This window comes from Taudactylus pleione, unplaced genomic scaffold, assembly GCF_031769625.1.
Source record: "Taudactylus pleione unplaced genomic scaffold, aTauple2 ptg000037l, whole genome shotgun sequence".
Lineage (NCBI taxonomy): Eukaryota > Metazoa > Chordata > Amphibia > Anura > Myobatrachidae > Taudactylus > Taudactylus pleione.
In genome coordinates, this window is record NW_028284439.1 from 19869764 (window position 1) to 20004006 (window position 134243).

The 134243-nt window shown below is 45.2% G+C and overlaps 2 protein-coding genes across 8 annotated transcripts; both read left to right on the forward strand.

Annotated features, from left to right (window-relative positions):
* Positions 1–31732: 31732 nt before the first annotated feature.
* ZNF639 (zinc finger protein 639) lies at positions 31733–43677 on the forward strand. 2 transcript variants are annotated; one of them, XM_088452429.1, is made up of 6 exons: positions 31733–31945; positions 32859–32927; positions 38558–38632; positions 40116–40211; positions 40340–40447; positions 42064–43677. In XM_088452429.1, exons 4-6 carry the CDS (start codon positions 40127–40129, stop codon positions 43161–43163), a joined length of 1293 nt encoding a protein of 430 aa, XP_088308555.1. In that variant the 5' UTR covers positions 31733–31945; positions 32859–32927; positions 38558–38632; positions 40116–40126; the 3' UTR covers positions 43164–43677. The 2 variants fall into 2 exon arrangements, with proteins under 2 accessions (XP_088308555.1, XP_088308554.1); XM_088452428.1 differs by lacking the exon at positions 32859–32927.
* A 9147-nt stretch (positions 43678–52824) lies between these two features.
* On the forward strand, positions 52825–112328 carry MFN1 (mitofusin 1). Of its 6 annotated transcripts, none has more exons than XM_088452434.1 (18): positions 52825–53152; positions 58180–58301; positions 60263–60398; positions 62395–62557; positions 68334–68458; positions 69897–70005; positions 80792–80899; positions 81209–81362; positions 84680–84747; positions 87115–87236; positions 91919–92045; positions 95433–95537; positions 97426–97528; positions 101471–101697; positions 101781–101933; positions 102532–102728; positions 104398–104532; positions 110628–112328. In XM_088452434.1, the coding sequence occupies exons 2-18, from the start codon at positions 58187–58189 to the stop codon at positions 110695–110697; spliced, it is 2217 nt and encodes a 738-aa protein (XP_088308560.1). In that variant the 5' UTR covers positions 52825–53152; positions 58180–58186; the 3' UTR covers positions 110698–112328. The 6 variants fall into 6 exon arrangements, with proteins under 6 accessions (XP_088308560.1, XP_088308561.1, XP_088308557.1 ...); XM_088452435.1 differs by lacking the exon at positions 52825–53152 and adding an exon at positions 53951–53989; XM_088452431.1 differs by lacking the exon at positions 52825–53152 and adding an exon at positions 54202–54267.
* The last annotated feature ends 21915 nt before the right edge of the window (positions 112329–134243 follow it).

The window sequence follows — 134243 nt, forward strand, 5'->3', positions numbered from 1 at the left end:
ATGGCTTTGCATAGATCCGCAATTAGGGCTGCATTAAATGGTAAAACTTCGGAGCAACCCATAGCGAGACACTTTGCTGAACAGAGGCATAGTCTATCTAGTTTCAGACATATCATTATAGACCATGTCCCTGAAAGTCCTCGGGGAGGTGATAGACATAAGAAACTTCTGCAAATTGAGGCTAAGTGGATTCTTATGTTAGATACGGTCAAACCCAGAGGACTCAATGATCATTTATCTTTTGGTGTGTTTTTATGATACCTTTATTGGTCGAGATTATTGCATTGTATGTTTATGTGTACAGCTCGTGACATATGCTTAGTGGCATTGTTACTTGGTGGACAACATTTTTTCTGATATTTTTTCTGAGATCTCTCTTGATTGACTCTTTTCGGAAATGTTTGACATGGTAGGTCATTACAAGCTAATACTCCAAGATTCTGATAACATAATAGGATGGTGTTCCCACTAGACAGGTCTGAAGTGATTATATGTTATATGCTATTAGCCTTCCTCAATGTTATCGATTTGTTCTTTGTATGTGCCATTGACAAAGAATCTATTTATCTATTAATTTATTCATTATTTCATTAGTTTACTGTATTTTTTATATATAGTTAATAATGTGATAATTATTCTATAAAATACATGCAGGGTTGAACATACGAGTCTACAGTCAGGTGTTGTAGCCTGTATGGGTATAATCTGTTACTGTAGGTGTTTACACGCGGGGTTTTTGAATATGAGACGCCATGGAGTAGCCAGGACAACATAGACAGTGCCGGGGATAGACATTCTGGATGCACGCAGACGTTCCTGCGGGTGTTTCACGACACCGGGGACATATATCTCTGGTGCACATTGATAACCCTGTGGGTGCTTTACGGCGCCGGGGCCACATATTCCGGATGTCCGCCGGAAATACAACGGGTGCTTGTTGATGGAGTCCAGGTGATCCCGGCGTCTCATTATGTTTTTCTGGGGTATATAAGGTAAGACCAGTTATGTTTTGTTATTCTTGACAAAGGGTTGAAATAAACCCGAAACGTTGAATACACTTGCTGTGTCCTCATTTTCCTTATGGTTTGGAAATCCGACGAGTGCCGCTACTTGATGGATGTCTGTCTGAAAATTTCTATTGCTGGCACCCCGGTTGTCTTAGTTTATGGAGGGAGTGCCAACCTTATGGACTCATATATATATATATATATATATATACATACAGTCAGGTGCCTAAATATTGGGACATTGATAAAAGTTTCATATTTTGGCCTCTATTCACCACCACAATGGCTTTGAAATGAAACAAACAAGATGTGCTTTAATTGCAGACTTTCAGATTTAATTTGAGGGTAATTACATCCAAATCAGGTTAACGCTGTAGGAATTACAACGGTGCATCCTCGGACACCTTCTCTTTATTTGATCACTCAAATGAAGATGTAGAGACAAATGTAATAGGGTGAGAGTTTAGATAATATGAGAGTTTAGCAGTAAATTGTCACATTGGTCAAGTTTTATCTTCAAAATGGAAAAACATTTGAATGAGATTTTATGAGTCTGAAAAACATGTGAGTTTGTTCTGTTGCCTTGTTTATGGATTCTATTACATTGGCAGAGTTTAAAAAGTGTCACATTTTCTAAACTCTCACCTTATTACATTTGGCCCAATATCCACTGTCTTCGTATCTTCCAATTTATTTCCTGTCCACTGGAGCCTATATCATATTCATGCCAATCCCTGCTGTTTGTGTATATCCTAGCATTAACTAAATTATATAATCTCTCTTTCTATCTGCACTGGTTTATTTTAATCATTATTCAAGCATGGGGTGATTAATCCTCTTCTGAAAAAAATCATTCTGATCCAAACTCCCAAATTACCATCTCATCTTGCCCCTCTAACCTATTTAAGAGACTACACTCACCTCACACAAACTATTGGGCCCTGTCGAAGCTGGATAATTGGCTGAGACAAGATCAGCTTAAAATTAGACCGAAACGACGCCATCTTGCGAATGGCCGTAAGGCACCATCTTGAAAATGACATTTGCAAGACGCCATTTTGCGAATGGCCGCTCAGCGCCATTTTAGCTAAACTCACACTTAAGTACATATGGCGATGCTATTATTAGCATCATGCGATCGCATATTTAACCATACCTCATACACACATTAATACACACAGTTGCGCTGTTAACATGACGAACATTAGCGAATGCATAATACCCCGCATGCGAACGCTGGTTATTAGCTTCATGCATACGCATCTGCCACAAAGTTAACTAGCGTCTTGTCCCAAACCCCTAACACTTACACACTGCACATTCACGTAAAAGGTTCCATAGCTTCAAAATATAAGATTCAAGTTTTATCCATTTATTACTAATGCTGTGAAATAAGGCTATTTGGTGTCTAAGGTTTAATACATGATAAGTAAACCATGTTTGGTGTTGTACTGATCTGTACTTTCTCAACAGCTTCCCGGTATCATCGGTGTGAAGATCGCAACATGCATTCTCAACTTATGGACCGTAGAGAGTTAAAACACCAAAATGTACTTTGTAAAATTAACAGCTTAGGTTTGCATGAGGCGGGAAAACGGAGACAAAAGGCTGTCGGAGGCTGGTCTGTGTACATTTGAATCGACCTGTTAAATGTCCTGTAACAGAAGCACCGTGATGGAGAACCAATGGGATCGCAACAAACCTCTCTATTGTATAGTCTATTTATATATATATATATGTGTGTTCTGACCCCAGTCTTCATGCTGATGCTGTTGATGGAGGTTTCTTGTTAATGCCGGAATCTGGTCCCAGAGCGCGTGCGTATGTATAACTGTACCTTGGGTCTGTATAATTTCTTTGCGCTAAATTGTATTTAGATCACAGCATGTTTAGATCTGTACTTTGCTTGAATAATATACCTTGTGCGTTAGAAACACATTTTCTCAAAGTCTGAGGGTATTTACTGTATGACTGCGTACGCAAATAGCGTAAATTTTAGAAGGTATAGGCAGGAGCGTATAGAGGTTTATCTTCAGTATCCTTAGTTGGGGGCTCGTAGAGTGAGGTCACTTACCTATTCACACGATAAACATACGGTTATCAATTTCTCACCAAAGGGTGGAGTGTGGCCACACGGTTTACCTGCAACCACTTGATGCTGAGAAATCGCTACCAGTTATCGTGTGAGTCAAGGTATGCTGACTAGAATCCAGGGACAAGAAAGGAAAAAGTTTGTTTTCCTTTGTTGATAGAATTTCACGCTAAAAAGGGTGCCGCGGTATTGTCGCATTTTTGCGTGCGTAGCAGAGATGCACTTTTGCATACGCAGCTAAAGGTAAGTCATATGGTTGTGTAGTAGTCGCATTATTGTGTATGCGACTAGTCACACAATAGCGTATACGTATTTCCGGTTGTGCTGCCACGTGTTTAAACAAAGCCGTTGAGTATACATTATCAACTGTTGCCAATAACTTGGTTAACGTGTATGTTTCTGCGCAGGAAAAAAGTGTGGAACTGTGAGCATTTGTTTAGGGTGTAACACGGGACCTAAATGTTAAGGGTATCGTAGGACCCTTAAGTGCTAGGCGCAGAAGTTGGCCTAGTAACTCGGTAGCAGCTTACCGTTTACTTTACACAAGGCAGGTGTATGGGTTTTATTTTTGTTAGGGTTCGGCTCCCAGTTTGATTATAGTATTCAGTAATCAGTGTGTGTGATCTGTTAGGCTTATTTGAGCACTATAATTGAACCACATAGTTTTGGGATAAACTATGATTGTGAACTGGTGAGAGAGTGGACTAAATCAACTGCCCCCTTGCAGTTGGAAAGTACTCAAAAAGGGATTGCTGCGTGGAAGCAGAACCGGATTTAAGGTGCGTACACACTGGGCGATAAAGTGGATGACTTAACGATAACGATATCGTTATCGTTCAGTCGTCCACTTTATCGTCCATTTTTAAGCCCAAAAAGATGAACGTCATCATCGTTCATCGGGCTGACATGCAGGCCAACCTGACGATCTCGTCAGGTTGCTGCATGTCAGGGAATGGGGGAGAGAGCCCGGCGCTGAACGATATCATTAATGATATCGTACAGCGGCTGTGCTCAATGTCATAAACGACATTGAGCACAGCCTGCCGGGGACACACTAGACGATACCGTTCAGGGAGCATATCGTCTAGTGTGTATGCACCTTTAGACCTCATGGGGCCCTAGGCAAGATACCAGTTTGGGGCCCCACTTCCCTCAAAGGTATGCGGTCAGGAAGCCGGCGGCCAAAATGCCAACCGCCGGCTTCCCGACTGTGAATTCCTGACATGGGACCAATGACAGGCGTGGAAATCCCAACGCCTATCATATCATTATATTCCGACGCCCGTAATACCGAACAAAGATAAGCCGGGATGTAGGGAGCGGATAGCCGTGGGGGGGGTGGTGGTTAGGTTTAGGGGCCCCAGGGGGGACTTAGGGTTAGGAACCCCCGGGAGGGTTAGGGTTGAACTAGGAGGAGGGGGTTAGGGTTAGGCACCCCTGGGGGCAGGTTAGGGTTAGGCACTACCCCGGGAGGGTTAGGTTTAGGGTGCGGGGAGGAAGGATTGTTAGGTTTAGGCACCCCTGGGGGGAGGTTAGGGTTAGGCACTAGGGGGGAGGTTAGGGTTAGGCACCCCTAAGGGAGGGTTGGGGGGGGAGGGTTAGGAATAGCTTAAATACTTATACTGTCAGGATCTTCATTCTTCTGCCTTCCGGTGTCAGTATTACATCCACCGGGCTTTAGTCCAGCTGGTATGTCATACCGATTCCCCCTCAAACAATCCATCACATATCACGCAGGGCAAGAATTTAAAAAACAGGTAGCCATCAGAACACCATCAAATCATTACCATTCAATGGAGACAAACATTGGAAAGCCAACATTGAATGGTAAAAACATTAACATCACAAAAAATATATTGATGGTCTCTACCCATCGCAATTCGATGTCCATCCCTAATATACCATCACACAACCGTCCATGCACCCACAGCAAATCACTGAATGATCTGAATCTGCCATGTTAAACCCAATGTCAAAGCGGTTGAAGCACATGATGAGCTGGGCGCACAAAGACTCAGGCGTGATGCTTATAGGGAACCAAGCAACAAGAAGGGTGTTCAGGTTCACACTATTGCTGCTACCAGACATTGCCCACAATGTCCCTGTTTATGAGCTAAAAGATCAAACATCACCACCACAAACATTATCATTGACATTACACTACATCACTATAAAACCCAATCAGCACACACCGCACCACTCTATCACTCACTCAGCGCACACCGCACCACTCTATCACTCTCAGCACACACCACATCACTCTATCATTCACTCAGCATACACTGCGTCACTCAGTACACACTGCATCACTCTATCATTCACACAGCACACACTGCATCACTATAACTCACACAGCACACATTGCATCACAATCACTCACACAGCACACACTGCATCACTATCACTCACACAGCATCACTATCACTCACACAGCACACACTGCATCACTATCACTCACACAGCACACACTGCATCACTATCACTCACACAGCTTACACTGCATCACTATCACTCACACAGCACACACTGCATCACTATCACTCACACTGCATCACTATCACTCACACAGCACACACTGCATCACTATCACTCACACAGCACACACTGCATCGCTATCACTCACACAGCATCACTATCACTTACACAGCACACACTGCATCACTATCACTCACACAGTATCACTATCACTCACACAGCACACACTGCATCACTATCACTCACACCCTGGATCACTAACACAGCACACACTGCATCACTATCACTCACACAGCACACACTGCATCACTATCACTCACATAGCATCACTATCGCTCACACAGCATTACTATCACTCACACAGCATCACTATCACTCACACAGCACACACTGCATCACTATCACTCACACAGCACACACTGCATCATTATCACTCACCCAGAATCACTATTACTCACACAGCACACACTGCATCACTATCACTCACACAGCACACACTGCATCACTATCACTCACACAGCACACACTGCATCACTATCGCTCACACAGCACACACTGCATCACTATCACTCACACAGCACACACTGCATCACTATCGCTCACACAGCATCACTATAGCTCACACAGCACACACTGCATCACTATCACTCACACAGCACACACTGCATCACTATCACTCACACAGCAGAGCCTTTCAAATTACACATGGCAGCATGCAAAGTAACAGTAACCCTCCCCATTTTCCCCCTATACAAAACTCAAGTGACTCACCTGTCACAGTTCACTCACTGTGGCAGAGCAGTAAAACGTCATCAGAGGGCAGGGACACACAGTATGCCCCCATGCTGCTGTACTAATAGTAGAGGAGAGCTACCACCCAGGTGTCAGGACTACACTAAAGCTGAAAATCCTCTCAGCACCCCCTGCTGGTGCCTGGAGGCAAGTGCTTCTCAGTGGGAAGTAGGAGAAGATGCCGACGAAGACTTCCTGCCTCTACATCCGGACCTAGCTGTTGTGAGTGATTGTGACTAATCCCCAGGGCCGGATTTCGGGGGGCCCGACCACGGGCCCCTTGGAACCCACCGGGTCCTAGGCAGGCGCCTAAGTTGCACAGTGGTAAATCCGGCCCTGTGTAGAAGAGGCCTTTCTTCCATAGGTGAGTGGAGGCATCTAGAGGTCTTCCATAGGGTTCGTGGATACACCCTTTTTCCAAGGCGTCCGCAGGTAAGTGAAAGTATCTTGACTGTTTTTCACCAGTTTAAATCTTTATTGAAAAATGTAGGAGTTGTCCCAAGATGGAAGCTACGCAAACAATAGAGATGTTAGACAATGATGTGCTGCTAATGGAAGCGCCGCTTGGATCGGCCCGTCGTATTATGCATGCTAAGTACGGTGCTTATGCAATAAGGTATTGTGATGTATGGTTTAAGATAACGATGAAGAGTGTTAGACCGTTTCCCAGAATTGGTAGTTTTGATAAGGATGTATTGAATAATGTGCGGGATCACATCAGTCTGGTGCTTTCTCGAGGAAAAAAGGTAAGATATTACGAATGTTTAAAATTGTGGCAGCATGAAGGGGATGTGTGACTTAAAAATGTGCAAGCGACGCAAACTAGCGTTGCGAACGCATTACCAGAAAGTATACCTGCGGCGCTAAATTGCAATGCGTCGATCTGCAAAACGGTGCGCACGTGCGGCAAGGTAGCGTTGTGGAAGGTATTGCCAGTAGTTATTGAAAAAAAAACATAAAAACATAACAAGCAATTTGTACCCTCTCTTAAGTAACCATAAGGAAAATGTTTATGATGTGGATAATTAACCTATTGTCATGTCTGCCATTTCCCATGCTGTACACATTAGATGCTGCACCACGACAAGCACAAGTGGTGCCACCATCTCCATCAGTAACAGCATGGGAAGTGTTATCATCCTCTGCACCCATAGAGGAAGTTGTTAATACTATACGTTGCAGTAACAGACTAAACCCCCAGCCAGGTAATAAGGTCAAAGGTAGCAGTGTGGCCGGTCTGCATCCCATCCGGACAATAATTGTTCCGAATGGAATGCGGATGCGAACGGAGTAGTGCCCACAAGGGAAGTGGTAATGCATTGTCCTTGGACAAGAGCGGAGCTAAATTCCATCATGAATGATTTCCCCGATCCCAAAAAGGAATTAGCCAAATGTCAAAGATTTTTGAGAAATTTGGGTAGTTCTCATGAGCCAACCAATAAAGATTGGCGAGTGGTGTTAAGGGCCTGTCTTCCACGCAATATCGACGGGACAAAATTTATCACGGATTGTGTATTGGATGGAGACGTTCCCTTAACAGACCGAATTAATTAAGATAACATTTCCCGCATTGTAACTCAATTGGGTATATATTTTCCAGTAGTAAACTGGAACAAAATCTTCACCATAAAACAGAAAGAGAGTGAATCTGCAGAAGATTATTGCGACCAAGCTCTGCAGGCTATCACCCAGTACACTGGGTTAGAAGATATTAAAGCTAGCAGTCACCACAGGGGAATGATTGTCCTTTCATCCACTTCCATGAAAGTGTTTTAATTGCAACCAGCCAGGACATATAAGTAAGAACTGTACGGCAAAAAGGGTAGGACCCCCAAACCAGGGAGTACCTGGATATCCCCAAAAAGGATATACACAGGCACCAGCTCCAATTGTGGCCGTTAATGCTTTATTGGAGAGTGGGAGTCAACGCTAGGGGTCAGGTCATACCTGTAGCCTACAGATAGTCAGGTTAACGGGAAGTACTAGGGAAGAGCCAGTCATGTTGGTTGATGTAGCTGGTACTAAATATCCTTTTCTTGTAGACACAGGGGCGACCAGGTCAGTGATAAAATCTCCCGTTAATTTACAGGTAACCAACGAGACAGTACCAGCAATGGGCGTAACAGGTAAAGTGCAACATTATCCTTTAACAAAATCCACAAAGCTTACTATTGGGCTATTGCATACCAGGCATTCTTTCCTCCTGGCAGCAGCAGCTCCTACTAACCTACTGGGAAGGGATTTGTTATGTAAAATGGGATGTGTCATATATTGTATCCCTGATGGTGTATTTTTAGATATCCCAGAGAGAGTTGCGCACGAGGTGAGGGATATGTTGGACACTCCGCAAAGGATAATGTATCACTCTACCAGTTTAAATGAAAATCCATCCGAGGTAGATCAAATGTTATCCCAAATTCCAGATTCACTTTGGACCAAGGATGGACAGGACACTGGATTAATGGTAAACATAAGCCCCGTAATGGTATATTTAAAAGGCGGTAGGCAAACTCCAAAAATTCCCCAGTACCCACTTAAACAGGAGGTAGAATTAGAGATTTATCCAATAATTGAGCAATTATTACAACAGGGAATTTTAGTTCGTACAGCTAGTGTAGCCACAGTCCCATCTTCCCGGTAAAGAAGAGTGGTGGGAGGGGTTATAAGCTGGTACAAGACCTTAGAGGTGTTAATAAGGTAGTAGAGAGCCAATTTCCCATAGATCCAGCTGTCATTCGCATGCAGATCCCACCCAATGCAACCCATTTCACTGTCATTGACCTCGGTTCTGCTTTCTTCTCTATGCCTCTTCATTCCGACTGTCAGTACCTATTCGCTTTCACATACAGGGGTGTACATTACACATGGTTTCATAGACAGCCCCAGTATCTTCTCCCAGGCCTTGCATGACTGTTTACAATCTTTTCAACCTGCCAATGGGTCTGTTCTAATTCAATATGTTGACGATTTATTGCTATGTTCTGATTCGTTTATGTCATGTTTAAATTATACTAAACTTTTGTTGCTTCACCTCTCGCACATAGGACACAAGGTTGCTAAGGACAAACTACACCCATGCCAATCCAGAGTAAAATATTTGGGACACTGCCTAACTCAGGGGTTAAGACATCTCACAAATGACAGAATCCAAGCCATACAGAACATGACACTGCCGCAGAACCAAGGGCAAATTCGTACCTTCTTGGGAATGTGTGGATACTGTAGAATGTGGATCCCAGGTTTTTCTATTTTGGCCTTGCCATTACAGGACTTAGTCTCTTCCTCAAAGCCCGATCGTGTCATACACACAGAGGAATCAGTGCAGGCTTTCCTTAATCTTAAGGATAGTCTGACAAAAGCACCTGCATTGGGAATACCTGATTATGAAAACCTTTTGATTTGTATTGTACGGAAGCCGATGGTTGTGCTGCAGGTGTCCGCACACAAAAACATGGTGATGCCAGTAGGCCCGTAGCATACTACAGTGCCCAATTGGATACTGTGGCAAGATCACTCCCAACGTGTTTAAGAAGTGTGGCAGCAATGGCTCTATTGGTGAGTAAAAGTGAGGACGTAGTATTGGGCCATGATATGATTGGCTATACGCCCCACGCTGTATCTGCTCTGCTGAACTCTGCCCAAACCAGACATGTTTCTTCAGCTAGGTTTACCAAATGGGAACTAGCTCTAATTGCACCTGCAAACATCACTGTTAAACGATGCAATACACTGAATCCAGCAATGTATTTACCATATGTACAACATGATGTACAAAGGGTGGAAGGAGACGAGTTGCTGGCAGGAAGTGAGTTCAGCGGACATAATGATACACACAATTGTATGGAATATCTGAATCTGACCTTTACTGCTAGACCTGACATAAGTGACACACCTTTAGAGAATGTGGATGTGACATTTTACACGGACAGGAGTTGTCATAGACAAACAGACACAGGTGAATTATGTACAGGTTATGCTGTTGTAAATGACACAGACATCATAGAAGCTGAACCCCTTGGTCCTCCTCACTCAGCTCAGGTGGCAGAGTTAGTATAACTAAAAAGAGTGTGTGAACTGGCAGCAGGCAAATCTGCTAACATTTACACTGACTCTAGGTATGCGTTCGGAGTGGTACACAATTTCGGAGCTCTATGGCATCTGAGAAATTTTATGACAGCAGCAGGCACACCAGTTGCACATTCCAGACATATAAAACAATTACTAACAGCAATCCAACTGCCCAAAGCAGTGGCAGTAATTAAGTGTAAAGCCCATAGATGTGAGGATGATCCGGTGTCACTGGGCAACAACAGAGCAGATGAAGCTGCAAAATTGGCAGCAGGGTTAAAAATGAACATACCAACGGAACAAATTATGGCCCTGATTCAGAGCCGGATGCTCTGACCAGAGCGCTCGCTCTGAATCAGGGCCCACCTCCATAATTATGGAGCGTCCTCCTGGACGCTCGTATAGCTGTGGGTCACCACCCACAGCCTATACGAGCGTGCAGGTTGATGGTCACGATGGTCTTGACCATCGCGACCATCGCCACTGCGAGCCGGAGCCTGCGGTTGAGTTTCTCAACCGCAAGGCCCGGAGTGATTTTGGCTCTATCAGAGCCAAAATCACTCCCACTGACATCACTAGTGATGTCAGTGGGCCGGCTTCTGACGGTAGGCGTTCCCTTGGGAACGCCCCCGTCTGGGAGGCACGCCCCCGGCACGCCCACCAAAGGGGGCGTGCTGTCAATCAACATCGACAGCATGCCCCCTTTGATCAGACACAACGAGCGAAGGAAAGTCCTTCGCTCATCGCGTCTCGCGCATGCGCACGACGGAGCTCCCTCCGTCGTGCGCATGCTCAGTGCACACCATCGACCCACTTGCGAGTGGACAGCCGCTCGCGAGTGGGTCTGAATCAGGCCCTATGTCTTTTCAAACACCTGATATGTTGAAATTAATTGAGATGCAAAATTTGTGTTCAATCCAGGAAAAGTCAGTCTAGAAGTCCAAGGGATGTGGGCAAGAGTCCTCCGGGCTCTGGAGGGATGGACAAGGTAATCCAGTAGCCCCCAAGGCATATTACCACAGCCTGGCTGAGGCAGCACACGGTCTGACTCATCTGGGAAAGCAAGGTATGTGCAAATTGGTGAGAGCATAATGGTGTGCACTGGGTTTTTCTTCACATGCAGAAAAGAGAGCAATGTCCTGTCTGACCTGCTTGAGGAAGAACATAGGGAAAGCGATCCCTACCGAACCATCCCACATTCCACTGACTGACAGACCTTTCCAGGTAATACAAATTGTTTTCATCCAATTACCACCCTGCAGGAATCTCAAGTATGTATTAGTGTGCACTGACGTGTTTTCCAATTGGGTTGAGGCCTACCCAACGGCCACTAATACTGCTGCGTTTACTGCCAAGAAAATAGTACAGGAGTTTGTATGCAGATACGGTATCCCTAAAATTATCGAGAGTGACAGGGGTACTCATTTCACAGGTTATGTTTTTAAAAATATGTGTAAACTGATGGGTATTAATAGTCAACTTCACACCCCTTACCGACCGCAGGCCAGTGCCAAGGTAGAGAGGATGAACGGGACTATTAAAAGTAAAATCATGGCAGAGACGGGACTAGGATGGCCAGAAGCATTACCATTGGTCCTACATAGTATAAGGACCACTCCTAGATCCCCTCTAAATCTGTCCCCCTTTGAAACACTGTTTGGTAGACAACCTCATTTGATTATAAGTCCACAGGAAGACTTGAAGGGTAACAACAAGGTAACTGTAAGGTATCTTATATCAATGAGTAAACAGTCAAAACAGCAACAGGCAGAAACTGAAATTGTTGTCCCATGATATGCCTGAAACTAACTGTCATGATGTTGAACCTGGAGAATATGTTATGATCAGAAATTTCTTGCGGTCAGGTTGTTTGACTGATCGGTGAGAAGGTCAGTATCAGGTGTTGCTGACGAGTACCACATCTGTGAAGGTGGCTGAGAGAGATACCTGGGTCCATTCCACTCACTGCAAAAGGGTCAACCAACTGGTGGAGAAACCAGGCAGAGATAAGGCTGATAACGTGGACCTGTCAATCGCAAGCTTGTTCCGGGAGGATTGAAAGGTTGTAGTGAGATACCTGAACTAAAAGAAATTTGCAGGTCTTTGTTGTGGCAATGGACTGGTCTGCTGTGTTCATTTTCATATTCTCTTCCAGAGTTTTCACCATTCTGGTTGGTTCTGGAATTTCTGGTTTATGTGACGGGGGACCGATAGAGGAGATGGGAGCTGATGGCAGTTTTGATGGAGTGGAGTCAGAAGGAGGAGTGCTATGCCAATCAGGGGAGTGTCTGACCAATCTTAGTACTGTTATTATTAAGAGAGCTGCTATTCCGGATACTCGGGGATGGTGTGGAGGTTTATCGTCTGAAGATTCCTGTATTTGTGAGCTTTGTGGGTCCCTAGTTGATGAGAACTGTATCCAACGGTGCCAGCCTAAATATAACCCGTACTGGGGTGGGTATCCTTTAGAGGATTATCATAGCATGTTAGGCAAAGTATTAAACCACACTGATTGTTGGGTGTGCTCACACATGCCACAGGGTCAGCATAATGTAGGGTTGGTGCCATTGCCGCTGAATATTATGGAAATTTTAGAATTGCAAAAAGGGAAAACATTGGATGGAAAAATCCTCTCATCCAAACCACCTCATTTCAAACTCTATCAATTCCAAGTAGATAGATCACTTTTGTGCTTAAACATAACCAACCTCAATAAACCCGGGAGTTGGGAAGTGACAGGGAATAATCAGACGATGACCTTCTCACAAAGAGCTGATAATGAGTCCATAAACCATGATCTGTTACGCTCAATTAAATCTAGTGGGAAACATTTTAGGTATCGGTATATATTGAGTTCCACCAAAGAAATTATTGGTAAGGTGCCAGACGGTTATTGTGCTAAAATAATACAGCCAGAAACTTGCATGTACCAGATGGAAGACCCAGAAATAGGATTGCTTGCAAGGGAAATGTGCTTAATGTTAATGATGCATACTATTCCTTATGTTCTCCCCGATAATGTATATTTTATATGTGAAAGAAAAGCGCATAAATGGCTCTCCCAAAGTTCTGAAGGTTTGTGTAACCTGGGAAGAGTAGTCCCAGAGGTTATGACCCTCACACATGTTGAAATGCTTGGTATTCATAAAAACACACCATCACCATATCTTAATTAGTGAGACAACTGGCTTTCAAGTTTTAGTAGCACTGGATCCCACCAGGATCGCTCGGGGTACATTAAATTTTAGATATATTCAGGACCTTGCTAAATTGATAGATAATATCACCGAGATGTATGATGACACCTTCAGGTATACAGGTAGGGAATTGCAAGCATACAAGAAAGAACTGGTGCAACACAGACTAGTGTTAAATTATTTAACCGCTGTCACTGGAGGATGCAGAACTTTGGCCACCCAATTTGGAGTGAAGTGTTGTACCTATGTCACCAATGATGCCAGCGACCCCAAGGAGGTGATAGACCGAAAGATGGATGAAACTCTGCAGCTAAAATGGGAATTTCGGAAAAACCATAATGCTTCAGTGGCTGAAGTAGAGGAGAAGGTAGAGGAATGGGTTTCATGGTTGAACACAGCGAAGTGGTTCTCAGGTCTAGGGGAGTGGGTCCAGGAAATGATCGCAAGCATAGGTAAACTCCTGATCCTCATACTGGTTGTCATCATAGTAATTGGCATATGTGTCCGGTGTGTTCCTACTGTGGTGAAGGGTGGAAAATGTAAAGATAAGGTAAAACGAAAGAACGAAATTATGATGGTGGTCAGCAATGACAATATGAATACTGAGGTAAATATAGAACTGCATTACAACCCTGAACTAGGTAATACCATCAAATAATGTATTATTAAACTGTTATTTTAAAAACATCTCAAATAATGAAAGTCCCTATTCCCCCTCCAGACTGCCTTTATAGGATTGATGCATCCCCACATCATTCCCATGATCTTCCAAGCTCCGCGGTGTGCGTGTACTGGTAGTTTTCTGTCCCCTCCCAGAGACACATTATTGATGGATTAAGAACCACCTTGTGCCATCCCATAATAACACTAAATAATATATATAAATGTAAGCCTAAATTAATATTTTTAAAACCAGAGTGTGATAGCATGTTGTTCGCTATCAAAGGGTGGACTGTCGAAGCTGGATAATTGGCTGAAACAAGATCAGCTTAAAATTAGATCGAAACGACGCCATCTTGCGAATGGCCGCAAGACACCATCTTGAAAATGACATCTGCATTTTGCGAATGGCCGCTCAGCACCATTTTAGCTAAACTCACACTTAAATACATATGGCGATGCTATTATTAGCATCATGCAATCGCATATTTAACCATACCTCATACACACATTAATACACACATTTGCGCTGTTAACATGATGCACATTAGCGAATGCATAATACCCCGCATGCGAACGCTGGTTATTAGCTTCATGCATACGCATCTGCCAAAAAGTTAAAGGTAACTAGCGTCTTGTCCCAAACCCCTAACACTTACACACTTCACATTCACGTAAAAGGTTCCATAGCTTCAAAATAAAAGATTCAAGTTTTATCCATTTATTACTAATGCTGCGAAATAAAGGCTATTTGGTATCTAAGGATTAATACATGATAAGTAAACCATGTTTGGTGTTGTACTGATCTGCACTTTCTCAACAGCTTCCCGGTATCATCGGTGTGAAGATCGCAACATGCATTCTCAACTTATGGACCGTAGAGAGTTAAAACACCAAAATGTACTTTGTAAAATTAACAGCTTAGGTTTGCATGAGGCGGGAAAACGGAGACAAAAGGCTGTCGAAGGCTGGTCTGTGTCCATTTGAATCGACCTGTTAAATGTCCTGTAACAGAAGCACCGTGATGGAGAACCAATGGGATCGCAACAAACCTCTCTATTGTATAGTCTATTTATATATATGTGTGTTCTGACCCCAGTCTTCATGCTGATGCTGTTGATGGAGGTTTCTTGTTAATGCCGGAATCTGGTCCCAGAGTGCGTGCGTATGTATAACTGTACCTTGGGTCTGTATAATTTCTTTGCGCTAAATTGTATTTAGATCACAGCTTGTAACTATCTGTACTTTGCTTGAATAATATACCTTGTGCATTGGAAACACATTTTCTCAAAGTCTGAGGGTATTTATTTACTGTATAGAGGTTTATATTCAGTATCCTTAGCCCTTAAACTTTGTCCTTAACACTCCACAGAGACTGCATTGATTTAGATGGTCAATAATTTGATCACTGCTAAAACCTGACCTCTCTGCTGCACTTGACACTGCTGACCACTATATTCCACTACAAATGCAGTGGTCTTCAGGACACAGGGCCTGATTCAGAGCCGCTCGCTAGATGTGATCGCTCACACGATGTGTATGCAAATTGCGTAGGCAGTGCTATCGCACAACAATGCATTAGCACGACCAGTATTTATTAGAGAGCGATCACATAGTGTATGCAGACACCCACCAGCCTGTTTTAAGATGCCCACTTATGCACGTCATGTCCAGGAAGTGTATGCAACCATCAATACAGCGGGTAACATCGGATGCTATCGCAGCGCTTGAGGTTGACCATACCCTGTCGCAAGCACTTCAGTGTAAAAACAAGCCAGGTGATGTGTACTATGATGCTGTCTTTTAATTATGCACACCTGTTGAGATGCTCAGGCACTCCTGCGGTTGCACCTCCACTCACCCGTTTTTAATGGCCAGCCCGTTACCACCTACAAACGGCTTCCCCTGTCACTCACTGTGCTGGGCTGTCTATGCGAAACAAGCGAATGCATTGTGAACTATTGCTAAGGTATGCGCATTCACACTGCGATGCATACACATGCGCACAATGCATACACACTGCATACCATCGGCAGCAGCGAGAGTATGCATCTTAGAGCGGGTCTGAATCAGGCCCACAGTCCTATCCTGGTTCTCATTCTAATTATGAAATTACGCTTCCAGTGTTAGTTTCTCTGAATCCACGTTCTCCATGTGTTCTTGCAGTTGAGAACCAAAAGGCTCAGTCCTAGGTCCTCTGCTCTTTTCTATCTATAATATTTGTTTTGGAATACTTATAAGCTTCTTTGGATTTTAGTATAATGTCTATGTGGATGATACCCAATTGTATCTATACTGTCCCTCTGTCTTGTTTTCCTGAAGGTCTTTAACCATTTCAGCTTGGATGTCATCTTTTAACCTCTAACTCAAATTTTCAAATAACAAGATAATATTCCCATGAGCCAACAAAATCTATCTTGCTGACATCTCTATTTGACAGCACAACAATAAACCCTAACCCTCAATCACACTGCCTAGGTGTTATCCTTGACTAACAATGGTCCTTTATTCCCCAGATCCATTCTGTATCCATATTCTATTACTTACATTTAAGAAATATATCCAAAGTATGCACGTATCTCACACAAGACACTGCAAAGACTTTAATTCATGTGAGAATTAGAATTCATGCACTACCACACTGACTATAGCAATTCCCTCCCTGCTGATGGTATGCGTCAGGAAGCCGGTGGACCTAATCCCGACAGCCGGTTTCCCGACTGTCATATCCCGGCAAGGGTCTAAAGACAGGCGTCGATATGCGACATACGCCGGGAGACAGACGCCCGGCATCCCGATCGAAGGGACGCCGGGCGCCGACAGCCGTGAGGGGGGAGGGTTAGGTTTAGTTCTCCCGGGGGTCTTAGGGTTAGGCAACCCCCCGGGAGGTTAGGCTAGGGGAAGGGGGGGTAGGCACCCCCGGGGGGACTTGGGTTTATGCAGCAGGGAAGGGGAGGTTAGGCTTAGGCACTTAGAGGGGGGATTAGGTACTGGGGGGGAGTTTAGGGTTAGGCACCCCTAAGGGAGGGTTAGGGTTAGGGGGTAGAATTAGGTTAGCTAATACTTACCTTAGGACGATCAGGATTTCCACTGCTGTCGGGATGCTGGTGTCGGGATTCCAACCGCCGGAGATGCGTCCGGTGGTAAATCATACCGATTCCCTGCTGATCTTCCCCTGACCAGACTTTCACCTCTACAAACTATTTTGAATACAGTGGCTAAACTGAATTTTTTCTTAGAACATTTTTTTTTCTTTTACTACAGCTCTGCTTTAGAAGTTCCTATCAGGGACGGATTATGGCTGTAGAACTGCCCTGTTAACTCGCACTGCGTGCGCCGTAGGTGTGCGCATATGGGAAAGGGTTCGTGGCCACACCTCACAGGGGTGTGTCACTAATCACAGGGGTGTGGCCTCATCGAACATGCCAGCGGAGCAGAACATCGGGAGGTGGAGGCTTTCAGCATTTGTTAGAAGTGCCAGATGGCCAGTCTGGCCCTGATCCCTACATTGGTTGTCTGCATTGGCAGTCTAATATACAATACTTCTACTAAGATAGCACTGCGCCAACATACACAGGGGTGTATTAAGAGAGGAGAGGGCCCATGTGCATTCCCCGTCCAGGGCCCCCTCCTCTCTCCCCGGCGGCTGGCAGCAGACTGACCACAGCAGTAGACTTTGGGCACTAGTCTGTGCCCAGAGTCTACTGCGCATGCGTAGGTCACCGGGAAAATAGTGCACCTGGCGATTTCCCCACTGCGCTTATGCAAAATGCCGGGACTACAGTACAAGTGCACAATCAATATGACAACCTGTCAATAATGTGGTACCCCTAGATTTTGTGTACAAATCTAGAGGTATCTGATGTTTTATATTAATGATGGAATAAGGTGCTATACATTTTATGTATGAAGGTACTATGAAAGCACAACTGTAAAAAGCAGATTGCACAGAAATTCATACTGAAATACCATACAGGTGGCAAACTTTAAAACACAGACTATTTATATGTAAGATAAATAAAATGAGAAATAGCTGTCTGACAGTCAGCCAATGTTTCAGTGAGAAGAGATGTGTGCACTGTTATAAATAGCTTCCCGTGTTTCAGGGCACAGATGGTGTGTATGTCACCTTTCACGTCTCTGGGGAATTCAGCAGGAAGCCGGATAGGAAGAAGGCCAGAGCAACATACTGGAAACCTGGAACCCACTGAATATTAAAGGGTCATTAACACATTAAAAAAATAAAGCTATACATGCTTTTAAATGTAGTAAGCAAACACATTCTAAATGTGTACTAACATGAATACTTATCACAGGAGTTGTAGCAAAAATACATTGATGATAACATGCCATAATCAGTTGCTAAAGTATGATATACAAGAACTCTCTTGCTAACTTATTAAACTCATCTCTGTAAATGTACACCAATCCGATCCTTATATATTATAGTGTTTTTTTTTATTAGAAATGAAATGCCTTCTGATTAGATTATATGTTGTATTTCATCAATATTTTTTATTTTCCAGAACTGGTGTTCTAGGTTAAGTAACTACGTGGCAAGGTTACATCACTATGGTGAACTACTCTTTGATGGCACTTATCCATCAATGATAGGGTAAAAAGCATAGGCGTATTTGTAATGTATGTAGGGTGTGTGGTGCACACAGTTACCCGCACCCAAAGTATACATACCTCGCTCTGGCAAGCGGGTTCCTCCTGCTCAGCGGCGCCATCTTCCCAGTGACATCTTCAGGAAGATGGCGCTGTGCAGTGACAGCAAAGACTCTGGCACTGTGCCAGATCCTTTGCACCCTGGTCAGCTACAGGCGGCATAACACATGGTTGATCACAGGTGCCAGATCTGAGCTCTGGGCCTGATTCAGAGCTGGACGCTCTGAACGAGCGCCCGCTCTGAATCAGGGTTTTTTTTTTTTTGGAGCGTCCTCCTGGATGCTCGCATAGCTGTGGGTTACCACCCACAGCTTATGCAAGCGTCCATGATGATGGTCGCAATGGTCAAGACCATCGCGACCATCAGGCTTGCGACGAGACCCTGCGGTAGGGTCTCGGTCACTACAAGCCCTGGAGTGATTTTGGCTCTATCAGAGCCAAAATCACTCCCACTGACATCACTAGTGATGTCAGTGGGGCCGGGCCCAGATGGTAGGCGCTCCCATGGGAACGCCTCCGTCTGGCAGCCACGCCCCCGACACGCCCACCAAAGGGGGCGTGCTGTCACTCACGTCGACAGCACGCCCCCTTTGGTGCGAGACCCGGAGCGACAGCTTGGCTGTCGCTATCTGGGTTTCGCGCATGCGCACGACTGAGCTCCCTCCATTGTGCGCATGCGCACTAGGGCACCATCGACCCGCTTGCGAGCGGGTCTGAATCAGGCCCTCTGTTCTGTCAGAGCAGAGCTAGAAAGGGAAACTGGGAGGGAAGACCAGTGTTCTCCCCAGAATTTTTTTCCAGCCGGGTGGGGGCCTTCGCAATTATGTGCACGCTGGGAAAAGGGGTATCTCCCAGACCAATCCAGCCCGATATGTCTCAGGCTGCAGCCCCACTGGCTCTCAGTCAAAAGTGCCCATTATGCAGTGCCTCCTGTATTTGTGCCCTTTATACAGTGCCCCCTGTAGTTTTCCCCTTTATGTATTGCCCCCTGTAGTTTAGCTTTGCCCTTATGCAGTGCCACCTGGCTGAAGTAGTGCCCCTATGTAGTGCCCGCAGACTGGTGCCTTATGTAGTGCCCCCAGGCTTAAATAGTGCCCCCAGGCTGGCCCCTTATGTAGTGCCCCCAGGTTTAAAGTGTCCCTTATGCAGTGCCCCCAGCCTCGCCCCTTATGCAGTGCCTCCTGGCTGGCCCCCTTATGCAGTGCTCCCAGGCTTAAATAGTGCCCCCAGACTGGCCCCTTTATACAGTGCCCCCAGGCTGGCCCCTTTATGCAGTGCCCCCAGGCTGGCTCCTTTATGCAGTGCCCCCAGGCTGGCCCCTTTATGCAGTGCCCCCAGGCTGGCCCCTTTATGCAGTGCCCCCAGGATGGCCCCTTTATGCAGTGCCCCCAGGCTGGCCCCTTTATGCAGTGCCCCCAGACTTAAATAGTGCCCCCAGACTGGTCCTGGCCCTGGCCCCAGCACTTACCTTTACTTGCTGGCCGCTCGCCTGCTCACCGCTGCCTTGCGGTGACTGGATCTAACTAGATCCAGCAGGTGCGCGGGGCAGGCTCCTCACGTCGCATGTCATGATGTCACCCACGCAGTGCATCACTGGGAACGCTGGTCTCTGAAGTGATCGGAGGCTTCTTTTGCCTCTGGTCACTTCAGAGGCCAGCATTCCACAGCGGGGGACAGCGGGGAAAAGTGCCGGGCGGCAGGTTGTTTCTGCTGCGCAATGCGCCCGCAGAAAACAGCCTGGGGAGAACACTGGTATAGTGTGCAGTATGGGGCTATATTGTGTGGGCATAATGTGCAATAAAGGGGCATACTGTGTAAAGTAGGGGCAATAAAAGGGCCATACTGTGTGGCATACTTGCCTACCTTTGTTGTCTCTTCCCTGGGAGACGTCTGCGGAGGAGAGGCTGGTGGGTTGCGACGGGGGTGGGGCCTGACGGATTGCATATTTAAGCCCCGCCCCCTTCATGGTAAAATCAACGAGATTGGCGCTAATTTAAATAGGGGGCGTGGATCAAGCCCCACCCCCTACACGGGGATCCGCGATCGCAGCGGAAAGTCTCCCCATTCTGCCCACTTCACTGGGAAGTGGGCAGAATGCGGGAGAAGTGCCTACTCTTCTGGGGGTGTGGGGAATTACCAGAAAAATCGGGAGCCTCCTGCAAATTCCGGGAGGGTAAGCATGTATGCTGTGTGGGTATAATGTGAATTGGTACTATTGTGTGGCCACGTCTCCATGTGAAGCTATGCCCCTTTTTGCATGAAGGCCTCACCTGGATGCTAGTTGATGCCACGCAGCTGGCAACATTTTCTGGGGAGAACACTGCCCATCATTTTTTCAGAATGAGATTTATATTCTTTATAAATACTCAAATCTACCTATCTTCCCCAGATTTATCACCATCTGTACTGGTCCGTGTCACTGAATGTCTTTCTGCAACCTCATCTTGGATATCATCTCGCTACCTGAAACTTAATATTTCTAAAACAGAATTAATTATATTTCTTACCAGCCAATAACAGTTACCAACCTGATCTCTCTATCACTGTTGATACCTCGACCATCCACCTTGCCCCACAAGCTCGCTGCCCTGGTGTCATCCTTGACTTTGAACTGTCCTTTGTTCCCCACATTCAGGACCTTATGCAGAGTCTGTCGCGAGCGCTGAGCGCTCGCAACCGACTCGATGTTGGTCCACAGGGTATGCGCACGACGGAGACTGCTCCGTCATGCGCGAGCCCCCGCTAACGACGGATTACCCGACGTTAGCGGGCTCGAAGCAGACGGAGCGAGCTGTAGATGTTGATTGACAGCTCGCTCCTTTTGCTGGGCAGGCAGGGGGCGTGCCCGGCCAAACGGAGGTGTTCCTTTCGGAACGCTTGCCGTTTTGTGGGCGTCCCCACTGACATCATCAGTGATGTCAGTGGGGAGCTTCCTGCTCAAACAGAGCAGGAAGCTCCCTGGGGCTTAAGGTTGACGAGACCCTACCCTAGGGTCTCGTCGTAAGCCCCGATGGTCGCGATGGTCTTGACCATCGTGACCATCTCCCTTAGCGGTCCTTAGAGCTGTGGGTGTTAACCCACAGCCTAACGACCGATAGGGAGGCAGCCGTTCAGGATGCAAGCGGTCGCCCTGTTTCTGAGCGACCGCTTGCATCCTACGACCGTCTCTGAATGAGGCCCTCAATCTGTCTCAAAATCATGTTACATACATCTAAAAAACATATCCAAAATTCAACCATATCTCACACAAGACACTGCAAAAACTCTAATCCATGCACTTATTATTTCCCGTATTGACTATTGCAATAGTATCCTTACTGGTCTTCCCAAAAACAGGCTATCTCCATTACAATCCATTATCTTCCTTGCCAAACGTTCATCGTCTGCTGCCCCACTCTGTCAGTCCCTCCATTGGTTGCCGGTTTTCTACCGTATTCAATACAAAATACTCTTACTTACACATAAGGCTATTAACCAAACCACACCAACATACAGGTGCATAAGTATTGGGACATTGACAGAATTTTCAGATTTTGGCCTCTATTCACCACCACAATGGCTTTGAAATGACACAAACAAGATGTGCTTTAACTGCAGACTTTCAGATTTAATTTGAGGGTAATTACATCCAAATCAGGTGAACGGTGTAGGAATTACAACAGTTTCTATATGTGCCTCCCACTTTTTAAGGGGCCAAAAGTAATGGGACAAACTAAACAATCCTAAATCTAACTTTCACTTTTTAATACTTTGTTGCAAATCCTTTGCAGGCAATTACAGCCTGAAGTCTGGAATGCATAGACATCAACAGACGCTGGGTTTCATCCCTGGTGATGCTCTGCCAGGCCTCTACTGCAAATGTCTTTAGTTCCTGCTTGTTCTTGGGGCATTTTCCCTTCAGTTTTGTCTTCATCAAGTGAAATGCATGCTCAATCGGATTCAGGTCAGGGGATTGACTTGGCCATTGCATAACATTCCACTTTTTAGCCTTAAAAAACTCTTTGTTTGCTTTTGCAGTATGCTTCGGGTCATTGTCCATCTGCACTGTGAAGCGCCGTCCAATGAGTTCTGAAGCATTTGACTGAATATGAGCATATAATATTGCCCGAAACACTTCAGAATTCATTCTGCTGCTTTTGTCAGCAGTCACATCATCAATAAATACAAGGGAACCAGTTCCATTGGCAGCCATACATGCCCACGCCATGACACTGCCACCACCATGCTTCACTGATGAGGTGGTATGTTTTGGTTCATGAGCAGTTCCTTTCCTTCTCCATACTCTTCTCTTCCCATCACTCTGGTACAAGTTGATCTTTGTCTCATCTGTCCATAGGATGTTGTTCCAGAACTGTAATGGCTTTTTTAGATGTTGTTTGGCAAACTCTAATCTGGTCTTCCTGTTTTTGTGGCTTACCGATGGTTTACATCTTGTGGTGAACCCTCTATATTCAAGTCTTCTCTTGATTGTTGACTTTGACACATATACACCTACCTCCTGGAGAGTGTTCTTGATTTGGCCAACTGTTGTGAAGGGGTTTTTCTTCACCAGGGAAATAATTCTTCTGTCATCCACCACAGTTGTTTTCCGTGGTCTTCCGGGTCTTTTGGTGTTGCTGAGCTCTCTGGTGCGTTCTTTCTTTTTAAGAATGTTCCAAACAGTTGATTTGGCCACACCTAATGTTTTTGCTATATCTCTGATGGGTTTGTTTTGATTTTTCATCCTAATGATGGCTTGCTTCACTGATAGTTACAGCTCTTTGGATCTCATATTGAGAGTCGACAGCAACTGATTCCAAATGCAAATGTCACACCTAGAATCAACTCCTGACCTTTTACCTGCTTAATTGATAATGAAATAACGAGGGAATAGCCCACACCTGTCCATGAGATAGCTTTTGAGTTGATAGTCCCATTACTTTTGGCCCCTTAAAAAGTGGGAGGCACATATAGAAACCGTTGTAATTCCTACACCGTTCACCTGATTTGGATGTAATTACCCTCAAATTAAATCTGAAAGTCTGCAGTTAAAGTACATCTTGTTTGTTTCATTTCAAAGCCATTGTGGTGGTGAATAGAGGCCAAAATATGAAAATTCTGTCAATGTCCCAATATTTATGCACCTGACTGTACATCTCTTCACTCATTTCAAAATATCTCCCTACCCGACCTCTCTGCTCAGCACAAGATCTGCGTCTCATCCCCACGCATTACTTGCTCCCATTCACGGTTACAGGACTTTCTTCAGGCTGCACCCACTCTATGGAATGCCTTACCACGCACAATATGACTTTCCTCTAGTCACCAATCCTTCAAGCGATCCCTGAAACTCACCTCTACAGGCAATCTTATCAGATCCCAGAACCACCCACATAACCTTCATAGCCTCCATATGTAATTACATCCCCTTTCACAGTCCACACACAGGACCTCATTCAGAGTCGGTCGTTGCTGCCGCACAGTCGTAAGGGAAAAGGGGCCGGATATGCAAATGATGCACTCGCAGGTTGCGTCCTTAAGATCGGATCGTTAGCTGGCCAACCAAGGGGAGGATGCGGCCGTAAGACAAAAAATACGCCCCCTTCTCGTACGCATTACCCGTCATCTCCGGCCATATAAGGATTAATCGAGACCTTCGGTAACCAACGGAACTGGTCGTAGAGCTTAAGGTTGACCATTCCCTCTCTTAAGCACTACGATCAGGTCAGTGTACAAACCACCCATGTCACGTGTGCCATGACACTACTTTGTTAATTATGCACTCCCATAAAACGCTGTTCGCATAATTAGGCACGCCTGCATTCGGATCTCCACTCCCCCGTTTTCAAGCACCTTCCCCTGTTACCACCCACAAACGCCTCATTCTGTCACTCAAACTACCGACCTGGCTGTGTTCAAGGAGAGAGAAATTTCTGATCGTAGCAGCTAGTTTGCGCACGTGCATTGCGAACTTTACGCATGCGCAGTTTAGCGAACATCGGTGGCGTACGACCGTGCGGTCGCAACGACTGACTCTGAATGAGGTCCACAATCTCACACATTGTCTTTCTCTCACATCCTCATGACATTTGGCCGACATTGCGGTGTGAATGGATCATGCAGCCCACCAAGAAACTGTGCATTCTGGCTGGACCAAAATGCAATATATAACACATATCCTTGTGTATCAATGCCTATTTCCCTATAGATTGTAAGCTTGCGAGCAGGGCCTTCCTACCTATTATTACCCAGTTTTGTTCTATTAATGTTTACAATTGTAAAGCGCAACGGAATATGCTGCGCTATATAAGAAACTGTTAATAAATTAACAAATAAATTCTTTACCGTCTTTATTAAAGAGACAGATTTATTCCATAGAGGTGTCAAGCGGCGAGAGGAAGGTATTAGGTCATATTTACTGGACAAGATAGTCTCAAGAGATAAGAAGGCCAGAGTATAGAGAAAAGCAGGGTCAGCTCCAGGCCGACCTGTGCCAGCACCGGTCGGTGCACTTTAGCCGCTGCGTACAGCTTCACCGCATGCACCCGAAAAGGAGGCATGGCCTAATTTCCATAGACCACGTCCCCTAGATGATGTTATTTAGGAGCGTGCTCATATGGCACGCCACCCGTTTTACGTCAGGCTGGGGGCGAGCTCAGCACTTCGTCAGCAGTTGGGCTGCCCCCAGCCATCTCCCTTTACTAAATGGATGCCAGCACCTCTGCTCTCTACTTAGCAAAGCAGAGCTGCAGCAGTGCGTGTTCCCAACCTCCTGACAGCCTGCGGGACACTTCGGCCCTCGGGTGGAACAGTGGGACAATGCCTGAAAAATGGGACTGTCGCGCTGAAATCGGGATGGTTGAGGGGACTGCACCCACTATGGGGTGGCGCCTCTGGCCCTAGGGAATTTGATGCCCTAGGCAAAATTTTGACTGGTGCCCCCTACCACACTGGGGGCACTGCATCAGGGGACCACTACTGGGGGCTCTGTATAAAGGGCAATACTGGGGGTACTGAATAGGGGGGGACTACAACTGGGGCCACTATTTAAAGGGCACTGCATAAGGGTTACCACTATTGGGGGAACTACATGGGGGGGACTACTACTGGGGGCACTATATAAGGGGCAATGCATAGGAGGTACCACTACTGGGGGCAATATATAAGGGGCTTACTACTGGGGGCACAAGGGGCACCACTACTGGGGGCACTGCATAGGGGGGATCACTACCGGGGGCACTACTGGAGGCCTGCATAAGGGGGACCTCTCCTGGGGCACAAGGGGCACTGCATATGGGCACCACTACAGGGGGCATTGCATAAGGGCATCACTACAGGGGGCTGCCCCTAATCTTTATTTTTAATTCTCTTTACTTTAATTGCATATGGACCCGCCTCCTCCCTGGAACACTTGAGGGGGGGTTGCGTAGCATGCACGTGCTCCGGTCACCCTTGCTACATGCTACTCCTCTGGGCGCACCTGGTGCAAGTGGACCTCCAGCCCCCCAACCCACCCCTCCTAGTTGCAGCCTTGCCAGAATGAGCTTCCGTACAGAAGCTCATACTGACCTGGCCAAACGCTGAGCGCCGGGGGGGCAGTGGCTGGCGGGGGGGGGCCCTGGGCTTTCCAGTCGCCCCTAGGCATTTGCTTATAATGTCTATGCCTAGGGCCGGCTCTGGTCGAACGCCCCAAGAGCCGGCCCTAGAGAAGAGTAGTCTAGGCAGACCTATATGCTGTTTGTGTCATAGTAGACATAATAGAGAAAAAAGACTGGAGGCATGGACTTCTATGTCTACACAGAGCCTTGTGTCATGGGGGAAATGGAGGAGCACATGGTTAAGTGAGTGGCCCTGTAGCATTTTAGAAAGCTAGGAGCGCTCAGACTACCATCTTAAATAGGTTTCTAAAGGGTTTCCATGTATGTATTGAGTGTAGAACACAACATATGTAAAATTATGTGTGGACTGTAGAGAGGGGAGGCAATTTGGTAGAAAACTTTATGGAGGTTATGTGGGTGATTCAGGAAATTCAGAAGCTTTCCTAATGGGGTGAGTTTTCAGGAACCACTTGAAGGTTGGAGGCTAAAAGAAAGACTAATTGGAGGGTATTCTACAGAGCAGTGGTGGATCGCCTCTCTAACCATAACACAGTCAAAGCCACCACGGTCTTGTATTTATGCTGCAGCACTGCAGCTCCACCTCTGGGAAGGGGCGAGAGCTGGAACCTGCCGCAAACGTACAGTCAGCACAGCCAGAGGGAGTGGCACAATATATATATATATAGAGCCAGATTAAGGTCTATGGGGGCCCCTGGGCAACAAACTTGTGGGGGGCCCTATATACCACCGTTTCTCATCACCCTAGGATTTTTTGTTTCTTTCTATTCACCTTAATACTCCTCTGCCCACTGTAGAAGTGCCCCTTATGCAATGTCCCCAGTAATGGTCCCTCCTATGCAGTGCCCCTTATGCAGTGCCCCCAGTATTGGTCTTCCCTATGCAGTGCCCCATATATAATGCCCACAGTAGTGGTCCCCCCTATACAGTGCCCCCAGAAGTTGTCCCCCCTATACATTGCCCACAGTAGTAGTTCCCCCCTATGCATTGCCCGCAGTAGTAGTCCACCCCACACAGTGGCCCCAGTAGTAATCCCCCCTATGCAGTGTCCTTTATATAGTGTCCCCAGTAGTATTCCCACAAAAGCATTGCCCCCAGTAGTAGTCCCCCCCATGCTCTGCCCCTAGTAGTAGTCCCCCCCTATACAGTGCCCCCAGTAGTACTACTTGGGCACTGAATGGGGGATACAGTGCCCCAGTAGTAGTCCCCCATGCTCTGCCCCCAGTAGTAGTACCCACCTATACAGTGCCCCAGTAGCAGCACCCCCCGCTATGCATTGCCCCCAGTAGCAAATACCCCCCCTATACAGTGCCCCCATGAAGTAGCCCCCCTATACAGTGACCCTTGTAGCTGCCCCCCTATACAGGGACGCCTGAAACGCTCCCCGCCCCCTCCCCCCCTATGCAGTGATAGTGCCCCACACACACACACACAGAAAAAAAAAAGCTTACCTGAATCCCCGCTCTTGACGCGAGTCCCGGTCTTCTGTTACACAGTTGGGAGAGACATCAGCGTCATGACGTCTCTCCCATCATCACCAGCTGCGGGGGAGAGCCGGCTCCCTTCCGTTGTGCAGCAGCCAATGAGAGTCTGTCTGACTCTCATCGGCTGCTGTAACATACACACAGCTGCTGCCGTGTGTATGTCACTGTTTAGTGTGGCCGCGCTCAGTGCGCAGCCTACACTACACTAGCGGAGGGGACACTAGCGGCAGGTGCAGACAGCGCACTCCTGCTAGTGGGGGCCCCTCCGTGTGAGGGCCCAGAGACGACCGCCCCTGTCGCCCCCCCTTAATCCAGCCCTGTATATATATATATATATATATATATATATATATAAAAACACACTACTTCTTGAGATGACTATCTACGGACACTGCATGCATCACTCATGCGATCAGTGCTGATAACAGCAGCTTTTATTAAACACGAGAGAAATACATGTTCCCAGCATTTACAGTGAGAGCGCGAAACCACCTATTAAACTTATACCTATAACAACTATATATTAATGTAGCTGCAGCATAAAATTATATAATGTACATGAAACGTTACAATGTCGGTGGCATAAAATGTTGAGAAAATTAACCCAGTTGGAAGAGTTGGAACTGAAAATGGGAGGGGGCAGGACTGAAAGTGGAAGGAGTAATGAGTAGAATGAGGAGGAGTCAGGGTTAATTCCTAAATCGCCCCACCCCCCTAAAAATTTTTATAGATCCGCCCCTGCCACAAAGTGGGTACAGCCTCCCAAAAAATTATTGTAAACCATGAATGGGAACATATAATCAGTGTGGGGCTGAGTTGGGATATAGTTTAAGATAAGTGAAGAGATGTATGTTGGTGTGGTGGGTTGGGTATGAGATCCCAGTGGTCGGGAGGCCGCTGGTCAGAATACCGACAGCGGCATCCCGACAATCAGAATCCCGACACCCATAAAGACAGAAGGTAAGTCTAACCCCTACCCTTTCCTCCCCGATGCCTAAACCTAACCTTGCCCTCTCCACACCCTAACCCTCGCCCTTAGTGCCTAACCTTCCCCCTAATGCCTAACCCTCCCCCTAATGCCCGATACTTACCTTCGGGATTCTGGTGCCAGGATTCCGTCGCCGTGTGTATTTCGGCCCCGGTATTTCACCCGTCGGCATCCCGTACGCCGCAATGCTGACTACATCCCGGTGTGTTTTTATTGATAGTCTATTGAGTATGAAGTATTTTATATTGAATTAAAATACAGGCAAACAATGTAGACACTGACAGAGCAGCAGAAGAAGAAAGTTTTGCCCAGATTAGGCTAGTAGCTGCTACATTCAACACAGATTGTAGAGGTAAAAGCCTGCTTAGGGGAAGACTAGTACATTATGCTTGAAGGGTGTTTCAACACAGGTAAGTATAATCCTAAATTAAGAGAAAAGTCCATGACAGGGAAGTATCTATAATGGGTGCAGGGTGTGCAGTGCACACGGACCCCTGGGTCCAAAGGGGCCCACAACGCACACCCTGCACCCATTTATTCAATACTTACCTCACCAGAGTCCTGCATCGGTGGTAGCAGCACTGAGCAAATCACCGGCAAAATGGTGTGGTGGCCATTCTCCCAGCGTTTTGCGCATGAGCAGTAGAGATATCATCAAGTAAACGGCTACCGCGCCATTTCCCCAATAACTGCTCATGCACAGTAGACTCTGGCATGGCACTAGATTTTATTCCAGTGCCAGGAGTCTGCTGCCCTGCTGGCTGCCAGGTAGAGAGGAGGGAGCCCCCTCCTCTTTTCATATTCCCCTGGTCCAGTAGCAGTGCATTTTATACCTGATGGAGGATCTGGTGTTTATGTACTACTAAACAAGAAAATGCATGTCACACCACAGTACACTGAAGATAACCTAAAATAGAAAGCTTCCATTAAATCACTGCACTGACTGACCCCAGTCCTTCGTTCATCATTACACAATACACTCACTGTAGATACGGACCGTAACTACAGTGTGTATTGTGTATTGTTTGTAATGATGAACTCTGAAATTAAAAATAAACAACCAATAAGTAAAGAACAAGCCCAAAACAAGCCCAAACCAATCATAAAAAGCCCAATAATAACGCCCAATTTATGGGGGTGTCTCTTTGTCCTCACTATCTACCTGCCTAACTTCCTTTATTTTCCCCTTCACTAACCTAAATATTTTAGTGTATGCACAGCCTCGCCTATAATGCTAGTCTCCCTCTACACCAGCCTCAATATGTTTACCTCATTCCCTTGCCAGTCTTCAGCTGGGTACATACTTGCCGATGTGTGTACCCAGTGATGCGACGCCTGACCACGCAATATATATCGGGCGGTTGAAACATACTGCACGATGCAGTGTCCGAACACAAAATATGTCGGGCACAGGCTCCATCCACTATGCCAGCGTCGGCACCTGGGTCGTTCCATCGGCCCTACATACAGGCCGGCGGAACGACCCCAATGGACGACCCGTGAGAGTGCGCAGGGCCACGCATAGTGGGTACACACTGGCCGATGAGGACGATATGTCAGTCCGATCAGCAGGATTGGGTAACATATCATCTAATGTGTACCCACCTTTACCTGACTCCCCATTCCTCTCACCCCACTTCTTTACCTCCTTCATTCCTGTCACCTGTCTGATGCCATTATCCCCTCTCTTTAACAGCCTCAGTAGTTTTAACTCACCCAGATGTACCTGCCTCAGGACCTCATTCAGAGCCTCTCGCCAGCGCTGTGCGCTCGCAAGCGGTCCGATGGTTTGCGTATGCGCATGCTTCGTTCTGCGCGTGTGCGCAAACTACTCTGTGCGATCACAGGCCGCTCGCTCGCCCAGCAAAGACAGCCCAGTGAAATGAGAGACAGGAGAGGCTGTTTGTGGGTGGTAACAGGGGCAGGACACTAATAACGGGGGAGTGGAGGTGCGAACGCAGGCGTGCCTGAGTGTTTCCACGCTGTTTTAGAGGCGTGCATAATTAACAAGCAGCGTCATAGTACACGTCAAATGCTTGTTTTTTTACACTGAAGTCCTCGCAGTGCTTGCGGTAGGGTAAGGCAACCACAAGCGCTGCGATCGCTTCCGATTGTCCTCGATGTACCAATGTTTTAATACACTTCCTGGAGATGACGTGTGCTGGTGGGCGGCTCTGCCTGTGCGACTGGGCGTACGCTGGCCGCTCACTAAGACATGGTGGGCGTGCTTATGCCTTGGCGAGCGATCGCTTCCCGTGGCGTCACTTTGACAAATTTGCATACGCTGGGGGCAAGCGATCGCATCTAGCGAGAGACTCTGAATGAGGTCCTCATTTCCATCATCTATTTTACCTCTCCCTCTTGCCTTCCCCCTCCAACTTCACCCTGTCCAAAGGCTACTGCTCTCTATTCCCCTATTCCCCAGACACAACCCCACTCCCCCTTCCTCAGTCACTACTGGTGTAAAAAAAAAAAAACACACACATATATACGCTTACCTCCAGGGGTGCCTCAGAAATGCAAAAAAGGAAAACAAGCCCCAAAACAAGCTACCTTAAAAAACAAGCCCAAAAACAAGCAACAAGCTACCATAACAAAAACAAGCAATCGGGGAAAAAAAGAAGCCCAATTCCACTTGTTATGAGCGGACTTTGCAACTATGGATACGGTATGGTGGACGGCCACTAGGTGTCGTCGTCGTTTTCCTACTCTCCTTCACTACCGGTGCCGATCTCTCCGCCTTCCTCCGCTCGCTGCTCCCGGGCCTCGGGAAAGAGGTGATCTCCATGTTGCGTGAGTCGTGACTACTTTCCGCCATGTCATAGGGAGGCACCGCCATATTCCCCTGTCGTTCCGGGAGCTGGCAGTGCGTCTGGTGAGCTAGGGGCAGTGACTATCTATCCTCATCTGGAAAGTGTAAGTATTGGGGCACAGCTCAGCGCCTCCCATTCATTTCCCGGGGTAACCAGGTATATGCCTAATGGTGGACATGCCACTGTGCCCCTGCACCAACAGCCTGGCAGCGCTGACAAGTGGCCTAATATACACTGTATGTGGTCAGGTTACTCTGATCGCTGTCAGGCTGTATGGATAAGCCTATGTGTGTAGTCATTATACACTAGATCAGGTTGTACAGTACAGGAATACCATATAATCTTGGAATAATACTAGAGGTATGGTTAGCGTATCTCCCCCATACAAGTACCATGCCTTCCATTCTGCCATCTCGCCCTGGGCGTGTGTCTCCACCTCCACATTTCCTGATCAGAATTCTCTCATATAATGTGCACGTACAATGTGCTGTGTTACATACATCCCAGTAACCCAGGTACAAACAACAAGCTGGAAAGGTAATGTTACCTGACTCTAAGGGAGATTTTGTCCCAGTCGGAGTGGAAACACTACACCTAATAATGATTACATCTTCCCTGTATACTGGGGGGGAAAACGGGAACAGTGCTTTGGGCAGAAAAATATGAGCATGGTCTGGGTACCTACATTTCCTTACAGGACATAGGGAGAGATGTGTGAAGGGCTGATATGTGTAAAATTGGTAACGGCGCATGTTATGTACTGCAGTCACCACTTCCCTGCATGTAGTAATGCAGGGAAGTGATCAGAATGACAGGGGTGCTATGCGCCCATCATTACAGGCACTGCTGTTACTAGATAGGGGGCCAAAGTGGTAAGGCAATGTATGTCAATTTCGACAGCTGCAGCAGTGTCCCTGGCTGCTGGAATATACAGCCAGGGTCCATGCTTACATAAAAAGTTTATTTGTTATTTTTTTTTCAATAACGGTGCGGATCCTGCTGGGGATTTCTGATAGGCACATGCACAGATTCACTGCAAGCACCGATCAGATGCCAAGAGAGGGGGAGACCGATTTGCTGGACAGGTGAATTAGCACACTCTATCTTCGTTAAACCAAGTGTTAATACATACGGGCAGTATCTGGACCTGCTTCACCGCGATAAATAGGCAAAGCAGGTCCAGGCATTTACTGCCCATTAGCCGCCCTCCTTAATTCATCAACCCGATAGTTACTAAACTGTAATTACAATAAAACACAAATGGTGCACAAGTTTCTAGACCTATGTCAATGTACCAAGCATGAATATATATATATATATATATATATATATATATATGATACACACACACAATGTGATAAGTAAGTATGCAGGAGAAGTCTAAAAATGACCTCTGAGAGCTTGAAAAGTGTAATAAATCCATATACTAATTTTTTTTTTGTTTTTTTCTCTTAGGTAAGATCATTCTTTTACATATTTTTACTGCTGCCGTTTATTTTTTGCTTGGGGCTACCTACTTTTTTTTACAGTTAGACAGTTAGACTGTGAAATTTAGTAGGAATTAGGATTTAATTCCACTTCTGATAAACAAGTGTGAATGATTCTCATACCTGAGGGAAAACGAGCATTTGGATTGATGAAATTTTTTAATCTCTCAGTGGTCACTTATAGAATTATACTGCATACTTGCTTGACATATTGTGGATATATTATTATGTTTGATACATTGTCATAGGTCTAAAAAACAAGTGTACTATTTGTTTTAATATTTTATACTACATTTTCTTTGGTTTTCACTAGCTGGTAAGTAATTTATACAGATTACAGCGCCACTTATTTTTTGTTCCCCTTAATCTTTTTCTATGTGCAGAAAGTTCAAACCTCTCTGAGTGAGCTGCTACCAATTATTCTGTTTAAAATTTATATAATGTAACAGATATAGGAGCCTATTTATTAAGCTATTTTTTTCATAAAATTTTGTAGAAACTGCAGTTTTTGCATAATTTTATGAATTATTGCTATGTACGAATAGCACAATGCAGGAGAATTCACAAAAATCTCCAGCAGAGTGATAATTTGTACTGCATATCGCAGTCCCCATTATCAACTGATCTCAACCCTATGTACCAAACTCCAGAAAGAAAAGCTTTTTGTAGTTTGGCCCCAGTAGTTTACGCCATCTACAGATGGTGTAAACTGCTGAAGCCTATGAGCTATTTCACACCCGCCGGTTTTCACCTGCCGGCAAAAAAAAAGTCAGTTTTTTTTTTTGCCGGATGTAAAATTGAATCAAGCATGTAATAGGTGGTTTCTTTCAGACTCCCCGGGCATGGCTTGGTCGCCATGTTACAGCCGGGAATATCCACTGAGCAGCAGGGCCGGCTTAGGGGGTCTGAGCACCCTGTGCTGGCCCGGTATGCTGCGCACTGCTAATCACGCACACCTGAAAATGGGGGTGTGGCCTCATTACCATAGGCCACGCCCCCTACAGGACTTTATTTGGAGGCGTAACCGCATGGCACGCCTCCAAATAACGTCAGGCTGGGGGTAAAGCCCAGCCCTCCGTCACTGGCTGGGCTTCCCCCAGGCCTCTCCCGTCTGTGAATGGATGCCGCGCGCATGCGAGCGGCATCCATTCGCTCTCTGGGGGTCCGGCACCGCTGCAGCTGGGTTCCCAACCTCCCGATTTCACCACCCGCGGAACACTTCGGCCCACGGGTGGAACAGCGGGACAGAAATCGGGATGTTGGGGAGGGGTGCGCCCTCGCCCCTGTTCGACCGCAATGGTCGAACACCCCTAGAGCCGGCCCTGCTGAGCAGGATGGCTGTCGTGTCCTTGCAATGCAGTCAAGCACAGTCTGCAATGTAGCCATTCACACAGATTGTCTTGTACCCGCCCACATCTGCCGCTGCGCATGCCTACTGCATTAAAAAAACAACCACAACATTAAAACGGCATAAAGCTGTTGCATGTGAAAGGCACTGATTGTCTGAAAAGAAACGTCCAGCTTTGGACAGTTTTTTGTTGCCGGCCAGTGAAAACCAGCGTGTATGAAATAGCCCTATGGAGGCTTACGGGCAGGACAGTCGTCTCCTATCTCTCTCCCCCTGCCTCCGGCCGGCGACGCATACTGACACTGTGTGCATGCGCAGTGTCATCTTCCACCGCTGAAGTCTTTCAAAAACGTGAAAGCTTTCTACAAATTATCGGGGATATAGCTCTCAGGGACAGCTGTTACAGCAACCGCTCTCCCTGTGAGTTTCCTATAGTACATAGTGTAGTGTTCCGCAAGGCTGTTTTAGCAGGGGGCTGCGCCCTGCCCTTAAGGCAGCACCTTGCTCAAATAGTCTGCCAGGTGTGCTGGGCGCTGTTCCCACCCACGGCCCACAGTGTCCTTTCGGAGGGAAATGTTGCGTTGCAGCGCTCACCGCCGGTGAAATTATTCTGTGCACGGAATATATGAGAGCTTGGGGGCAACCCAGCATGTCCGTACGTGCTAGATACACCCCCAAAGTGATGAAAATTGGGTGCATCTTAAAGATATGCCTCCTTTTCTCGTGACCATGCCACCTTTTCAGGTTCTCGCATGCACGAGTGCCCTTTTTACGGTCCGGCGCTCTGCATTGGACCTAGAATGAACACTATAGCGGGGATATTTTCATTAAAAATTAAAATACCACTCAGACATATGGAACCCTAATAATCGTGGTAGTTCCACGATTATTAATATGTTGTATATTGTATATATTAGTAATTTTTCAATTATTGAGAGCCCAGTTGTGTGTGCATATTCTCATGTTCTTTCATAGTTACTAAACTTGCTCATTATGCAAATTCTTTGTATTGGATGAAAATAAAGACCTGATAAGAATATAACATTACATGTTTGTGTATATGACTGGTCTTTATTTTTCACTATCTGCAAGAAAGTCTCTCATTCATATAATTGTGTGTGTTATGATGCATGTTGGCTCACATCAGAATCCCAACTATTAGTCTGATAAATAGTAGCTGCAATATACACACACACACACACGTGCACAAATTTGTTGGTATCATTCTATGAAAAAGGAAGAATCAATATATTTCTCTGAAATAGCTTAACTGACAAAAGGAATTGGGATCCATCATTGTTTATTTAATAGAAATCAAATGTTGCATATGATTTTTGATTTAACAGAATATTTGAAATCATACGAAAATGGCGTGGACAAAAATTGTGACCCTTAAACTACATTTTTTTTTTAACAACTTTTAAAGGCAATCAAGCAATTTCTGTAGCTCTTAATGAAACGTCTGCAACTGACAATAGGTAATTTGACCCACTCTTCCTGAGGAAACTCTTCCGGCTGTCTCCAGTTTAATGGGTGCCCTCTCCAGACTTCATGTTTCAGCTCTTTCCATAGATGTTCATTAAGATTCAGATCAGGGCTCATAGTTGGCCACTTCAGAATATTCCAACGCTTTCTTCTTATCCATTCTCGGGCACTTTTAGCTGTGTGTTTTGGGTGATTATTGTGTTGGAGGACCCATGACCTGCACCTGAGACAGAGCTTTCTGACACTGGGCAGTATGTATTGCTCCAGAATACAAAGCCACCTCAAAACATAAACAAGCCTCTTCCATGCTCATAGTAGGCATAGTGGTGTTTTTTTGAAAGCTTAATTGTTTTTCGTCTGTGAACGTAGAGCTGATGTGACTTGCCAAAAAGTTCAAGTTTTGACTCCTCTTTTCTAAGAACATTTTCCCAGAAGCATCGTGGCTTGTCGGTATGCATTTAGCAGATTCAGGGCCATATTCAATTTGGGAGTGAAAGTCTGTGCTGGAGGTTTTGCAGGGGTAAAGTATCGGGCACGCGCCCACTTTATCCCCGCATTCAATTAGGATCCAGCGAAAATGGGACACGGCGGAAAGGTAAGTATCGCAAAAATTTGGGAATTCTTCCTAGGATCCCCCTAAAGATGTCCTGTCATGGGGGATCACTATGGGTATCCCAGTATTTCCCTACTGAAGCTAATTAGGGGTTTTAAATAGCCGTGGCAGGTGCTTTTTTGCGCCTGTGAAGAAGTGATGAAGAATAGCACTTTTTTTCAAAAAAATAACTGCCCATAAAATTTGGGGTACATGAAAATGGGTGCAAGTATATATTTAAGTCCCTAAAGTGCATTTTTAAAATTCTTCAAAAATGCACCTGCGGCTACTACCCGCAATGAAGAAAACACCTGCCGCATACTTGGGAACACCTCTGGAATCTATTTCACTACTTTAGGACTTTGTCCCCCCATATATATATATATATATATATATTTTATTTATTTTTTACCTCAAAATTCAAGTTAATTTTTTGGGGTGTCCCGGGTTTTTTTTTTTTTTTTGACAGATTATTCTTAGGGGACACTCCCAGGGGTGCAGGTTTTTTCTTTCTTTTTTTTTTAAGCCTGCACCTGTAAACCCCAATTGTGCACTTTTTTTCGCCATATAAAACATGGTGAAAAGTTATCCCCGTTTTTTAACAAAGACTTTTCGCACCAGCGAAAAGTCTTTGAAATTGAATACGGGGACAATGCAAATAGGCGAAAATGACGTCATCGGCGATAAATAATTGCAGATGATGAGTTTTCACTTGAAATTGAATACTGCCCTCAGTCTGTTTTTTTTTTCTTTTTTCCAAAGGTGGAGTCCTCCTGGGTTTTCTTCCCTGGAGCCCATGTCGCTCAGAAAGCATCAGATCAGTGTGATCAGACACTGAATGTGACCTTTAAGTGCAGCTTTGTCTTTTTAGAATTTTTCCTTGGTTCCTTTACTACCATTCTCACATTCTTTCTGTTTATTCTGGGGTTGATTTTATGAAGGAATAAGGCATTGTTTCAATGAGCTGTAAGGGTACCAACAAATTTGTCCACATCTCTGGTATATGAATTTACACACACTTTTTTTCTGATTAATCTCTCCTCACCAACCTCCCCTGTTCTTCCCCCCCCAGCCCCCATACCCCTACCTTATAGTTTATATCAACCCTTCCCCGTTGTTATTTCCTAACACCCTACAATGTTATTTCATTCTTTTCTTCCTTGTAATACATCAATTCATTCTCACCCTCTCCTCCCCCAGAACTTTATTCACTTACCTGCCCCACCCCTTTAATTTATTGTCCTCGTGCTCTGTAACTCATTTTCCCCTTCCCTCCCCTGCTCTGTAATCTGTTTGCCCTTCTCTTTCCTGCCCGGTAACCCGTTTGCCCTGTAACTATTTGCCCCCTTCCGTCCCTTGCCCTGTAACTTCTCTCTCTCACTTCCAGCAAGCTGTTATTTCATACCCAAGTCTTCTATGTCTGACTGAAACCAGGAGTTGTAACTTGAGTACTGATGTGTGACACACATATCATGGAACAGCCATTAAAACTTTATTTCATATTGAAAAGCTTTCAATTATATGTTTGCAATTTAATGTATGTAAGCCATTTCTGCTGGGAATGATGGACGTAGGTACAACTGATTTACCATCTGCTAGTTTAGCATTTGCCAGATACTGACCCACTGTGAGAAAAGTGGATAGCAGAGGAACTGAAAGACAACCAGTGTGGCAGCAGCTTTGTAGGTATAGCTGGAGAAAAGTAATTCTATTGGAAGTAACAGTTGTCTGGGAGGCAGTGATATTTCTGTCTCTCTAACACATTCGGACTTTGACTTCATGGTTTTATGTTTATATTTGTAGACTCAGTGAACATTTGTTTGCCTAGAACATTATCACTTCCTGTTCATCATTCTGCTCTGAGAGTGGACAACAGCTGTAAGTATTATACAATTAGTTGTTATTTGTAGTATTATCTGTCTGAGTCTAGGTTTTTAGAAGTGAGTTTTAGAAGAGATGTTGCCCATAGCAACCAATCAGATTCTACTTAACATTTAACTAGCACCTTCTAGAAGATAATAGCTAGAATCTGATTGGTTGCTATGGGCAACATTTCTTCTAAAACTCACTTTAGTAAATTTACCCCTCAAGCTGGGTACACTCCTAAACTATGTGGCGGCACGGCAGTGTAACGATATAGCACAGGGGTGACCAACCAGTCGGAGGCAAAGAGCCCAAAAAATATATGTAGTCAATCGAAAGAGCCGATGGCATGCGCACGCGGGCAAAAAAGGGGGCGTGGCCTATCTGTCACAAGGACACGCCCCATTTTTGTGCGCATGCCTTTGGTATGATATTTGCAGGAGCATGACCTTGTATCACACCCCCGTTTTTAGTCACACTGGGGGCTAAATCTTCTCAATATACATTTTTCACTGTTGAAGTGAAAGAAAAAGCCAGAGCAACATAGAAAACATATTGAAATCCAGAACCACATAAAATACATTAAGAATGCCAGTGCCCCCTGTAGTTGTGCCCCATATGCAATGCCCCCAGTAGTTGTGGCCCTTATGCAAAGACCCCTGTAGTTGTGCCCATTAATCAATGCCCCCCAGTAGCGGTGGCCCTTCTGCAATGCCCCCCAGTAGCGGTGGCCCTTCTGCAATGCCCCCCAGTAGCGGTGGCCCTTCTGCAATGCCCCCCAGTAGCGGTGGCCCTTCTGCAATGCCCCCCAGTAGCGGTGGCCCTTCTGCAATGCCCCCCAGTAGCGGTGGCCCTTCTGCAATGCCCCCCAGTAGCGGTGGCCCTTCTGCAATGCCCCCCAGTAGCGGTGGCCCTTCTGCAATGCCCCCCAGTAGCGGTGGCCCTTCTGCAATGCTCCCTGTAGTCGTGCTCCCAGCACTAGCTCCCGACGGCCCTATGAAGAAACTTACCTTTGTGCTGGCACTGCTCCACGACGTCAGGGCTCCTGAGTCCCGCCGCACAGTCGCTGCTGCAGGTTGGCCACTGCTGATATAGCGCATTGCCGTACACACTGCGTGATCTGGCGTATGACGACGCAATATATAGTTAAATGCTTAATGTAAGAAAACAGCGTCATTATCTCATCTGATGTACATCAGATGGGAAGGTGTGACCACCCAATTCATCAAACGCTGAATTGGGTGGATTTGGGTGTACACACTATACGATGGTCGTTGAGATTTATCTCGGATCGCAAGATCTGCCAATATATTGTATAGTGTGTATATTAGGAATGTTAACATGCATACACAGTTGGATATTTGGCAGTTTTAGTTCATTAATGACAGTCCGTACCTGTTGCATATCTTGTGTTTTACTAACGTCCAATGTAGTACAATACATATTATCTAGAAATTGATGGACTTTAGACCTATGGAATATTTCAATCTGCTTTCAGATTGCAGAAATATGAATGAGCATCCTAAGAAACGGAAAAGGAAGACCTCTTTTCCTTCTCGCTATGCAGTACAGACCGCCACAGTCACTTCTCCAGGTACGCGAGTCTCAGGCAGCATGTGTGCTTTATTAAGACAGGTGCCTGTGTTACGCATACCTTACATGGCAATAAAGCATTGTAAGTGTTCTGTATATTTAAATATAGCTTTTTCTAATTTACCCCAGATGTTGCTGTTCCAGTAAAAACTGTTGAAAACAATGGAATATTTTTTGATCACTGTTACAGCGTCTGCTCTATAATTCAAGCTGATCCTAAAGTTCCTGAAAATGAAGGTTAGTAGAAATAGAAAGAAAAGGCAATTAGTTTTAGGATGAGCTTGGTGTTTCCCCATCCCTGTCTCCCTCCCCATTACATAGTTGTGCTCTCCTCCCTTGGTTGTATATTCTAGCAGCCCTTACCAAGTAATTATTATAGGTGCAAGTTACGTACTTTATATTTACACATTAACGACCTGATTCAGAGGCGGATACTGCTGCATCTGCTCTTGCATCTGTTGCAATAACATGCAAATTGTAGTATCGGCCTTCTCCTGGTGTAGTAGCCTTCGTCTGAATGTGCAAGGACTGAGATGCCCACTATCAGCGTCTCTGCAGGCTGTAATGGCACCGATGATTCTATAGACCACACTATCTGCGCACCATTGCACGCACCGATAACGTTCACCAGCCCTATGGCAGGTGCAGTTTCTCCATCTGCCTCTGGCCTCTGGCTGTATGTTTTGAATTCAGCCGTATTCGCTGACATACACTGACAAGTGAAACAATAATAATTAATATTGCTTATCTGGGGTCTAGCAGTACCTCTTTCTGACAGGAAACCTGCACAGTTGCACAAACTCATCCTTGCTTTTCCTGTCACTTGTCTATTTCATACACACAGCAGTGTTATCAAATCCCCTCATAAGGGAATGGTGCATTCATGGACATAGAATGTTCACAGAAGCGTGTCATTGACAATATGCTGTCTGCAGAATGTCACAGCATGAGCATGGAAAACGATGCAGGGCTCTTAACGAAATCAGGAGACCTGATAGATCGGATGAGACGCCATACCTCACGTTCAGTATTATTGTTTTATCTATTGCACGTCACCCTGTAATAGGCAAGGAAGAGTCTGTTCTGATAAAGTACAGTTTCCTTGTACAGATAATACAATTGGCTAGAAAGAATTGTCATTGTGTTTCGGAAGTGTCCGCACAACAAACTGACAGTTTTTTTTCTATTTGAAAAACATGGTTGCATTAGAAATGTTAACAGACTTGTCCACATTTAGGACAACTCCCCCCACTTTAGTTAGGCCCAACCATGTGGGTTTTCCTCACTGAGGCAACCGGGCCCTGTTTAGCAACTGGAGGAAGAGATTCCACATCGCAGACTGAGCCTGTTCTAGGGTTTCAAATGTGTCACTCCAGAGGCTCAAATCAGATAGCTGGGACCCCAGTGGAGTGCCTAAAGCAGGGTTTCCCAACCATGGTCCTCAATGAACACTAACAGTCCAGGTTTTAAGGATAGCCACACTTGAGCACAAGTGACTTAATTAGTATCGGTTATTTTGATTTAACCATCTGTGCTCAAGCATGGATATCACTAAAACCAGGACTGTTAGTGTGCCTTGAGGACTGACGTTGAGAATCACTGGCCTAAAGTAAGGCTTAGATAAAGAAGGTTGGAATAGCCTCTACTGGGGACAGGGTTTTTTTTTTTTTAAAGCAAAAATCTTATAACCTTGAATTATTAGTAATGATATACCCTACCAGAACTTCCCAGAAGGAGGTGGATGGCCAGGAGTAACTACACCTAATAATAATAATTTCTCCATCTTTCATAAATCTGTGTGATATGTAGAGTATGAATGATATATAAGAAATGTTATTCTGTTTGCTCTCCAGAGGAACAACCCAGTACTAATGGAGAAAGCAGGGAGATTTGTGAGTCTCCCACTTTAATTCCTCAACCAGCTCATGAAGATGCAGTAGTAGAAGTCCATACTGAAGAGCCAGAATGTGTTCCATCACCTGTCATTGAGGAGGAAGTAAAGGATATCCCACTTCAGATACATGAAAATCCAGAGAGCAGCCCTTCTTCCAACCTGACTGCATCTCAAAAGTGGCCATTACTGAGGGCCAACAGCAGTGGCTTGTTCCGTTGTGAGCAGTGCGACTACAACAGCAAGTACTTCTCTGACCTAAAGCAGCATATGATCTTGAAGCACAAGTGCACAGAGTCTCACATCTGCAAGGTGTGCAAACAAAGTTTCTCTAGCGATGACTTGTTGCTGGAACATGGAAAATTGCATGAGGAGGAGCAGCTGAGCTGTACGCACTGTGACTACAAGACCAGTTCCTTTGAGAACCTCAGTCAGCATGTGGCAGATGCTCATTTCAATGATTTTCTCTATTGGTGCGAGCAATGTGATTTGCAGTTTTGCACTAGTAGTGAACTGTACCTTCACTTTCAGGAACACAGTTGTGATGAACAGTACTTATGCCAGTTCTGTGAGCACGAGACCAATGATCCTGAGGACCTGCACAGTCATGTAGTTAATGAACACACATGCCGTCTAATAGAGTTGAGTGATGCCTATAACAATGGAGGACGTGGACAGTTCAGTCTCTTAAACAAAATCAGCTTTGATAAATGTAAAAACTTCTTTGTCTGCCAAGTATGTGGCTTTAGCAGCAGGCTCCACACTAATGTGAATAGGCATGTAGCAATAGAACACACTCGTTTTTACCCTCACGTCTGTGATGACTGTGGGAAAGGATTTTCTGGTATGTTGGAGTATAGTCAGCATTTAAACCTGCATTCGTCTGAGGGGGTGTACCTGTGCCAATATTGTGAATACTCCACAGGTCAGTTGGAGGATCTAAAAACTCACCTAGATTTTCGGCATTCTGTGGATTTGCCTCATAAGTGCAGAAACTGCCTTTTGAGGTTTGGAGCAGAAGAAGAACTTAAAACCCATCTCCAGACTCATGAGAGAACTTGAACTATTATAATAATGTTGCCACGTCAGGGCTATTAGCTTGAGAAGACATTGTCTAACCTTGCTAGAGAAATTTACTGTATGGAATCTGAGAAAATGCTAAACATATAAATGTCTGAAGATTCTTAGCTTGGTCTGGCAGATTCTGTTTCTAGTATTGTATTAATTATGTTTAAAAAAAAAAGAATAAATTAAATGAATCTGTCATTCCTAAAAATATAATCTGCGTAAATCATAAACTGAACACTGCTTTTTCTAATGCAGTAGTCGACTAATTGTAGTGAAAACAATGAACATAAAATGGCACAAAATGGGGAATGCTTGGAGGAGATATTTGAGGTCTATTTCGACAGACATTTTAAAATCTTCTCTCTAGTGCTGTTGTGTTTTTTTTTTTTTTATAAGTGTATGAAGTTTGAGACCCAAGTATGGAATATAGGATGTAATAAAATGATTGGATGTAGGATCTTTATTTCTGTATATATGGAAATATTAAATTGAAGACTTTGTAAATTGCTTACTGACTTTCTTTCTGTAAACAATTGCACAAATTAATGTATCAGCTGTTAATTCCTGTTCCATTATATCAAATTGATGTAGAAATGAGTGTTCGAGACATACGTGTCATTAGTGAACAAGTTAATCTGTAGAGTGATTTTAAAATTGTATTTGCATGAATTAGAAAGTCAGATTTCTTTACAGACAAGGAATGATTGTCAATTTCACTGATAATCTGGTCAGCATTATTATTTTGGAATGTTTTAAAAATAACTTTCTTGAATTGGAATTCTGGTGTGAACATTACCAGCTTAGTATTGGGGGTATGTGTGGTTTTTTTTTTTTTTTTTTTTTTTTTTTTATATGTATCTACTCATTAGTTCCTAAAATATAACTGATCACAGATCATTTTTGGCTATTCTTGCAGAAGAGAACCAAGGAAATTGATGTTTTCCAAAGTTTGTTTAAAAAAAACCCCAAACTATTTGTGCTATATAACCATTATTTGGGTGTGGTTATTGTGTTGTCAGAACTGGCCCCTTTTTCTATTTTTTATTTTGCACTTGAAATTCATTTGCCCAATGGAAGGGGCTGATACTAGTGCCAAAAGTATTATCACAATAATTACACACATTAAAACGAGTGTGGAAGGAGTAGAGCTTTATGGTCTTCTGACTTTGGATGTAAATTATATTGAAGGTAACTTATGATGACTGGGAAAATATAAATTGCATGTGATGGAGCTATGAAAGTTTCAATTATTCCCCCTCCATAGGTAGCAAAATTCCATTCTGTGGCATATCAAATGTTGGGTTTTACTTTGAAGCCAGGATTAACATAGACTATTTATAAGCCAGACCTTGTTTTCTGGAAATTCCACTCTTCCCACTTTACACATGACATAAATAATCAAACCTAACAATTTTCTAGCGTTTGTATAGTGGTTGAAGCTTATACCATGAGATGGTTAATTATTTATAAACCAGACAATGGACCACATGTAATATGTTGTGAATCGGTAAAAGTGATTTGTCTTAATCAGATTGTTTCTACATCAGGGTCCATAGGGTATCCACAGGATACCTTGGGTATAGGTGATGACGTCAGGCATCGGGCACCATAGAGTTAAGTTTTCAGCCTCCCAGGATGCACTAGGGTCCCCCTCCTATACCCCGCCCCCGAGCCAAGACATCCCAGTTTCGTTGGTGCCCGGCTCTGAGCCAGAGCACCTGTTTAGAGGGTCCCTGCTGAACACATGGTCCAGAGTCCCCAGGCAGGGGGCTCCCTGGGGACTGGCTGCAGCGTGGAGCCAGGTAACAACCTGCGTTTCCACTACCCCCCTGGGAAAGTGGACCGCAGCTGAGCGGTAGCGCTGCAGCGTCCCAGGGGTTAATTGCATGCCAAGGGAGCGCGCCTTCCCTGTACACAGCCGGCGCCTCGCCCACTGCACACAGCCCTCTCTGCACCTGCCGATTGGCCCTGTGGCAGCGCTCCTCCCCCAGGCCGGTGTCCTCTCTGCTCCTCGGTGGCCATCTTTACAGAAGCATGGTGAAGGCTGCTGGAAGCTGCTGATCGGTGGCATCGTGGTCTGGGTCCCCCGGCATACCTCTCCTCCGTTGAAACAGGTCTGTGTATGCAGCGCTGTGTCCTACCAGGCTCTGTGTCTGCGTAGTTGAGGATCAGCGCTGATAGTGCAGGGATTAATTTCTTTGCATTGTATGTGACTTCTGCTAGCATCTGCTGCCTGTACTTTCACTTTCTACTGTCAGCCATTTCACTGTCCCTGCTCTTCTTCTGCTAAAGCCCTTGCGGTGCGGTGATTGCAGGGTGGTTCTCCCACTATACTAACGAGTATCAGTGAGAGGGGTGACATACTTACCATCATGTCTGAGAGTGAATTTCCTCTCCAGCTTCTGTGTACTACGTGTAAGGTACCAATAGCGGAGGGGGAGGGTAACGCGGAGGGGCTATGTCGGCAGTGTTTTTTTATTGGCGCGGCCAATTACTGTCTCGGCTCCGGTACAGGAACTGCCCTGGACTTGTTTTGCCAAAGCGCTTACAACCCTAGTGGGCCAGTTAGCTCCGCAATCTGCGTTCTCACAGATGGGATTGTCCCAGCAGTCAGTGGTGTCGGCACCCATGCAGAGTTTCCCGAGACAAATGATGGTACCCAACAGTCTCCCTATTTCCCCTCAGGTCTCTCAGGAGCCTGCGTGGGTTAATTCACTGACAAGTTCTGTACAGCATTTGTCGGACGTGTTACAAGGGGAGTCTGTGTTGCGGCCACATAAGCGGCCGGTGGCGTCTCTGTCCGCTCCTTATGAGGATGACGACGTGACGTCCGATGATGGGGAGGTTATGGATCTATCTGACCAAGAACCTCTCCATACTAAAGAGTCGGATGCTAAGTCCAAGGTTTATATTCCTGGCCTTATTTGGACAGTCCGCACAGCTTTAGTTATTGAGGATGACGATCCTCCGGTGTCAAAGTCCAAATATGCCTTTATTAAGGGTGACACCACAGTGTTTCCTCTTTCGGGTCAGTTAGTAGACCATTTAGAGGAGGCGTGGAAACATCCTGGTAAACGGTATCAGCCTCAAAGACGCTTAGCGGTGGCTTACCCATTTGCGGACAATTATTTTTCTAAGTGGGAATCCCCTCCACAGGTGGATTCTCATGTGACAAGCCTAGTCCTAAGTGCCATATTGCCCATGCCCTCCATGTCCTCCTTGAAGGATGCTACGGACTGTAAGGTGGAGATCTGCCTAAAGTCCATTTATTCTCTTGTGGGGGGGGGGGGCATCCAGACCGGCTATGGCCGTATGTTGGGTAGCCAGAGCTATGGAGCGCTGGGCCGATAGTTTGGAGGCGTCTTTGGATTCCGACTGAACAGGCCGAGGTGGTAGGCAATCTCCGGGATTCGGCCACTTGCATCAATGAAGCGGCCTTGGATATCAGTACCCTAACTTCTCGGATTTCTTCGCCAGCTGTAGCTGCTCGTCTCACCTTTATGGTTGCGATCTTGGAAGGCGGACGCTGATTCCAAAAAGGGCTTGGAAGATTTGCCTTTTAATGGAGAAGTCTTATTTGGTCCGGATCTGGACAAAATTGTAGCCACGCTGGCGGCAGCCAAATCTGCATGTCTCCCGTCTGCTGCGGTCCCTTCCACTTCAGGTACGCCGTATTTCGGCCTTACAGGGCCCAGGGTAGGCCTAAAGCACAGTCTTTTCACCGTCAGGCTGGTCCCAAAAATAGGCCTGGAGTACCAGACGCCCGGCCCCTAAGTCAGATGACAAGCCTGCAGCCTGACGGTCCGGGCCTCCCTTTGGGGGATCCCAAAGTGGGAGGCCGCCTGTTGCAGTTCGCTCAGTGTTGGTCAGTAACCACGACAGACATTTGGGTTCACAAGGTGGTTTCTCACAGGTATGGCCTCCTCCTTTCGGACACAGGCCTTCATCCCGATTCTTCACCACGGACCTTCTGTTAGACCGTTACAAAGCCGTGGAACTGCAGAAGGTTTTGCACACTATGCTCCAGGCTGGAGTTATAGTGCCTGTTCCATTCTCCCAGAGGGGCCAGGGTTTCTATTCCAATCTATTTTTGGTGCAGAAACCCAATGGGTTGAACCGTCCGATTCTCAACCTCAAGGCCCTCAACAAGTCCATGCGGGTGCCGCGTTTTCGGATGGAGACCCTACGGTCCATCATTCTGGCGCTGGAATCTGGGGATTACATGGTGTCATTGGACATACAGGACGCTTACCTGCATGTCCCTATTCTTTTATGCCATCAACAGTTCCTCAGGTTTGCAATCCGCAACGATCACTTCCAGTTTCGGGCGTTACCTTTTGGCCTGGCGACAGCACCACGAGTGTTCACCAAGGTCATGGCGGCTTATCTGCGGCTGCAGGGAGTCCGCTTGTTGCCGTACCTAGACGATCTTCTGTTGGTAGCAGGATCTCCAGAGCTCCTTCTACGCCACTTGTACCCGACGATTGCAGTTCGCAACGTCACGGCTGGTTAATAAACTGGCAAAAATCCATCCTGATCCCATCTCAGAGGATTCTGCACCTCAGAGCCTTATTGGACTCCAGTCAGCAGAGGATCTTTGTGACGGGAGAAAAGATCTCTGCCTTACAGTTGAAGGTGTGCAGTTGTCTACAGAGTTGCCGAGTGTCTCTGCACTCGGCGATGAGATTACTGGGCTCCATGGTGTCAGTATTCGACATGGTGGAATATGCCCAGTTTCACTCCAGACCTCTGCAGCAATTGATCCTGTCCAAATGGAATGGACTGCCTCAGAGTCTAAAGTCCCAGACGATGGTGCTCACTCCAGAGGCTCACCTGTCCCTAGCCTGGTGGTTGCAGACGACCCATCTCAACCAGGGTCGTTCGTTTTGGGTGGCGAACTGGGTCCTGTTAACAACGGACGCCAGTCTTCGGGGCTGGGGAGCGGTCACGGGTCCACACTTGTTCCAAGGCAGGTGGACTCAGGCAGAACAGGAGCTTCCAATAAACATCTTGGAACTCCGCGCGGTTTTCAAGGCTCTCCAGCAGGCACATCGGGTTCTCCAAGGTCACCCCGTGCAGGTCCAGTTGGACAATGCCACCACCGTGGCCTACATAAATCGGCAAGGAGGAACCCGAAGTCGGGTGGCACTCGTAGAGGTGTCCTGCATTCTGGTCTGGGCAGAGCGCAATCTCCCAGCCATATCAGCGGTATTCATCCCGGGAGTCCTCAACTGGGAGACGGACTTTCTCAGTCGCCAGGACGTTCATCCGGGGGAGTGGTCTCTGCACCAGGACGTCTTTCAACTTCTGGTGGACAGGTGGGGTCTTCCAGAGATAGACCTCATGGTGTCACAGCACAACAAGAAGTTGCTGGTGTACGGGTCTCGAACCAAGAGACGAAAAGGCGTCTCTGGTGGATGCTCTGTCCGTCCAGTGGATGTTCCGGTTTGCTTATCTCTTTCCTCTGTTTTCCCTTGTTCCACGGGTAATCCGGAAATTCAAACAGGAAGGAGGGACGCTCCTGTTTGATAGCTCCTGCGTGGCCCAGGCGGCACTGGTTCTCAGACCTTCAGAGTCTGTCCGTGGACATTCCTCTGCGGTTGCTGCTATGACCAGACCTGCTGTCACAGGGTCCTTGTCTTCACCCGGACCTGACTCGGCTGTCTTTGACGGCGTGGCTGTTGAGACGGCCATGTTAAGGTCCAGGGGGTTTTCCAGCTCTGTAGTGCAAACTATGTTAAGAGCTCGGAAACCATCTTCTGCAAGGATATACCATCGTGTGTGGCATACGTTCTTCCAGTGGTGTCGACCGATAGGTTACGCCCCTCGGGAGTTCCGTCTGTCTAGAGTGTTAGCTTTCCTACAGGCGGGACTAGACCATGGGCTTCGCCTTGCTTCTCTGAAGGTGCAGGTGTCTGCCCTGTCAGTCTGGTTCTATCGGAGGATTGCTGCAATCCCTGATGTGCACACCTTTATGCAAGGTGTTCTTCGAATTCAGCCACCTTTTGTTCCACCGGTGGCACCTTGGGATTTAGCTGTGGTCCTGAGGGCTCTCCAGGGACCGCCGTTTGAACCACTGGGCTCAGTGGACCTTAAATGGCTTACAGCTAAAACAATATTCCTTCTGGCCATTGCTTCGGCCAGACGTGTTTCTGACTTAGGGGCTCTGTCCTGTAGACCCCCTTTTCTGATTTTTCATAGGAACAGGGCGGTGCTGCGCGCTCGTCCTGGATTCCTTCCCAAAATTGTTTCAACATTAACGAGGACATCGTTGTGCCGGCTTTTAACTCACTTGATCTTTCAGTGGGTGAGGCCACTTTGGACGGTGTGCGGGCCTTAAGGATTTATGTTGACCGCACTTCTTCGTTTAGGAAGTCGGACGCCTTGTTTGTCCTCTATGGCTTCCGTAAAAAGGGTTGGCCTGCTTTAAAGCAAACTTTGGCAGGTTGGATTCGTATGGCAATTTCAGAAGCTTATCTTCACGAAGGTTCCATCTTCCGGTTCCATCCTCTGTGAGGGCTCATTCCACTAGGTCTGTGGGTCCGTCGTGGGCAGCTCGACGTGGTGCCTCTGCAGTCCAGATCTGCAAGGCTGCCACGTGGTCCTCTGTCCATACCTTTGTGAGGTATTATGCGTTTGACACCTTTGCCTCTCAGGATGCTTCCTTCGGGCGGCAGATTCTCCTTTCAGCACAGGAGCGTCCCCACCCTTGAAGGATACTGCTTTGGGACATCCCCAAGGTATCCTGTGGATACCCTATGGACCCTGATGTAGAAAATGAGATATGGTAAGAACTTACCTTTATCTCTATTTCTACGAAGTCCATAGGGTTCCACAGGACTCCGCCCTGTCGCACCTGTGCTGCAGATGGGCTTTACTCTGGTCACCGGTTTTTCCGTCTCCCTCTGGTGAGAATGTGATTCTTGTGTGTATGTCCAGATCTTTCTTCTCTCTCTTCCTTCTCCTCCGGCCTATGGCTTTGTACGTAACTGAGATGCCTTGGCTCGGGAGTGGGGTATAGGAGGGGGACCCTAGTGCATCCTGGGAGGCTGAAAATGTAACTCTATGGTGCCCGATGCCTGATGCCATCACCTATACCTAAGGTATTCTGTGGAACCCTATGGACTTCGTAGAAATAGAGATAACAAAGGTAAGTTCTTACCATATCTCATAGTTTTACCTTTTAAAAACATTGCTGCCGAAGAATTGCCCCTTTCCTGAATTTGTAACCTATAGACTTTGGCCCACTTTATTTTAACGCACTGACCACTGTATCTGTAACTCATTTTGACCTGAACCCTGTAAGACCAAATTGGCCAGATTTATTCTACTTCTATTGTGCCACCAAGTGTATTTATCACCAAACAATTCAATAAAATCAGAAAGACAGTAGAAGAAATAAATCACACCATGACATTTATAGGTAATTAATGGTAATGTGCAATAGCAAGCAATGACTCCTATGCCTTTGGAAGGGCAGTCCGAAAGGATCATAGTCACTGAGTGGCAGTGCACTGGAAATGATAGTGCATGGTGATAATGAGGGTGAAGGGCCTTGCTTGTGAGAGTGTACAGTCTAGGAGAGTGTGGGAGTATATTGGGAGGTGAACTAGGAAGAGGGAAGATAGATGGTTTTGAGCGAAGACTGAGAAAAGCTGGTAGGCTTTAATGAGCTAGTATGGTTTCTTGGTAGTCAAACAGAATGATAAAGGAAGTGAGCAGCCTGGGACAAATCTTGGATGCAGAAGGTAATCAGCCCTGAGTCAAGGTGAGAGGAAGAGTGGGATTGGTGGCTGGAGATGTAGGAGCAATTGATTGCTTTAAAAGTAAGGCGAAGGAGCTCAAACTGGATTCTGTAGGGGAAGAGGAACCAGTGAAGGAGAGGTAGAGTCAGAGTAATGATATAAGACAGTGGTTCTCAAACTCGGTCCTCAGGACTCCACACAGTTCATGTTTTCCAGGTCACCAAGGAGATGCACAGGTGTATTCATTACTCACTGGCACATTCTAAAAAGATTCACAGGTTGAGCTAATTATTTCACTTGTAATTCTGTGAGGAGACCTGGAAAACATGCACTGTTTGGGGTCCTGAGGACCGAGTATGAGAACCAGTGATATAGGAAAATGAGGTGAGCAGGATGTATGAAAGGGTGGAAAAGCTTTTCCAGCTCCTTTCTGGTTGGCTGATAATCTCACTTGCCAGTGGTGCAATTATCTCATTTATCTGATGAAATCAAAGCTTGCCTAATAGTACATGTCTGGACACTGGTCAAATACAACCAGGTCAGCCTACACAATCTGTATGAATACAGCAAGACCTTTCAAGCAGTTCTAAGTATGTTTCTCTGAAGCACATAGAGAACATGTTCATACTTGAGGGTGACCTTTTTATCAACATTTATAAAACCAATGCTGCGAACCTGTGATACAGGGAGAGCAGCAGTGTCTGTTATACTGGTTTCCTTGTTTCTACAATACAACTGTGCACAGTGCTGGGACTACATAATCTTTATGCTGCAGTGCTGGATATAAAATATATTAAAATACAGTTCCCAACTTTTGCATTAAATTTAAAGCCATGTTTCTTTAGTTCCAGTGCTGAGTATATATTAAATCATTCCAAATTCAGTCCACACTAGGTAGGTGCATATCCACTTGATTGCACCACAGCACAAAAGTGTATGTAGCTGTGGCCATCTTAAAGGGGCCTATCCATTACCCGACTTTGAACAATCCGACCAAAACCAGGTGGTCATGGGTGGGAACCAGTTTATTACAGACTGATCTGGCGTTCCAGAGGGCACAGGATAAAGGGACAGTGGGGGTCATTTAGACCCGCTCGCGAGCGCAGGACGCTCGCAAGCGGGTCGATGGTGCCCTACTGCGCATGCGCCGGAGGGAGCCCCGTCGTGCACATGCGCGAGACCCGGCTAGCGACGGGATAGCCGTCGCTCCGGGTCTCGCACCAAAGGGGGCGTGCTGTCGATGTTGATTGACAGCACGCCCCCTTTGGTGGGCGTGGCTGCCAGACGGAGGCGTTCCCATGGGAACGCCTACCGTCTGAAGCCGGCCCCACTGACATCAGTAGTGATGTCAGTGGGAGTGATTTTGGCTCTGATAGAGCCAAAATCACTCCAGGGCTTGCGGCGAGACCCTACCACAGGGTCTCCGTCGCAAGCCCGATGGTCTTGACCATCGCGACCATCATGGAAGCTCGCTAAAGCTGTGGGTGGTCACCCACAGCTATGCGAGCGTCCAAGAGGCCGCTCCATTTTCATGTAGGAGGGCCCTGATTCAGAGCGAGCGCTCTGGTCAGAGCGTCCGGCTCTGAATCAGGCCCAGTGTTTGTGGGAGAGATGTGAATGAGATTTTCAGGATTACTGTAACGAGTATGTGAGATTGATTTTGGGGACCGAGATGAATAGAGTGGAGAGATTGTGCGGTCAGCAATGCTGGGAAGGGAACCTTTAGGTGGTGAGTAGGGAGGGGGCTTAACAAGATGTGTATGGAGGTGGGATGAGCTGGCTGGAGAGGAGGGTTGGAGGAGGGATTAGCAGTGGGGTAGTAGGACCATGGTGGGCTAGAAGAGAATGCAAGTGTAGTAGTGGGAGAGGAGAGGGAGGAAGGCAGAGGAGGGAAGATAAGGGAAGGAGGCAAGGGGAAAAGGATAACGGTGGAGGAAAGTGGCAGAGCAGAGGATTAGGTAGACACTGAGTGAGGGTGAAAGTGGAAGAAAACATAAAAGTATGAGTGTAAGTGACAGTGCAGGAGATTTGCAGAAAATCACGTGTGAATACAGTGGATAAAAGGTGTCTGCACAATAACAAAAGTTTATTATTATGGGGAGTAATAGGTGGAGAAAATGAATGTGAAAGTAGACTGTTATAAACTAGATTACATGTGGCAGGGCATAGGACTTAGGTAACAAGACATTATTTCTAAGAAGAAAACGGAAGTTGGTGCAGAATACAGTGGGCTTTGAGGTATGTGTAATCACAGAGCTAGGACAAAGTTTAGCAAGTATAGTGTTAAGTTCTTACAATAAGCAAGCAGAATCCAGTGAATAATGTCCTGGCAATGCTGACATCCGGTGTTTATATTGAATAAGTAGTATTTTGACCTCTAATTTCATTATGTTACTTTGCCCAAATGTTGTTCAGATTTCTGGTGCAGTTTGCATGTTATCCTTCTTTTTGACTTTGGTTTAACAGCGATATAACGGCACAATTATGTTTAAATTGCACTTTTAATTTCGCACTTCTATATTGAGCTTCTACAGACATGTAAAGGCTCATCATTACCGATGGCAGAGAAACAATGACCATTAGTAACAACCCATTGATAGCTATCCCTAAACGTAGCACTCCCGTGTCCAGACACTGCAAAGGTGAGGGGGCCCAGTCCCAACACCCTATAGTACACCCAGGTGCCACTAATTATTCTACCAAAAATATTAGCAGGTGACCTGATCCGAGTTTTGGCTTCCCCCTGAAGCCGAAATTAGCTCCAGAGAGTGAGGGGCCAAATGATCCCAGAGCAGTGGTCCCTGGGTTGCTGCTGCTTCGCCCTCCAGTGTGGTGCTTTTCCCGAGAACCCACTGGGCGCCATTACAAATCTTACGGCTGCCGCTACTTTATTGCAGCAGCTAACCACTACTTGATATAAGAACACTACGTCTGGAGGCCGCCATTTCCTCAGAGACGTACACATACACAGTGTACAGACTGTATACTAATTAGAGTACAGCGTATCAGGGTAATGAGCCGCCATGTTTCCGTGTACAGAGCACCAGTAACTTATTACATCGGTCAGTGACAAGTGTGAGTACCACCAAGGCTATTGGACTAACGATTATTCTAAAACATGTCGTTAGACCTTTGGGTGTTATAGCCATTCAGTTGAATTTCCATTGGCACGGCACGGTACGGGTATTCGCCTCCCTCCAGTAAAATGGCACCTGAGTTAGAGACAAGACGTAGAACACACGTTTCCTACAAGCGTTATTATCACTGTTCCGTAGGAAATGACGTGACCCACGCCCCCCTTCTCTGATTGGCTGTGCTTGTGTCAGGTTACTGCATGCCGGCCAGGCAGCCAGGTACGTCTGTGTAACCACACTAGTACTACTACTAGCCACAGTCACCATATGGCCGCTGCTGCAGTGACACGGTAGTGGCAGGCAGGGCAGCGGGGTAAGGTAGAGCGACCTGTGTATATGGGGGGAAGTTATACATAGAGCCAGGAAGGGGCGCCGGCACGGTGGTGGTGGGTGCACATTTTAGGCTTATTATTATTATGTCGTGTTCCTGTCGCTGGTTTGCAAGTTCTGGGCTGAAATGAGCCCCTAGTAATACTGGTGCTAATATCCATAGCCTCTTCCTTGTAGTCTTATTTGTATGTAAGCAGGTTCTTGCATACAGTAGGGTGGGAGCACATACATTCATACTGCACACTGCAGGGACATAGTGGAAGCGATAGGGGCGATAGGTGATTACTGATTAGATGTTATGTCAGTTATTACGGTAGTAGATATTAATTCTATGTTGTACGCTTACATGTGAGTGCACACGGTATCATTGTGTATTTCTCCCACAGCGCCGTTGCTGTATGTTTGTTGGTCATTCCAGTGTTTGTGTAATGCAGTTATAAAAACTATTTCCTTCCAAAGGATGAACAAAAAAAATAAAATGAAAAATGGACAATACCATTCTCCTGTAGTGCAGGGATCTTCTTTATGCAAACTTCGTTTCTTTTTCTTAAAACATGAAAGTGAAAGTTAGTACTGAGATATGACTTATAAATGTATTAGCTATTTTACCTGCTCTATACATTTCTCATTTCAAGTGAATCAATGTATTGTCTTTCACTGACCCCTTGCACAGTGCCTTGCATATGTTTATTATTATTTTTTATATATATATATATATATATATAATTTTTATTTTAAAATTAAGATTTTCAACACAAACGGTGTTATACCGCTCTTACACCAAAACGCCGGACACGGGTCAACACTGACTCTGCTCTCCAGTGCAGGTAAGCAGTGCTTCTTCCTCGTCCTACACGACCCTCTTACCTTACTTCGCAGCGGTCCAGAAGCAGGCAGGGCGGGTGAGGTGCGCTGCTCCGTTCTTGCCGGCCCTGCAGTGCTCTCAGTGGACGCTTGGATATGTAATCTCCAAGTGCCACTGAAGCCGGCCAATCGGGCGGCATGCGGTGCAACACAGGTCAGCGTGACCCATGTTGCACCGTTTAAATTGCAGGATGACACCGGAATGACCCATGCTCAACCCTGCAAGCTAGCCAGGTTGGATCCCCGGGTCACTGGACCCGGTTTGATCCGTTACACTGACTAAAATCCTGGGTTGATGCGCGTTCACGTACATCAACCCGGGATTTTTCAGTCAGTGTAAAAGGGGTATTAGATATCTAGGCTTCCTACTGTTTCAACTCTTGCATGAATTTTACTTTGGGCTATGTGGAACGGTTTACCTGAAACATGAGCCTTGTCTGGTTACACATTATAAACACAGCCAAGGAGTTATGTGCATGCACAGATGTGTGGGAAGTGCACCAGAGACTCACAGTAAACCATTTGTGACCTTCATTCTCAAGGACAGGCGCTCTGTGTGTGCTAGCTAGTAAACATTCTTGAAGTTGCCATTTCAAAATACATTTGAATTCAAAGATCACAACCTGGGGCTGATTATGAGTCGGATGAATCTTTGTGCATGGACGCAAACGGCGAGTTTTTGCATACAGCGCACAAGGAGATGCGAATTTACGGATTTATGAGAGTCTCCGTCCAATTCTGAGTCGTATGGAACTTCGTCGGATCTGGGCGTTTTGGGGCGGCAACAATGCGAGCATACGGAACTGCCCTGACTTGTGGAGGGTTGTGGGCGTGTATCTTAAGTTCTATGTGATTCTGAGCCGTATGTACAGTACTTGTCAAAAGTCTGAGCACACCAGTATATTTTAAGGAATTTTCATTTTAACTGCACAGTAACAAAATAAAACCTGTTTTATTGGCTTTGTTTACAAAATAACAACTGTTTGAACAAAAAGGAAACAAAAAAAAACCTTTTTTTGGCAAGTTTATTTAGGTAGTCTGCTTTAATTGAAGTGACAACACTTAGCTTTGATAAGCGCTTTGCATCCTATTTACACATTTTTCCAGCTTATGGCTATCCATTCGACTCCAGCAGCTTTGAAGAGCCTCCCAGAGGCCCTCAGTGTTGGTAGGCATCTGTTTACAGACTTTCCTGCCTAGTTCTTCCCACAAAAGCTCGATGGGTGAAACATCTGATGATTGAGGTGGCCATTCCATTTTTGTTACGACTTGAGTGTCTTTCTTTTGCAAATAAGTAGTACACAACTTGGACGTATGTTTTGAATCGTAATCTTGTTGGAAAACGAAGTTCTGACCTACAAGTCTCCTTCCGGAGGGAATCGCATGACGCACTAATATATTGTGGTACACCTATCGATCCATTATTCCGTCGATTCTGACTAAGTCAACAGCTTGGTTGCCCGCGAAACATCCCCAAACCATCACATTGCCTCCTCCATGCTTAACTGTTGGCGCTACACAGTCTGGGAGAAAGCGCTTACCTGGACGACGACGCACAAAAGCCTGGCGATGCGAGCCAAAAAGTAAAAATTTTCGATTCGTCGGTCCAAAGCACCCTCTTCCACTGTTCCTCAGTCCAATCCTTATGCTTCTTAGCCCATGCATACCTTTTCGCTACTTTTGTAGCATGTAGAAGTGATTTTCTTACCGCAACCCTACCACTAAGGCCATATTCCTGCAAGCGCCTGGCCACTGTCCTATCGGACACAGGCTGGGAATGACTTTTCCGCAACTCCCTTCCTATCTCCGGAGCGGTCATACGTCTGTTACGCTTGCTAGTAGTCACAATGAAGTTGTCCTCATGAACAGTTGTTGTTTTTGGACGACCAGTTTGTTTTCTTGTAACATTTTGACCGTTTTTTGACTTTCGTTCAATAGCCTGACGTGTACTGCAAGTGTGTAGCATTATTATGTGTATAAGTGGCACTGCCACCATGGGCATTTATTATGTATACTGTATAAGTGGCATGGCTACTGTGGCCATTATTATAGTATACTAATTTTTTGACACATTTCTATCGATTTTCCGGTTTGCATTGGTACGGAAATAATAATATATATTTTGTTATTTTTATCATACTCCATTCATACACAAGTAGCAGAATGTACGATAAACAAGCTTCTTTTTGATTTAAGGGGGTGTGCTCAGACTTTTGACTAACCCATTGGATTTATGCCAGCCGCCGGAACAGTCATCAGCACTTGCACAGCACCATGCTAGATGCAAGGGATCCGTCAGGAACAGGCTTCCCTACCCCGTACATAGTGTTCATTCTAGCACCCTGCAACTCTCATTACCTGTACAGTTTCTCTCTTCAGCTTGGGGTGTTGCTCTCTGCTCTAGTGCTTCTAGCACACTCAGCCTATGTATAAAACTGATATACAGACCAGGGTGTGTTGGAAGTATCAGAGCAGAGAGCCCCAGGTAGGAAAGAACTGTGCATGGTGCTAGAATGAACACTATGTACGGGGTAGGGAAGCCTGTTCCTGACGGATCCCTTGCATCTAGCATGGTGCTGTGCAAGTGCTGATGACTGTTCCGGCGGCTGGCATAAATCCAATGGGTTAGTTAATTTAAAATTTTTGGTTGGTTCCCATTGAAGGAAAAGTAAAGGGATTAAAAGGATGCTGTGGGACAAGGTTTTACCCAGTTGTAATACATCACTCTGGTGAAAAAATTAGGTGTATTTGTTTAAAAAGACACGTGATGTAAATGACCTCCAGTATAGTATGTATACTTGTCTGCAGAGCAAATCAGTCATTCCTCATTAGACTGAAAATAGTGTATGATCAACTTTAGTACAAGATTATTTTTTTAACATAAACCCCCTTTTTTTTCTATTTTGTATTACTAATCAATTTTTGTTTTCTACCTAGAGAAGACATGGATGAAAGAGGCATCTCCCCATTAAAGCACTTTGTGCAGGCAAAGAAAGCCATTACATGCATCTTTGATCAGCTAGTCGAATTTGTCAACGATGGGGTTACATTTGTAGAAGGTGAGAGATTCTTTACAGTCCGGTGTGCATGTAAGCCATTAGGAAGAACTGCAAGTAGAAATCATTTTATAGTGAACTATTATCTTGACATTCTCTGAGTTGCTAGCTGATGGCCGGGTGTTTATTCCCTCTATTCCTCCACCTTTCCATCTTTGTCCACCTCTCCCTGTCTCTCCGTGCCCCTCTATCCTCATCTATATGCCGCATCTCTCCCTCCCACCCTCATTTCCCCTTATTTCCCTTTTCTATTGGTCACGTCTCTCCCCCTTCTTTGCTGTCTTCCTCCTTTTCTCGCTGTTTTTTTCCCCCCTGTTTCTGTCTGGTACGCACTCTTTTTCTGGCTGTCCATCTAACAGCAGCTTTCACACACAGCACAGGGGGTAGTCTGTTTGTGGAGTCCTGTGTGTGCGTTGGGCAATAGTAGGTTTACTGTTTATGTGTTGGGGGACTGAGGGCAGGCTATTGTGGTGGGTGGTTTGTGGGGGATAGAGGTCTCGCTGTTGGAGGGGGGGGCGCTCGTGTGTGTTATAGGGGGGACTGAGAGCATGCTGTTTAGCAACGCAAGGAGGGGAGGGGAGGAGAACCTGTGTTTGGGTTGGTGGTACAGCTACACACCCAGACTGTTGGACAACAGTCTCTTCCATTTCCAAAAGGCTAGAGGTTGCTGACTTTCCCTCTGCTTCTCAGTGCTGTGGGAGTCCTGCTGACATTCACAGCACTATTGGTGAGTTCTTTGTACCCCTTTCCTCAGCACATCTGTTCCCCTGTTACTGTGTGTCAGACAGCCCACCTGCAGAGTGAAGACCCCTGCCACTTACCTCTGCTCCATTTATCCAGCTGCTGACCATTGAAATGGCATCTGTCCCTGGTGACATCTTCTTGACTTCAGCGCCGGGTGATTGTTGGGCATCCTCAGAGCTCCAGATGCCACCTGATGCTGGCAGGCTCCTCTTCAATTCCTGTGCCGCAACGCTTTGTACTTTTGCTCCCGGGGTACTCCTTCCTCACAGGTGGCAGTTGCAGGGAGTTGTCAGAAGGGTTGCATACGAGTGCATGGTGTCCACTGCGCTTGCACTAGAAATTTTAATATTCTAAATCAGACCCTGCCCAATGGTGCTTACACTCTACCTCCCTCACCACATGAACACACACACTCTAGGGTTAATTTTGTCAGAAGCCAAATAACTTGCCAGTATGTCTTTTGGAGTGTGGTAAGGAGCACCTGAAGGAAACACACACGAGCACAGGATGAAAATACAAACTCCACACAGAGAGGGCCCTGGTGGGAATTCAATCTATGACCCTAGAACATGTTTGCCTGCTCTCCAGGAGACTTCTGTATGTAGGAGCGTTTTCTCTACCAGGAGTGGAGGGAACCCTCACCGATCCTGCTCACTTCACTAGCTAAGTGGGCGGGGCAGAGCTTGATGTGATTTGCTGCAATACTGTCGTCATAGCCTTGCGTCGTTACATCACAGGGGTGGGGCCGTAACGATTTAAATTGCACTGTCACGCCTCCTTGCTTTTGCTACTTGGACCTCACAAAGGTGCCCTAAGCCCTGGCACTTTGATGCAACAATGCTTTCCACTTTACGTTAGATATTTTTGTTAAAACTGCGATAACAAATGCTACTGTGGTAACGAAGTAATATGTTTTTTTTTTTTTTTTTTGTAAAGCTAGATTCTCTCCTGCACAAATGTAAACACCTATTATCCTGATTGTGTAAACAACCAGTATCTTATTAACACAAAATGTAAAAGTGGAGTTTAAAGTCTGCATTAGTAAAATTGCTTAGATTGTGTCCACAGCCAGCATTTCTTCTAAATAAATTCATGAAGTTACTTTTTTTTTTTTTTTTTTTAAATTAAAGGTCGTATTCTTTTGACATAAAATGTTATTTTTTTACCTGCATATTTAGCCATGAATGGATCATCGTTTAATTTGTTGTCTGTACCCATAGAAACCTATCACAATCCAGAGTTAAAACAAATAACAACGGAAGATGATCTAAAAGAAATTCAGAGTTTTAAAAGAAAATTGGCTGGAATTGGTGAGGTCCTTTCCCGAAGACAGATGAAGGTGGCATTCTTTGGCAGGTACTGTAATATCACAAGTTCTTAAAGGGTCATTTCATGCCAAATCATCACAAAAAAAAAGTAACTTTTCAACTTTACTTTCTCAGAAGTCTGTGAAATTTGGTTGGATGGTAGACTGCATAAAGTAGCTTTCATATGTAAAATGTTAGCCCTCAGTGATACATGGTGTTCATGCTACAGGATTGCAAACATGACACAAAATGTAAAATTTTGCTTGCAAGGTCAACTAAAACGAATCATAACTTTGCTTCTAATTGTGGTAGAACTTTAATGTTGGTCTTGTTTTGACTCTATCAGGGGTATTCAATATGGGTGCGATAACATAGTTTTTGCGTTAATATCGCAATTATGACGTCATTATCGCAGGTTTTACTTTTACACCCTATTCAATTTCAAAGACTTATCGCAGTTTTGACAAGTCTTTGATAAAAAACGGTGATAACTTTTCACCATTGAATAGGTGTCGAAAAAAGTGCAGAATTGTGGTTTAGGGGTGCAGGCTTAAAAAAAAATAGCCTGCACCCCTGAGAATGACATTTAAAAAAGAACTGTCAAAAAAAAGTAAAAAAAAAAATGGACACCCCAAAAAATTAATTAAAAAATTGGGGTGCAAAATAAAAAAATGGGAAGAAATTGTTAAACAATAGGGAAATAGGTTCAGGGCTATTCTGCAAGTATGCGGCAGGTGTTTTCTAGAATAGAATTATAGCGGCAGGTGCACAAATGCAGAATTTTTAAAAAATTACTTTAGGGACATAAAAATATGCTAGTACCCATTTTCATGTATCCCAAATTTGATGGGACCACTTAAAAAAACAAAAAAAAATAACCTAAGTGCTCTTCTGCATCACTTCTTCAATGTCGGGAAAAAAACACCTGCTGCGGCTATTTAAATCCCCGACTTTCAATTAAAGGCTAAAACGGGGGAACCCATAGTGTTCCCCCATGTTTTTACAACTTTAGGGGGTCTTACAATTATTTTAAGGAAAAATTCGTAACTTTACGCAAATCCAACTTAGGAGCTTCCCGTTTTCGTTAATTTTATATTGCATACGGGGATAAGCGGGAGCGCGCACCAGACTTTAACGCAGGAAAAAACTCCAATATGAAACGTTAACTTCGACAGTGAAGTTAATGTTTCATATTCAATACCCCTGTAAGGGACCAAAGTTTTCATTAAAAAAATAGTTTTATATTTAAATATTGACTTTTACATTTCAAGGTCACATGATGTCACCTTTGACCTTGAATATCTAAAAAAGTATGTTTATTTTTTGTACATAAAGCATATTATACACTTAAACACAATCTCTCGTTGGTATAAGTTTTATTTTGGGAAGCCTTTGGGAACTGGAGTTAAAAAAAAATGTGAATACAGCTCTTGCTCTCTCTGTGTTCTAGGGATAGTGATCTGTGGGTTTCGATCGATGGTACCATCGGTGATAGCCATTGATGGCACAATAACAATCTATGGTGAACCATCGATGGTTTGCACCACTCAGCAAAGAACGCAGTTGTTTATACGCACGCAATCGTCTGTTGCATACTGCGCATACATCGCAGTGCGCATGCGCGAACCAGTCATTGCGATTGGGACTGCGATCGCAGTTGTGACGCAGACCCAAAGTGCCGTTTGTGGGTGGCAACGCGGGGTGGTCGGGCGAACGCAAGCGTGCCAGTGCATTTTAAAGGCATTGCAGGGGCGTGCATAAATTAGTCACTGGAATACCATATGCAGCCTGAGGTCTCATAGCGTGTACTGAAGTAAGCAATTCCCAAGTGATTTCTGACCTGACTGTGCGTATGGGTCCGATGGTACTCAATCGTACCGATGTTTTCGCAATCTTGCTAACCATTGCAGATGTGCATGTAGGTAAAGTGGGCGTCCTTATGTAGTGCTGCGGCGGCATGGCGATCGCTATGGATTAGCATGCTAATGACCTCTGAGTGAAGCGATTATTTTTTTTCTGATTTCTTTGGTTGTGTCTCATTGTAGAACAAGCAGCGGGAAAAGTACAGTGATTAATTCCATGCTGTGGGACAAGGTTTTACCCAGTGGTATAGGGCACACGACTAACTGCTTCCTGAGCGTGGAGGGTACAGAGGGCGACAAAGCTTTCCTGATAACTGAAGGCTCGGAGGAAAAGAAAAGTGTTAAGGTACTAAAATGAGGTGCATGTAAAGTTATTACTGATCTTCTGCAGTAAAAATTAATTTGTACTATACTATTCTTCCCACTTCTCTGTTTAAATCAAAGCTGGGATAATGGCTGTGTTGCAGTGGTAACCACTTTAACCCTCCCAAAGTGGTGTCCTCTTGAAGAATGGCATTTAATCCTCTGAAACGAGAAGAGTGGACTGTGTATTAATAGTGGAAAAATACTGTAGCACATTTTCTGTAGCACAACTTTACAGTACGTAGACTCAGTGGGCAGATGTGCTAAGCTGTGGAGAGTGATAAAGTACCAACCACTCAGCTCCTAACTGTCATTTTTCAAACACCGCCTGTAACGTGACAGTCAGGAGCTGAGTGGCTGGTACTTTATCTCTCTCCACTTTATCACTTTCCAGAGCTTAATACATGCGACGGAAAGCGTTCAGTGCTTTGAACAAGTATTCAGCCCCCTGTACACTTTTGTTGCCACAAATTCAGAATTTGATATAGATGACACTGATCCACAAAGTAATGGCCAGCATTTCAAACCAAAAAAGAACCATAACAAACAAACTACCAAATATAAAAACCAGAAATGATTTATATGTAAAAAGTGTTCACACCTCTTGTAACTACAGATAGGTGCCATAGGCCCTCATTCAGAGCCGTACGCTCTGAGCAGAGAGCACGCTCTGAATGAGGGCCGCCCTCCATAAAAATGGAGCGTCCTCCTGGACGCTCGTATAGCTGTGGGTCACCACCCACAGCCTATACGAGCGTGCAGTTTGATGGCCGCGATGGTCAAGACCATCGCGACCATCGAAACTGCGAGCCGGAGCCTGCGGTTGAGGTTTTCAACCGCAAGCTCCGGAGTGATTTTCGCTCTATCAGAGCCAAAATCACTCCCACTGACATCACTAGTGATGTCAGTGGGCCGGCTTCTGACGGGAGGCGTTCCCGTGGGAACGCCCCGTCAGGGAGGCACGCCCACCAAAGGGGGCGTGCTGTCAATCAACATCGACAGCACGCCCCCTTTGATCAGACACAACGAGCGAAGGACTTTCCTTCGCTCGTCGCGTTTGGCGCACGCGCACGACGGAGCTCCCTCCGTCGTGCGCATGCTCAGTGCAGACCATCGACCCACTTGCGAGCGGACAGCCGCTCGCGAGTGGGTCTGAATCAGGGCCATAGTCTGTTTGTTCATTGGCTCCACCTACTTAAAACTAGAGATGAGCGGGTTCGGATTTACTCTGTTTTACTCGGATCTCAAAACGGCATTTTATTGGCTATCACGTGTTTTGGATAGCCAATAAAATAAGTCCGAACTAATCCGAACTTGCTGTAAAATGGCGATAAGAACCGAGTAAATCCGAACCCGCATATCTCTACTTAAAACACTAGTCACTCAACTATTGTCAGTATTGTTCATCAGTGAATGTGTGTGTGTGTGTGTGTGTGTGTGTGTGTGTGTGTGTGTGTGTGTGTGTATATATATTGTGCCGGTCACTGCGACCCTCTGCATTATATGATTGGTACTGTGACACTACATTATTTGATGGGCACTGCAACATTCTCCATTTTATAGTGAGCAATGCGACACTCTGCATTATATGGCGGTCACTGCGACACTGCATTATATGGCGAGCACTGCGACACTGCATTATATGGTGAGCACTGCGAAACACTGCATTATATGGTGAGCACTGCGAAACACTGCATTATATGATGGGCACTGCAACAGTCTCCATTTTATAGTGAGCAATGCGACACTCTGCATTATATGGCGAGCACTGCGACACTCTGCATTATATGGCGAGCACTGCGACACTCTGCATTATATGGCGAGCACTGCGACACTCTGCATTATATGGCGAGCACTGCGACACTCTGCATTATATGGCGAGCACTGCGACACTCTGCATTATATGGCGAGCACTGCGACACTCTGCATTATATGGCGAGCACTGCGACACTGCATTATATGGCGGTCACTGCTACACACTGCATTATATGACGGTCACTGCTACACACTGCATTATATGGCGGTCACTGCAACACTGCATTATATGGCGGTCACTGCAACACACTGCATTATATGGCGGTCACTGCGAGACTACATTATATGGCGGGCACTGCGACACTGCATTATATGGCGGGCACTGCGACACTGCATTATATGGCGGGCACTGCGACACTCTGCATTATGTGGCGGGCACTGCGACACTCTGCATTATGTGGCGGGCACTGCGACACTCTGCATTATGTGGCGGGCACTGCGACACTCTGCATTATGTGGCGAGCACTGCGACACTCTGCATTATGTGGCGAGCACTGCGACACTCTGCATTATGTGGCGAGCACTGCGACACTCTGCATTATGTGGCGAGCACTGCGACACTCTGCATTATGTGGCGAGCACTGCGACACTGCATTATGTGGCGAGCACTGCGACACTGCATTATGTGGCGAGCACTGCGACACTGCATTATGTGGCGAGCACTGCGACACTGCATTATGTGGCGAGCACTGCGACACTGCATTATGTGGCGAGCACTGCGACACTGCATTATGTGGCGAGCACTGCGACACTGCATTATGTGGCGAGCACTGCGACACTGCATTATGTGGCGAGCACTGCGACACTGCATTATGTGGCGAGCACTGCGACACTGCATTATGTGGCGAGCACTGCGACACTGCATTATGTGGCGAGCACTGCGACACTGCATTATGTGGCGAGCACTGCGACACTGCATTATGTGGCGAGCACTGCGACACTGCATTATGTGGCGAGCACTGCGACACTGCATTATGTGGCGAGCACTGCGACACTGCATTATGTGGCGAGCACTGCGACACTGCATTATGTGGCGAGCACTGCGACACTGCATTATGTGGCGAGCACTGCGACACTGCATTATGTGGCGAGCACTGCGACACTGCATTATGTGGCGAGCACTGCGACACTGCATTATGTGGCGAGCACTGCGACACTGCATTATGTGGCGAGCACTGCGACACTGCATTATGTGGCGAGCACTGCGACACTGCATTATGTGGCGAGCACTGCGACACTGCATTATGTGGCGAGCACTGCGACACTGCATTATGTGGCGAGCACTGCGACACTGCATTATGTGGCGAGCACTGCGACACTGCATTATGTGGCGAGCACTGCGACACTGCATTATGTGGCGAGCACTGCGACACTGCATTATGTGGCGAGCACTGCGACACTGCATTATGTGGCGAGCACTGCGACACTGCATTATGTGGCGAGCACTGCGACACTGCATTATGTGGCGAGCACTGCGACACTGCATTATGTGGCGAGCACTGCGACACTGCATTATGTGGCGAGCACTGCGACACTGCATTATGTGGCGAGCACTGCGACACTGCATTATGTGGCGAGCACTGCGACACTGCATTATGTGGCGAGCACTGCGACACTGCATTATGTGGCGAGCACTGCGACACTGCATTATGTGGCGAGCACTGCGACACTGCATTATGTGGCGAGCACTGCGACACTGCATTATGTGGCGAGCACTGCGACACTGCATTATGTGGCGAGCACTGCGACACTGCATTATGTGGCGAGCACTGCGACACTGCATTATGTGGCGAGCACTGCGACACTGCATTATGTGGCGAGCACTGCGACACTGCATTATGTGGCGAGCACTGCGACACTGCATTATGTGGCGAGCACTGCGACACTGCATTATGTGGCGAGCACTGCGACACTGCATTATGTGGCGAGCACTGCGACACTGCATTATGTGGCGAGCACTGCGACACTGCATTATGTGGCGAGCACTGCGACACTGCATTATGTGGCGAGCACTGCGACACTGCATTATGTGGCGAGCACTGCGACACTGCATTATGTGGCGAGCACTGCGACACTGCATTATGTGGCGAGCACTGCGACACTGCATTATGTGGCGAGCACTGCGACACTGCATTATGTGGCGAGCACTGCGACACTGCATTATGTGGCGAGCACTGCGACACTATGCATTATGTGGCGAGCACTGCGACACTATGCATTATGTGGCGAGCACTGCGACACTATGCATTATGTGGCGAGCACTGCGACACTATGCATTATGTGGCGAGCACTGCGACACTATGCATTATGTGGCGAGCACTGCGACACTATGCATTATGTGGCGAGCACTGCGACACTATGCATTATGTGGCGAGCACTGCGACACTATGCATTATGTGGCGAGCACTGCGACACTATGCATTATGTGGCGAGCACTGCGACACTATGCATTATGTGGCGAGCACTGCGACACTATGCATTATGTGGCGAGCACTGCGACACTATGCATTATGTGGCGAGCACTGCGACACTATGCATTATGTGGCGAGCACTGCGACACTATGCATTATGTGGCGAGCACTGCGACACTATGCATTATGTGGCGAGCACTGCGACACTATGCATTATGTGGCGAGCACTGCGACACTATGCATTATGTGGCGAGCACTGCGACACTATGCATTATGTGGCGAGCACTGCGACACTATGCATTATGTGGCGAGCACTGCGACACTATGCATTATGTGGCGAGCACTGCGACACTATGCATTATGTGGCGAGCACTGCGACACTATGCATTATGTGGCGAGCACTGCGACACTATGCATTATGTGGCGAGCACTGCGACACTATGCATTATGTGGCGAGCACTGCGACACTATGCATTATGTGGCGAGCACTGCGACACTATGCATTATGTGGCGAGCACTGCGACACTATGCATTATGTGGCGAGCACTGCGACACTATGCATTATGTGGCGAGCACTGCGACACACTGCATTATGTGGCGAGCACTGCGACACACTGCATTATGTGGCGAGCACTGCGACACTATACATTATGTGGCGAGCACTGCGACACTATACATTATGTGGCGAGCACTGCGAAACTGCATTATATGCTGGGCACTGCAACACACACTGCGTTATATATAGTGAGCAATGTGACAACTCTGCATTATATGGCGGTCAGTGTGACTCTGTATTATATGGTGGGCACTGTGATACTGCATTATATAGTGAGCAATGTGACAACTCTGCATTATATGGCGGTCAGTGTGACTCTATGACTCTGTATTATATGGTGGGCACTGTGACACTGTATTATATGGTGGGCACTGTGACAGTGCATTATATATATAGTGAGTAATGCGATAACTCTGTGCATTATATGGTGGGCCCTGGGACACTATATTACGTACATGGCGGGCACTGAGACTCTCTGCATTATATGATTGGCACTGCGGCACAGCAGGCGCTGGTACCTTAATGTAACGGGACTAACAATGGGTTTTTCCCTCACCGTAAATACATTTCAGACTTTACAATGCTGATACCTGTATCCAAGCTAGCCTAAGGTGACTGGAGCTACAGCTTCTAAACCCTTTGCCTTCTGGAGACTGGACATAAAAATTATTACTTACCTGGTTTTAGACTATAACTGGAATACCAGATTCAGCGTTTATTGTTATTTTGTTTTATTTTTAATTTGGCTCTGGACCTGTGCATGTTTTTTTAAATGTTACTTGTGCTCCTCTGCTAGCTGGCCACACCCCTTTAGCTTTGCACCGCCTCCCTTCAGTGGGCCCCTACCATCGCATTCCCCCTGTGCGCCCTTCATGTCCCAGTCCGACACTATGCATGAACACACATGATGTAATGCTATTGATTCTTTATTCGTGTGCAAAGCCAATTCATCTTTTCTATGACTTTGCTGTTTGCAGACTGTGAACCAGCTGGCTCATGCCCTTCATATGGACAAAGACCTGGAAGCTGGCTGTCTGGTGCACGTTTTCTGGCCTAAAGCAAAGTGTGCACTTCTCAGAGATGACTTGGTCCTTGTAGACAGGTGAGTCTAGGGGTGTGCAGTAAGGTATATAACAGGTCTATATCTGAAATCAGGCGCCACCAGGTATTGTTTGTCCAAAAAAGCAGCTGGAAGAGGCAATCATGAAAAAACTAAAAAGCAAAGTGCTGAAAGTAATAGTCTCTGAATTCAGATTACGATTATTCTGATTACAATGGATGGAATATAAGATGTACAATTACTCATTTAGTAAAAGTTAATCTTAAAAATATGATATCAATATAGAGAAAAAACATACAATATTGGTACATAGAATTGTACATATATTAATGGCAGTCTTAGCGCACAACCTGGCATCAATGAATGCTAATACTTTTTTTGCAGCTCAAATAGCGGACTATAGAATAAACTCAGTCCTCAAATCTGTCCTCCTTAACCAAGGTATCTGGCAAATGGCAATACGAAAGGTAAGGAGTAGGTGGATAATGTCCGCTGAGTGCATGTTAGCAGTAGGTTAGTGCACAAATAATTTCCTGATGCATTTTACTGAGTAGAACTTACAGCTTTTTCACCTACTTTGTACCTCCATTGGATGTTCCAGCTTTTGGACCGTGCAACAAAGGGGAACCAACTACAATGGGCGTTTTTATTCTTCGATAAAAGGATCCCACAATATCACTCGCTGAATAAGAAATCTACTTACCTATGCTGGACATACCTACTACTTCATTTCATACTGCCATTTGCCAGGTACCTTGGCTAAGGAGGACCGATTTGAGGACTGAGTTTATTGTATATTCTATTGGATAGTCTATTTGAGCTGCAAGAAAAGTGTTAGCATTCATAGACAGCCATTAATATATGTGCAATTTTATATACCAATATTATGTTTTTTCTATATATATATTGATATAGTGTTTTTAAGCCTAACCCTCCAATCCACTCCAGTAGGCTAACCCTCAGCTGCTGGTCTGTGCCAAATGTTCGCATTTCAACAATGTTGACATTATAACTGTAAACTTTGTGATGTCAAAATTGTCGAACTTGACTACATTCCAAATCTAGTGACTTATGAGGAAGGATTTTTTCTGTGTGTTAATATTTATTATAGTTAAATTTCAACCTAGGATCATTCCATTAAATTGTTGCTTCAATCACCAAAGAAAACAAAATAAGGTTAATAAATATGAAACGGCCATAGCAATCTTTAACACTATAAAGGGACTATTATTTGACACCGGATACAAGACCACAAATATTTTTTTTTATTTTTTATTTTTTTGTAACTGAAGCAACATTTTCTCGGAATGAGCACCTAATTCCACCTTTCCAACAAATAAAATGGCAAATGATTTTTCAGATGTGTTTGAATAATACTTGAGCTACACATCTCATTTAAGAATATGATGAACTTGCATGTGATGTGAAATCATATTGTAAGGTACTGTGATATTTAATAAATAATATTGCTCTTGTGTAGTCCAGGAACTGACGTGACTACTGAGCTAGACAGCTGGATCGACAAATTCTGCTTGGATGCCGATGTTTTTGTGCTGGTGGCTAATTCGGAATCTACTCTTATGAACACGGTAATGTTAATTTTAAAATGAGATATAAATATGTTTTATGATATTTCAGCACACGTTGCTACCTCCACAGTGCTGTGGATTTGGGTTCAGTTCCCACCAAGGCCTTATCATTGTGGAATTTGCATGTTCTCCCTGTGTTTGCATGGGTTACTTTCATCAAAGTCTAAAAACATACTGTTGGTTTTAAATGGCTTCTGACAAAAAACTGGACCCTACTGTTATGTGTGTGGGAATTTAGTCAGTAAGCTATATTGGGGCAGGGTGATGTAGTCAGCATCCCGACTGTCAGAATACCGACAGGTTGCAGAGGGCAGTATTAGGGTTAGGGGGGGGGGGGGGGGGTTAGGTTTGGGGGGAGTGTTAGGGTTTGGCACTAGAGGGAGGGTTAGGTTAGGCTGTGGGAGGGGAGGGTTAGGGTTGGGCTGTGGGAGGGGTGGGTAAGGGGAGGGTTAGGGTAAGGCTTATAATACTTAAAGAAATCTATTTGGGATTCTGACTGTTGGGATCTTGCTGTCGGCATCCTGTAGCCAATCCGGGGCAGGGACTGATGTGATTACTTAGATTAGCGACTGAGCATACCCATGCCATCTATTCTATTCTATTGGGAGAAAATTATTATATAAATGAAGAATTATACATTTTCTTCTCAAGACAAACTTTTTAAAAGTGACTGATTTATTGCATGATACAGACTAAGGCCCTCATTCAGAGCCGTACGCTCTGAGCAGAGCGCACGCTCTGAATGAGGGCCGGGCTCCATTTTCATGGAGCGTCCTCCTGGACGCTCGTATAGCTGTGGGTCACCACCCACAGGCTATACGAGCGTGCTTTGTGATGGCCGCGATGGTCGAGACCATCGCGACCATCGAATTTGCGAGCCGGAGCCTGCGGTTGAGGTTTTCAACCGCAAGCTCCGGAGTGATTTTGGCTCTATCAGAGCCAAAATCACTCCCACTGACATCACTAGTGATGTCAGTGGGCCGGCTTCTGACGGGAGGCGTTCCCGTGGGAACGCCCCCGTCAGGGAGGCACGCCCCCGGCACGCCCACCAAAGGGGGCGTGCTGTCAATCAACATTGACAGCACGCCCCCTTTGATCGGACACAACGAGCGAAGGACTTTCCTTCGCTCGTCGCGTCTGGCGCATGCGCACGACGGAGCTCCCTCCGTCGTGCGCATGCTCAGTGCATAACATCGACCCACTTGCGAGCGGACAGCCGCTCGCGAGTGGGTCTGAATCAGGCCCTAAATTGCTTATAGTGTGTTTTTTTTTTTTTTTTTTTTTTTTTTTTTTAAACAATTTTTATTGTGTATATACTCACAAATGCATGTACACATGTACCAACATGCATATATATTGCTTGAATACACATACATATTTATACAGAACTGTAAACTGTACCAACAAGCACAGTTCAAGAGCAACATCAAACAAAAACATAATTGTAAGATATAGCTCATCAGAAATAACCATCTATCAAACATAGGCAGAGAAATAAAGTATATAATTAAATCAGAACTATAATAACAGAAAACAAAAATAAAAAGTATATAAAATAAAACAAAATATAAACACACACCCCCACCCCCAAACCCTGGTGCAGCTTGACCTTTCCATTAATCGAATACTCCTACATTGGAGGGAATGTCTTTATTCCTCTCAAGAGAAAGGGAAGCATATCTCCGAACCTGTAAATTTAGAATCTAAAGACACAAATATATAATATCACTCCAAATTATGAAGTAGTGACCAGTTCGTAGTCTCAAATGGTCACATTATGGCCCTGATTCAGAGCCGGACGCTCTGACCAGAGCGCTCGCTCTGAATCAGGGCCCACCTCCATAAATATGGAGCGTCCTCCTGGACGCTCGTATAGCTGTGGGTCACCACCCACAGCCTATATGAGCGTGCAGGATGATGGTCGCGATGGTCTTGACCATCGCGACCATCGCCAGTGCGAGCAGAAGCCTGCGGTTGAGTTTCTCAACCGCAAGGCCAGGAGTGATTTTGGCTCTATCAGAGCCAAAATCACTCCCACTGACATCACTAGTGATGTCAGTGGGGCCGGCTTCTGACGGTAGGCGTTCCCTTGGCCCCCGGCACGCCCACCAAAGGGGGCGTGCTGTCAATCAACATCGACAGCACGCCCCCTTTGATCAGACACAACGAGCGAAGGAAAGTCCTTCGCTCGTCGCGTCTCGCGCATGCGCATGACGGAGCTCCCTCCGTCGTGCGCATGCGCAGTGCACACCATCGACCCACTTGCGAGCGGACAGTCGCTCGCGAGTGGGTCTGAATCAGGCCCTATATGTGTTCTACTGTCAGAGTCCAGGGAGTCAACATATATATACCCCATTTAGCATAAAAGCGAACCACCCCCTTCTCAACATCAGGTATAGTTGCCCGTCTGTCAAAATAAAGCATTTGTAGTAAAATAATTATAACTGCTTGTAGTGATGGTGCTGTGGAAACCGTCCAATTACGGAGGATAGTTTTCTTCGCCACAGTTACCACCACCGTAAGAAAGGGAAACAATTCCCTCTTCCGATCCTGCAGGTCACAATTCATATAATTAGCGCATAACATAGCTAATGGGTCCTTCATAAGGTGTAAGGCACATATCTTATTTAGAAATACCATAATCTTATCCCAAAATTTTCGGATTTTCCCACATGTTATGAAAAAAAGTAGCTCGTGAGAATTTACATTTCGGGCAGCAACCCGACTCCTCCTCAACAATATGTTGCCTCTGAATCTGGGACATATATGCCCTATGAATGGTCCTTGTATGTACTTCCTGCTAAATAGCCGAATGGAGAATTCTCAAAGTCTTCTCTGTATGCTTTAATAGAACAGTAGGGGAATCTACTGTATTTTCGAGGACCAATTTTGGCTGCAGCTCTTCCATAAATCATCTGCTGTCGCAGGAAGCAAATAGTCATACAAAAAAAACGTGTCTTGTAATACTCAGTATTGGGTTAATTAATTAAGGGCCATAAGATATCGTTGTCTTCCTCCCGCAGCATAGGAGGGGGTAAATATTGTAGAAAGTGACGAAGTTGTAAGAACATAAAAAAATCTCTGTTGGTGCATACACACGATCAGATTTTTTCTTCAGATATGGACGATAACGATTTAAAAATCGTTCAGTCGTTCATATCTGATGGAAAATCGTTCATATCTGACATGCCTGAACGATGGACGATCAACGATGCGCGTTCCCGTTTGTCAGATAACGATATCTGACATCTGATGGGTTTGCAGTCAGACTTGGACGATTCCATTCATTTTAATGCAGTCAAAAATCGTTCAATCGTTCAAATCGTTCAAAACTTTGGTCAAATCGTTCAAATCGTTCAAATCGTTTAATCGTTCGGTCGTTCATCTGACAAATCTGACAAGTCTGACAAATCTGACCGTGTGTACGCTCCTTTAGGAAGAAGAAATTTAGACTTTAAATCCTGAAAAGAAAACATTTGGCCCCCTGGATCAAACACATTGCGAATGGCAGCGATACCCCTCACTCTCCAGACCAGGTGTTCAGCGTATTCCAGACCAGGAATAAACATAGGATTACCCCAAAAAGTATTATATTGAGACACATTATGGCGCCTGTGAAGCTTTCAGTTTATTTGTATCCACACTAAGTAAGTATCAAAAATATAGTACAGGTATATTATTTTGCACTAATGGCGGGAGCTGTGCTCTGGGAGTATGAAGTAGAGCAGGTACTGAATAAGGAGAAACCATCTCTTCCTCCAGGGATTTATGGGTATATGTCTCACAACCCATCAACCAATCATGTATATATCGAAAAAATACTGCATTAGTGAATGCGGAACAGACAGTCCACCATCTGACTTCCCCAAATACATCTTTGCATAGATATAAGTGGTTTCTCACCCTTCCATAAAAACTTAAAAAATAAGTGAGTAATTTGAGTAATATCAAAACGTGATAATCGTATTGGTAACATTTGAATAGGGTAAGCCAATTTAGGGAATATAACAGATTTCAGCAAAGCAACTCTACTCAGGAGAGATCATTTTAGGTGTCGCCAAATTTCCAGTAGCTTAGCTATATCAGCTATCACTGGAGTGAAATTAACAGTATATAACTTAGAGATATTAGCCGGAATATGGATTCCAAGGTACTTTATAGCATACTTAACCAGTCGAAATTGATCCAAGAATGTAGCAGAAAGCTCCAAACAGAGCCGAAAGCTCTCCCACTGACATCACTTGTGATGTCAGTGGGGCCACCCCCATACGGTAGGCGTTCTCATGGGAACTCCTCTGTCTGGGCAGCCACCCCCCCGGCCCGCCCACCAAAGGTGGTGTGCTGTCACTCAACATCGACAGCACGCCCCCTTTGGTGCGAGACCCGGAGTGACGGATTGCCAGTCGCTATCCGGGTCTCGTACATGCGCACGACGGAGTCGGCTCTGTTGTGCGCATGCGCTCTGGGCCACCATCGACCCGGTTGCGAACGCTCAGCGCTTGCCACCGGGTCTGAATCAGGCCCAGAGTTTGGGAGATCTGACACAAACAAGAGCATGTCATCCGCAAAGAGATGCACCTTCAACATTACTTTCCCAATAGAAAACCCTCTAAATCCCTCCTGTTGACACAAAGTTATCGCAAGAGGCTCCAGGGCCAGTGCAAATAATGTTTCTACTTCAGGGTCCATAGGGGGTCCACAGGGTTGACCTTGGGGTATAGGTTGGGAACCAAATCCGGGCACCACGCAGTTAAAGCTTTTAGCTCCCAGGATGCACTGGGTCCACTCTCCCTATAACCCCACCCCCAAGCCAGAGGCACCTCAGTTTAAGTTGGTGCCCGGCCGGAGTCGGGTCACCGTTAGCGCAGGGGGAGCTGATTAGCAGCCCCTAAGCTTATTTTATTTTTTTAGGGACAAAGTTTTTTCATGGACTTTGGACTCTTCAGAGCGGCAGCGTCGGACTGTCCATAGGACGTCTAAGCTGCCGCTCCGTCACCCCGCTGGCGCTGAGACGCCAGTACAGATCTGGGGATCTCAGCGGGACCCCAGAGTCTGTACTAGCCGGACTCTGCGGGCGCCCAGGACTGCTGCCGGATCCACGGGGAGCAGGTAAGGTCGCGGATCACCGCTTGCGGTGATCCGCGCATTTCAAATGCAGTCCTGTGCCTCCGGTCTCAGGGGACAGACCGGAGGCGCCGGCAGTGGCGGCGGGCCCCCCATACCCCGTGTGTCCACTAGACCACCAGGGACTTAACGATCGGTGCAGGGAGCCGGCGTCCCGGGGGTTAATAGCCGGCCAGGGGAGGCAGCCTTCCCTGTTACAGCGGCTCCTCCCCTCAGCTCAGCGCGCCTTTCAGTATCCATAGTCTGGCGTCGCTGAGCTGCTTCCTCCGCGGGCCACGCTTCCTCTGAGGTCTCCAGCGGCCATTTTATCTCTGTGGTGCAGCAGAAATCTCTCAGGATGGCAGTGAGTCCAGTCCCCCTGCGTACCTCACCATCAGGTCAGTGTACACAGCGCTGTAGCCTTCCCAGACACTGAATCTGGGCAGTTGAATGCAGTGTAATAGTGCAGTATATTATATGACATGTTTATGTATATATGTATATATCTGCATTGTATGTGACTTATGCTAGTGCTGACTGTACTTTATTCTCTCACCTGTCAGTGTATATCTATCCCTTTTCTTTATCTGCCCTAATACAGCTGTACTTAGGGTGGTTCTGAGACCTCACATTTATATACTTGTTAATATTTGTGTGGTTTGTCACATACTGTTGCGTGCTGCACGTTGCCATATTTTAGATGGAACTGTGTGTTGCATACGCTGAAAATGGGTCCCTGCAGCTAATTTTTGGCATCAGTCAGGACCAGTATAGTGCTGCTTTATATTTCCGCCAAGATTGGTCAGATATGTCTGACCAGGAGATAGAGCGTTATACTGCACCCATTTTTACTATCCTGCAAGTCATGTGCTGCAGGTGTTAGTGCGGAGGATTTGACTCATAAAGGGTTCTGTATGTGGCGTCATCTGGTGCCGGCCTCTTTCACGACCCCCTTGGGCGGTTTGTTTTCTCGGGATCCTCTCAATTGCGGATCGCCGGGCGGGCCCCATTGTTGTACCTCACTTGGGGTTACTTCACCATACTGCCCTTTTCATCTCAGGGTATCTCGCAGCTTCTTGCACTCTTCCCCTGTGACACAGACTACCGCTCCCTGCAGGGTTTTTTCGCAGTATATGAATTCCCCCTGGTGCCACAATAGTCTGTCATTCCCCTTGCAGGGATTACCACAACAGCCACCCTGGGTGGATGTTGTTTTCTACGAAACGCTAATTGGCGTGGTTGACGCCCTGTGGTTACTTCCCAGTTGGCTCTGCCGTGAACTGGGTACTGTTTGGGGCTCTTTCCCTCTTACACGGGGGGAAGCCTATTTCAGGTATTATTATCCCTGCTTTCGGGCTGGTAGCAGGTCCATTCTGGTTAGAGTGAATGTTGACCTGCACCTGTATCATACACCCTCAGTATTGCGTGCCTTCGGGTTACCTGTTGCTGACTAGCGGGTGGATCGCATAGCGGGACTCTGGCTGTTGCCAGATAGGAGGTGTTACAACAGTGTTTGGCCTCCTGTCCCAAATTCCCTGAGGGTCATCACGAGCCCCTCCTGGGGGGGATGGGCGTGTTACTCGTCTGATTACAGACGTTACTACGCCTCCCATTCCTGCGTGGTCGGATTCTTCGGATCCGTAGGTGGTAACTCTGCCTGAAATCAGTATACTTGCTTTCAGGAGTTGTTACCCATCCTACCATGGCTATAGCATGGTTGGTTAATACTATTGCATATTGGGTTGATGCATTTGTAACGTTTTTTCCCCTCCAACACGTCGGGGGTTCAAATGTATTTGGTCGCTCACGTAATATATGCTGTTGTCATAGGTGGAAATGCCTATATTGGATACCAGTCTCCTAACTTTCAGAGTTCCGGCTGCGACTGTATCCTCCGTAATACCCTATGGCTGCGCTCTGGGAATGCAGAGGTGCAGATACCATCTTTAGGGTTGATATTGTTTGGTCCTGACCTTGACAAGATTGTAGTAACATTGGCAGTATTACTAACGACAAGTTTACCGCTTTCAGCTATGCCCACTACAAGGCCTCAGACTAAGTCTGTTAAGTCTTTTTTGTCCTCTGGGTCAGCCTAAAGGTCTGTTTCTTCGTAGACTGTCGGCATCTACAAGGGCCGACATATCCAGTACCGAGCAGGCCTGGACTGCCAGCCGATCCTGCTTCTGAACCTACGGATATCTCTTCAGTCTGACGGGACAGGCCTACAACTGGGAGATACCGATTTTCTCAGTTCGCCCGGTATTAGTGTCAAGTTGCCGCGGCTACGTGGGTAGGAGGGTACGCCCTCTTTACAAGGGCCTTACAGATCCAGAAAGCTATGCAGTTGTTGCGGTAAGCGGAGCTAATTAGGCCATCCCCACTATCTCAGTGAGGGACTGGTTGTTCTGTTTTCTTTCTGGTGCGGTGGCTGAATGGTCCTCTTTGGCCTATTCTCTGTCTCAATTCCCTGAACCAGTTCCTAAAGCTACCTGGGCTCAGGAGGAAATCCCTATGCTCCATCATACGATGTTTGGAACCTGGGGACTTTAGGGTATCACTGGATATACAGGACGCGTGCCTACGGGTACTTACAGAGACCTTTCCTCAGCATGGGCTGAGGTTTGCTGTATCACAGCAACACTTACAATTTTTCGGGCTCTGCCTGTTGGGACTGTCCTCAGCCCCACAGGGGTTTACCAGCGTTTTGGATTTTCTGACAGTTCTTCTGTTCAGTATATCCCAATGCTCCTGTACCTGGACGGCCTCCTGCTCTTAGCGGGATCACCGGGGTACTTTACGGCCAGGTCAGGATGACTGTGGCTTCTTCAGGGTGCAGACGTTTAATCAACGGGGAAAAAGTCCTCCCTGCATCCCTCTCTGGGTATTCTTCATCTAGGATCCCTGCTGGATTCTCAGAATCTGAGAATTCTTCTGGCGTAAGACGGAATCTCCTCTCTTCCATTAGGAGTACATGGTTGTCTGCGCAGTCGACAGATGTCTTTACACTCTGGGATGCATGGTGGAATGGGCTCAGTTCCATTCCAGGCCTTTCCATAATTGGCTCATCTCCAGATGGAATGAGTTTTTTCTGTCGGATAACTGTTCAAACGATGATGCTCTCTCCGGAGGCAAGTCGGTCCCTGTCCGGGTGGCTATGGCCATCTCGTCCAGGGTTTTCTTTGCTAGGGACAGTGTCTGGATCGAATCCTTTTCAGTGCAGTTGGACGTCTGTCGATTCCACCCTGTCAATTAACTTACTCTGGCATAACTCTTGTTTCCCGGTGAACCTGAAAAGGTTCAGTCCGACAGGGTCAGGACAGTGGCTTCCTTTTTAGCAACACTGTTCGTTGGGTGGCAATGACAGGTATGTCACATATTCGGACATAGTCCGAGGGTCTCCTCCCGACCATCTCGGCAGCGTTCATTTCAGGAGCTCTCCATTGGGAAGCGGGAGTCCTCAGCCGTCACGACGTGCATCCCGGGGACTAGTCTCTTCCCCAAGAGAGGTTTCATCTCCTGGTGAGCAGGGGGGGCCCCCCTGAGGTGACCCTCATGGCCTTCTGACTTTATCACACTATGGTGTTACAGTTCAGCTCTGGGGATTCTGAAGCAAACTTCAGCGACTCTTTGTCGGTGAAGTGGTCCTTCCACTTTGTGTACCTGTGTTCTCCGGTCTCCCTTCTTCCTCGAGGTCTTTGGAAGTGTTTTCAATCAAGACGGAGATGCTTTCCTGCTGGTGGCTCCTGATTGCCCCAGATGTCAGGGGTACTTGGATCTTCGGAGTCTCTACATCGATACTCCATCCCTGATGCTTCACTGCCCGGACCTGTTGTCTCAGGGTCCTTGGTTTTGCCTTGGACCTGGGTCGTTTGTCTTTGACTGTGTCCTTACAGTGGTCTTACGGCTTCCCTGGCTTTGTCATCGTTGGAATGATTAGAGCACATGGATCAGCTTTTGCTGGGACCTACCACAAACTGTGGCAGCCATAAATCTTATGGTATTGTACCTGTCGATACAATCCTCCGGTGTCCAGGATTTCCAGATATTCTGGCATTCCTTCCGGCTGGCTTGGGTTTCACACTTGGCCTGGTCTTCCTGACAGTGCGGATCTCTACACTGTCAGTATGGTTAAGATATGGAATTGCTTCACTCTGGTATCCAGTTCATCCTTTGGAGTGTTTTCTTGATTATGCCTCCATTTGTCCTCCCTAGGGACTCCTTGGGAGTAAGTAGTGGTTCTTCGTTACCTCCGGGGACAGTCAATGGAACCGCTGGTTGTGATAGCCATTACATGGTCTATTGCTTAGGCTCTCTCTTTCTCTCAGGGTGTTTATATCAACCAGGAGAGTGTCTGAATTGGGAGCGTTCTCATGTGGCTCCCTCTTCTGGAGGGCATCATGTCAGGGTGGGAGTTGCTCTCGCCCTGTGTTTCTTCTTAGTGGTTTTCAGGTTCCATATTATTCTGGAACTTATGGTACGGCCATTCTGTCCCCAGTCCTCTCGGCTGGTGTGGCCTCATTGACTGTGGTCTGGCCTCTTTGGATTTAGGTGATCCGTTCAGGTTCCTTACGGAAATCGGACTCCTTATTGGTGGTCTGAGATTTCTGGTTTTCACAGGAAAGGATGGCCGGCCTATAACCAAATGTTGGCTTGGATGGCCTCGTAGGTCTTCCTCAGGGGCCTACCCATGGGTTGCCTTTCTGTTGTTGATGCTTGTTTTTTCTCGGGCCATGTGACCCTCGTGTGCGGCTCGCTGTGGCGCCTCGGCTGTTTTGCCTTACTAGGTGGCCACGTGGTCTTCTGTCCACACCTTTTTAAGGTTCTAGGCATTGGTTTCCTTTGCCTCTCAGGATGCTTCCTTTTTGGCGACGGATTCTCCTCTCAGCACAGGAGCGTCCCCACCCTTGGTTGAACTGCTTTGGGACATCCCCAAGGTCAACCCTGTGGACCCCCTATGGACCCTGAAGTAGAAAACAAGAGATATGGTAAGAACTTACCTTTGTTATCTCTGTTTCTACGAAGTCCATAGGGTCCACAGGGCGCCCGCCCTGACGCACCTGGCTTCATATGGGCTGTGTGGCTGGTCACCGGTTTTCCGTCTCCCATATCGGTGAGTATGGTTATTGAGTGTTCCAGTTTTCTCTCTCTCTTTCTCTCCTCCTCCGGCCTTTGGCTACTTACAAACTGAGGTGCCTCTGGCTTGGGGGTGGGGTTATAGGGAGAGTGGACCCAGTGCATCCTGGGAGCTAAAAGCTTTAACTGCGTGGTGCCCGGATTTGGTTCCCAACCTATACCCCAAGGTCAACCCTGTGGACCCTATGGACTTCGTAGAAACAGAGATAACAAAGGTAAGTTCTTACCATATCTCTTGTTTTATAGTGTCTTAAAAAAAAAAATGTTTATGTATGGTTACAATGTTTTAATGTCTGTGCCTACAGGGCAGTAAACAAATATAAAGTAGTGATACACCACGCAAGTTTAGAAACTCTTTTATACTGTAACACAGTGATTGTGTTCCCATGATCCTCTTTTGCTAACTGTTTCTAAGTTGACAAAAAAAGGTTGTTTGTATCTACTATAGCAAAATGATGGTATTCTCATCATTTGGTGAAGTAATGTGAGGATCTGATGGATATGCTGACATCCTGTGGAATAATGCCACAAATATTCCCTACTCTTTTAGGAAAAGCAGTTCTTTCATAAGGTCAATGAGAGACTCTCTAAGCCGAATATTTTCATCTTAAATAATCGTTGGGATGCATCTGCTTCAGAACCAGAGTACATGGACGACGTAAGTTGATATCTATGAATTAATCACAGTAGTTGTTGACAGCAATGTAAATTTACAGTTACTGAACCATTATGATGTTTTCACTATTTGTATTTTCCATCTATGGCGCTGCGGAAACTGAGGTACCTTAAAAATAAAACCTAATAATAAACAAAACTAATTTCTAATCTGTGTTCAACATTACATTCCTCTGTTCGTTATAAGAGAGATTTTTTTTTTTTAATCTGTATAGTGTAGACATTGGAGTAATACCTAGAAACTAGAGAAGCTGAACAAACGGTCATTTTATTCTGGTATGTCTATCTGCAGGTGCGTAAGCAACATACTGAGCGTTGTCAGTCTTTCCTGGTGGATGAGCTGAAAGTGGTAGATCGTTCAGAGGCACAAAACCGCATATTTTTTGTTTCCGCCAAAGAAGTCCTGAGTGCCAGGATGCACAAGGCCCAGGGGATGCCTGAGGCTGGTAAGTGGAGCTCAACCTCCAAATGACCTGGGCTTGTGAACTTCTGAAATAAGTTTCCTCCTTACAATCTGTACTAGCCTATTTGCTGTTTTATGTAATCGTTCCTCTAAAAAAAAAATATCTCCCCCAAAAAGTTGGCACTATTTCTCTGATTTAAAGATACAGGCCTAGATTTATCAGCTATTGGTATTCTTGTTATCACTCGTTACTAAACTTAAATGGTGCTCCAACCAATCAGCTCCTATCGTGTTTGAAAATTACAGTTAGGAGGTGATTGGTTGGAGCACCATTTAAAATGAGTAATGAACGATAACAAGAATATCAGTCTCTGATTAATCTGGGTCATAGTTCTGTTTGTAAAAAGCATGTTGGCTGATCATGAATGGTGGAATGTAAGCTGCTGCTGTGCTTACTAGATATTCAAATATCTCCAGAACCAAACTGACATCCAGGCTATACTATAAGGTGTGTGTTTGATTTGGATTCTAAGCCACTGAAAAGGTTGCAAAACATAAATCTGGTTTCATAATATGTAGTCGCTGGCTAAAGTGACTACATGTCTAATATAAATAAATATATATATATATCTATATATATCTATATCTATATATATATATATATATATATATATATATATATATATATATATATATATATATATATATCTATATCCAGAAGGACTCACCAAGGAGACATTCAAGGTAGTTTATTCCAGCATCAAGGTAATATGAAAGCAATAGGTTCTAGCGGCAGCATACAATTAGCAGCGATGTTTCGGTCCAGTCAGGACCATTATCAAGCCAGCAGCATATCACAACAACCTTTAGATATTTCAATAGCACAACCTCAGCCCATAGGTCTGACTTACCTTACCACGGGCATTCCAATTTATAGCACCAACAATCAAAGCTAGCGTGTGCTCCACCGCTTGGAACGCACAACCCGGAAGTGACGTCACTTCCTCCCGGCCGCGTCGCATCATACTCATCCAGATTGCGTTCCATCCCGTGGAACGCATATTGGGGCCACAACCCAGCATCCTTATCCAACCTGCGTGCCAACATGTGGAACGCAAAGCGGGACCACTAACTAGCCATTATAAAAAACACAAATCGAACGGATAGACTAGTATACTTTAAAGCCACTCATAAGAGTCAATCACTCCAAAAGATATACATCTATACATAATAATACATATAATTGTAGTGCATATAATTTGGAATCCCCTTAGTTTACAAACAATTAACATACCACATAACAAAAAATACTCTTATATTTACCCTATGAGCCCTATATCCCATCAGGAATTTTTTTGTTTTATATAATATCTAAATATAATTTTTGAATTTTTTACCTTTTAAATTTTATCACACAGGGTCATAGAACATATCACAAAAAACTTATCACAAATAAATGTATCAAAAAAATCACTTAATAAAAATAGTTTCTAATGGAGGAGGTAATAAAGGAGGCGATGTAGATCTTAATTCATTGCCCTAACGAATATAGCAAATATCAATTCATCCGCATCTAGAGGAATACTCGCAAAGTGTTATATTAATTTAGTCCTCTTGGTGAAATAGTATCCAATTTAAATATCCACCGGGCCTCTAATCTTCTCAGTGTCAATTCACGATCACCACCCCTAACTGGTGGTGGGACCCAATCTATCAGTCGACATCTTAATGTTGACATTTGATGACCAGCACTTAACCAGTGCTTAGGAACCGGTTTATCGGATACACCCGTACTCAAAGCTGCCCGGATCGAGCTTCTATGGTTTGCCATACGTTCACGGAAATTCCGTGTGGTCAGACCAACATAGGCAAGGCCACACGGACAAGTTATCAAATAAATCACAAAGTCCATTGTGCAGTGCAACCTATATTTAATAGGTATAGCTATCCCGCTGTGTGGATGTGGAAAGCTAGAACCTGGAATCAGCGACCTACAGGTTGTACAATTCGTGCACTTACAGCATCCAGGCTTTGCTGCTGGAAGCCACGTAGTACTCACTTGAGAGGTTTGTTTCTTTGTTTGCATAAGGAGCTGCTTGAGGTTAGGACCGCGTCTGTATGCCATAATTGGCGGAAGCTTCGAACCCCTTTTGAAAGTTGGATCAGTGGCTATAATAGGCAATTCCATTTATAGGCTTTAGAGATAGCATGTGATTTATTGTCAAATTGGCTGGTAAAGATCATCCTACCATCTTGGGTAACGTCTGCCTTTGGGAGTGTTTAATACAAGTCTCTGTCTGGCCTTCTCCAGACACCTATCAATGGTTTTCTTGTGGTATCCACGACTTTTAAAGCGCTCCTTCATCTCATTAATCTGGTCTTCAGCCATATCATGATCTGTGTTAATTCTTAGAACACGCATAAATTGTGAGATGGGCAAACTCTCTTTAAGTTTAGGCGGATGATTACTTGTCGCATACAATAAAGTATTGCGATTGGTATCCTTCCGGTACAACGTTGTATGTAGCTCATGTCCTCTCTTAGAAAATGTTACATCCAAAAAATCTATCGATGAATCACTGATTTTTGCGAAAAATCTCACAGGACTAGGTAAGGCATTCAAAAATTCCACCATCCTCCAAAATTCCAACTCTGTGTCATCCCAGATGATAAATGAAAATGATTTATTTGATAACTTGTCCGTGTGGCCTTGCCTATGTTGGTCTGACCACGCGGAATTTCCGTGAACGTATGGCAAACCATAGAAGCTTGATCCGGGCAGCTTTGAGTACGGGTGTATCCGATAAACCGGTTCCTAAGCACTGGTTAAGTGCTGGTCATCAAATGTCAACATTAAGATGTCGACTGATAGATTGGGTCCCACCACCAGTTAGGGGTGGTGACCGTGAATTGACACTGAGAAGATTAGAGGCCCGGTGGATATTTAAATTGGATACTATTTCACCAAGAGGACTAAATTAATATAACACTTTGCGAGTATTCCTCTAGATGCGGATGAATTGATATTTGCTATATTCGTTAGGGCAATGAATTAAGATCTACATCGCCTCCTTTATTACCTCCTCCACTAGAAACTATTTTTATTAAGTGATTTTTTTGATACATTTATTTGTGATAAGTTTTTTGTGATATGTTCTATGACCCTGTGTGATAAAATTTAAAAGGTAAAAAATTCAAAAATTATATTTAGATATTATATAAAAACAAAAAAATTCCTGATGGGATATAGGGCTCATAGGGTAAATATAAGAGAATTGGCTGGAATGCACCCCGATGTTGTGATTATTACAGATGTGAGTGCGGGACTTGTTCCAATATATATCATTTTTTATTATCTAGGTGGAGCTCTTGCTGAAGGATTTCAGACCAGGTTTTTGGAATTTCAGAAATTCGAAAAACTTTTTGAGGTACAATGGTTTTCTTTACAATTCTTGAAGAAATGCTGTCTTTCATTTCACAGCTTGGATATGCCTCTTATTATACCTCACATTGCATCCCCCCCCCCAATCAGACTTTCAGGTTTTTTTAGACTAACTTTTCCCTAATTTTTTCACTACATTTTTTTGCAGTGAAACAAAATAAAACTGCGCTTCCTGCGTACCTGTAACTGTCCCAATAATCTTGAATTAGAATCAGTACAAGCAGTGTTTTGGTCATCAGATTGTGCTGGGAGATTAATATGTGAAATGCTTTAGAGGGTTAGAAAGTGAAAGTAAAAGTGACATATTCATATTTATATGTAAACTGGTAACTCGCTGGCTGGTTGTAGAGGACATGCTGGCTGACAGATGGTAATGCAGTATGCACAGTGATTGCCCAGCATAGTGGAGACCTAAAAGGAAAAAGATGCAGTAATTTATAGAAAGCAATCTGCTTTGTTTAGGCTTGTACCATTGAGAATAAGAAAAAAATATAATAACTACAGTCTGATGGATGTAGCTTTGTAAATCTGTTTACCAAACTAACCCGTGTTGTTTTTCCCCCTCTTGTGCTATCTCCTGCTGTGCTATTACTAACCTCTCTCCTGTTTTAGTCCATTGCTGTATGATCTAGCTCTAGCAGTGTGCGGTAACCTTTGCAACCTCTTGTTCATCATTGCTGACCTCTAGATTCACTCCTTTGGGGGACAATAACACCTTGCTTTTACTTTTTTCTGCTTTTCTCATAACCTTTCATTTCAAACTAACAAATACTTCATATTCACAACTTTCTCCATTATTTTAATTTAAAATCAAGCTGTAAAATATATATATTAAAATTCAAATCATTTATTATTCTAGCTGACAAACCAATCTAAAAATGACATCAAAAGATCTGAATTTAGATACAATTCATATATATTGCAGGTATATTGCCCATTTTATTTTGTTTGGTTGTGAATCCCTTCCCTGGTCACATAGTAGTAGATGGGGGTCCCTACAGCAGATAGTTGTGAATAGAGCGGTGTCTTTGGGTTTTTGGGGCTAGTGGGAGACTGGCGATTTATTTAGTAGCAGTTTTATTTATATATATATATATATATATATATATATATAGCACCTGCATATTACGTTGCGCTTTACAATTGGGAACAAGCAATAATAAAACAAGACTGGGTAATTACAGACAGACGAGTAAGAGTGCCCTGCTATTTCCTCACAATGTCCTAAAGAAATCGCCAGTGATATTGAGATTAAATTGTTAAATCTTTAAATACAAATTGGTGTGTGTCTTTTTTTCTGCTACTACTGTCTATTAGAAATTATACATAATTTAACAATGCTGGTGATTTCTTACAAGACTGTTAAAACCACCAATCTCTTGTCAAAAAACGAATTGTGTTGAATATTTTCTGCTTTCCATAAGTATTGATTGTAGACAAACAGGACAGAAATTGCACTACGGTAATCCCTCTTCAGCTTTACAATGCCTTGGCCTGTGTGTTGCTTTCTCTGGCCTCTAAACCTATACTCCAAATGACCATATACCATTAGGGCTGTTTAAAAGCCCTGGATGTCCCCACTCCCTCCACTCAAAAGCAGCATCCCCCACACCTGTTGATTTTTACCTTAGGAAGGCGGTGTTGTCTCATCTTCCATCCCTCAGACTGGGAGTGTGGTGCATGGCGCCTGTGACAACTAACACTCCCATGGTAGCTGGAGGATCAGAGGCCATCAGCTTTACACGCGGGCTGCTTCTCCTACATGTCAAGCCTGCACTCCATTTGGGGACATTAAAAATACTGGGTTATTGACTTTGTCACTCATTCATTGTGTTAGGTGCCCCCTTACCATTGGTGCCCTACACAACTGCCTAGATTTGGCCAATGGTAGCACTGGCCATAGATACCATTCCTAATGCCACACAGATCAGAATTTAGTTCATGCCCCGAAGTTAAATGCGTTGTGAGAAGATTATCACGTCTGGGATTCTGGGAGAGTGATAGAAAACAATGATAACATACTATATGGGAACTACTGTAGACTCCTGTAACCAGATATTATATCATATTTTCAGTAGACAAATAAAAAAGTCCAAGGTGGCGCTCCTTTTCAGGTATTCTTATGATGCTCACACAACGGATGCACATGACTGTGTTATGCAGGTAGAGGACACAGACTTGCTGCTGCATTTTCTGCCTTCATGTTTCAGTTTGATCATCATGTTTTCTTTGAGTTCTATGTGAGCAACAGCAAGTCCTTTCCTCGGGCACTGGTTAGTGCCATCTGCCTCTTGTTATTCCTGACTGGCTTTGGATGGGATCACAGTTATGTGTTGTGACTTGGGCCCCACAGGAATGTATCTCGCAGTCAGCAGTGAAAACAAAGTTTGAACAACACACTATCAGAGCTAAGCAAATAACAGATACGGTGAAAGCTATAATGGATGCTATAAACGTGGAGGCTGCTGACAAAAGGTAGGACAATTGATTTTCATTTTTATTTATTTTGTGTGGAGTGTTTTATATTTTACCTACTACGCGAAATATGCTACTGGATCTAACACTTTTTTTTTTTTTTTTAATTTTAAATATTTTTAAGTCCATTCGGTAAGGACATTTGCAAATTGTTACATTTTTCTGTTGGAACACTAGGCACAAATAGCTTGTGCACACACCTGCTAGGAAAATAAGTAAAGTGTAAAAACTACCGCATACTGAAGGCCCATTTGTGTAATGTGTTTTCCATACATTGTGCTTTTAGCAATACATCCAATTGTACTGGTTGTGTGTGCGAACAAATGAAAAATAGGTTGTGCTGTGTTCTTAAATTTGAAACACATGAATTCAATAGTGGAAACAAGATCATTAAAAAACATTTAATATGCTTTTTTGTTTTTGTTCTGTAAACTGAATTAGCATTTGAAATTTAGAAAATGGGAGATTTTAATTTACCAAAAACAGAAACTTCAAAATAAATACCACTATTTATACACTATAGGACCAGTCAAAAGTTTTAGAACACCCCCATTTTTCCAGTTTTTATTGAAATTTACTCTGAAAATGTCATGATTCCTGAGCGGACTGAACAAAGAGTCTATGGATTGTGTAGAAGTTATGGTTGGGTTACCCCTTGAAGATAGGTGCGGCCACTGGGCCATAAAGCAGCCTAGAGGGCTGGTAGAAGATGCAGCCACTGGCCTGTGTAGCAGCTTTGAGGACTGGTAGCAAATGCAGACACTGGATAGTGTAGCAGCCTTGAGGGCTGAGAGAAGATGCAGCCACTGGGCTGAGTAGCAGACTTGAGGGCTGAGAGAAGATGCAGCCACTGGGCTGAGTAGCAGACTTGAGGACTGGTAGCAGATGCAGACACTATATATAGTGTAGCAGCCTTGAGGGTTGGTAGAAGATGCAGCCACTTGGCTGAGTAGCAGCTTTGAAGGCTGAAAGTGGTTTACAGTTTTTGGTACAGCAGTCTTGAGGGCTGGTAGCAGATACAGCCTCTGGGCTGAGCAGCAGTTGATGCTGTGGTGCGGCTAATGCCGCCGAGATGATAAAAGTGGCAGGACGCTGGAGTGCGGCTAATGTCGCCAGGTTGACACTAGCGGTAGATGTCGCTGGAGTGCGACCTGTGACAGGCTAAGGTACAGGACACTCGACCAACATGATGCAGGAACCGGAAACACGTGAACCGCTATCACTGGCACCTGGGCAACGCTCCAACAGGAAAGAAAAACGAGGAATCTCTAATCCCACTCCATCAGGGATGACGCACTGCCTAAAGGGGAGGACTTCATGAGTCATCAGCGTTGCGTCTCTGTCTCGCAGCAACCGACCTGAGAGAACCATCGTCCAATGGAACGCGGCTGCGGCTTGTGACAGAAATGTCTCAGAAATGAAAGCATAGAACAAATAATTGGAGATTAAAAAAATCAATCAATCATAGGCATATAAGAATGTAGAAGGTGATATCTGCCAACAATTGCGCTACAAAGGCTGCTAAAGGGTAAATCTCCTTGGTGTTATCCTCACCAAAATTACATTAACACAAACAAAAATCCGGAGAATACCACTCTGCGCTCACCCAAGATATAGAATTTACTTACCTCAAATCCTTTTTATATTGGACACTTTATATGATAGGTGTGGGATGTATGTTCCAATGTTGATGAATATGTGGGAACATAAAACATAGAAAACAATCTAGTGCAGACGTATAAGAATTCACTTGAGTACACAATAATTCACATATAGGGGTGTATATGATCTACCCCAAATTAATACATATATAGTCCATTCAGGTATATGCTCTCCATATGTCCATATTAAAATGGAAAAAAAGGCACATTTAAAAACCAAAGAGACAAAATTTCCAAAAAAATAAAAGTGTTTTAATTGGATATATCCAAATGAAGGAGTTCCAAATAACTTTAAAAATACAACAATGCTTCACAGCTGAAATATCCACAAAAGGTGAAGATGGCTTCCTACCAGAATACAGTGGTTTTTTGTGCGTATAATGGAGCGTACACACGGTCAGATTTGTCAGACTTGTCAGATTTGTCAGATGAACGACTGAACGATTAAACGATTTGGACGATTTGACCAAAGTTTTGAACGATTTGAACGATTGAACGATTTTTGACTGCATTAAAATGAATGGAATCGTCCAAGTCTGACTGCAAACCCATCAGATGTCAGATATCGTTATCTGACAAACGGGAACGCGCATCGTTGATCGTCCATCGTTCAGGCATGTCAGATATGTCAGATTTTCCTTCAGATATGAACGACTGAACGATTTTTAAATCGTTATCGTCCATATCTGAAGAAAAAATCTGATCGTGTGTATGCACCATAATGGAGCATACACACGGTCAGATTTGTCAGACTTGTCAGATTTGTCAGATGAACGATTGAACGATTAAACGATTTGAAAGATTTGAACGATTTGACCAAAGTTTTGAACGATTTGAACGATTGAACGATTTTTGACTGCATTAAAATGAATGGAATCGTCCAAGTCTGACTGCAAACACATCAGATGTCAGAAATCGTTATCTGACCATCGGGAACGCGCATCGTTGATCGTCCATCGTTCAGGCATGTCAGATATGAACGATTTTCCTTCAGATATGAACGACTGAACGATTTTTAAATCGTTATCGTTCATATCTGAAGGAAAAATCTGACCGTGTGTATGCACCATAAGAGTGATCTCACTGCCCGCAGTAATGCACCCAAATCTTCGATGGAAATGGCACCGTCCTCCTCTGGTCTGGTCTAGGCATATATTTACTAAAGTGAGAGCTTGCCCATAGCAACCAATCAGATTCTGCTTAACATTTAACTAGCACCTTCTAGAAGATAACTAGAATCTGATTGGTTGCTATGGGCAACATCTCCACTTCTAAAAACTCACTTTAGTAAATATATCCCATAGAATCACTTTGTTTAGCCAAAATGTATCTAAATTTGATTCCTCAATGTAGCCACTTTTGCAGATCTAACTGCCGAACACACACGTGGCATTCTTTCTACATTGAAAATCGCACATCGTTTTGGGGTTCTTCCTAACACTGTTGCAGATGTTCCCACAAATGTGTGGCACTTGTAGGTTGCTTGTCTGGTTCATCCCAAATCAGCTTCATTGGGTTAAGTCTTGAGTTTGTGCTGGCCATTCCATAAATTGACACCTACCGTCTTGTTCTTTTCCTCAAAGGTAATTCTGACATAGCCTGGTGGTATGTTTTGGGCCATTATCTTGTTGTAGGATGAGCCCTTTAGGCCAGAGGGTATTTTCGCGATGCTGCTAAATGCTGTTTTAGCCATTTTGGTTCAGAGTGTCAGTCACTGTGCAATTTGCCGACTTCTTCTCCATGTTGACATTTGTCTATCACAGCAGATTAGATACTGTTTCCTGGTGGTTTTAAGCCCGAAAATTAAAAGTACAGTATTTTTTATTAGCAATACATATGGGGTGTTTTGCTATTAAAAGTATTGTCCTTTTTTAATTTTGGGCTTAAACACACTGGGAAGCTAGTAGGGGAACCATCCTTTCTCCTATCTGACTGTGGGGGTCATTCAGACCCGCTCGCGAGCAGCAGTACGCTCGCAAGCGGGTCGATGTTCCCCACTGCGCACGACTGAGGGAGCTCCGTCGTGCGCATGCGCGAGACCCGGGGAGCGACGGCTTTCCATCGCTCCGGGTCTCGCACCAAAGGGGGCGTGCTGTCGATGTTGATTGACAGCACGCCCCCTTTGGTGGGCGTGCCTGCCAGACGTAGGTGTTCCCATGGGAACGCCTACTGTCTGAAGCCGGCCCCACTGACATCACTAGTGATGTCAGTGGGAGTGATTTTGGCTCTGATAGAGCCAAAATCACTCCAGGGCTTGTGGCAAGGAGACCCTTCCGCAGGGTCTCCGTCGCAAGTCCGATGGTCGCGATGGTTAAGACCATCGCGACCATCTTTTTGGCCGCTCGCATATGCTGTGGGTGGTCACCCACAGCTATACGAGCGGCCAGGAGGCTGCTCCATTTTCATGGAGGAGGGCCCTGATTCAGAGCGAGCACTCTGGTCAGAGCGTCCGGCTCTGAATCAGGCCCTGTGTACAAAACCCTGCGCTGGAGGTGCTTCATGGCCCAGGCAAGCCTTTTTTTATTTGAATTGTTGCAAAACAGCTGTAAATTCTTAGCCCATTATTTGTTCACTGAAAGGACCTTTTTTTTTAGCTTTTGAATATTACAATATTTTTCAGTTTTTTGCTGACCTAAATTATTTTTTGTTGTTGTTAACCTCTAGCAGTTTACTGCATACCTTTGTGCCATTTCAGGTTATTCATTGGGCTTAAATTGCTTGAAATTCAATACAAACTGGAAACATGGGGGTGTATGTTTTAATAATGCTTATAAAATGCTTTTGAAAACCACAAATGGGTAAGAGGGAGCAGAAAAATGTATAGGTTTGCAAATCCTTTTATTACTTAGAAGAAAAGAATGTAAAAAAAAAAAATTAAAAGGTGTAGATCTCCTTTCAAACGAGTGTACCTTTTTACAGTTTAATTTTATATTAATTTAAGGTCTTTTGCAATCATGTGTGGATGATGATATAGTGTGTCTGCACATATATATTGATCCTATGGGGTGTGGGCGTTTTCAGGGTGTCTTCAATAGAACACAGAGAATACCAGCAGGACAGGCAGGAGTTTGTGCAGTGTCAGATGGCGATCCTTACTGAGGATGTCAAGAAACGAATAATACACATCTCCGAGGTGGTAAACACACAGGTGAGGGCTGCGTGACAACTAAAAGGCTTTGAGTAGATTTTCATGAGTGATACCTGTGTGAAATGACACTCCAGCAGAACTATTATCCTATTTGTATTGTAAAGTGGTTTAACCCATTTATCAGGTGAGTGTTTATACAAATCCCCATACACTGATTAGTACATGGACAGAAGTTCATCCCCCTGGGACCTTTCATAATTTCCACAAGGCTGCTACTGCTGCTCTCCAGACTCGTATGTGTATGGCACAAAGTGTTCTAGCAATGCGAAATCTGGTGTTTTGCGGTTGGAGGGTTTAAAACCCTATGTCCTTTATTCACCCACATTCCTAAAGAACGACTTCACCGAAAAACTAAAAAAAGAGAAAAAGTAAGTTGAATTCAAACATATATTAGGGATATACATTCAGCATGTCAACATGGTCTGAATGTCCACATTCACATTATCGACACTGTCAAGTCGATAGGCACTCTTAGGGTTGGTCTGCGGTTGTGGTTAGATTCCGAATTAACAGAAAAAAATCCAATTTACTCCAAACTGTATTTCATTTAAATTCAGGGAATGTTTGTTCCAAAATATTGCAATAATTTGTCAAGCTGACCAGCTGCGTCAGTCTTCCCTTTTGGCCATTCCCCACACTGACTCCCAAACACATGAAATTTGCTCTACATCCAGGTATCTCACAGATTTTATACCCAAACTATGGTTTTTTTTTCAATATGTTGGTGTAAAACACTGGGTGCACTGTTATAACCAATAGACACATAAATCAGCTGTCATTTATTACACTAAACCTTAAAATTTTAAACGTTACAATACTCATAAAACTAGTAACAATACTAATGACCAGCAAAACCCTGCATCTCAATATTAACTATCAATTCAAAACACAGTGGAGCGCTAATTCCACTTGGTGATCTAATTGTTCACACAGCTGCTGACATATAGAGGAAACTGCCAGATTCCTCTCAACAAATGAAAATATACAAAAAGGATATGTCTGCGCTGATGTTCACAAAAAAAATATTAGAAATATTATTGAATATCAATTTATTTCACATATAACTAGAACTGCAGTTCCTAAAAGCATTGGATTCAACAATTATTTTACATATACTCAGATCATATCTGTACAATTGCCAATGTGGCATTAATGAAATGATTACATATGAAATTGACTGGTAAAAACAATTAGACAAACATATGTTGTATTAATATCCCACCAGTTGATGGGAAAAGACAAGCAGCAATTGATTTGATAAATTAATGCTATTAATCCCAAGATATACTAAAGGGATTCCTAATTGAACTCCTATTGGAGATTGGAAACAAATAGCCCAATGATGAAAGTTCCAATGTTATTGGATCCGCGGTGTCCGTAAAGTTTAAGGGACACAATAAGGTACATATATAGAATGTGATGATTATTCAAGCCGCTCACCCTCAGCTGATCCAGCCTAAGAAAGTCCGTCTGCTCCGGCAGAACACTGATTTCCAATGCTACAGACACACTGGATGTTAAACTGTGGAATGTGTGCTGACCACAGTGATGTCTGGCTGTAAGCACAATACTCACAGGGGAGCCGTCTGCTCCGACAAGTGCCTGACTCCCACTGGTGAGATGCAATGGGTGATGACTGGTAACCAGCTGATAGCGGCTGAAGGGGGTTCGTCTGCTCCGGCAGGCTCCCGACTCCCGCTAGTGAGAAGCACTGGATGGTATTAGGTGATACCGGCTGGAAGGGGGTCCGTCTGCTCCGGCAGGCTCCTGACTCCCGCTGATGGATAGGCAGTAGATCGTGACTGCTACCAACTGAAAACGGCTGAAAAAGGTGAAGATGCGGTCTCCAAATGCAAACAGGAACAGGTGCAGTCCTATCTTAGTTACCCTTGTAACTTAGGGTAACTAAGATAGGACTGCACCTGTTCCTGTTTGCATTTGGAGACCGCATCTTCACCTTTTTCAGCTGGTAGCAGTCACGATCTACTGCCTATCCATCAGCGGGAGTCAGGAGCCTGCCGGAGCAGACGGACCCCCTTCCAGCCGGTATCACCTAATACCATCCAGTGCTTCTCACTAGCGGGAGTCGGGAGCCTGCCGGAGCAGACGAACCCCCTTCAGCCGCTATCAGCTGGTTACCAGTCATCACCCATTGCATCTCACCAGTGGGAGTCAGGCACTTGTCGGAGCAGACGGCTCCCCTGTGAGTATTGTGCTTACAGCCAGACATCACTGTGGTCAGCACACATTCCACAGTTTAACATCCAGTGTGTCTGTAGCATTGGAAATCAGTGTTCTGCCGGAGCAGACGGACTTTCTTAGGCTGGATCAGCTGAGGGTGAGCGGCTTGAATAATCATCACATTCTATATATGTACCTTATTGTGTCCCTTAAACTTTACGGACACCGCGGATCCAATAACATTGGAACTTTCATCATTGGGCTATTTGTTTCCAATCTCCAATAGGAGTTCAATTAGGAATCCCTTTAGTATATCTTGGGATTAATAGCATTAATTTATCAAATCAATTGCTGCTTGTCTTTTCCCATCAACTGGTGGGATATTAATACAACATATGTTTGTCTAATTGTTTTTACCAGTCAATTTCATATGTAATCATTTCATTAATGCCACATTGGCAATTGTACAGATATGATCTGAGTATATGTAAAATAATTGTTGAATCCAATGCTTTTAGGAACTGCAGTTCTAGTTATATGTGAAATAAATTGATATTCAATAATATTTCTAATATTTTTTTTGTGAACATCAGCGCAGACATATCCTTTTTGTATATTTTCAATATTAACTATCACTGCAGTGACACTTTAAACTGAGGAACCGGACCGGTGGACTTACCATTTGTTAGGAAGGACCCTGGGAATTTTTCAGTCTCCATATGTTTTCTTGAAACTATTTCTCCACATGTGTTTGATTAATTCATTATCTTGGAATATAGTGCAATCCTATTCCCTCCTGTTAATTGACTTTAAGGAGGTGAGCATACTTATTGACATTGAGGTTGGTCCGCTAGGATTCATTTTAGTCGTCATTACTATTTTTATGAGTATTTTAAAGTTGATTTATTTGTGTCTGTTGGTTATAACTCTTAACTCCAAACTCTGCGTGCACGTGTGTGTGTATATGTATTATTTATATAGTATTATTTATATTTTAGCATTCCAGACTTGCATTTTTGGGGAGCAGCGTAGTATTTTATATTAACTTAGGATATTTCTTTATAACTATATAGGTGCGCCCTAAATGAGGATCATAAGAGTGATTCTTGTCATTTTTTTCATTATGTATTTACTTTTTTGTATTAAATAAATGTCAAAGTGAGAATCCCCTATGTAAGAGACTGATTCACTTTGTTGTGTTCACAGGTTTCCGATGCCATGATGGATGAGATCTGCCATCTTTCCAAGTTGGTGGACAAGTTTGATGGCAACTTTCACCCATCCCTGCAGTTTCTGAAGCATTATAAAAACGTAAGATGTATCTCTAGCGATCGGCACAGTACTGAAATATGTGCATGCTTTGAGCCTGGTTCTGTGTCACACACAGTTATGAATGCAGATATGTGCCTGTCTTTGTGTGGTCGCATTGTGCTACCCCAATATTTTCTGTTTGCAGACGTACTTACTCTATAATAGGTGCAAGAGATATCTAAAATAGGCATTCCCCTCAGTATACGCACAACTCTGGCTATATTCTCACAACACTCTTATTACACTCCCATTAGACTGGTTTCTTCTGTGCGAACAGCCACGTGCTGGGATGCATATGATTCAATCCCCCAGAGATACGCAAAGATGCTATGGCGTATGAGCAGTTGCTAAATACAGCCGCCTGTAGAGCTGCATGCAACTTTGAGGAGTCAGGCCCTATGTAAGACTCAAATTATTTGAGTCTAGGGGGTATATTTACTAAAGTGTGGGTTTTCAGAAGTGGAGTTGCTGCCCATAGCAACCAATCAGATTCTACTTATTTATCTAGCACCTTCCAGAAGATAATGGCTAGAATCTGGTTGCCAAGGGCAACATCTCCACTTCTGAAAACTCGCACTTTAGTAAAAATACCCCCTAGGTATTTGTAGATTGTATCCAAGGATTTGACACTGAGGGCCTAATTCAGAGCTGGACGCTCTTTCAGAGCGCTCGTTCTGAATCAGTGCCCTCCTTCTCTTTTTTAGAGCGGTCTCCTGGACGCTCGCATAGCTGTGGATGACCACCCACAGCTATAGCGAGCGGTCAAAAAGATGGTCGCGATGGTCAAGACCATCGCGACCGTCGGGCTTGCGACGAGACCCTTGTGGTAGGGTCTCGTCTGCCGCAAGCCCTGGAGTGCTTTTGGCTCTATCGGAGCCAAAAGTACTCCCACTGACATCACTTGTGATGTCAGTGGGGCCGGCCACATACGGTAGGCGTTCCCATAGGAACGCCTCCGTCTGGCCAGCCACTCCCCCGGCATGCACACCAAAGGGAGCGTGCTGTCACTCACCATCGACAGCATGCCCCCTTTGTAGTGAGACCCATAGCGACGGCTTGCCAGTCGCTATCTGGGTCTCGCGCATGCGCACGACTGAGCCGGGTCCGTCGTGCACATGTGCACTGGCCCAACATCGGCCCGCTTGCGAGCGCTCAGCGCTCACGAGCGGGTCTGAATCAAGTCCTGAATCCTGATTTTTGTGGACTGGACAGTGGACACCGATACTACTTTTAGGAGAGTAAATATGATTTGAACAATTAGGCACTGCCTGCTTTCATTTTAATCTGCAAACCATTATTATTCCATTCATTCATTCATTTTTAAAAAAAAAAAAATTTTTAAATACATTTTTTATTGCAGCACATATACAGAAATGTGATAGGGTAGGAGAAGAGGGAAAGGAGAGGGTAGGAGCTAAGGCAGGGTTTCCCAACCTGGGTCCTCAAGGCACACTAACAGTCCAGGTTTTTTAAATCAAAATAACTGAGGTACTAATTAAGACACCTGTGTTTAAGTGTGGCTATCCTTAAAACCTGGACTGTTAGTGTGCCTTGAGAACCGTGGTTGGGAACCTCTGAGCTAAGGGATGAAGAAGTCCGACTCCCAAGAAGTTGGAGGTTTGGGAACTCCAATGCTGCTATTCACAATGTGAAGAAGTATCATCTTCAGTCCCCTGCTATAGCAAAGAGAAAATGCGTTATTTTCCAAAAATTTCAGTGGTATCTTTATTTTTTTCTACATCATACGATAATTTAACGATCAATGTAAACATGACAATGTATAGTTATATTACTACATAGGATGAGTGGATATGTAGATTATAGTGTTCTTAGAGGGAGTGCTACCTGCTCATCTTTTATCCATTGAAATCTGCTTTTGTAACTTTAGGAATTGAATGCGCACATAGAGAAAGGAATGGGGAGAAAGCTGGCTGACCGCTGCTCCACTGCAATCAATACATCTATACAGAAGGCACAGGAGGAAATTATAGGTAACCTTTAATGTTCACTTAGTTTACTTGTTAATGATTATTTACTGTATTATCTTGCTCTCATGTCATTATCAGTATGTTTGTGTTGAGCAGTGGTTCCCGAACTTTCTTGAATCACGGCACCCTAGAGTATCAGCATTTTTTTCACTGCACCCTTAAGCCAAAAGTTTCTTATTGAGAAATTCAGAAAAAATTATTAAATTAAGTACATTGTGCTTACCAATCATCTGTCAGTTATGTGGTGGTGGTCAGGGCTGTGCTTCTGTATTGTGGCTCCCAATCACATTGACCATAAAATATTTGATTTGGTAATGGACTACCAACCTGTGGCACCCAAGGTGCCACGGCACCCAGTTTGGGAACCACTGGTGTAGAGTGTAAAATTGTCAACAAGGGGTATGTCACTAGCAGCTATTATCTCGGCGCTAAGTAGGCAGTATCTAATTGTTATATATATAATTATATGTTTTTACAACATATAATCATCAAATACATAGGTACCGCTGCTGGCCAGTTTGTCAGTTGCTATTCTGACATAAACACAGGAAATGAAAAAGAGCAGGACTGCGCTGGTGTCTAAAATATGATTGTAGTATGTGAACAATAATAATACATTTATCCAATGTTAGTAGTTAATCTCAATAATCAGACTTCTCTTTCTTATATAAATGTAATCAAATATTAGCATAAGGTACTATAATATCACAATTAAAATATGACACACATGTAAAAGCTGTGCATAAAATACAGCAGTATCTACTCAGCTGTTACTTTCATCTGTAGGTCTGTTACTATAGTGCAATATAGCACTCATGAATCACACTGAAGGCGCATATCCACTACACGACTTTCTCCATGAGCGATATCGTGTAGTGTGTTCCTGGCAGTGGTGTGCTCTCCTTAACGACATTGAGCACACACACTGAACGATATGTCGTTCAGTGCCGGCATCCTCCCTCATCCCCAAACCTGCACAACCTGACGATATTGTCAGGTTGGACAGCAGGTTTGGGCAATGGGCGACATCGCCAACAACCAGCGGGAGCGCGCATCGCTGGTTGTTGACGGCATATCCTCTGGACAATATAATGAACGATTGAACGATAAAGATATCGTTCATTATATTGTCTAGTGGATACGCGGCTTAAGTCCATTTGGGAACAGTTCCACTATAAATAGAAATAATGGTGTGCTCACTCACAGAGTAAAGCTGGCCATCAACTATACCATTTTCTGTCAGATATCTGTCCAATCTGGCTGGTTGGAATGAAAACCTGGTAATGTATGGGAGCAAATGACAATCGTCCATTTGCTCACAAACACTGGAAAATAGCCAAAAATGGTTGTCCTGACAAATTGTTTAAAACACACAAATGTAACCAATTTGAACAATTTTTTTTGTCCTTTTTTCAGTGTTTAAAACCATATGGTCAACTGTCATTTGCTCCCATACATCACCAGGTTTTCATTCCAACCAGCCAGATTGGACAGATATCTGACAGAAAATTGTATAGTGGATGCCCAGCTTAATACTTTCCAGTACTAGGAGGATTTTAGTTTCAGTCCTCAATTTACTGATATGAAATTTATCCGATGTAAACCAGGTTATAAGGTATACCTGTAATCGGGAGCGTTGTGGCTTCTCAGCTGGGAGCAATGTTTCCTTTCTTGTGTATATGTAGTCACAATATATTATCTCCCATATCAGCGCCTGTTTGTTAAACCTCTCTGGTTGGTCCGCTTTGTGTAACAGTGCTGGTTCTCGCTCATCACATGTGCTGCGGCTACAAGTGATGTTTTAGTTTCAGTCCTCAATACACTGATATGAAATTTACCCGATGTAAACCAGGTTATAAGCTATACCTGTAATAGGGAGCGCTGCGGCTTCTCAGCTGGGAGTAATGTTTCCTGGTTGTCCACTTTGGGTCACAGTGCTGGTTCTCACCTCTTTAAGTTACATCCTGAGCTGCTACGACCTGCAGCTTATTCACCCAAATACTTCTACAGCTTCCCGTAGCTTATCTCTACACACGGGATTCCGGTGAGCCAAACTAGCGGTCTACACATCACTCGTAACCGCAGCACAAGGGGAGAGCCGGCCCAGAGTGAGAACCAGCACTGTTACACAAAGCTGACCAACCAGAGAGGTTTAACAAACAGGCGCTGATATGGGAGATAATGTATTGTGACTACATACACACAATAGATAGCACAATCAGCTTCTGCTGATTATAATGATATGCAGAATGCCTATGTTCTGGGTGTATCTGCATGCAAAATGCTACGTTACAGTGTTACAGCCGCTGACACTGTGTAACGTAGCGTTTCGCATGCAGATATACCCGCACTCGCTCACAGAACATAGGCATTCTGCATATCCTTTTTATCAGCAGAAGTTGATTGTGCTATCTATTCGCATCACTGTGCGAATAAGACTCATTTGAAGGTAAAGTGTCGCACAATAGACGCTTGGTTCTACAGAGTCACGCCACGGCATGGCGGGGCTATAAGGGCTGTATAAAGCGCAAGGAGGCTAGATGTATGTGGACCCATCTGTATGTCATATTAAAATTGTGTAGCATTTGAAAGATTTGTACAATTTCCTTTGCAATGACATAGGCACTACTCTATAACATGAAGAAATGTAAGTGTACGTGTCATGCAGTCCTTCATGTATATGGCTGCACCTTAGAAACGTGCATTAATGTCCTGTGAGCTGGCCTGAGGGGGGGTTAGGTTTAGGGTTCCCGGGGGGGACTTAGGGTTAGGCACCCCCCTGGGAGGTTAGGTTTGGGCTAGGAGAAGGGGGTTAGTGTTAGGCACCCCCGGGGGGGACTTAGGGTTAGGCACCCCACTGTGGGACTTTAGGCGGCGGGGAAGGGGGGATTGGGTTTAGGCACTTAGAGGGGGGATTAGGGTTAGGCACTGGGGGGGGAAGGTTTTGGGTTAGGGACCCCTAAGGGAGGGTTAGGGGGTAGAAATAGGTTAGTATATACTTACCTTTGATGATCGGGATTTCCTCCTCTGCTGGGATGTTGCTGTCGGGATTCTAACCGACACTGTGCTGATTAATTTTATACGCAACATGGACAAACATCATCTTTCATGGACTTTTGTCCATTAAAGATGACGTTTTCCCTCTTTCTGAGACACGATTTTTGGCGGAAATATCCGAACTAATCCGAGCCTGCGCATCCCTCCTTTAGATACAGAAATCTTATCACATCATGAACCTCAATGTTTGACCATGTTTCTGCCAGCCCCGCCATTTAACAACTGATGTTGGGACAGTATGACTGATATGAGGCGCGGTCTAATGGCCGTGAGAGGAAGCAGTGGTCTACCTGCACTGGCCTGATGGCAAATTACAACATTACACATGTGTGAGGTCTTCTCAGCTTTACTTATTGAACCACCCTCGTGCATAGCTGCATGGATTTCTGCCTTTTTTATGATGCAGTGGCAAATGCAGGATTTTGAAAGGGGGGTTTCCAATTTCCAAATACAGAGCCAATTAAAAAAATCCACAGACATTTTATATATATATACACACACACACTCACACACACACTCACACACTCACTCTATAGCCCAGTCCGTCACTCCCACAATCTAACTAGTGTCAAACGGTGGTGATTTTATAAAAAACCAGATGAAAACAGGCAGCAGCACTCGCTGTTTCAAATATATATTTATATTTATTTGATGGACTGTTCAGCATTGCACACACACTCTTTTCTAGGTACTCAGAAACCCCCCCTGCGTGCGCGTATGATATGACTATTTTACAGTTAGATTGTAAACGCTATAATGTGATGAACTCACAATTCGACTCCAATGATGTACCTTTATTTAAAGTAATATCTGTCTATCAATCCACTGAAAAGCGTTGTTGGAATATTAATAGTACTCTTGTATAATTAAGATGTTTCACATTTGCAGAAAACTTACTACCTTTGCTGCCCCCTACTGTTCAAAATGAATATGGCACATGCCTTCCATGCAAGAAATTTGATCTCAGCTACAATTTAAATTGTGAGAAGTTGTGCTCGGATTTCCAAGAAGACATTGAATTTCGCTTTTCATTTGGCTGGACATCACTTGCTAATCGGTACTTAGGAGCCAAAAATGCTCGTCTTTTGCTAGGATTTGCAGAACCAACTTTCCAGGTAACATCTCCAATGTTATGCTGCTATTTGTGAATGGGGCAAATTAGTAGTTTATTCATCAACTGCCCTTGTATTTTCTTAAGATTCCACGGCCTGTGACCACCCCCACCGCATCCAATAATTCTCTGCAGTCTCCGGATTCCTTATCACAAGAGGAACTAATGGGTACAGTAATGTCTGGTTTAGCATCATTGACGTCAAGAGGTTCTATGGGAGTTATTATAGTCGGAGGAGTGGTAAGTGACTAATACATGTTAATATACTTTAAATAAAAAAGGTTTCTAAACTAACATATATTCCACCAGCATTGGTTGGGCAGATCGATGGGTGTTAAATGTGGCGGAGAGGTGGGATAACATTATGTTTGAAATACAGTATGGAGACAATTTTTAGATTTAACACTGGAAAATAATTGGGCACCAGCTTATTTAGTGCTTTTCTAATGCTCTGAGCTGGATGGACAGGGTTTGTGTCGCAGGAGCCTATCTTACACTTGGTTTATTAACACTGGGTTTAGAGATCGCGCTTAGAAACCCCCCCTTAAAAAAAACTGTGACCTTCCAGACTCTTCTCCAGGTACAGGATACTAAGATCTGCCACCTGATTAGCAGGGTCTAGAATGCTGACAGCAGCGGCCAAAGCAATGCTACCAAAACAGTGATTTAGATCCCTGGCAGGCTTGCCATAGATAGGCTACATAGGAATACATTGCTAAAAAAAAACAAAGAACCTGGCTATCTCTCTGCAAGAGGATGGTTTTACTGATATGTGCTCATTGTTTTGTTAGAGGCTTATAATATGTTATACAGTGTAATATTTGTCTCCTCTTTGCAGATTTGGAGAGCTGTTGGCTGGAAGCTGATTGCCTGTACACTGTTAGCATATGGTAGTCTGTACACATACGAGAGACTAACATGGACATCAAGAGCAAAGGAAAGGGCCTTCAAACAACAGTTCGTCAACTATGCTGCCCAAAAACTACAAATGATAGTTAGCATTACCAGTGCAAACTGCAGTCACCAAGTGCAGAAGTAAGTATCCTGATAGCAGCAGATTTACAGTGTGCATGTTCTACTGCTCTGCAACAGTCATCAACAAGGGCAGGAAGCCCATCATTCTGTTATTTCCAGAGGATATTGTGTATACTATTACTGGAGAGCTGTTTGCCAGACAGAATTCCATATTCTCTTCATATTGGGTCTGATTCTGAGGTGGGAGTAAAGCACAAAGAGCAAGTAACTGTGCATTGCAGATGGGGCAGGTGTAAAATGGGCAGAGAGAATATATGTGAGATTACACGTATATCTAATTGCAGTGTAAGCATAAAGCTGTCCAGCATCTGTGGGCCACATGCAACAGTAGCCAGTATTTACCCTGCAGGCAAACAAATTGCAACATGGTTTGTCCAGGTGCACAGTTATGCTGCATACATACTATCCGATGTAACAAACAATGCAACGGTCCTTCCAATATCACTAAATCCCAGAACACACGATATAGAGCGTACACACAATGCAATCTTCCAATCGTCTGCACGATATATTGTGTCCAGGTTTGGTATCCAATTAATTGTTGCTCTTGTACATATTATGCAATCATCATGTACACCAATGCCTTCAGTGCTTCAGAGGTACCGTTGTCCAATATATTGTGTGATCCTGAGTACACACTACACGATGTGCACCACATCGTTCATTGCATCTTCCCTTCTGACGTGCAGCTAAGCAGATAGGGCGATGCGATGAAAGGCGTCCAGGAATGACGGATTGGGCATTCACACTATACGATGTGTGCGATATATCTTTCCGATCCGCGTCAAAACAATATATTGGACAATAGATCTTATAATGCAGAGGTTCCCAAACTCCACCATTACAGTCCGGGTTTTAGGGATATCCATGCTTGAGCCCAGATGGTAAAATCTGATTGAGGTACTAATTAAGTCACCTGTGCTCAAGCATGGATATCCTTAAAACCTGGACTGTAGTGGCAGAGTTTTGGAACCTCTGTTATAGTGCGTACCCAGCTTTACTTGCTCTTTTTTGCTGTACTCCCACCTCAGAATCGGGTCCATTGTCCTATTCACTTCAACCCATCCATTCTCCCTCTTTGTTATCCTGTTGCTTGTAAGTTATTTTACATTTTTAACTATGTGCTATTATCTATTTTATTATTATCCTTTATTTATATGGTGCCACAAGTGTTCCGCAGCGCCTTACAAAGTACATAAACATAACTTAACAAGAAACCAGTACAATACAAGACAAGGATATGCTGCATTAACGATTATTACACAAAAATTAAGCAGCAGAGAGTATAAGGAGAAGCACATGAGTGAAAAGGACCCTGCTCGTAAGAGTTTACAATTTAAAGGGGAGGGGCAGACAAACAGGTGTGACACAGATTGGGTGGACGGGGAGGAAAGAGCATGTAGTAGTGGGTTAGGATGAGAGCTGATAGGCCTTGATGAAGTAGTGGGACTTGAGAACCTGTTTGAAGATTTGTAGAGAAGTGGAGAGTCTGAAAGGGAGAGAGTTCCAAAGGTACGGAGCAGCACAGGCTATTTGATTTTGCCTTTTCCCCAAACATGGCAGAAACAACATTTCAGACTTTGGAAAAATAAATAGTATATGTAGAGTAAATGTGCTGTGTAAGCTGAATATGCTGACCTTTATGCTGACTTGGACTATGGTCTTCTAGGGAGCTGGATAACATCTTTACCCGCCTGTGCCAGCAAGTTGGTATCACTCAGAGAGAGCTAATTGAATCCATCAACAACCTGTCAGTGAAAATAAAACAGCTGGACAAAGTTCACAACCAAGCCAAACTTTCCAGGTACCAACCTTGTATGTGATCTGTCAGAATTATTCTCTAAGCAATCCCAGTACAAGGAATAATAAAAGGGGACTGCGTGCATGCTGCTTTTGTGCACGGTAGTCAAGTTGCTCCCTGTGTTGTCTACTACAAGTGAGAGAGCGAGTGAAGCTGCTACTTGACAAAATGTATATCAAAGTCTGTAATAAGTCTGTACTAGTGAGCTAAATCTTCTGTATAATATAACTTGTATGTTAATACAGGGGTAATTATGTTACCCTGCTGTTGTCTATTCTATTGGTTAGATACTGCATTAGGAGATTGTGATTCTCTAACTGACAAGCTGATGGTGACTCCCAGCTAGCAAAATGTGCTAGGGCACTGTCTTAACATTGTGTGAGGGACCTTCGGCTGGAAATAATACTAAAGGGAGGAAGTTACCTGAAAATGATGTCTCTACATCAGGGTCCATAGGGTTCCGCAGGATACCTTGGGGTATTGGTGATGACTTCAGGTATCGGACACCACAGAGTTAAATTTTCATCCACCCAGGATGCACTGGGCTCCCTCTCCTATACCCGCCCCCGAGCCAAGGCATCTCAGTTTCGTTGGTGTCCGGCCAGGAGTCTGATCACTTGCAAGCAGAGTGGGGTTATAATGGCCCCTGAAGTTTTCTACAAGCAGCTGTGGCTGCACAAATGTCAGTACTGACGTCCATGCTGTCGCTCCTACACCCTGCCGGACCAGAACTCCGGTACTGATCCGGGGATGCTGGTAGATATGTGGGGTCACAGCTAGCGGTGACCCCGGATTACCTGGACTGTGGCCGGATTCAAGGGGGTAGCTAAGCGGCGGGGTCCCGCGGAGGGTTCCCGCCGGTAACACAGTCCTGCAGGTCTCCAGGCAGAGGGCTCCCTGGGGACAGGCTGCGCTTGGAGCCAGGTATTAACCTACGCTTCCACTAGACCACCAGGGACAGCGGGCCGCAGCATGTCCCAGGGGTTAATAGCATGCCAGGGGAGCGCGCATTCCCTGTCTAAAAGCCGGCGCCTCCCCCACTGCACAGTGCCTCTCCACAGCGGTCTGGCGGGCTGTGTCAGCGCTCCTCCCCCGGGCCCGCCTCCTCTCTGCTCCTCGGTGGCCATTTTCTAATGAAGTGTGCAAACGCTGTTGGAAGCTGATACATGTGGCATCGCGTTCCGGGTCCCCCCGCATACCTCTCCTCCAGAGTAAGGTCAGAGTATGCTGTACTGTTTCCTACCAGGCTCTGTGTCTGCGTAGTTGATCTCATTGCTGATAGTGCAGGGATTTATTTCTTTATTGCATGTGACTTAACGCTAGCGCTGTCTGCCTGTGCTTTAACTTCTGACTATCAGCCATTTTACTATCCCTGTTCTTCTTCTGCAAAAGCCCTTGCGGTGCGGTGTTGCAGGGTATTCATTGCCTCACAGTAAAAATATTGTCTGTGAGGGGAGTCACATACACTCCGTTACACTCATCATGTCTGAGAGTGAACATGAATTTCCTCTCCAGCTACCGCATGTACTGTACCAATAGCGGAGGGTGAGGGGCACACTGAAGGTTTATGTCGGGCATGTTATATAATTTCACGCCTGATTTCTGTAACTGCGCCTGTGCAGGAACCGCCCTGGGCTTGTTTTGCTAAGGCACTTACAACCCTTGTGGGCCAGCTGGCGACGCCCCCTGCGTTTCCCCAAATGGGGTTATCGCAGCAGTCGGTAGTGTCATCACCCATGCAGGAGTTCCCTAGACAGCTGATGGTACCCCAGTGTCTCCCACTTTTGCCCCCCCCCAGGTCTCCCAGGAACCTGCGTGGGTAAACTCATTGTCCAATATGGTACAGCACCTAACGGACATCTTACAAGGGGAGTCATCATTGTGGCCTGTTAAGCGGCCTTTAATGTCTCAGACAGCTCATTATGATGAGGATGACATAACGTCTGATGACGGGGAGATTTTTGAACCCTCAGACCAGGAACTTCCTCGTACTAAGGAGGTGGAGTCCAAGTCTAAAATATATATATATACCTGGCCTTATACGGGCAGTCCGTGTGGCCAGATGATGATCCCTCCGTGGCCAAATCTAAATATGCCTTTTTTTAAGGATATTAAGGGTGATGCCACTGTATTCCCTCTATCTGGTCAGTTAGTGGATCATTTAGAGGTGGTGTGGAAAAATCCAGGTAGGCAGTACCAGCCTCAAAAACGTTTGGCTTTTGCATACCCCTTTGCGGATAATTATTTTTCCAAATGGGAAACCCTTCCTCTGGTGGATTCTCATGTCACACGCCTAGTGAGGAGTGCTACATTGCCCATGCCCTCCATGTCCTCCTTAAAGGATGCTACGGATCGCAAGGTGGAAATATGCCTGAAATCCATTTATTCCCTTGCGGGGGGGGGGGGGGGGGGCATCCAGACCGGCAATGACCGTGTGCTGGGTTGCCAGAGCCATGGAGCATTGGGCTGATAGCTTAGAGATGTCTCTAGACGCTGACTCGTCACCTGAGCAGGTGGAGTTGGTGGGTAACCTCAGAGACATACATACATTAATGTGGCAGCCTTAGATATAGGGCTCCTCACTTCCAGAATCTCCTCAGCAGCAGTGGCTGCGCGCCGCACCCTCTGGTTGCATTCTTGGAAAGCATACGCAGATTCCAAAAAGGGATTGGAATGCTTGCCCTTTAATGGACAGGTTCTATTTGGCCCTGATCTGGACAAAATATTGGCCACTCTAGCAGCAGCTAAGTGTGCATGTCTGCCATCTGCGACAGTCACATCAGGGTCTGGTACTTCGTCCTTTCGGCCCTATAGGGGCCTGGGTAAGTTCAAAGTACAGTCCTTTCCTAGACAGGCAGGGGCCAAGAAATCTGCCAAGCCAAAGAAGCAGGCTTGGAGTACAAGACGTCCAACTCCCAAGTCGGACGATAAGCCCTCAGCCTGACGGGACGGGCCTCCCCTTGGGGGACCCCAAAGTGGGAGGCCGGTTTCTTCAGTTCGCCCAGTACTGGTGTCTCACAACCGTAGACACTTGGGTAAGAGAAGTGGTCTCTCAGGGATACGCCCTCTCCTTTCAGCGCAGGCCTCCCAGCCGGTTTTTCACCACGGGCCTCCAGTCAGACCAAGACTAGGCCTGGGGATTCCGGAAGGTGATCCACTCTATGCTCCAGGCTGGAGTTATAGTGCCGGTCCCGTTGTCCCAGAGAGGATCGGGCTACTACTCCAATCTTTTTCTGGTACAGAAACCCAATGGGTCTTACAGGTCCATCCTCAACCTGAAATCACTCAACAAATTCTTGAGGGTTCCTCGGTTCAGGATGGAGACCCTGCGTTCCATCATTTTGGCGTTGGAGCCGGGGGATTTTATGGTGCCGCTAGATATTCAGGATGCTTATCTGCATATTCCCATTGTCTCAGCACACCAGTGTTTCCTCAGGTTTGCAGTAGGAGACCAACACTTCCAATTTCAGGCACTGCTCTTTGGTTTGGCCACAGCGCCTCAAGTGTTTACCAAAGTCATGGCAGTAATGGCAGCCCTCCTGCGGATGCAGGGGGTCCACTTGTTGCCCTATCTGGACGACCTTCTGCTGTTGGCACGGTCTCCAGAGATCCTTCACCGCCATCTGCAATTGACAGTCTCTGTGTTGCGGGCTCAAGGCTCGCTGATAAACTAGAAGAAGTCATTCCTGGTGCCATCACAGAGGATGCGCCATCTCGGAGCCCTGTTGGACTCCCAACATCAGAGGATCTTTGTGACGGAGGAAAAGATCTCTGCATTACAGGCAAAAGCACGCAGTTGCCTGCAGAGTCGCCGGGTGTCTATTCACTCGGTGATGAGTTTACTGGGTTCCATGGTGTCGATGTTCGACATGGTGGAGTTTGCCCAGTTCACTCCAGACCTCTGCCGAAGTTGATCCTCTCCAGATGGAATGGGTTGGCCCACCGGATAAAGACACAGAGAATGGTGCTGTCACCGGAGGTACGTCTGTCGTTAGCCTGGTGGCTGCAGACTACTCGCCTGAACAGGGGGCACCTCTTTTGGATTGCGGACTTGGTCTTTCTGACGACGGACGCCAGTCTTTGAGGTTGGGGAGCAGTGTCAGGTCCACACTTCCAGGGAAGGTGGACGCCAGCAGAATCTGCGCTTCCAATCAACATCTTGGAACTAAGGGCAGTATTCAAAGCTCTCCAACAAGCAAGACATGTCCTCCACGGAAAGCCCGTGCAGGTGCAGTCGGAAAATGCCACCACGGTGGCTTACATAAACTGCCAAGGAGGAACCCGCAGTCAGGCGGCCCTGACAGAGGTGTCCCGCATTCTAGCGTGGGCGGAAGGCAATCTCCCTGCCATCTCGGCAGTGTTCATACCAGGAGTCCTCAACTGTGAAGCAGACTTTCTCAGCCATCAAGACGTGCATCCAGGAGAGTGGTCTCTTCACCAGGAGGTGTTTCAGCTACTGGTGAACAAGTGGGGCCTTCATAGCCTCCCGACACAACAACAAGCTTCCTGTGTACGGGTCAAGAACAAGAGACACACAGGCACTTCTAGTAGATGCTCTGTCGGTCCGGTTGACCTTCCAGTTTGCGTACCTCTTCCCTCCGTTCTCCCTTCTTCCTCGAGTGATTCACAAATTCAAGCAAGAAGGCAGCACGCTCCTGCTGATGGCTCCAGCGTGGCCCATACGGCACTGGTACTCAGATCTCAGGAGCCTATCCATAGACCCTCCGATGCGGTTGCCTCTATGTCCAAGCCTGTTGTCTCAAGGTCCTTGCTATTACCTGGACCTGGGCCGTCTGTCTTTGACAGCGTGGCTGTTGAGACTGCCCTCTTGAGGTCCAGGGGTTTTTCCAGCTCTGTTGTTAACACCATGCTCAGAGCTCGAAAGCCGGCTTCTGCAAGAATTTACCACCGAGTGTGGCATACTTTCTTTGAATGGTGTCGACCTAGAGGCTATGATCCTCAGGTTTTTAGGATATCCAGGATTTTGGCTTTCCTACAAGCGGGCTTAGATCACGGTCTTCGCCTTGCTTCACTGAAAGTGCAGGTTTCCGCCCTCTCAGTGTGGTTTCAGCGTAGGATTGCTACACTTCCTGATGTCCACACTTTTGTGCAAGATGTACTTTGCATACAGCCTCCCTTTTTTCCACCTGTGGCTCCTTGGGACTTGGCTGTGGCCCTTAGGGCTCTCCAAGGACCGTTATTTGAACCACTGGGCTCAGTGGATTTAACATGGCTCACAGTTAAGACTGTGGGCCTGATTCAGACCCGCTCGCAAGCGATATGTGCTCGCAAGTGGGTCGATGGTGGGGCACTGCGCAAGCGCGGCGTGCGCAAGCCCCGGAGCGAGTGAGAAATTCACTCGCTCCGGGGTTCACTACAAACGGGGCGGTTGTCGATGTTGATCAACAGCTCGCCCCGTTTTGTAGGCGGAGAGGGGGGTGGCTGGCCAAACGGAGGCGTTCCCGAAGGAACGCCTGCCGTTTGAGGGCGGCCCTACTGACATAATTCGTGATGTCAGTAGTGAGCTTCCTGCTCTATTAGAGCAGGAAGCTCACTGGGGCTTGTTGGAACGAGATCCTACCACAAGGGTTTCGTCTTTGTTCTCCTCCTCCAGCCTATGGCTTGTTACGAAACTGAGATGCCTTGGCTCGGGGGCGGGTATAGGAGAGGGACCCCAGTGCATCCTGGGAGGATGAAAATTTAACTCTGTGGTGTCCGATGCCTGACGTCATCACCAATACCCCAAGGTATCCTGTGGAACCCTATGGACTTCGTAGAAATAGAGATAACAAGGGTAAGTTGTTACCATATCTCTTATCTTCACCTTCAGCTGTATATATGTATTCTACCATCAAGCACCATCCATGCAAATTAGGTTTTTGGTGTCCATTCTGGCCAATATTTTCCTGACTTTACATTCAAACTGGTTAATACTTGTCTTAAGTTTAGAGACTTTTTCTCCTTCATCCACTAGGGGACACTGGAGTATTTACACGTCAGCTTGAAATCTCTATAGGGATAGATATGTGCTAATAATTTTGTTGAGGGTTTTGTAATGCTCATGACATGCTGCAGATCTAATACTGCTTCCTTTGTAGAGTCAGAGCCGTCCACCTTGAAAATGAGCTGGATCATTTTACAAAGCTGTTCCTTAACCAGAACAAGTGAACAGAAGAAGCCTTTCTGATTTATTCACACGCTTGGAGGACATGAGTAGTAAACGCTGGCTCACAGTGTTCTCAGCTGGACACGCTAATGGCCAGAGAACTGCAATGTGAGGCAACAGGCAACCTTGCTGGGAATGTTCTAAATTCCTAATATACATCGGAAACTGTGCATAAGGTGATATCATCTACTGCTGGGACTGACCTTATTTGTTCTAGCCAGTGACAAGTCAGGTTACGTTTTCTTCTATGCTACCAGAATCATTATTTAACAACTTAGCATTATTTTGTTAAAAAAAAGCATAAAACAAGTATACATGTATTCCAATACATCTAAATTTAAAGAGTGATTTAAAAAAAAAAAAATCAAGACATAATTTAAATATTTATTTTATTATACTTATACTGTATATGTTAGCTAAAATGGATAATTGGGAAACTTCAGATTACTGTATGGAATATCTTTGTACCAAAGAAGAGGTGTAAATGATGTTTCAGAATAACAGAAAACGCGCCGGATTCTCATCACCCAGTGCCATCACTAAGGTGCACCTACAGAAATGTCACTTCATTCTTATGTACTCCGACCTGGCCCTTACCCTTGCAGTCATCACTTCCCATTTACTGTCACTAGAGGGAAACTAGCAGTATTAACTGGAAGTTAAAGGGAAACTCCAGCTACGGTAAGAAATTAGTTTAGTTTATGTTCCTTGTCCATAGATACAAAAACCAGTAATGCTCAGGTATGTGCATTGGAAACGGTTGCAACAAAAGTACATTTGTCTGGAGGACAATTTCTCTGAACAAGAATTTCCTCTAGAAGTGCAGCAGGGATTTAAAAACAAAGGGAGATGTTTTTCAAACCTGGAGACGTCATCCATAGCAACCAATCAGATTGTAGCAATTATAAATATAGTACATCCAGGTTTAGTCAACATGCAGCCCTCCAGCAGCTGTGGAACTATACATCCCAGCATGCCATAATATAAAAACTGGCAGGGCTAGCTGGGATATGTAGTTCCACAGCAGCGGGAGGGCCGCCTGTTGAATACCCCTACTATAAAGTCATAGTCAGAATCTGGTAGTTATAGGCAACACCTACAGGTACACTTGACCTCTTTAAAAGCCCTATAAGGTTAACATTGTGACGTTAGGGAAAAAAAACAAACATGTAATATATATACCATGGCGACTGCTGGAGTGAAGTGTCTGCTTCCTGTGCTTTCAGTAGACAAGGTGTCCCTACACCAACATTGTTTTATAAATTAATCTTCTGATCACATTTGAAGAGGATTCCTAAACTCTCCTACATTGTCACACACACACACAAACCTCTGTTCACTATTCATTGCCATACAGTCTGCAATAATTTGTCATACTGATCAGTGTAGTGGCATCACTAGGATGTGATACAAACAGGTGAATCATCTTCCTGTTTTAAAGAGTGTTCTGAGAACCAGGGTGTACTAAGAGGAAGGAGGTTTGGCTACTGGCAGTTATCAGAACATATTACAAGTTTACAGGTTTCACACATAAGAAACTTCATTTCTGAAATAGCACTGATTTTTATATACATTGTTCCTGCAAATATATCTGTTTGACACAAAACAATAAATCAAAGTTTTGTATTTCTCACTTCATGTGTAATATTTTGAAATAACCTGGGAATGTTTTTATAAAGATTATGAATGCATGCTAAGAAAAAAAGTGATAAGATTTTGTAAGCCCTCTATCCGTCTTTTAATTCACCTGTGTGTAATTACAGTATTACCTGCACAGATTACTACTTTATAGACTGGCAACCAATTAGTAGAGGTCTTTCATTATTCGCATGAAAGACAGCTGCTGATTGGATGCTTGTCTATAAAGTAGGCATTTCTTCTCCAAATCTTGGCACAACAAGAGAGGGAAGTATTACCCACTGCACTATGGAAAATGGTAGATATAATTTTTTCAATAAAAGGGGGTATTATTACGACAGGCTGAGTCTCCCATATCCATATATTCAGAAATACAGAATATTTTTAGCATGACTTAGATAGTGAAAACTTTGCTTTTTGATGGTTCAATGTACAGAAACTTTGTTTAAGGCACAAAATTATTAAAACTATTGTATAAAATAACCTTCAGGCTGTGCGTATAAGGTGTATATGAAACATAAATTAATTTCATGTATGTACATAAACTTTGTTTGAGCCACAAAATTATTGAAAATAAAATGACCTGCAGGCTGTGTATATAAAACTTAAATGCATTCTGTGATTAGATTTGGGGCCCATTCCCTAGATATGTCATTCTGTCAAATACGGAATATTTCGATATCCAAAATACCCCTGGTCCCAAGCATTTTGGATATGGGAGACTCAACCTGTAGAGGTATGGGAGATATATATATATATAGATATATATATATATATATATATATAGATATATATATAGATAGATAGATATTTAATATATTATATATATATATATATATATATATATATATATAATTTTTTTTTGTGTAAAAAAAAATCTCCCGCTACCTTGCATTGCTCTTGATTACCATTTTCAGCCCTTCATGAACTTCATGTATCCCCACAACGATGGAATATTCCAGCAGGATAATTCACGGTCTTCTTCGGGGTCCAGAAGGTCCACAGGAATTACCTTGGGGTGTGTTGTTGGAGTGATCCAGGCACCAAACAATTACAAGCTTTAGCTCCCAGAATGCACCTCCTCCTCCAATTATACCCCGCCCCTGGCTACAGGCATTGTTTTTTGTTTGGTGCGCAGGAGTGCACATTATGAACGGGACTGCTTCGGCAGTCCTAAGCAAGTTTTTTTTATTTTTTTATCTTTATCCTATGACTAAGCAGCACGGGGCGTCCGGATGGATGCCTGTGCTGCTCCTCAGTCTACCCCCGCCGACGCCACAACACCAGTGAGGGAACTGGTGATTTCAGCGGGTGCCAGGTCTGGGACTGCAGCCGGAAGACATCGGGGACGCAGGTAAGGTAGTTCCCCACTGACCGCCGACGGCGGGGAACCACGTTGCAGTCCGTACCTGCAGCAGTGGAGATCTGACGGAGGGCGCTGTTGTGAGGAACCAGGTAAACTGCTTCCTCCACTGGGACATGAGATTCCTGGCAGCTGGGGATGACTAGCACCTCTGGTGTTTACCAAACTAATGGCAGTCATGGCTACTCTTCCCTAAAGGAGTCAGGATACTGCCATACTTGGCGACCTCTGGATATTGGAGTCTCCGGAGATTTTACAACGTCATCTCCAGCTGACCATTGTCTGCCTACAGGAGCACACCTGGATAGTCAATTGGAAAAAGTATTTTCTTTCTCCAACACGACAGATGGTACATCTGGGGCACTACTAGGATTGCCTGGTGCAAAGAATCTTTCTACCGGGGGACAAGATTGCTGCGTTAAAATTGCGGGTGCTCAAATTGCTCCGCAATCAGAGTGTCGGTTCACTCAGCAATGCAGGTCCTTGGGTCCATGGTATCCACCTTCGCATTTGGTGGTATATGTCCAGTTCCATTCCAGGCCCCTGCAGCGATGGAATCTGTCTTGATGGGACGGTCAGTACCATCTGGTAAGGTCTCGAACAATCCTCATCTCGCCAGAAGTTCGGCTCTCCGTCTCATGGTGACTGCAGACAGCTCATCGGAACAGGGGTCGCCCCTTGTGGATTCCAGATTGGGTGCTCCTCACTACCGATGCCAGCCTCCGCGGATGGGGCGTTATACCTTTTAGGGGGGATGGACGACCAAGGAGGGTCTCCTATCCATAAATATACCACTAGGTCCCCAGGTACGGGTCCAGAACCAGGGATCCCTCAGCCGATTTTGGGGATGCTCTAGCAGTGAAATGGGACTTCAAGCTAGCTTATCTCTTTCCTCCGATCTCCCTCCTCCCAAGGGTCATCAGGAAATTCAAGCAGGAGGGCGGCACAATAATACTGATAGCTCCTGCTTGGTCCAGACGTCACCGGTTCGCCGACCGCCAGTCTCTCCATAGACACTCCATGGCCTCTTCCTCTAAGGCTGGACCTGTTAACACAGGGTCCTTGCCTGCATCCGGACCTTCCTCGTCTGTCTTTGATGATGTGGCTCTTGAATCTTCCATCTTAAGAGCCAAGGGTTTTACTAATTCTGTAATTCAGACGATGCTTAGGGCACGGAAGCCTTCCTCTGCCTGCATCTATTACAGGATTTGGCACTCGTATTTTCAATGGTGTAAGCATAGAAAATATGATCCTGAAGTTTTTAGGGTCTCCCGAGTGCTTGCTTTTCTCCAGGCTGGGTTAGACCGGGAGACGGGGTCTCCGTCTGGCCACGCTGACGGTTCAGGCATCTGCACTCTGTTTGGTTTCAGCGAAGGATCGCCCCGCTGCCTGAGGTTAGGAAATTTTTTCAGGGTGCTCTGAGGGTTCAGCCTCCCTTTGTCCCTCTGGTAGCTCCGTGAGAGTTGACTTTGGTTCTCAGGGCTCTGCAGGCTCACCCATTTGAACCCCTGAAATCAGTAGACGTTAAGTGGTTGACAGCGAAGACAGTTGTTTTTCTTCTTGCTGTCTCCTCTACCCGCATGGTCTCTGATTTGGCAGCTCTTTCTTGTCGCTCTCCCTTTTTGATTTTTCATCAGGATAGAGCTGGTCTTTGTACCAGGGCGGGCTACCTTCCTAAGGTTGTATCCCGCTTTCATGTAAATGAAGAAATTGTAGTTCCAGTCTTCATGCCTCTCTGTAGGTGAAGCTTCTCTGGTTGTTGTACGCGCCCTACGTATCTATGTGGATCGCACCAACTCCATTAGGAAATCGGATTCTCTTTTTGTGTTGTATGGCTGTCATAAGCGAAGCTGGCCAGCTAACAAACAGACTCTGGCTAGGTGGTTTTGTATGACGATTTCTCAAGCTTACACACAAGCTGATCTCTCTGTTCCAAACAGACACAGCACATTCTACTCGATCCATGGGACCATCGTGGGCATTTCGTCGTGGTGCCTCTGCTGAACAATGGTGCAAGGCAGCCACGTGGTCTTCCGTCCACACTTTTCTCAAATGTTACGCATTTGATACATTTGCCTCTCAGGATGCTTTCTTTTGGGCGACGAGCTCTCCTTTCTGCTCAGGAGCATCCCCACCCTAGGGTAACTGCTTTAGGAAATCCCCGTGGATCCCTATGGACCCTAAAGAAGAAAATTAGAGTTATGGTAGACTTACCTTGATAACCCCTTTTTTTCGAGGTCCATAGGGTTCACAAGGCACCCACCTTGACATACCTGGCTGCATGGGTAATTTTTTTTTCTTTCGGTCACAGATTCCCTCATCTTATGTAAGAGTGTTTCTGGTCTACGATTGCTCTTCCTTCTCCACTTTCCTTCTCCTGCCTTGAGGCTTATTAACAAAACTTAAGTCCTGTGGCTAGGGGCGGGTTATATATGGAGGGATCCTGGGAGCTGAAAGCTTTAACTGTTTGGTGCCTGGATTCTCCATTCTACTAAACAGGAGCATCTCCACCCTTAAGGGAACTGCTTTGGGACTTCCCCAAGGTAATTCCTGTGGACCCTATGGACCCCGAAGAAGAAAATGAGTTATGGTATAACATACCCTTGGTTAACTCTTTTTCTTCGAGGTCCATAGGGTCCCCAGGGCACCCACCCTAACGCACCTAATGTTATTTGGTAATCTTTTTTTTTTTTTTTTTTTGTATTTCAATGACTAACTCTTCTTAGAGTGAGTGTTTCTGTGGTACAATTGTCCTTCCTTCTCTTTCCTTCTCCTGCCTTGGGCTTGGTAAAAACCTGAATGCTTGTAGCCAGGGGCAGGGTTTATATGGAGGAGGACCCAGTGCATCCTGGGAGCTAAAGCTTGTAACTTGTGCCTGGATTACATCAACCACATACCCGAAGGTAATTCCTGTGGGCCCTATGGACCTCGAAGAAAAAGCTATGTTATACCACAACTCTCTTATTTTGTCATCGGTCCCAAGTTGTCCAGAATTGGTTCAAGGAGCGTTCTGGAGAGTTGGCCACCACATCCCCCCGACATAAACCCAATTGAGCATTTATGGGGTGGTGGCCGCAGCGCTGGCGACTGGGTTAGTGAGTTCGGCCGCGGACTCCTTCACATCTGTAGCCGCCGCCAGCGTTCACCGGGGATGAAGGTAAGGCAGCTCCCTGCATGCACAAAGCTGCGGGTTTGTGACTTTCACCGCCAGAAAGGAGACCACCGGTGGTGCTGGCAGTGGGGGCTCCCGGTCACCAGCGCTTCCCACTAGACCAGGGGTGGTTATATGGACAAGGGGTTGCTTAATAGGAGCGGTGGCCATGTTCCCTGGGGTTATGCCAGATGGGGATTACGGGCGATTCCCTGTAGCCCATCCCCCCCAACCCTGAGGTGCGCTTTCCTCCGCGGCCAGTAATCCCCAGGCTAAATTCTCCACTTTCTCCTCCTGAATGCTGAGCAGCCATTTTACCTCTTTGCCTGTCAGCATTGGAGAGAGAAGCTGGGCTCCCTTCGCCTCTCATAGTCTGCTCCCAGCAGCTGCGCTAGAATTATTGCTCCTTCCTGTTAATTTTGGCTGTTTTTTTACTTCATTAGCCCACATTTCTGCATTGAGTGATCTGTGTGTACAGTATGTAAGTTATTGTACTTTTCCTGTGTTCCTGTACCTGCTGGGTTTCTGGTCACTGGGGGAACATACCTTGCAGGGGTGAGGACAGCTCTAGTATATTTGCTTTAATATAAACTAAGGACCCTTTGCATATACTCAACTATTTTGGGATTTCTGCGACCCTCAGGATGTCCAGAAATAAGACTATCAAAGAGGTAGGCGCTTCAGTATTGCGCACATGTAAAAAGTGTCTTATTGTCATCTCTTCTCAGGATCCAGAGCATGATGGCCTTTGTGTCAGTTGCTTTGGAGCCCTGCAACAGGTGACTGCACCCATTGAATCCAGCCAGGAACCGGTATGGGCTTCCAGACTCACTCAGGTAATGTCAGTCTGTAGATCGCATGACCGTTCCAGTGCCACCTGTTGCTGTGCCACAGCTTCCCATGGCAGAATCACCTTGGATGCAGACTTTTGTGCAGTCAGTCCAGGAGTTAGCTCAGGTGTCCACGTCCTTTCAGCAGATGCTAGATAAGGATAGGACTCCTAGGTGCAGGCCTGCTACATGCGAAAGCTCCACTCTGTTATCAGGCGAAGGTTCGGATTCCGAGATGTCTTCAGATGGCGAGATCAGTGCTTCCATTACCTCTGATGTTGAGACGTCTTCCGTCCCAGAAGAGGCTATGTCCCCAGTAGATGTAGAGGTTCTTATAAGCACAGTAATATCCATTCTACTAGTGGAGGACTCTGAGCAATTTCCTAGATCTACGGCACCTGTTTTTAAGCGACAGAAGAAATCCATTACAGAGGTCCCGTCTTCTGCGCACCTGGATGACCACCTAGCGGACTCATCCTAGTCAGTGCTTTCAGGTGTCCAAGTGCATTGCTACCCTTTATCCTCTCCCAGCAGTGGATAGGGCCAAGTGGGAGTCACCTCCCCTAGTGGATGCCTACATTACTTGTCTTATTAGGGATAGAAAGGAGGGATGACCTAACACGTCATCTCTTTCAAACACTACAGATAGGAAATAGGAGAATTTTTTAAAATCCATTTGTTAACGCGGGTGCTCTGGCTCGTGGAGCCCTTGCGTTTGCTTGAGTGGCTAAAGCTGTTGGCCGATGGGCAGATGCTTTGGAGGTCGGTCTTTGTTCTGGCACACACAGGTGACCTGGTCTCCTTGGCGTATGTTAGAGAGACAGCTTCTTATCTCTCCGAAGCGGCTATTGATTCAGGTATTCTGACTTCTTAGATTTCAACTTCTGCAATTGCAGCCAAAACACCTTGAAGGTTGACGTTCTGATCGGTCCGGAATTGGACTAGATGGTGACCACACTGGCAGCATCTAACTCTGCCTTTTTACCATCTGTGATCATGCCGAGACCTAGGACTTCAGTCTCTTGTTCCTTTTGCCCGCAGGCCAAATCCAGATGTCAAGGTTTGGTCTCTAAAAGGTAATGAGGTAAGTAACCCTGGTCCACTAGACGTCTGGCTACCAACCAGCAGACAAGCATGTTGCATGATGGGACAGGCTTCCTCCCGGGGGACCTCGGGGTGGGAGGCCGGCTTCTTCGTTTTTTCGGCAGTGTGGATGCAGACCACAACAGATGTTTGGGTCAGAGGCATTGTGTTTCAGGGCTACGCTCTCACTTTTTTGACAGCGTCCACCTCCCAGGTTCTTTTCAGCCGGTCTACCTACACAGCTAGAAAAGGCAGAAGCTCTCAAGGAGTCTATTCTCTCTCTCAAGGGTCATTATTCCCATTCCCCTATCCCAGAGAGGGTTTTATGACTATCTGTTTCTGGTGCAGAAACCAGACTGCTCATTTCGACCCATCCTCAACTTGAAATGCCTCAACAAGCCTGAGACTTCATGGCATCATTCGATATCCAGGATGCCTATTTGCATATTCCTATATGAGCCAATTTTCAACACTTCCTCCGGTTTGCAGTAGAAACCAATCATTATCAGTTTCAGGCATTACCCTTTGGTCTGTCCACAGCCCCTCATGTGTTCACAAAAGTCATGGCAGCACATCTTTGCCGCAGGGGCATCAATCTTACCTTACCTGGACGAATTGCTGCTGTTGGCCCAGCCCCTGACAGTGCTCAGGGATCAAATTCAGCTGACTGTAGAGCTTCTACAGTCACTCGGATGGATAAATCCACGCTTACTCTGTCCCAGGTGATGCTCCACTTGGGAGCTTTGTTGGATTCCAGAGTTCAAAGGTTCTTCCTCCCATCAGACAAGATCTGGACCTTACATATCAGAATACAAACCTTTATCAGCGTCTGGTGTCCATACACTCTCGTGCATGAAGATTCTGGGGTCATTGGTTATCAACGTTCGACAGTGGAGTACGGTCAATTCCACTCCCGGCCTCTTCAACGAGTCATTCTAAAGCGATTTGGATAAAGTCTCACCCGAACCTCCAGGCACAGACTCATTCTGCCACAGGAGGTACATCTCTCTCTGCTGTGGTGGCTCCAGAGTTCACATCTGAACAAGGGCCACCCCTTTTCGATCCAGGACAGGGTCCTACTCGCCACCGATGCAAGCCTTCGGGTTTGGGAGGCAGGTACCTGTCACCTGGCCTTTCAGGGTTGTTGGACACCTCAAGAGAGTCAGCTTTCCATCAACATCCTGGAGCTTCGGGCTGTATGCAAGGCTCTGAGTCAGGCACAGCACCTTGTTCACGGCTGTCCGGTTAAGGTACAGTCTGACAACGTAACCGCGGTGGCTTACATAAACCACCAGTGCGGCACTCGCAGCAAAGATGCCATGAGGAAGGTCAGTCAAATTCTTTGTTGGGAAGAGCTCCATCTTCCAACACTGTCTGCAGTCTTCATCCCAGAAATTCAGAACTGGGAAGCGGACTGCCTAAGCCACCAGGACATTCATGCAGGCGAGTGGGCACTGCATCCAGACTGATTTCAACTGCTAGTCCGTCATTGGGGCTTGCAAGACATAGACATAATGGCGTCTTGTCAAAATCGTCAGCTACCGAGATTCTGCTCCAGCACCAGGGATCCACAAGCTCTCCTGAGACGTGCTGACTGTTCCTTGGAACTTCTGTCTAATTTACATTTTCCCTCCGATCTCAATCATTCCTTAGGTTATCCACAAGTGCAAGTTGGAAGGAGATATGTTGATCCTGGTGGCACTGGATTGGCCTCTGTGCACGTGGTACGCGGATCTGTTTAGATTATCCATAGACGCACCACTGCGTCTTCCTCTGCGGCTAGATCTTCTATTTCTGGGTCAGTGTTTCCTTCCAGACCTCAACCGTCTCACTTTGACGGACTGACTTAAGACATCATTCCTAACAGCGAAAGGATTTTCCAAGAATGTCATTCGGACCATGCTGCAGGTTAGAAAGCCATCTTTGGCACGTATCTACCACTGGGTGTGGCATACATACTTAGTGTTCAACTAGGGGTTTTAACCCCTGGTCATTCCGCCTATCCCGTACCCTTTCCTTCTTACAGACAGGTCTTGGGTCTCCGGCTCTCATCTTTGAAGGTTTTGGTTTCGGCCTTGTCTGTTCTCTTCCAGAAGTGGATAGCTCTGCTCCAAGATGTGCAAACCTTTTTCCAGGGGGTTCTCCATGTCCAGCCACCATTTGTCTCCAGTGGCCCCAATGGACCTGTCTCTGGTTCTCAAAGCTCTCCAGTCAGCTCCTTTTGAGCCGCTGCATATGGTGGATTTGCTTTGGCTCACATGGAAAACTATTTGTTTTTGCCATCATATTGGCTTGGGGAGTTTTGGATTTGGGCGCCCTATCTTGTCGCTCCCTATTCCTGGTTTTCCATTCTGACAGGGTGGTGCTGCGGACTCGCCGAGGCTACCTCCCCAAGGTGGTATCCCATTTTCACATAAATCAGGTGATTGTAGTACCTGCTTTTCTATCTGCAGGTTCTTCTCAGACAGAGGCTTCTTTGGATGTTGTACGGGCTCTCTGTGTTTGTCAAAAAGATCAGAGAGAGACGCAAGTCAGATTCTCAGTTCGTCTTATATGACGTTTTACCATTCGCCACGCTTCCTGGCAAACCTTCCTGTACCGGCTGTGGTGACAACCCATTCCACACAGACAGTGAGGACTTCTTGGGTAGCGTGTTGTGGGGCTTCTGCGGAACATCTCTGTAAAGTTGCTACGTGGTAGTCTGCTCATACTTTTATCCGGTTTTATGCCTTCAATACTTCGCGTCCTCAGACACTGCCTTCGGGCGTTCTGTGCTCACTGCAGCTCAGGATCGTCCTTGCCCCTAGGGAACTGTTTTTGACGTCCCTGTGTCCCCTAGAAGAAGAAAAAGCATTGTTCTCACCTTTTAGGTCTTTTACTTCGACTCCATAGGGAGAACCAGGTGCCCATTCTGATGCAACTGTCTGCCGGAGGGTGTTTCCTTAGTGACTTGTCCGTCTGTCATGCCAACAGTAAAGCATCCTGAAACCATTCATGTGTGGGGTTGCTTCTCATCCAAGGGAGTGGGATCACTCACAATTTTGCCTAAGAACACAGCCATGAATAAAGAATGGTACCAAAACATCCTCCAAGAGCAATTTCTCCCAACCATCCAAGAACAGTTTGATGACAAACAATGCCTTTTCCAGCATGATGGAGCCACCTTGCCATAAGGCAAAAGTGATAACTAAGTGGCTCGGGGAACAAAACATCTAAATTTTGGGTCCATGGCCAGGAAACTCCCCAGACCTTAATCCCATTGAGAACTTGTGGTCAATCCTTCAGAGGCGGGTGGACAAACAAAAACCCACAAATTCTGACAAACTCCAAGCATTGATTAGGCAAGAATGGCTGGCCATCAGTCAGTATTTGGCTCAGAGTTTGATTGACAGCATGCCAGGGCGAATTGTAAATGTCTTGAAAAAGAAGGGTCAACACTGCAAATATTGACTCTTTGCATAAACTTAATTTAATTGTCAATAAAAGCATTTGACACTTATGAAATACTTGTAATTGTACCCCAGTATACCTTAGTAACATCTGACAAAAAGGTTTAAAACACTGAAGCAGCAAACTTTGTGAAAACCAATACTTGTCATTCTCAAAACTTTTGGCCATGGCTGTAGACTTGTTTATAATGATGCAATTTCAATGTCTGTGTTCAAATATAACATTTTCTTATTAAATACTCTCGGTATCATCATGTGATAACAATACTGCAGTATCCTCTGGATCGCAGTATTGGATGTCTTCCTTTATCTCAATCCATCAGGAACTGGTAGAATATTACTTGTTGGATCCTACAAAGAGACCCTCATACCAGAGACACCCAGAATAATAGCCTCTTCAGTACAGTTTATCCCAATGTTTTTTGATGGTGAATTTATAAAACTATAAAATGTCCTTACTCTACACACTTTCTGTGCTGTTCCAGCCACAACAGGGATAGATGATGTTCACTGGCTTTTTTTACCCTTTTTGTGGTATGAGCTCCTGACTGCAATTGTGTCTCACTAGTGGTCAGTCCTGCACACAACAACCAATGCGTTTTGTCACACTGACTTCTTCAGGGATGTGTTATAGAGAAAGAAACAGGTGTTTCACAAACAATGCTTATACCTAAAACTTCTAGTTTAATTTTTTTTTTACAAATGTATATAACTGCCAGTGTAACTTCAATTAAAAAATAATTTTCTAAAAATGGGACTTTTCCAACAAGATTATAAACCAGGTCTTGTGCCAACATAATTACAAATAATACGTAATTAACTACCATTATGAACTGTTATACAATTTGCACAAAATAATATTAACCAAAAGGATAGATTTCCTCTTGATTAAATGTCTTGCTTAATAGGTAAAACCATTGTCTAATTAAAATCTATAGCAACCTTCTACCAAGCTTGTAGTATGATGATAGTGAAAATATGGGTAATAGCCCCATAACACAGGGGACAGATGCATAATGTAGTGGGGAAACCTAGTGGTCATCCAGAAGTATGAATGACTATAGAACGTTACAGTCCTACCCATAAGCAATTAATGAAAAAAAAAATGAAATAAAATCTTTCTATTTGCAAAATCAATACTGACTCTTATTATAGGAGTTAAAAGTAGGGTCTTAAAACCCTTTGGCTAGGATACAATGTTTAATCAGTGACTGTAGTTGTATCAAAATGCAGTTTTAAGTTGTAGTAAAAATATAACTAGCTCTGTTAGGGTAATTTGTTAGACAATGCTTCCTGTTCCATTTACATGAGCCCTCGGGAATGTAAACTCTTCAAATAATAAAAATAAAACACCTTGCAGGTGTTCATGACCCATTCCTTTCAAACTGCTCAAACTGGTTTGTCTTTATAGAAACCTGGCACGCTGGCTGACACTGCCTCACTAACTGCTCGTCGTTAGGGATGCTTACACATCAGCCAGACAGCCTTTGGAATAGACTAGTGCAGAGGTTCCCAAACTCTGTCCTCAAGGCACCCTAATGGTCCAGGTTTTTAAGGATAACCATGCTTGGGCACAGGTGATGTAGTTAGTACCTCAGCCTTTTGATTTTAACTGTCTGTGCTCAACCATGGATATCCTTAAAACCTGGACCATTAGGGTGCCTTGAGGACCAAGTTTGGAACTTAGTATGCGCTTCTTACATCATTTCCATAGTCCATCCACATTGTTTTGCAAAATAACCTGTCCATAGGAGGTCCACAGGTAACCTTGGGGTATAGGTGATGCAGGGTCATCTGCGCACCACGCAGTTAAATTCTCCCAGGATGCACCGGGGCCTTCCCCCTATACCCCGTCCCCAGGCCGGGAACTCCTCAGTTTCGTTAAGTGCCTTGCCAGAGTCTGTCACTGAACACGCAGTGGGGTTGTTTGGTGCAAACAGCCCTGAAGTTCTTCATTATATGGAAGTACAAAAGAAACACACAATAAGGGGCGCACCAAATGATGTAAGTGTGCAAACAAGCAGCAGCTCACCCGAAGGATAGGCTAATCCATAAAATGGGCAAAAAAGACAAGGAAAAGACAGGGAGCCCTAGTATGTAATACACTCTATTATATAATAGTCAAATGAAGTCTGAATAAGTAAAAATAAACAATTTAATAAAAATTGATCTGAAGAATAATGAACATAGTTGATAGTACAATGGCACTGATAAAATAACAATATATCAATATATTTAAAAAATGATACTCATAAATGAATAATAAAACAAAATATTGGTAAATAGTTACTGTCCTGATGTGAGCATCTGCTCTGTAATCACAGTTCGTCCCGGCCGGGAAAAAATGATGATGGTAAGTATGTGGAAAATAGGATATATCTCTTTGGCAGCTTGTGACAATGACAATTCTCTCAAGATGTATAAAATGATCAGAACAAATGCTGGCAGCTACTGTGAGATGATCTTTCCCAATAGGAGCTAATCGTAATAGTGGTGAGGATCCGATATCCCACAGGTGTCAAATAAATTGCTGTGTATCAACAATGAAGTGATAATACGGGAGGCTGCTCCGTAAATCCAGCAAGCCGCCTGGTGGACCGCGTCTCCCGCAGCGTGTGCACCGTCTATGTGGATGCCCGGCAGGGTGGAGCGATCTCCCGCAGCACGTGCGCCATCCGTGCAGATGCTCGGCAGAGTGTAGCAGTCTCCAAGGTGCAAGTCCTGCAGTGGGGCGCCTGCTGCTGGCGGCAGGAGTGACCGTGGTGTGGAGAAAGTCCAGCCGTGTCTGGCGGTCTCCCGACACTCGTCTGAATTCAGCACTGCTATCCCACACACCGCTGCATCCCCTGCCACCTTGGGCAGTGCTGAATTCAGACGAGTGTCGGGAGACCGCCAGACACACCTGGACTTTCTCCACACAACGGTCACTCCTGCCGCCAGCAGCAGGCGCCTCACTGCAGGCCTTGCACCTTGGAGACTGCTACACTCTGCCGAGCATCTGCACGGATGGCGCACGTGCTGCGGGAGATTGCTCCACCCTGCCGGGCATCCACACAGATGGTGCACACGCTGCGGGAGACGCGGTCCACCGGGCGGCTTGCTGGACCTACGGAGCAGCCTCCCGTATTATCACTTTATTGTTGATGCACAGCAATTTATTTGACACCTGTGGGATATCGGATCCTCACCACTATTACGATTAGCTCCTATTGGGAAAGATCATCTCATAGTAGCTGCCAGCATTTTATACATCTTGAGAGAATTGTCATTGTCACAAGCTGCCAAAGAGATATATCCTTTTTTCCACATACTTACCATCATAATTTTTTCCCGGCCGGGACTAACTGTGATTACAGAGCAGATGCTCACATCAGGACGGTAACCATTTACCAATATTTTATTTTATTATTCATTTATGAGTATCATTTTTTAAATATATTGATATATTGTTCTTTTATCAGTGCCATTGTACTATCACTATGTTCATTATTCTTCAGATCAATTTTTATTCAATTATGTTTATTTTTACTTATTCAGACTTCATTTGACTCTATTATATAATAGGTCCATTAGTGTATTACATACTAGCGCTCCCTGTCTTTTCCTTGTCTTTCTTCATTATTTGCAGTAATGCTCTTAGACAGTCCGTGGAAGTTTGCACTACTGCGTCTTCACCCCGCTGGTGCTGGGTCGCCGGTACTGATCCGTGCTTTGCAGCGGGCCTCTGAGGTTTTAGCTGGCAGAGATCTCAGAGGTTCCCTAGACTGCGGCTGGACAACGGGGACACAGGTAAGCGACACGCGCCATTGTGGTGCGTGCCGATGCGCAGTATTTTTTCTCCACGGCTGGGGGCTCCCTGGGGTTGACAGTAAGTGTGGCCAGGCACTGAGTCCTGCGTCCACACTAAGCCGTCTGGGACAGCAGGCTGGAGTTTGCGGTTATACTCCAGCATCCTGGGGGTTAAATACTGTCCAGGGGAGGTTGCTTTCCCTGTCTTACAGGCTGCTCCTCCCCGCTGTACAGAAAGTCTTTCCATTGTGGTCTACCTAAAACTGTGTTAGCTTCCTCCTTCCGGCTCCACCCCCAATGAGTGCTTCTCCTCATGTTGCAGATCTCAGAGGGTATTGGGGAGCACGGGTCCCCCTACATACCTCTCCTCCTGCGGGTGATTAGTGTATGTAGCACTTTTGCCCTATTAGACGCATAAAATAAGTCTTTATAGTTGACCAGTAAGTGCCATTTAAATGCAGCTATTATGTATTCTGCAGTTGCCTGTGACACTATGCTAGCACGGTCTGTCTGAAATTTCTCCTTTCAACTGTCAGTGATTTTTCTGCTATCCCTGTACTTTGTCCTATTTTGAACCATAAGCATTGGTGTTGTGCGGGTGTGGTTAATCACAAGGGTATGGTCCTTTTTCAATCACCGCTATTGAGTAGTAATCCTCCTCACTATGTCTGGAAGTGAGAGTGATATATCGATTCAGCTTCCTAATAGACTGCTCTGCAGGAGATGTACAGCCGCTTTAAAGGAAGGAGACATAGTTTCTAAAAAATTATGAGGTGTTATGCCCACCCAGCTTTGTCTACGGCTTCTGAAGCACAGCAGCCACAGCCAGAGAACTATGGGGGACTAAAAACTACTAGGCTGCTTTGCAGGAAATGTGCAGCAGTTTTAAAGACAGGACACATAATCTCTGAGGAGGTATGTCTGCATTGTTATGCACCCCCGGTTTTGTCTGCAGCCTCTGATGCACAGCAGCGGCATCCAGGAAACTATGTTTCAGGGGGACAGACAACTAATAGGCTGCATTGCAAGAAATGTACAGCAGTTTTAAGAATAGGAGACATAACCTCTGAACAGTTATGTATGCAATGCTATACCCCTCCAGCTTCCTCTGCGACTCTTGCTGCAAAACAGCCGCTACTAGGGGACTATGTTTCAAGGGTACTGACAAAGATGGCAGAACGTCTTTTGCCAGCCCAGGTCTTGCCGCAGCGCTTCTCTTCCGATGCCTTCCATGTCATCTCTAAAGGATCCTACAGATAAGAGAATAGAGAGCTGCCTTAAATCTGCCTATTCCCTTTCGGGGGGCTGCGTGCAGACCAGCTATGGCTATTTCCTGGGTAGCTGAGCCATGGAGGTTTGGGCTAACGGTCTGGAAGAATCCTTAGCCTCTAATGCTACCAGGGAACAGCTGGATTTAGTGGGGAATCTTCGAGATTCCACTAAGTATATAAATAAGGCAGCCTTCGACATTGGTTTGCTACAGGCCAGGGTTTCTACAGCAGCCATAGCAGCTCGACGATCCTTGCGGCTCTGTTCTTGTACAATGGATGCTGAATCAACATCATATTCTTGATAACTATGACTTCACGGAGGGTCTGTGAAGTCATAGTTAGACAATGCCACAACAGTGGCTTATTTAGCTATTAACCCAAAATCAAGTAGCAATGACAGAGGTGTCTTGCACTCATCCACCAGGAAATTGGGGTGGAGTTCATACTAGGAGGCTCAAAGTTAGACGGATTCTTCAGCCATCAGAATATACATTCAGGTGATTAGACTCTTCACCTGGTAGTATTTCAGCTCCTAGTGGACAGGTGGGGTCTGCCAGAGGTGCATCTCATGTGTCCAGGTTCATTAGGGCTCTCCATTTGAACCACAGGAGTAGTGGATTTCAAATGGTTTACTGACCGCAGGGACAGAACAGTGTTGTAAACTTGCCCTGGGTTCCTTTCTAAGGTAGTTTTTAATTTTTCACTTTAGTGCAGAAATTAGTGTGACAGACTCATTTGTTTTAGGATGTACCCCCAGGATTCATGGGGATCGTATCAGTTCTCTCTCGGAAATTCAGACTCCTTGTTTATTCTTTTTTAGTTTGCACAAGAGAGAATGGCCAGTCAAGCTACATTTAAGCCATACAGCTGGGTAGGATGGCCACGTGGTTTGTTATTCATACCTGTATTTTGCCACTCGGGATGCTCCCCTCGGGCAACGGATTCTCCTTTATGTACAGGAGCGTCCCCCCACCCCTGTGGATAACTGCTTTGGGAAATCCCCAAGGTTACCTGTGGACCTCCTATGGAACACAAAGTTTGAAAATAAGAGATATGGTAAGAACTTACCTTCGTTATCTCTCTTTCTACCGGGTCCACAGGGCGCCCGCCCTGACGCACCCGTGCTTCACATGGGCTTCGCTCTGTCACCGTTTTTTGTCTCCTTCTGTGTGAGAATGTAACTCTTGAGTGTTCCATAACTTCCTTCCCTCTCTCTGTCTCTCTCTCTCTCCTCCTCTGGCCTGTGGCTTGTTACGTAACTGAGGAGCTCCCGGCTTGGGGGCGGGGTATAGGGAAAGGCCCTGGTGCATCCTGGGAGAAGAATTTAACTGCCCAGATGACCCTGCATCACCTATACCCCAAGGTTACCTGTGGACCCTATGGACCTCGTAGAAATAGAGATAACAAGGGTAAGTTCTTACCATATCTCTTATTATTCTTATACTTCTTGACTTTAACCTCTACCAGGTGGCCCACTTTTCTCTACTTCCAAACACCTCTCTCTAACTATTTGGTTTACCAACGCATTACTTCACCCACTTATTAAAATGGTAATTCTCTTCCTCTCACCTCTGTGACTATGCTCTAATGCCAGTGTTACTAACTACAACTGCTCTCTCAGGTCCCTATTTTTTTATTCATGCAGTCAGTACACCTGCTTCAGTTCAAAAGGTCCCCTACATGAACAGAAAGCTGAACTCTATCTAAGTTATCATAATTTCTTCCATGTGGTGTCTTAGGCCTGACTCGATTACAGCTGATGTAAGTACATTTGCACAGAATAAAAGTTTATTTTGAAACCCTGCGTATGCACCAGTCCCTCTCAGATCTGGGTATGGGGGTACACAGACAAAAATAATAATGGGTGGTGCTGCACACATCAGCCAAAATACCAATAGGATATCAAAATGGAATATAACATTTATTAAAATAATAGTATAGCAAGTCTACTGCGCTCAACCCCTATCTGTGGCATGTGGGTGTAATCAAAAATCTTCTGAGAACTGGAATAGCTGAATAGTATCTTTATTGGGTAATGTTATACAACGTGTGTGTATGTATGTGTGTATATATATATTTATATGTGTGTGTATATATGTATGTGTATGTATATATATATATATAGTCGAAGCTGGATAATTGGCTGAGACAAGATCAGCTTAAAATTGGATAAAAGCGACGCCATCTTGCGAATGGCCGCAAGACGCCATCTTGAAAATGAGATCTGCGAGACGCCATTTTGCGAATGGCTCCTCAACGCCATTTTAGCTAAACTCACACTTAAGTGCATATGGCGATGCTATTATTAGCATCATGCGATCGCATATTTTACCATACCCCATACACACATTAATACACACAGCTGCGCTGTTAAATTGTCGCACATTAGCGAATGCATAATATCCCACATGCGAACGCTGTTTATTAGCTTCGTGCAAACGCATCTGCCCCAAGTTAACTAGTGTTTTTTCCAAACGCCTAATACTTACACACCGCACATTCACGTAAAAGGTTCCATAGCTTCAAAGTATAAGATTCAAGTTTTATCCCTTTATTACTAATACTGTGAAATAAAGGCTATTTGGTATCTAAGGTTTAATACATGATAAGTAAACCGTGTTTGGTATTGTACTGATCTGCACTTTCTCAACAGCTTCCCGGTATCATCGGTGTGAAGATCGCAACATGCATTCTCAACTTATGGACCGTAGAGAGTTAAAACACCAAAATGTACTTGTAAAATTAACAGCTTAGGTTTGCATGAGGCGGGAAAACGGAAACAAAGGGCTGTCGGAGGCTGGTCTGTGTCCATTTGAATCGACCTGTTAAATGTCCTGTAACAGAAACACCGTGATGGAGAACCAATGGGATCGCAACAAACCTCTCTATTGTATTGTCTATTTCTGTAAGGGTATATATATATATGTGTGTTCTGACCCCAGTCTTCATGCTGATGCTGTTGATGGAGGTTTCTTGTTGTTGCTGGAATCTGGTCCCAGAGCGCGTGCGTATGTATAACTGTACCTTGGGTCTGTATGATTTCTTTGCGCTAAATTGTATTTAGATCACAGCGTGTAACTATCTGTACTTTGCTTGAATAATATACCTTGTGCATTGGAAACACATTTTCTCAAAGTCTGAGGGTATTTATTTACTGCATGACTGCATACACAAATAGTGTCAATTTTAGAAGGTATAGGCAGGTTTTAGAAGGTATAGGCAGGAGCGTATAGACGTTTAAATTTAGAATCCTTAGTTGGGGGCTCGTAGAGTGAGGTCACTTACCTATTCACACGATAAACGTATGGTTACCTATTTCTCACCAAAGGGTGGAGTGTGGCCACACGCAGTTTACTGCAACCACTTGATGCTGAGAAATCTCTACCCATTATCGTGTGAATCAAGGTACGCTGACTAGATTCCAGGGACAAGAAAGGAAAAAGTTTGTTTTCCTTTGTTGATAGAATTTCACGCTAAAAAGGGTGCCGCAGTATTGTGTACGCAGCTGAGTCGCATTTTTGCGCGCGCAGTAGAGACGCACTTTTGCATACGCAGCTAAGGGTAAGTAATACGGTTGTGTAGTAGTCACATTCTTGTGTATGTGACTAGTCGCACAATAGCGTATACGTATTTCCGGTTGTGCTGCCACGTGTTTAAACAAAGCCATTGAGTTTACTTTATCAACTGTTGCCAATAACTGGGTTAACGTGTATTTTTCTGCACAGGAAAAAAGTGTGGAACTGTGAGTATTTGTTTAGGGTGTAACATGGGACCTAAATGTTAAGGGTATCGTAGGACCCTTAAGTGCTATGCGCAGGAGTTGGCCTAGTAACTCGGTAGCAGCTTACCGTTTACTTTACACAAGACAGATGTATGGGTTGTTATTTTTGTTAGGGTTCGGCTCCCAGTGTGATTATAGTATTCAGTAATCAGTGTGTGTGATCTATTAGGCTTATTTGAGCACTATAATTGAACCGCATAGTTTTGGGATAAACTATGATTGTGAACTGGTGAGAGTGTGGACGAAATCAACTGCCCCCTAGCAGTTGGAAAGTACTCAAAAAGGGATTGCTGCGTGGAAGTGGCCTTTCTTCCATAGGTGAGTGGAGGCATCTAGAGGTCTTCCATAGGGTTTGTGGATACACCCTTTTTCCAAGGCGTCCGCAGGTAAGTGAAAGTATCTTGACTGTCTTTCACCAGTTTAAATCTTTATTGAAAAACGTAGGAGTTGTCCCAAGATGGGAGCCACGCAAACAATAGAGATGTTAGACAATGATGTGCTGCTAATGGAAGCGCCGCTTGGATCGGCCCGTCGTATTATGCATACTAAGTATGGTGCTTATGCAATAAGGTATTTTGACATATGGTTTAAGATAACGATGAAGAGTGTTAGGCCGTTTCCCAGAATTGGTAGTTTGGATCCCACCAGGATCGCTCAGGGTACATTAAACTTTAGATATATTCAGGAACTTGCTAAATTGATAGACAATATCACCGAGATGTACGATGACACATTTAGGTATACAGGGAGAGAATTGCAAGCGTACAAGAAAGAACTGGTGCAACACAGGCTAGTGTTAAATTAATTATCTGCTGTCACATGTGCTTGTGCTTCTCAATCCAGTAGCTGGATTGAGAAGCACAAGCACATGCACAGTTTTCATGTTTATTCGAACCAACTACTAGAGGGTCAACTATAAACCACGGATATAGACATATGTATTACAATTATGAGGTTCTACAACTTCTGATTCAGATAACCATACAACAAGTTTTTGGTACCATATTGAGTACAAGTGTGTTATTGGAGATTTACCCCTCATAAAGAGACGAAACGCGTCGGGTTTTAAATGAAAGGCGGACACTACACTTAAACAATTTTTTCCAATTGGAAGGTGATCAAATATCCTTCTATAAAAGATCGAACCTCAAGGAGGATTTAAAGCAAGCTCATTTTCTGGACTAACCGATTTGAATTGAAACCAAATAGGAACATACAGTGAAATTGTCTTCTTAAAGAAAATAGAAGATATACATCTTAAGAGGGAGTGTTTTGTATGTTATAATTGTTACAATAAGAAGCGCCCCATCAGTAAATTGTTTGTTTATTTGTGAATTAGTCCTTCTAACAGAGGACTTACTGAAGGGTGCTGCTGTTATTTTTTGGTATATTTTGAGAGCGCAGTTTAGGATTTTTTGTGTAAAAACAAAATATATATATATATAAAATCTCCAAAATCCGGCACTCATGAGATCAATGCAGTACAGATCCTGGGTGCCACGGAGTGCTGCCAGGTGGAGTGTGTGTATGTGTGTATACATATATATATATTTATAAGGGCACAGTCGTGCCCTTATATTAAGGCTGCATCTACAGAAACGGAGCATTCCAAAGGGGGTGGCAGGGTGTTTAAGGGGCTACACCTCAAAAGCTATAGGAGGTACCAAGTTGAAATTTGGTAGGGGTGGGTAGAACTCGCACGGTGCTGCATGCCAAATTTCAGGGGAAAAACATAAAAAATTAGGACATGGGAGTAATCTAAAGCTCCGACTGTCACTTTTTACTGACAATTAGGACCCCTTTTCTGCTATAGTCTATGGGGTAGTTTTGGGAAGACATAACTCAGGCTAGGGGTGGAATTTAGACTTGGGGTTTGTTTTATTAGGTAGCTATTGTGCCAGGGTAAGTGGTTTTGGGGTTCAGGTAAATTAGAAAGTTAGTCTTTAAACTATTACCTCAAGAATGCACCATTGTAGAGAGAGGATTTTTCAACTTGCTGAGCAGCCGCAGTAGGAGCCTCCAGCAGGTGTAATAACTATGGCTTCACTTGGGTGCAGCAAGATGGCCGTCATTTGCGGGTGGTAGCGGGGGCCGGGACCGGGGGACAGGAAGCCGGCATCTGCTGCTGCCGGGATGCGAGGGTGAGGGGGTAAGGGTTAGCGGTTATCGGTCATTAGCTGCGGCCAGGAACCGGGGAAGGTAGCGGGTGTTAGCGCAGGCGTTAGGACCCGGGGGAGGTAGCAGCACATAGATGCAGGCTCAGATCTGGAAGATCCGTGATATCTGCATCTGTGTTTAAAAAAAAACAGAGAAGCAGGGACAGGTCAGTGAGACCCGTCTGTGCTTCTGTGTTTAAAAATAAAAACAGTGTAAAAAAAAAATGGTGTGGCCCCCTCCCCAAAAAATACAACCAGCCCGGGCTACGGAGCCCCAGTATTGGTTGTGCTAAATACAGGGGACAAACTATGTAGGGGTCCCCCATTTTAAGCACAACCAGCACCAGGCTTTTCAGAATTTCAGAACCAGTCCTGGTTGCCAAAATACGGGGTACAAATGATGTAGGGTCCCCCGTATTTAGCGCAACCAGCACAGGGCTCTGAGCCGGTTCTAGTTCTGGAAATACAGGGGGAAAAAATGCATAGGACCCCCCCCTGTATTTCCCAGAACCAGCACCTTTCTAGCAGGGGGGGTGATGCCACAGTCAACTGAACAGTCAATTGACTGGTCAACTGAAATGATAATGGTAAAAATATGTAAAATACAGTTTTTGTGTTAGTTGTATTTCATTCATATCGATCTTCTTGGAGACTAATTATATATTAGCGCAGAGATTTATACATTTTGCAGTTTGATGTATATATGTGCGGCCACAAGCACATCGAGTCTTTCTGCTGCTTATTTATGCGATGATATGATGATTTATAATCTTTTTTTTATTTGGACAATTACCTCATCTATAATTATATTTTATATTTAAATATAACTGGGTTTTGTTTCTTTTTTTATTGTATATTTAGACTGTCTTAAAGCAACATAACAGGGTGTGAGGAGCAATGGGGGGTAATAAAAGTTTCCACAGTGGACACAGGACTGAACAGTGGTGACCTCCGGTGTGAGGTTTAAACAGTTCCTGTAGTATAGGAGAAAGTCACTGAATCTTGACATAGCTGCTGGGCATCTGTGTGCCTTAAAG

What these genes read in the sequence shown, in the direction of transcription:
- ZNF639 (XM_088452429.1), top strand. Translation starts at nt 40,127, where the DNA reads ATGAATGAGCATCCTAAGAAACGGAAAAGGAAGACCTCTTTTCCTTCT. An exon ending in CGCCACAGTCACTTCTCCAG is followed by an intron (nt 40,212 to 40,339) that starts GTACGCGAGTCT and finishes AATTTACCCCAG; the next exon opens with ATGTTGCTGTTCCAGTAAAA. An exon ending in TAAAGTTCCTGAAAATGAAG is followed by an intron (nt 40,448 to 42,063) that starts GTTAGTAGAAAT and finishes TTTGCTCTCCAG; the next exon opens with AGGAACAACCCAGTACTAAT.
- MFN1 (XM_088452430.1), top strand. An exon ending in AAGGTGGCATTCTTTGGCAG is followed by an intron (nt 60,399 to 62,394) that starts GTACTGTAATAT and finishes GTCTCATTGTAG; the next exon opens with AACAAGCAGCGGGAAAAGTA. An exon ending in AATTCGAAAAACTTTTTGAG is followed by an intron (nt 84,748 to 87,114) that starts GTACAATGGTTT and finishes TGGGCCCCACAG; the next exon opens with GAATGTATCTCGCAGTCAGC.